Source organism: Lepisma saccharinum, chromosome 8, assembly GCF_977018435.1.
Source record: "Lepisma saccharinum chromosome 8, izLepSacc3.1, whole genome shotgun sequence".
NCBI classification, from domain to species: domain Eukaryota; kingdom Metazoa; phylum Arthropoda; class Insecta; order Zygentoma; family Lepismatidae; genus Lepisma; species Lepisma saccharinum.
In genome coordinates this window covers 13,793,267-13,937,445 of record NC_139236.1, presented here as the reverse complement: position 1 = coordinate 13,937,445, position 144,179 = coordinate 13,793,267, and the positions used below count along the sequence as shown (strand labels likewise).

General features: G+C 38.6%; 2 protein-coding genes across 2 annotated transcripts in view; both read left to right on the top strand.

Annotated features, from left to right (window-relative positions):
* Nucleotides 1–771, top strand: part of LOC145991373 (uncharacterized) — a 10,508-nt gene extending 9,737 nt beyond the window's left edge. The window contains exon 2 of the mRNA XM_083127366.1: nt 1–771. This exon is cut by the window's left edge and continues 657 nt beyond it. Within this exon, the coding sequence (XP_082983492.1) occupies nt 1–460 (460 nt within the window). The 3' untranslated portion in view covers nt 461–771.
* Nucleotides 772–40,956: 40,185 nt separating this feature from the next.
* On the top strand, nt 40,957–136,501 carry LOC145991372 (transforming growth factor beta regulator 1). Its single transcript, XM_083127365.1, has 8 exons — nt 40,957–41,331; nt 53,288–53,440; nt 65,948–66,059; nt 81,556–81,690; nt 91,137–91,279; nt 108,294–108,439; nt 130,774–131,005; nt 136,251–136,501. Exons 2-8 carry the CDS (start codon nt 53,336–53,338, stop codon nt 136,431–136,433), a joined length of 1,056 nt encoding a protein of 351 aa, XP_082983491.1. The 5' UTR covers nt 40,957–41,331; nt 53,288–53,335; the 3' UTR covers nt 136,434–136,501.
* The last annotated feature ends 7,678 nt before the right edge of the window (nt 136,502–144,179 follow it).

Genomic DNA, 144,179 nt, shown 5'->3' with positions numbered 1-144,179 from the left:
CAAGAAGCACCGATACGTTTGTTCAAAAGAGTTTCGGCGCAGGAGCACCGGGCCTTTCTGGAAAGGAGCGCCGTCACGCCGTGGAGTGCCCAAAGAGGGGAAGACGTCGTGGATTTGTAGCCGGTGGCTAAGCTGCAGCAAGATTTCTGCCACGTGCAACAATGGTCAGTTTCCAGGGATCTCTGTCCGACTGTGCAAGAATGTAGCAACACTCAACGCCGACACGTGGGAAGAGAGACAAGTGAACGTTCTTCGTGATTTTCCAGAGGTTAACTGGAAGAGGTATCCGGGTACTGTACACAAGTATCTCGAGGTTGAAACTGCAATTCCTGCTGCTCCAAATGGAAAGTGCCATGAGATACCTACAGGAAGGAAAGACGAGCGCTCAGACACTCAACAGACCTTCGCAGGACACAACGATGTGTCCCATTCAGAAGACAGGGGAAAAGCGTCAGAGTGATGCAGGTACTCCTTCGGTGTTTCAGGAGAAAGCAGCGAGGAAATAAAAAGTATTCTAAATGGAAGATTTAGAAGCAGCAAACTCACGGAGATTATCACACAGTAACAAAAAGAAAATGTTACTTGAACAAGAAAAGAAAAGGTTATAAAATTTTACACAGAAAAGCAAATTATATTTTTTGTCATTAGTCAAGGTTTGTCAGTGGATGATATAATTTTTTTCCATAAAAATTCTGTATGATCACACAAACCTCTCGATGTACGATTTTAATTGTAATATTTAATGTAACAGAAAATACATTTTTACACCCAAGCAAATCAAGCGTGAAAAGTTTTCTTTCTTGTTTGGAAGTAGGTAAAAATGATTGCTGTGTATGGGTACCATAATAAAAAATATCCATGGCTTACCCGGGATTCAAACGCAGCCCAAAAATGAAAAGTTAACCAGTAAATGGAAGCAGATGTTCCAAAGTGAATAAGGATATTTAACGTTTGTTTTGTTTGAACATTGTGACTGGCAGCTAACCTATCAAACGGGAAAAGGCATTCATGAAATGAAGTCCATCCATGGGTAACAATAGACCATGGAAGGACATAAACATTCACGTGTTGAACATTGCAGAGTCAGCTCTAAGTAGGGTAGGTGGGACATGTACATTAAATATTTCAGGTGAAATTTCTGCTGCAAGACTGACGTCGATTTCTTTATACTTATTTAAGGAAGTAACTAACAATGATTAATGGCTATCGGCAAACCAGTATTAACATCAAAATGTATTATATTTTGCCTACCAAAGTGCCAAATTTTTATAACAAGTTCAACCAAAATGTATTTTGTTTACTTTTCAGTGAATTTTTGCTGCTGTAGTGAATTTACATTATATATAAACTTAAGTGTTCCGTTCATACATTGTTTTCATGCTTAAATCAATGAAGTATCAGTATACTTTGCGTAGAGTATGATTTCAGTTATCCTTGGTAGTTTACACGTTTAAAGTGTCTTGCGGCAGGCTATTTTACTTTTCACGTAACCTACTTTCCAGGTCTAAAGATCTGTCGTCACTATTGAGACAATATTTTTTCCATTCAATCTGGTACTGACCTGTCGCAGAGCTTCAGGCTAGTGCCCCTGTTGTTCTCTCCTCCCACGAGTACCGACTCTGCTTGCGAAATTTATTTTAACCCAGTTTCATCCTCTGATAGGCTAATCGGATGGCACTAAAGTTTAAGATGGGATCCAAACGACTGTGCTTCCATCGAGGATCGAACTGTGGACCCTTTGATTACAAAAACATTTTACCCACTACGCTATCGGGACGTCCATTCTCTGGTTGCAAAAATATTTTTTACAATGATTTATTCTTAATCAGGAATGGATTATTTTGTTTTATTACTATTAACATTAGTTCGTTTATGGATATTTAGATTATACACGCTGGTTGTCCTAAATGAATATACACACTTAGATCAAAAGTTTCCGGGACGTTGGCTGGAAACGGGCGAGGAAGACATCGTGGATGGCCTGCAAGACTTCCAGACATCGCGTCTTGTGACTGTTTCCTGTGAAACTGGCCAAAGGACGCATGCTATAGGGTGACCAGACGTCCTCTTTATCCGGACATATCCTCCTTTTTAGGTGTCTGTCCGGCGTCCGGGTCGATTTTATAGAAATCTGTAAATGTCCTCCTTTTTGGAAAGAGTATACAGCATTGGCCATAGCGAAAGTGCTGCACAGAGAATGTATCCATGCATAAGGATCATCATTTTAGCATCTGACAGCTGATCTACCATCACTTTATCCAAACATGTCATCCGTATACATGTTATACAATCTTTGCATTTCCGTTACGAGTCATACATACGCGATACTAAGGTTTTACTTTTTCTTTCTCGCTCTCTGACCTTGTTTCATTATCTCTATTTTCTTTCCTTTTCTCTCTTTATTTATATTTTCTTTCATTCTCTCTTCCATTCTAAATCTAATAACTAGTTTTAGGAATAGGTCTAACAGGTGTCAAAAATGATTTTTTATAAGTAGGAGGACGTTCAACGTCTTAAGAACATTCCACTTTCATTTCTGTTAGTTCCTCATTCGAATACCGGCTATATGAGTGTTCGCAATGTTCTCTCATTCGTTTTTCATAATTATATATATATATATATATATATATATATATATATATATATACAGGGTGACTCGTAATTAGATGTATTCCCTGAAAGGGGTTAAAGTAGAGACAATTTGCAATAAATTTGACCATATGATACCCCGTCCGAAAATTAGTAGTTTTCGAGATAATCGAATTTCTTTTGTTTCTTTAAAAAATTACAATTTTCCACATAAAAATATGAATTCAGAAAAAAACTGCTCATTGTATGAAACTTATTTCAGCATTTTCTGATAGCTAACAAGTGAGTGGTTCGTTGAAAAAAAGTTTTTCCCAAATAACAATCACATGTAAATACCGGGTGGGTCTAAACTTACAATTGATGATAAAAAATGCACTCTTAGTTTACTTGGCAACGTAATAATACCAAAAATTGTGACACTAAGCGTACAAATTACTTTAATTACTTCCTTGTGTCATCTGCTATCCAAAAAGGTACAAATGTTGCTAACATTCACATTTGTGTACAAGAAATAATACTTCATTCATCTTCATGTGAATGGAATCAATGAACAAAACAATTAAAGAACATTACACGTCTTTCTCAAAGTGGGCACCTCCGTTACGAATGCAGGCACGCAGGTTTTTACGGACATTTGGTCTTGTAACTCGTGATGTGATGATGTCTTTGATGTGTTGACCAGATCCTCTCCCTGAGTTCTTCTTGCGAGTTTAACGGTGTCTTGTAAACTAAGTCTTTCATGTGGCTCCAAATGTAGAAGTAGCAAGGCGTCAATCGATCGGGGGATCGAGCTGGGCAGTCATTATGCTGATAAATCATGTCACGTCTTGTAACTAGAGGCGCATCGTCCAACAACATTGCCATCCCATTCCTCAAAAAATGTTCATAAGAGTAGACCCAAATAGAGAATTCAACGCCATCAATTGAGGCTCGGTGAGGCTCGCCGTGTTGGCAACCGCTTATTCGAAAAAATCACCAAGGTTTTTGGTCTAACCTAACCTAAAACAGCAAGGAGCTGGCAATTTTGCTTGAGAGTTCACAAACCGGAAGTGGGGCTCGGTGAGGCTCGCAGTGTTGCCAACTTCTTACTCGAAAAAATCACCAAGGTTTTTTTTTGGTCTAACCTAACCTAAAGCAAGGAGCTGGCAATCTTGCTTGAGAGTTCTGCAACCGGAAGTGGAACTCACAGTGTTGCCAACACCTACTCGAAAAAAAATCACCAAGGTTTTTGTCTTGGTCTAACCTAGCCTAAAGCAAGGAGCAGGCAATCTTGCTTGAGGCTTGCGTTACAGTGCATAAAGCAAGGTTGCCAACCTACTGGTACTTTTGCCATAGTTTTTTACAAAAAAGAGAGAGAAGAGAGGGAGGGAAGAGTTAAACAACCGACGGCCTACCTACAGCTTTTCTTGTCTAACCTAACCTAAAGCAAGGGGCTGGCAAAAATTGCTTGAGGCTTGGTTTACAGCGCATAAAGCAATGTTGCCAAACTACATATACTAAACAAGGAAAGCGGGCACTGCCGTAAAAGAGAGAGAGAGAGGGATGGATGGGAACACTACACGGGTTCAACATCATCAAGTAAAAATCGCCTTAATGGTTTTTTCTTGTAAGGCACGATCTCTATTTTCTCGCGGTGTTACCAACTCCTACCTACATTTTTTTTTAGTTGGCAAGGGCTAGAGAGAGAGAGAAAAACTTATAGCTGGGAACAGTAAGGAGCGAATGCGCCATATCGTAATTTTCCAACTCCCGGGGGCCAATGTTTGTATATTGCGACCTTTGTAAACCTCTCTCTCTCTCGGGGGAACGACGTGCCGCGCACACACACATGCACACATACACACGCGCATGTGCGCACATATGTATTGTAACACAAACAAACAAACAAATAATAATTGTTGTTTTTTAGGAGGCCTGGCCCCTATAACCTCGCCAGGGTGCGTGGTGCCCAACCAAAAATGTAAAAGTTTTCTAATGGCTGCGGTTATAGATTACCGCACCTCTGTAGGGTTTCACGTGTTTTTTTTTTCTCAAACTATTAAAGCACATATTTGAGGAAAACAGCGCCACCCATATATAAATAAACCCTCAAACTAATACTAATTAGAATTAGCCTACAAAATTTTTCTCGTAAGGCATTTTTTCGTAAACACTCTACCACCAACAGATCGCATATAAATAAACATATCCCCCCAAAAAAATGCGCTCCATGAAAAGTTGCCCTGTGTGCAAAATAAGCATATCAAGCAGAAATTTTGCAAGACATTGTCGCACCTGCGTGCCAGGCAAGCATTTGGCTGCCACCGAACCATGTCCCAGGTGCGGTATACATATTACTATTGATAATTTGAAGAGGCATATAACATCATGCAAAATTGTCGTCGAAGCACCTGTTCCACAACCGTCGACCAGCTCGACCAAGAGGAAAGCGGAAGCCGACTCGCCACCATCCGCCAAACGCGTCAAGCCTGCGACGAAAGCAGACGGGTCTGCTTTTGGAGGAATATTAGAAGATTATGTCCGATTGTCGGACGGCTCTTGCGATGTTCGTAGCTTTTTAGAGGAGAAGCGAGCAGAGATAGTTTCTATTCTTAGTAATGCACTGGCTATGCACTCCTCCACTAAATTCTACGGTACGCTATGTTGCACATACAAGAAGCCGACCGATGAAAGATACACTTTCTTTCATGCAACGAAAGCAAAAACGCTGCATCTGGCGGATGGTGACAGCATTGGGGAAATTTACGACAAGTTTACCGAAGAGCTGCTTGTTAAACAGGAGGAGCACGAGGCCACAGGCTCGGGCGGTTCGCTGTGCGGAGAACCCCATAAATTGTGTGTTACTTTTAGTCAGTTTGCACCAATGTCCGGGTCTAGTTACGTCCCTCTACCACCAGATGTTGCAGCAAAGAAGGCTGTTCTGAATATTCAGAACAAGGATAACAAGTGCTTCGTCTGGTCGGTGCTGGCAGCAATGCACCCCGTCGACTGGAAAAATCATCCGCATCGTGTTGGCCACTACGAGCAGTACGAGTCGGAGTTGGAGGATGCAATGGTGGGAATCGACTACCCGGTGGTGCTTTCGGATGTTGGCAAGTTTGAGGCACGTGCTCGCAACTTGCAATTAGCCATAAACGTTTACGGTCTCACCGAGAACAAAAATGAGGTCCACCCCATCCGGGTGAGCAACGTGAGCAACAACAACGAGGCACGAGAAATCAACCTCTTGCTCATCAAGAACGAGACGCAACACCACTACACTCTTATTCGCTCGCTCTCCCGGTTGGTGTCGAATCAGAAAAGCAAGCATCATGGTAGCATAGAAGTTTGTCGAAGGTGTCTGATCACTTTTGACAACCAACAACAAAAACACCAGAGCTTACAAGGAGAAAACATCGCTGCCGAGAAGCTTGCTCTTCACATGCGTTACTGCAGTACCAACAAACCTGTACGAACTATTCTACCCAATCCTGATGCGACAGAAAAATTTAGCATGCACAGCGCCATGGCAAAGCATCCTGCCATCATTGTAGCAGACTTCGAAGCCTTCCTCGAACCTCTCTCCACCTGCTATCCCGATCCCGAAGTTTCTTCCACCACCCCTTACCAACTCCACGAGGCCTCAAGTTACGCCTACGTTGTGGTACGGCGAGACCAACGTGTTGCCCCCGAGCCGTATGTCTATCGCGGTCCCGACCCGGTCAAGCACTTCTTGCAGAGGATGGTAGAGGAGGCCCAAAACATAGGAAAGGTGTTGCTGTCCCCCAAGCGCATGCAACGACTTTCTCCTAAGAATAAGCGTAGGCACGAGGAGGCAACCAACTGCCCTGTTTGCAACTTGGCTTTCACCGACGATAACAGTAAAGTGCACCACCACGACCATTATGGTACTGGTAGCTACATCGGTCCGTGGTGCAACACGTGCAACTTAAAAGCTAGGGACCCGCGCTTTATTCCCATCTTCTTTCACAACGGCTCGGGATACGATTTTCATCACTTGGTACCCCATCTCGGCTACGATGATAGTCGTATCAGGGTCTTAGCACAGAACGAGGAGCGCTATATTAGCGTGAGTAAGTGGGTGTCTATCCCCGAATTGGAAGCAACTATCGAGCTTCGGTTTCTTGACTCGCTGCGTTTCCTCCATGCAAGCCTTGATGCTCTTGCAGGCAAGCTTAGGGACGAGCAGCTGACTATCACTGCAGCTAGTTTTCCAAACTTGGATGTTGGGCTCATCAGACGTAAGGGGGTCTACCCATACGAGTACGTAACGGACCCCGACAAGTTCGAGGAAACATCGCTTCCTCCACAGGATAAATTCTACAGTCGTCTGAGAGGCTCTAACATAACAAATGAGGAATACCAGCACGCCCAGTCCATGTGGCAAGAGTTACGTTGTCGAAATTTTGGGGATTATCACGACGCATATTTAAAGCTTGACGTGACGCTTCTCGCGGACGTTTTGCAGGCGTTTCGCGCGACAGCAATAAACATCTACCACCTAGACCCTGCCTACTTCTACAGCCTCCCCGGACTAGCATGGTCGGCCATGCTGCTCATGACCAGGATTAAACTCCAGCTTCTTAATGATGTGGAAAAGTTACTTTTTTTGGAACGAGGCATCCGAGGCGGTATGGTCCAGGTGACGCAACGCTATGCACGTGCTAACAATCAATACATGGCCACCGGTTACGATCCCTCTACAACAACAAGCTACATCCTCCACACAGATGTAAACAACCTGTATGGATTTTCCATGATGCAGAAACTTCCGTACAAGGGATTCGAGTGGGTTAATCCTTCGGATTTCGACATAAAAAATTTCGAAGATAGCACATACGGATTTTTTGCCGAGGTGGACATTAAATTCCCCGAGAAGCTCCATGATGTATTCAGCGAGTTACCACCTGCTCCAGAATTTAAGCGTTTACCTAACTCGAATCAACCCAAGCTCATCATGGATGTTGAGCCCAAAGAGAGGTATGTGGTACATTACCTGAATCTTGCTTGGTTGATGAGGCAGGGTGTTACAATTGGTAAAATTCATCGCATCCTCAGGTTCGAGCACAGTAACTGGTTAGTACCCTACATCAAAGCCAATACCGAACACCGCATCGCTGCAACCTCGGAGCTTGACAAAAACTTCTTCAAGCTGATGAACAATGCTGTGTTCGGTAAAACGATGGAGAACGTGAGAAATCGCGTGAACGTTAGGCTGGTTACCAATGCGAAGCGATGTCGTAAGCTGGTTGCAAGCCCGTTGTTTAAATCAAGGACCATTTATAATGAGCAGTTGGCTCTGGTCCACATGGATAAACCTGAGGTGCACCTAAACAAGCCAATCTATGTTGGTGCCACGATTCTGGACTTGAGCAAGTTGCATATGTTTGAGACACATTATGGTACACTGTGCAAACATTATGATCGTGACATTTCTCTTTTATATACAGATACTGACAGCTTGGTCTACCATGTTCGCACAGTTGATGCATATAAGGATATAGCGTCGATTCCACCTTTCATCGAGCTTTTCGACACATCAGGCTATCCCCAACCGAACCAGTACGGCATCCTGCCCCGAAACAAAAAAATACCCGGTAAACTCAAGGACGAGAAGGACGGGGATGTTATTCTTGAGTTTGCTGGACTTCGGGCCAAAGCCTATGCAATTCGGGCCGAGGGGTCTGTCACCAAGAAGGCCAAGGGTGTAGGTAGGCAGGTTGTACAAAAGCATCTCGCATTCGAGGATTATGTTGAATGCCTGAAAACTCGCTCACCTGTTCTACGAAAAGAGTATCGAATCCAGAGCGTCAACCATAAATTGACAACCAACATTGTCAGGAAGATTGCTTTGGATGCGCACGATGATAAGAGGTGCATCCTGAAGTGCGGAATTCACACACTACCGTGGGGGCACTATCGCTTAGCAGAAAGCAAAACCTGCAACATATGCCCATCTTCAACAGAAAATTCATAAAAACAAAACAAAACAAAAAAAATCATTTTGTTACTCAGTAAAAAAAAAAACACTTTGACTGTCATTACAAAATAAAACTTTGACCGTATCCTTAAATAACCAGCATGCCTATGAACGTGTTCGGTTTCAAAAAACAGATCATCATGGAAACCATACCAGATCATGAAGTCTTACCTTCCGTGTTACCTAAACTCAACGGTCTGTTGATCATTCACCTCAACAGCATTTGGACGAAACTGAATGACGATGTGGGCAAGATGTTTTATGTTTTTAATAACAATTTACATTTCTACGAAATTCCGATCGACGGGAAACTTCAAATCACCGTGAATCCGGAAAACGCAGGCGAAATCAAAATTTCTACCGGCAAGAACATTTTTCGAATCAAGCACGACAAGATGCTTTCTAACATTACGTACGATGTGTCTGCAGGAGATTATTTTTACATAGAACTCCTCGGAGATTACGACAAACTTATTCCTCTTTTTGTAGAATTACGAATCGTCTATCCTATTATAAATAACCGTTAACAAAATGCCTAACGACATTTTCGGCAACACCAAGCGTGTAGACCACGCAGAAGAGATTCTCATGTTGGACATTCGAGTTAAGAAGTTGAGGACCGATTTGATCGCTTTGCAGGAAACCTTAAACAAAAGTTTAGAGTCGGAAATCGCTACGCTCCAAACGCAATGTCTCGACCCCATTCTGAAAATCGATTCCGAACTGAAAACGCTCATAAAAAATTATGTCGACGTACCTTCTTACGACAGCGTTCAAAATATACAGTTGAGCGTGGATTCGCTTCAAAATGATTTGGCCAAATTACAGCAATTTCAATCGAAAAATGAAGATTTGGAAAAACTGAAACTCGAAATCGAAGAACGAACTTCCGCAATAGAAAAAAATTTCTCCGAACTTCAAACCGTGGTGAACGATATAGACGCAGAACGCTTGCATGTCGTCGTTTCCAAATTACAAGAAGAATTCACCAGCACGTTGGAAGAAATCAAATCCAAGTTGCAGACTTTGGAAGATACAATGACGAACCTACCATCGTCGGACGAACTGCAGGTCATCGGTAAAAGCGTCGCGAACATAAAAATTCAATTGGAGGCCTATCAAGATTTCGAACACATTCAAACCACCATCGCCACGCTTCAGGCGTCCTTGGAATTGATCAACGAAGAAATTAAAAATATTCACGCTGAAGCGAGAGCGTTGACGAGCATTCAAGACACGTTGAGCACGGTTCAGCAGAAGATCGAATATTTAGAAAATTTAAACGTCGAAACGAATCTCGCTCATTTTCATCACGTACTCGACAACATACAGGGTGACTTGGAATCGTTACGGACGAGCGTGCCTTCGAGCGAAGATTTGGAAAAATTGAAAACGGCGGTGACGGCACTATCCGATTCGAACGACATCAAAAGTTCATTAAGCGATCTCGAGAGTAAAGTGGCCAATCTCCCCACCTCCAAAGAATTGCACGCTTTGAAAAGAAACATATCTCGAATGCTGAAACGACTAGAAACGGAAACGGCGAACGTGGAACAGATTCGAGACGAAATTAGTTCGCTGGTGTCGACGCTGCCCACTTCGCAGAGCGTCGCCGACCTTCACACGCAGGTTACAGAGATGCGAAGCATCGTGAACGATCTTACCGAGAAGAGCTCGAAATTGAATCAAGTCGAGAACCTTCAGAACATCGTCGTCAACATCAGAGATCAAGTTGGAGTGCTGGAATCAACGCAGGAATCGACGCTGACCTCTTTCGGTGCCAAGTTGCAAGAACTCAACGAAAGCTACAAGCAGTTGAACGTGGAAGTGAAAATCAAACCGTCATTTTCTACCGTAACGGATACCATAGTCGAGCATTTGTTGCCCGTACAAAACACGCTGGGCCAGCTTCACAGTAATCTGCTCGGCGTCGACACTAAATTCGCTAAACTGCATTCTCTGCAAGCCATCGAAATCAACAGTGTACCCAATCAACAGAGAATCTCCACGTTCGTCGAAGGTAACAAACTGTACATGCTGCATCCTTATCATCCGTACTATAAGTTTCTCCTCGATGGCACGATTCAGATAAACGAATTTTCGTACTGGTCTCACGGCAGAAAAGCTAGCGTTCCCACCATGACTTTGATATCGAATCGTGGTGTCCAGAAAGCTGGAAACATTCCTCTGGCACGTTGGAACGAAACGCGCAACATATATGAAATACACGAAGACGAAGATCTCACCGTTTTCGACGTGAGTGCCGGCGATAAGCTGATCATTCAAAACACGAGCGAAGTGCCACCCTCTTTGAATCCCATCACGCTTGTGCTTCTCTTGAAACGTAATCTCTAAGAAAATGTCTAGGCAAGCCATCGTCGAAGAATTGCATAAACCTGCACGCCGCAACTACGAACGTTTGGCTGTGGTAACCAAGGGCATCGACGACCTCTGGCAAAGCGACCTCGTGGAGATGAGTAGCGGCAATTTGAAAAACGTGCATAAATTGAACAAGGGCAACAAGTACCTTCTCACCGTCATAGACACGTTTTCGAAATTCGCATGGGCTCTACCTTTGAAGGCGAAAACAGGAACATGCGTCACGGAAGCATTCAAATTAATTTTTCTCGAAAGCGGTGGCAGACGACCACGGTTTCTGCAAACGGACAACGGTAAAGAATTTTACAACGCCGTATTCCAAAAGTTTATTCAAAAACACAAGATTCGACATTATTCGACCTTCAGTCACATCAAAGCCAGCATCGTGGAAAGATTCAATCGAACCTTGAAAACTCACATGTGGAAACGATTCACGCTTCGGGGAAATTACAAATGGGTCGACATCCTGCCGGAACTCGTCGACACCTATAATGATACGGTACACAGAACGATAGGCATGAAGCCAGTTGACGTTACCAAATCTGACGAGCAACGTTTAATTTCTACCGTTTACTGCCCAAAGTACACTCCCACGACAAAAAAAAGCTAAATACAAAATTGGAGACCAGGTGAGGATCAGCAAATTCAAACGCACCTTCGAGAAGGGATTCACAAAAAATTGGAGCACGGAACTCTTTACGGTGGTTCGAGTTCTACCCGGAAACCGACACACGTATATAATAAAAGATAGTAGCGGCGAGATTTTGAAAGGAAGATTTTACGAAGAGGAACTCTCTAAAACAAAACACCCTGACACGTACCTCATCGAGAAAGTATTGCGTAGGAAAGGTGACAAACTGTTTGTCAAATGGCTGGGACTTCCGGAAAAGAGTTGGATCGACGCGGACGAAGTGATCTTGTAAGTACGTGGAACGTGGTGAAGCGTCTACCGGATCCGGAAAGTCAAACGAAGAAAAAGAACGGCAAGTTGCTTCCCGACAGCATCCGCTGTCTGATCGTAGGTCCTTCGGGGTGTGGGAAAACGACACTGCTCGTGGACAATTTTCTCCTCGCACCGAATTGGTTAAATTGGAAGAACAGGCACCTGTACGTGTTCTCGAAAAGTTTGGAGCAATCCAAATACCAGCAACTGATGAAACTGTACGATGGTCTGGACATTGCAACATTCGCCTCGGAAATAAAACCACTCGACGATTGTCGTGAAAATTCAGTCGTTGTGTTCGACGACGCCATCCTGGAAAATCAAAATGAAATTCGCAACTTTTTCACGCAAGGTCGTCACAAAGGAATGGATTGTTTTTACCTAGCTCAAACGTTTTCCAAAATTCCAAAACAGTTAGTGCGCGACAACGCCAATTTCATATGTTTGTTTCGTCAAGATCACACCAACCTCAAGCACGCGTACGATGACTACGTAGGCGGAGACATGAACTACAATCAATTTTCGGAACGCTGCTCTACTTGCTGGAACGGTGACGATTTCGGATTCGCGACGATCGACATGACGAGGAAACCCAACGACGGAAAATACAGAAACAAAATCAACGACTTTCTAAACGTTGCAACGTTGTGAGAAACGACGTATATAAATAACGTCATGACGAAACGAAAAATCGAAGACGAAAATCTCAAGCTTCGCGATTACCTCGCGAAACGCTTCAAAGGTTGGAAATCCGAGAATCGCGGATTCTACGAAGAGAAGAAACGCCAGGATCAACCCGTGATCGATGCCATCAGCAGTCTAGGTAAAGAAATTAAAAGTGTCACGGAACAAAATAAAAATTTGATTAATGAACTCGTACCGCTCGCAGCTAAAAGTTACGCCGTACCCACACCCATTTCGAGCATTCCTTCGACGCCGTTCGAACTGAAGGATGCACCGGCACGACGTCGAGCCATAGGCAGCACGTCGTCGTCTTCGGATAAAATCGAGTTGGGACCTTTGGCACGAGACTACCTGAGCACGGGGAAGTTCGACAAGGATGAAGTGTTCGGATTGTACCCCAGCATGGAAACCAGCGAAGGCGGCGGTGTGGTGTGGAAGATTGGGAAATCGAAGGTGACCTTCGAAGGCAACGACATTAAAGTCAATTTAGGCGACAAGGATAGTTGGAACAGGTATCCGGGTACGGTGGGACTGTGGGAACTCGTCGCCAAAAAGCAGCCGAAAGATTACACCGACGAAGATTACCAGAGTTACAAGGAAATTCTGATCATGACGGATGCCTTGTACCAGAACAACGACGCCTCGCAGAATAGGGTGAAATCGAGCAGCGGCGAGAAGTACAGGAATCTCATCAAACCGATTTGGAACCAGGTCAAAACAGGCAGCGGCGTCAAACGTTACAACACGTTACCCAAAGAATTCGTTTGGGTGGACGACGTTAGGAAACTCGTGGACCGATTGTTGGTGATAGCCGGCGAAGAGAATGCAGGCAACCGTAATTTCTACAACGAGAAGGTTGGCATCGTGGACATGATCAGCACGAAACTTTCCAACTTCATCGTGAACGACGACAAGGGCATAGGTTACCTGATCAAAATCATCAACACGCTGCCTCCGAAATTCTGGAACGTGGCCGAAGGAAAAGGACTCGTGAACGACATCATCAACAAGTTACCTTTCGAGATGCATCTACCTGGCTACCAGTACTGCGGACCGGGTACCAAACTCGAGAAAAGATTGGAGAGAGGAGACAAGGGTGTGAATCCGTTGGACGCCGCATGCAAAGATCACGACATCGCCTACAACACCACGCAGACGGATCTGGATGCACGTCACGAAGCAGACAGAAAGTTAGAGCACGCAGCTTTCGAAAGATTCGTGAGTAGAGACGCATCGTTGGGTGAACGGGTCGCCGCACTAGGTACCACCATCGCCATGAACACGAAACAAAAATTGGGGTGGGGTATATAAATAACATACAGTAAAAAAAACAACATGGATTACATAACTAATTTGCCGCCCGAGCTACTATCTAAAATCTTCAAGAAAGTAGTTAACGGAGATGTTAATAAACTTGTAAACATAGCAAGAACAATGCCGGAATTTCGCATTCCTTGTGAAATGGTTCTCAAGGACCTTCTTCGGGAGATCAGCGGCCTGAGGTGCGGTGATCTCAACATTCTGCTTTCGGCTGCAGGGGAAAAATTGGAGGAGAGGTCGGACGAACTGTACGAGGCGATGCAGGGAAGAAGACGGTATACTGATGATTGGTACAAGTCTATGCAGGAGAAGGAAGATATCACTACGCAGATCCTTGCGTTTTCCGAAGCACGGACTTTCTTCCTCTGTTAAAAAAATCTTCGATACAAATCGTGAAAAAAAAACTTGATATATAAATAACACACATCGTGAAAAAAATAATCTTCGGTATATATAAATAACACACGTCGTGAAAAACAATTAAATTTCTCTCTAACACTTTGAAATTTTTTTGATATGACGACCGAGAAAATAAGTGATCTCCAAGCATTAAAACAAATGCTAAATTTGTCAGTCGAGTATGTAAAAATTCAGGAATTGGAAGTCGACAAACCTTACACGATAACTTCCGGTTCAATCGTTTCTACCCAGTATGGTCCCAAGGTACGCCTGTTGCTCAACGCACAATACAGTCTATTTTTACCAGATCGATACGCTAGCATGTTATCCGACGAGAAGCTATCTATTTTAATCGAGAACAAAACTCGAATCGTGTACAAGGGGACAAAAGAACTTCTTGGCAAGAAAACGAAGCACGTTATAGAATTTGTGTAACGACTGCGAGGCCTTGAAAATATATAAATAACATACCGTAAAAAACTACACAAGAAAAAATCTCAGAATATATATATAAATAACATACCGTGAAAATAACACATAGAGCATCAACATGAAGCCCAAGGGTGTCGTGTACCAGATACCATACTCCAATCTAAAAAATCTAGGTGCTCTCGATGGGTTACTCACCAAGAAACAACGCGAGAAGAAACGTTCTTGCTTGTCGAAAGGACACGGAATGAAATTGCTGCTCAGCACACCTCAATTGAAAAGATTGCAGCGTTCGCGGAAACAGCAAAAGATCGGAGGTTTCATATTCAGCATCCCGGCCATCCTGGCAGCATTGGGGGCCGTTGGAAGTTTGGCCGGCGGAAGTGCCGCCATCGCGAAAACTGTCATCGACTCGAAGAAGAACAAGGCGGAATTGGAAGAACAGAAACGTCACAACCTGGCCATGGAGAAGAAGGGGAAAGGTATAACCAAAAAACAAAAAAGCAACCTCGATGCTTTGAAGAAATATAAAAAAAAGAAACAAAAGCACTCACCAACCGAGACATTGAATCTCTGATTGAACCGTTACAAATCAAACACTTCAGAGGAGTTTTCATGTCCGACTCGTTACCTTCAACCGCTAAAAGAAGAGAATGCGGAGTAGTCAACTTGGACGGTCAAGAAAATCCAGGCACGCATTGGATATGTTACCACAAAAATAATGATAAAGCATTCGTTTTCGATTCTTTCGGAGGTGTTCCACCTACAAATTTAGTTCATTATCTGAAAACAAGCAAAACCTCCATATACTACAACGACGAACGCATTCAAGATTTCGGAGACGTGAACTGCGGTCATCTCTGCCTCTCCGTGCTCGCGTTTCTCTCTAAAATAAATAACCCTACGATCGAGGATTTCCAGAAAGCATTGTGGAACCTCAAACAGCATCACTAGGATGGGCGTGTTCCATCTCACGAGCGAATCTTCAATCTTGAAACTCACGCTGCACGACGACATTGTCTATCCTAAATCCGTGGCTCTGCGTGCATTCTACAGCATGTACCTCATACCTAATGTTACGCAGCACAACAACAAAATTAGCGTCGGAAGCGAACACATCGTCGTCACGCCAGGACAATACAATCTTTCCACTTTGCAAGCTCAATTACCCAAAGGCACATATCTTTCTCAAAATTCGGTCACGCACAGAGTGGAAATCCTATCCGCGACGGAGACCGTGGACCTGGGCACCATGGGAGAACTTTTAGGTTTCGAGAACGACACAAAACTCGAAGCTGGCATCAAGCACGTAGCAACCAACATTCCTAAATTCTTGGCCATAGAGACTCTGAACGTACACTGTAACGTGGCGGAAGGTATGATCACGAAATCTTCGGACGGATTGTTAGGAAGTCACAAGCAGACGGGAATCATAGCCACTTTCAAACCAAGTTCCGAGTTCATGGAACCGATCATCTACACGCCCTCTTCGCCGATCTATTTTCCAGTATGTCGCAACCGCATAGACGACATAGAGTTGGTGGTGACGAACGAGAAAGGAGACGTGGTGGATTTCGCAGGTGCCACTACGACGGCCATCGTGGAGATCAACGTATAATAAATAACCATACATGTAAAATGGAGCAAATCGAAAGTTACGAATTGCAATCTTTCCCTCCCAACCGTCGCACGTTCGCCAATCTGAACGAGGCGAACAGGGAGATCGAATACGACGTGGACGTAGGCGACGGGTTTATTCATCCTCACAGAGCGGACCTCTACCTTCAATTCGACGTGGTGAAGAAAGAAAGCGGAGACGCGTTTCCCGCAGCAGCAAACTTGATACTCGTGGACAACTTCGTGCCTCACCTGTTCTCGCAGGTGGAGGTGAGGAAACACAACACCGTCATCGACAGAATAGATTATCCAGGCATCACGTCGACGGCAGTGGGAACGTTGAAATTATCCAAAACGGACGCAGCGTACTACCAGGCCGGGGGATTCGAAGCCGGGACCAAAATATCGACGAAAAGTCACACGGTGCTCTTTCCCATGCGTCTGCTGCCTGGTTTCTTCTCGGACTACAAGGAGATCATGTGGAAGGGAGGACTGCGCGTTACGTTTCGAAGAGCGGCCAACGACAACGACGCACTGATGCGATACGCTACTTTGGGTCCGGACGGCACCACGCCGATAGCCAACACTTTACCCGAAGCGGCGAAATGCGTCATCCGAAGCATGGAATTGAGAATGCCGGTGGTGGAATACGAAACAAACTACGCCCTCAAGTACAAAGCGGAGATCTTGAAAAGTCCGCAGGTAGCGATTCACTTTCACAGTTACCAGTGCGTACAGAAAGTGGCGTCGGGAAGTCACATGGAATTCGACGTGACGACGCAGTTCAACAACATACAGTTCGACATGCCAGATTTCGTCGTAGTGCTCTTTCAGACCGGGCGCGATAACAATCAGGAGAAAGATTCCAGCAAGTTCGACGACTGCAAGATCAAGAACGTTTATCTGAAGAATGGACGCAACGAAGTGTTCCCGCGCGAGAATTACAACCTCGACGTGACCAAAAACGATTACCTCAAACTTTACGAAGCGTTTTCGGCTTACAAACGCGTGACCGAGGGAAGTGTGGACATGTACTACACGCCCAGCGAATTCAAAGCACGGAGGCCGATGTTCGTCATCAACACATCTAAGAGAAAGCAGGTGGTGGTCAACGATCGAACCAACATCAAGGTCGTCTGCGAGTTCCACGATGCCTTGCCCGAGGATACCCTATGCAGTGTCATCCTGATTGCAGAGAAGTCCTTCGCCTACGACGTGAAGAATGAGAGAGTCACAGAGCAGTTTTAACAAGTTTTTTAACATCTTTTCTTGCACAATAAGAAATTTTCTGCACTAGCACAATCAGTTACAATGGCACAATACGAATTTCACTAGTTCAGATCACTTACAAATGTTAATTTCATTAGTTATCAGTCACAATATCTTTTTTGCACTATAGCACGAGAGACAATCAGAAAATTTGCACAAAAAAAATTTGTTGTTGTTTTTACACGTGAAAATTAACAATAAAATTTTTTTATCGTTTCAGATGCTGTCGAAACATCAAAAACATATACACACACTAAAAAAGCATGCAATTTTATTTACATACATTCTCCATCTTCATCAAAAAAATATTATAATAAACATAATCATTTTTTTATCTATATCTCACAATAAAACTCTATATCCAAAAAATATCACAACATCAAATAACACTAGAGTCGTTAGTACACGTTGCATGCATTACGGAGGTCCTCTGTAGGGTTTCATGGAAGTTTGGGGGAAAAAAAAAAACACGTGAAACCCTACAGAGGTGCGGTAATCTATAACCGCAGCCATTAGAAAACTTTTACATTTTTGGTTGGGCACCACGCACCCTGGCGAGGTTATAGGGGCCAGGCCTCCTAAAAAACAACAATTATTATTTGTTTGTTTGTTTGTGTTACAATACATATGTGCGCACATGCGCGTGTGTATGTGTGCATGTGTGTGTGCGCGGCACGTCGTTCCCCCGAGAGAGAGAGAGGTTTACAAAGGTCGCAATATACAAACATTGGCCCCCGGGAGTTGGAAAATTACGATATGGCGCATTCGCTCCTTACTGTTCCCAGCTATAAGTTTTTCTCTCTCTCTCTAGCCCTTGCCAACTAAAAAAAAATGTAGGTAGGAGTTGGTAACACCGCGAGAAAATAGAGATCGTGCCTTACAAGAAAAAACCATTAAGGCGATTTTTACTTGATGATGTTGAACCCGTGTAGTGTTCCCATCCATCCCTCTCTCTCTCTCTTTTACGGCAGTGCCCGCTTTCCTTGTTTAGTATATGTAGTTTGGCAACATTGCTTTATGCGCTGTAAACCAAGCCTCAAGCAATTTTTGCCAGCCCCTTGCTTTAGGTTAGGTTAGACAAGAAAAGCTGTAGGTAGGCCGTCGGTTGTTTAACTCTTCCCTCCCTCTCTTCTCTCTCTTTTTTGTAAAAAACTATGGCAAAAGTACCAGTAGGTTGGCAACCTTGCTTTATGCACTGTAACGCAAGCCTCAAGCAAGATTGCCTGCTCCTTGCTTTAGGCTAGGTTAGACCAAGACAAAAACCTTGGTGATTTTTTTTCGAGTAGGTGTTGGCAACACTGTGAGTTCCACTTCCGGTTGCAGAACTCTCAAGCAAGATTGCCAGCTCCTTGCTTTAGGTTAGGTTAGACCAAAAAAAAACCTTGGTGATTTTTTCGAGTAAGAAGTTGGCAACACTGCGAGCCTCACCGAGCCCCACTTCCGGTTTGTGAACTCTCAAGCAAAATTGCCAGCTCCTTGCTGTTTTAGGTTAGGTTAGACCAAAAACCTTGGTGATTTTTTCGAATAAGCGGTTGCCAACACGGCGAGCCTCACCGAGCCTCAATTGATGGCGTTGAATTCTCTATTTGGGTCTACTCATAAGTGATGCCATTTAAGATTTTGGGCAGGAAAAATGGCTCGATCAAATGATTGTTGATGACGCCCATCCATACTTCTGCCTGGGCGTGCGACAGTGTCTAGATGAAAATTACCCAAAGAAATGGATTGGCCGAGGCGGCCCGATTCCCTGGCCTGCTCGATCCCCCGATTTGTCGCCTTGCGAATTCTACATTTGGAGCCAGGAATCGCCCCTGGATGGAGAAATACGACGTTAAGGAATCAAGGAAGCAGGCAAAATATCCAGTGGCGAAGCGTGACATTTTTAAGTAGTCATCGCAAAACTTGCCAAACATCAGGGTCAATCTTTCAACCGGGTCGGCGGGGGGGATTACTACATTGATAATGATGATAACAGTGTTCGTACATGACGTGTGAAGTAGAGATGGCTTAATCCATTTTTTTCTACGGAGTATATGATCGTAAAATAAGGGAGACAAAACTTTCTTAATAAATTCTACCCAAGAAAATGGAAAAAGTGTTAAAACTCTCTCTCCGAAATTCGGATTCTGGGTAGTAAAATTTCCGAATCGAGATTATAAATTTTCCGGGATCCTGATATTTTTTGGCCATCCCTGGTGTGGAAGTAAGATATGTTAGGAAAAAGGTTCTGTTACCTCGAGAACAAATCTCTTGATCAGTCTTGTCATTTGAAAGCATAGTAAACACAAAACAACAGGAAGTGCTTTGTGTTTTGTAAAGCAAGAACATTTATTTCCAAAATCGATAAAGGAGAAATACTATGAAGGAAATACAATTGATCCAGAATTGCTTTTTTTATTCAAGTTCTTTCTAGCACTAACCGAGGGGAAATTTATGCTTTTGCTTACTTAAATTTTTTCTAAGCACCATTACTTTCATGTATTCTATGTAAGTTGCGTTGTGATGCTCTTCAATATGTTTTTTTATCTTAAAAACAAGAGCGTTGCATGCTTTACTGTGCTGGACATTCTGCGAAGTTTCATCTTGATGATGTCACAGAAACCCTGCCGTGTTTGTAAACAAGGGGGCTAGAAAAAAGAAGATATCTTATGGGCAGACCTTCAAGAGCGGGGAAAAAGCTGTCGAAAGACCTGGGATACGCAGACCTGCTACGATGACCAGGCCCGTTTGACACCATTGCACTCAACAGAAAATGTAGCGGGCCGGTTGGGTACAGGGGGTAGAACTGGGCTCTCCTTTCGATGCAGTAAACTTAGTGAAACTCTGGTGTATTTCTAGCTGTCTCGTGATGTCGCTTGACTAATTTCGCTCAAATATGCGAATATTCTGACTTATTTTTTACTTCTTCTCTAAAATATTAAAAAGCAATATTTTTATTACTTTGCTTCGTCATCGCCGCATCTCTCCTCTGAAACTACCTATTTCTTAAATGCTCGTAGAAAGATTAAAAGTGAGCTCCCCACCCCGGTAGTCTAGCTGTGAGACTGCTGCCTTGTAAGCAAGTGGTTCCCCGGGTTCTTTTCCTATTGAGGGATTGGAGGCAGATTTCATTAAGTGGTTCGAATTCCACTATAAGCTGTAGGTCTCCTCTCGATTAACCTCTGTGCGGGTACTGGACGCTAATATAATTCCAACCAAACTGCAATACGGTGTAAAAATCAGCACGCGTGGACAATTGTGATGCACGTGGCCCTAGGCCTACATGTTAACATGATGTTAATTAAGAGCCGCGGTAGCTCAGTCGTTAGTCTGACTACCATGCGAGAGACCCAAGATCAATCCCTGGTGGGGCAGAACGTGGATTTTCGGGAAATGACTTCCCGACTATTCGGGACCCCGAGCAATCGGGAAATATGGTAGACCAGGGCATTACGGATCAATTTTTCTTTACAACAGTTTTTATTGGCCAAGGAATTATGCTAGCAACACAAAACTCTACCAAAAAATTAATTATAGTTTCTACTACATGTGCATAACATTGAAAGAACCAGAGGTTGAAAATACAATTCAGAAAAAAATATTTTGTGAGACACTGCAGATCCGTATTGCCCTGATAGCAGGGGTAAAACGGATCACTAACGGGGTAATATGGATCAGTTTAATTTTATGTATATAACATAAGATTAAAAACATAAAAACAAGTACCGTATACTGTATTACAGTTTTGGGATCTGACATATACCGCACACAAATTGTTTTCTTCCGACAGCATTTACGCAACGCTCATGATACCATTTACGACAGGACTGACATTGAATCCAATCTCCCATCTGTGCACATCTTGGATCATCATATGAAATCTTACAAAAACTACAAGAATTGCTAGCAATCATGTCTACATTCGACATGACATTTGTTCGTACGCCCTGACTAGTCCTTTTTCTTTATTAAAGGGATGCGGTATGTTCTCTTTCTCTGCAAACTTGAAAACGGATCTTCGTACAGCTTTGGGTGTTGGCCCGAATCCTCTTCGAGCTAAATCACACAATCTCGAAGAAAGAGCCTGCTCAAACTCATCACTAAACACTTGCTTTGCACTAGGACGACCAACATAATCTGATCCACCAGATGTTCTTCGTTGCAATGAAGTATATGGCACACCACAAAGTTCCGCAGCTTGCCGAATAGTCTTTTCTCCGGATGTCACCAAACGCACAGCTTCATACATTCCTACTACAGACCACGAATTTCTGGTGGACTTCTTTTGATAATCGTTAACTATCTTGAAATTGAAAGCGTCGTGTTAGAAGATATATTGTTAAGTAAAAGTACGTAAAACGTACTGAAAGTGGGAGATCCGTTTTGCCCCGTTTTGGCCGATCTGTAATGCCCTGATTTGCATATTCTCGACATATGTCCATTTAAATAATGACAAATAGGGTTAGTCATATCAAATACTGGCACATCGCAAAAACACACCCTACCTTATCACATGTTAAATTGCAGAGCACTTAAACGCCTACATTCTACAATGCAACCTTACCAAATGTCGAACAAAACTTACAATGGGTACTTTTCCTCCACCGTCTCCACCAACTTGCTTACAACAATCACTTGTGACAAGCGCGCCAACTGCCACAGCGAACAAAGACAGGCAGCTAGTAAGCGGACAGATGGCAGCATGATCCGCTATATTTTTCAAGTTCGTGCCTGCAACAGTTTTCTTTGCAGGTCACGTGAACCTTACATTGATCCATAATGGTCTGTGATCCGTAATGCCCTGGTCTACCCTACCCAATGGTAATTTTAAAAAGTTGTTAATTCTCGACGTTTTCTACATTGTAATTTTCTGGAACTTATCGGAAATTGTTCGTTTTCATTCCAGAAATGCAAAAATAATCACTTAAAAGTAAAAATGACTTGTAGAATTCGAGATTTCGGGAAATTTCGAGCATTTTCCGTCCCGAAAATATCCCGACTTCGTCGAGAATTTGCGAATATTTCCCGTCCAGAATGTTGGGATTTATAAAATTTCCCGTCCCGCACGTCCTTACTATATTCGATTCTCGGTTAGCCCCCAAGAATTTTAAATCGAAATCTAAAACACTTATATCAGGTCTGCGCCGTCGCTGTTGCGACCCCACTGTCTCAATTAATTTCTTGGAACGAACTTTTGAATCTCTTTGCTGAATAGCTGGAATATCAAACTATTTTTTTATTATATATTTGTGTATCTGTACAAAAAAAACATTAACTTCCTCTTTAAACATAGAGGGTTAGCAACCCTGTCCGGAATAGGATTCGTACGACGGAATGATCATGAACCACAACGTTCAGTGATTATGGTCATTCAGACATGAATATATCATGAATAGTAGCATTTAGAAAAGTATGTAGTTTCGTAGCGAATGTACGAAGCATCCGTAACATAAATTTACTGTACGTAAAATCGGCAAGTTGACGAGGAGGAGGCAGAAGGAGAAGAGTTACATTGTTTTTGTTTCAATGGACAATTTGGTGATACGAAGGCCAAGGTAAAATGAATGATAACATGATTTATCCTAGATCGGGAGAGGGATTGAAAATATTAGAAAACTATATATTGTTTGGTTAAATTTAAGTTAGTTGATATTTCACTGTCTACTGTTTTTATGATTTTCTAAAGTTCAATCCCTATGTTCCGTAGAAATTCTGCAGCATTGCTTGTCTTTGATTCTCACACTGATGCAGGACAATTTGTGCAATCAATAATTGTTATTTACGTCGAAGTATATTCATCAAGGTAAGTGAAGTTATTCTTGTTTTTGATAAAAGAAAAATTACAAAAATACGTTGACAAAAGTTTACGAAGTAAGTGTTGTAATATACCCCTTCGTCACGCGGCTACTTCATAGAATTTTACTTGTAGTACGAGAGATGGACGGACAATCCTCAACGTACTGGGAACATTCCAATCCATGGTGTCTGGTGTAGAGTAATTTCATCAATTCCATCAACAACAGTACTCGAAATGTGGTGTTGGGGAAGGGGTCGGGGATACGGTAACTTTCTGGCTAGCAATTTTGTTTTGCAATTTTCCTCAGCTGTCTCGTTATCATGATGTTAAACCATTGGAGTCCCCCTCCTTCCCGGCTAACCGGCCGGACCAAACATCCTCCCAGCTAACATTTTCCACTTCAAGCGCTGGTCAGTGCCGAAACTTTTTTAGGAACACAGTAATTTAATTACCTTTAATCTTTTTAGGAATGAGTGCACAGTATTGATCACAGAATCTTAAATCACAAAAATAAAAATCTGATAGTTCCCGGACACCTATAACTTTTTCGTTTTGTGAATTTTTGACATTCGTACTTACCCATCTGGGTAAATATGCGATAACGCCCGGACACCTTTCACTCATTTATTTCTTTCATTTTACCACTGGTACTTACCTATTTTGCCTTGCGGAACATTCTTTAAGGTGAAGTTATGCCTTTTTCCGTAAAATACTGTCAACTTTTCATATTAAGATTGATTATTTGTCTTACTTGGTCCGCTTCTGTAATAGACAATATGGCGTGCAATCTGCTTTGCGGAACATTCTTGAAGGTGCATTCACGTTTTTTTGATGAAAGTAATTGCAATTTTTTTTTTTTAAGAAAGTGTTTTTGTAGGGAAGAACGTACGTTTCCGCAAGTGGTTTGTGGGACTATGCGAGAATGGTGTGTGTGGCTACGCATATTTTTTTTCTAAACCAATTTTGGAGCGATTTTATAATACGGAGAATTTCTCCATTTTGTTTGAAATTCGGCATACTCACTAAATTAGGGCTCCTAATCACGAATCTGAAGTTAAAATTTGGCGCTCAAGTGTCAAACTTGCAAAATAAGAGGGTCAGTCATCACAACCGACAATGCACAATTGCTCATTATTTATCGCAAGATTTTCCGTTTCGAATATTTAAAGAACGAAATATATATACAAGGTGACTGGTAATTAGATGTATTCCCTGAAAGGGGTTAAAGTAGAGACAATTTGCAATAAATTTGACCATATGATACCCCGTCCGAAAATTAGTAGTTTTCGAGATAATCGAATTTCAATTGTTTTTTTAAAAAATGACAATTTTCCACATAAATAGATGAATTGAGAAAAAAGTGCTCATTGTATGGAACTTATTGCAGCATTTTCTGATAGCTAACAAATAAGTGGTTCGTTTTAAAAAAAGTTTTTCCCAAATAACAATCACATGTAAGTAACGGGTGGGTCTAAACTTACAAGTGATGATAAAAAAATGCACTCTTAGTTTACTTGGCAACGTATTAATAACAAAAATGGTATGACACGAACCGTACAAATTACTTAAATTACTTCCTTGAGTCATCAGCTATCCAACAAGGTACATATGTTGCTAACATTCACATTTGTCTACAAGAAATAATGCTTCATTCATCTTCATGTGAATGGAATCAATGCACAATACAATTAAAGAACATTACACGTCTAGATCAAAGTGGGCACCTCCGTTACGAATGCAGCTCACTCAGGTTTTTACGGACATTTGGTCTCTTAACTTGTGATGTGATGGTGTCCTTGATGTGTTGACCAGCTGTTAAGATTCTCTTCCTGAGCTCTTCTTGCAAGTTTACCGGTGTCTTGTCATGTGGCTCCAAGTGTAAAAGTCGCAAGACTTCAAATTGGGCGATCGAGCCGCTTCGGTCAATCCATTTCTTTGGGTAATTTTCATCCAGCCACAGTCGCACGCCCAAGCAGAAGTATGGATGGGCGTAATCAACAATCATTTGATCGGGCCATTTTTCCTGCCCAAATCTTAAAAGGCATCACTTATGAACATTTCTTGAGGAACGGGATGGCAATGTTGTTGGAGGATGTGCCTCTAGTTACAAGACATGACATGATTTACAAGCATGATGGCTGCCCAGCTCGATCCCCCGATCGATTTGAAGCCTTGCGACTTTTACATTTGGAGCCACATGACAAGACACAAGTAAACTCGCAAGAAGAGCTCAGGGAGAGGATCTTAACAGCTGGTAAACACATCAAGGACACCATCACATCATGAGTTAAGAGACCAAATGTCCGTAAAAACCTGGGTGCCTGCATTCGTAACGGAGGTGCTCACTTTGATCTAGACGTGTAATGTTCTTTAATTGTATTGTGCATTGATTCCATTCACATGAAGATGAATGAAGTATTATTTCTTGTAGACAAATGTGAATGTTAGCAACATTTGTACCTTGTTGGATAGCTGTTGACACAAGGAAGTAATTTAAGTAATTTGTACGCTTCGTGTCATACCATTTTCGTTATTAATACGTTGCCAAGTAAACTAAGAGTGCATTTTTTATCATCACTTGTAAGTTTAGACCCACCCGTTACTTACATGTGATTGTTATTTGGGAAAAACTTTTTTTAAAACGAACCACTTATTTGTTAGCTATCAGAAAACGCTGAAATAAGTTCCATACAATGAGCAGTTTTTTCTCAATTCATCTATTTATGTGGAAAATTGTCATTTTTTAAAAAAAAACAATTGAAATTCGATTATCTCGAAAACTACTAATTTTCGGACGGGGTATCATATGGTCAAATTTATTGCAAATTGTCTCTACTTTAACCCCTTTCAGGGAATACATCTAATTACCAGTCACCCTGTATATATTCCTGATATTACTACGACCCTAAAATTTAACTAGTTTTCTAACCTAACCTAGCCTAACCTAACCACTCGCCAATGGTCCGTGGGGCTAGCTATAATTCAGGAATTTCTATACGTGAGCGCCAAATTTTAAGTGCAGATTCGTGATTAGGAGACCCAAATTAGTAAGTATCCAAAATTTCAAACAAATTGGAGAAATTCCCTGTATTGTTATACCCCAATTTTTAACTATTGTAACCTATACGTGACCCTACCTAACCTAAAGTTTCCTGTAATTGTTCGTGGGGCTATGCATCAATGGTTGAATTTCCGCTATAAAACATTCCCACATCACACAAAACACCTTCCAGATGTTAGACAATGCTACAGGAACTTATTACCGCAAGTAGTTTCTTCTGTAAAAATGAATATATATCCAGGGAATATCAGATTAGTACCAAATACAAGCCAAGGTACAATGTTGAATTGTTTAGTACTGAGCTAACTATGGGGTACTATTATCGTATGAGGGAAACACCTACGAATCATATATTTCGGACTTCTTACTTCTTTACATTGGTAAAGTGTTATTTTCGGTAAGAGTCTAGTTTACGTCCTTTTCCTAAGGAATACGTGTCATATATCGTTGGAAAGCTTATTTTATAAAGAATTCAACAAAATAAATCCCAAGGCTAGGAAAAATTTCCTGGAGGAGAAAATCGAGAAAACCGATGTTGTCCGGATATGCGTGATTGAACGTACTGAGGATATTTTTCGATGATGAAGCACATATTTAGGGGTGAAATGAGTGCTAATGGAACCTAACCTAACCTCATAGGAATACCTCATTCCCGTGAATGGTTAGTGACAGAAAGTGTGAAAAGAAAAACTTACTTACCCTATGGATGCCTGCTGTCTTCTAATACAATTTTTGTGAATGGGCAAGAAGGAGTGTGCAAGAAAGATGTAAACAGGTAAGAAGGAGTGGCCAAGAAGGATGTAAAGTAGACTCTAGCCTTATTTTCGAATGCAGAACATTTCTTAAGGTGAAATAATGCATTTCTAACTAAGATAATGTCTATTTTTTCTATTTACGAATACTTACTGTTACTTGTTGTTTCGAATCTGTAACACATTATGGCTGTGTTAGCGTACTAGTTTAGGGAGCGTTCTGAGAGTGTTTTGTCGATTTATGTAGTGTTGCAACCTCGTTCATCGGAAAATATTTACTTTCGTGCCTGGATTTGAAATTATGCGAATACGTCGCAAACCATTCACGTTAGCCCCAAAAACCATTTTCCGTAAGGTTAGGTTAAGTTAGGTTAGGCAAGCATAGTTTAAAAAAAAATTAAAAATACTCGACACGGCGAGGCTGAAACACTGGCTACGGGGTTGCATCATCTTAACACACGGAACAAAGCACTCTCGTGCAGAAAGCAAATGGCGGGAGCAGAAACAGCATGTCGGACAGAGATTTTCGCAGAAAACAACACGCATTCACATTAAAATGGATCAAATCTACATTCAGGAAATTTCACAATGTTAAGGAAAATTATTTCCGTAAGTACTTTCTCCTGTATATTTGAAGAAATTTGAAGGAATACATTTTCCTCATGGAAAATGTTACCAACTATGGTACAAAAGCAATTTTTATATTGGGTAGGAATTTACAATACTGGACCCCTCCCCAATTTTTGTAATATTTCGCGTACTCACTAATTGAGGCCTCCTAATCAAGAATTTAGGTAACAGTTCGTTGGTAACAGTATGGTGTAGTGAAATCACATTTCACTCGTTTATTTCCTATTTATTTACATTTGTATTTACCTGTTATGCATAGTGGAACATTTTTGAAAGTTGGATTTTGCTTTTTCACTGAAAAAAAGAGTAATTTTTTACATTACAAGTATTTACTGTTCGTTGCTAATTCGCTTTCGTTACACACAATGTGGAGGTCAAATTTTGACTCACGTTGTCTATCATCAGCTGATATGCAGTGTTTCCAAACTTATTAATTGAAAAATGTAGCAAAAACTATTCACAAAAAGCGTTTAAGAGAAAATTGATCCACAAACCATTCATGGAAGGTTAGATTAGGTTCAGTTAGGTTAGGCAAACAGAAAATTAAATTGGATACTTACCTATTCTGCATTGCGGAAGATTCTTTAAGGTGAATTTATGCCTTTTTCCATTAAATAATGTCAGCTTTTCATATTACGAGTCATTATTTGTCTTCCTTTTTCCGCTTGGGTAACAGACAATATGGCATGCACTCGTCATGGATCATCTTGTGTTTTGTCGATTTGGAGTGGGTATGCAGTGTTTTAACCTTCTTAACCGAAAAATACCTACTTTCATGTTCATTATATCATCACAAACCATTGACGGATAGCCCCAAAAATTATTCACAATAGCCCAACGAACCATTGATGGATATCCCCAAAAACCATTCACGATAGCCCCACGAACCATTGACGGATAGCCCCACAGACCATTTCCAGCAAGGTTAGGTAAGCATAGTTAAAAAAAAAAGAAAAAAGAAAGGCACGCATGACTTTCGACGCTCGCACCTTCTGCAGGTACATAATGGAAACAATGGCATAATGTTGTCGCTTTACAGAAAATGCAAGTTCCTTACATAAAAAGTGATCATTTCTTATTCTTCAGCATTCTATGGTGAAGTTTTCAGTTTCCGAAAGAAAATGCCTCGAAGAACTTCGACAATGATACAGAAACTGATTTCAATAAGTAGTTTCTCCTGTAAATTTGAAGAAATCTGTTTGGGCGATATTGCATATTTACCAATTTCACAATGCAACCTTCACTTATTAACTGAAAAATGCCACACAAACTATTCACAGAAGGTTTTTAAGCGAAAATTTATCCACAAACCATTCACGGAAGGTTAGGTTAGGTTCATTTAGATTAGGCAAACATCGAAAATTAAATTGGAAAAAAAAATCACAATGCTACCTTCACACGCCATCTTGTAAAACTACCGCGTGGTTGCTACACTATCAGGGGGTTACATAATCGAACGCACGGAACATTTGATTCACGTAGTCAACGGTAATGGTGGCAATAGCTATCGTGCATCGGAGATAGATTTATGTCGAAAAATACATGATTTACTGGCCGAATAAGTTGAACGAAGGGAGAAAACACATCCATGAGCTCCGAAAAGTCTACAGAAACTCAGTTCCATAAGTAGCTCCTGTAAATCTGAAGAAATGTGTTTTCACTATACCATACTGTTACCCAGTTCATTATATCGGAGACACATTTCTTCATTTTTACAGAAGAAAACTACTTACGGAAAAAGGAGTTTCTCTAAGGTTTCCAACGTTCATCAAGGTATTTTCTTTCATCGTGGAATCTATTTCACCGGGAAATCATGTATTTTTCAAGAGAAATATCTCACCGACGCACAAGTGCCATTGCTTTCACTATGTGAACCAGATGCTGCATTCGTTTGATGACGTAACCCCCTGTCAGTGTTTCCAACCCCCCTTTTTTAACTATACTTGCCTAACCTAACATTATCGGAAATGGTTCGTGGGGCTTTCCGTGAATTGTTCATGGGGCTATCCGTCAGCTACCTGTGCATAATGTACAATTTTCACATGTGACGACCACTACAGTAGGTATTTTTTGGTGAAGAAGGTTGGAAACACTGCATACCTACAACACTAGTCAACCTCTGCCCGCCATATTGTGTGTTAAGGAAGCGAAAAAGGAATAACAAAAACTACTCTCTATGTGATAAATTGTGTTTGTTTTCGTGTAAAAAGCATAATGGCACATTGAACTATGTTCCGCAATACACAATTGGTAAGTACGAACCATGCAATCACGTAATATCAGATTTTAAAGTGTTTCCAATATAACGAACTATAACCTGAATTTTAAGTTAAAATTTGGGGGTCACGTGTAGAAGTTGCAAAATAAGCTAAATTGAGTGAGGAAATTTTGTCGTTACATTGCTACGAAACTAACATTTTTCATCGGTCCATGATCGCAATTGGCCCACAAACTATTCACGGATAGCCCCACAAACTATTCTTGGTAAGGTTAGGTTAGGTTAGGGAAGCATAGTTAAAATTTGGGGTCGTAGTAATATCATGAATATATAAATTTAGTTCTAAAACGTAAAATATTGCAATAACCATTGTTTTCGTGGAGAAATCCAAGGTTTCTGTTCCGATCGCGGACCACTCAATTTCGCTTATTTTGCAATTTCTACACGTGACCCCCAAATTTTAAAATTCGTGATTAGGAGGCCTCAATTAGTGAGTACGTGAAATATTACAAAGATCGGTTAGGTGCCTGGTATCGTAAATTCGCTTCTTATATTCAGGGTGGCGACAGACCTGGAAAACCTGAAAACCCGTGAAAAGTCAGGGAATTTGAGGTGTCAAAAAAAGTCAGGGAAATGTCAGGGAATTTCGGTTTTTTTTTTTTTTTTTTTTTTTTTTTTTTATCGTTATGGAACTCTGCACGGGAACAGGAAATCTCGTTCGTATAAGTTTCAGCCTCAACTTTTAGGCACCTTTTATGCACACCACGGCACCAGAAACCAGTGATGGCAAGATAGAGAGAAAGAGAGAGATTTCTCTCGCCCGAGCTTCTCGGCGAGAATTTTAAATTCGGACACTCTTTGAAGGAAAATCGTTATAACTCGGCCACTATGGGAGCAATCTACTTCGGATAACTTTTGTTTTGCAGATAAAACAACAGAGCATGCAACCGTGTACAATTAAGAACGCCGAACCGAGGAAGAGGGGTTTGGGGGGCGCGACCCCCGAATTTCAATGGAAAAAAACAAAAGTCTGGAGTTTCCCCCTCTTCTCCCACTACTTTGGGGGAGAAGGCACGAACTTTAGTTTTCTTTTCAAAGAATGGAAATTTCTCAAGAGAGTGAAACGTGTTTCATGTTCTTGGGTGCCATACAAGTTGAATAATAAGCCAAAATGTGATTTATTATTATTTTTTTTATGAAAAATGGGTAATTTGCATTTTTGGAGGATAATTGTTATGGGAACAATCTACATCGGATAAGTTTTGTTTTGCAGCTAAAACATCATAGCATGCAGCTGTGTACAATTCAGAACGCCGGACCGAGGAAGCGGGCTTGGGGGCACGACCCCCGAATTTCAATGGATAAAACATAAAACTTTGAAGTTTGGCCCTTCTTCTCCTGTTATTTTGGGGAGATTGCGCGAACTTTAGTATTCTTTTCAAAGAATGAACATTTCTCAAGAGAACGTAAAATGTTTCATGTTCTTGTGCCATACAAGTTGAATAATAAGCCAAAATGTGTTGTTTTTTTTACGAAAAATAGGTAATTTGCATTTTTGGAGGATAAGTTTCGGATAAGTTTTGTTTGTCATATAGAACATCAGAGCATCCAACCCTTTATAATTCAGAACGCCGGACCGAGGAAGGGTTTTTGGGGGGCACGACCCCCAAATTTCAATGAAAAAACTATAAAAATCTGGAGTTTGCCCCTTCTTCTCCCGCTATTTGGGGGAGAAGGCGCAAACCTTAGTATTCCCTTCAAAGAATGGACGTTTCCAAAAAGATTGAAACATTTCATGTTCCTGGGTGCCATAAAAGTTGAATAATGAGCCAAAATGTGAAACTCTGTTCAGAAATGTGGCATGGATATGTTGCAGGGAGAGGGGGGAGGTTGGTCATCAGTATGAATTTCCCAGACCTGTGTCAGAGTTTCCAAACATAAGAGTATGAAGTTCCGAAACAAATAGGTTCCATTGATACCTACGATTTTTGTTGAATATCCCCACCCGACAAAGTATCTCACTACAACATGTGACAGAAATTGCATTGACATATCAAGAAGAATCCAACCAAAAGGTATATATATTGAATACTATCACGAAAAAGTGAAACATAAATCTGCATTGGTGAACTTATAAAAATTGGCCTTCCAACCTCAAATTTACTGCAACACTAGTATTGCAATGAAATTAACACCACTCTCTGTCCTGTCTGTTAGTTGGGACATTGATTCAACGCCACTCTCTGTCCTGTCTGTTAGTAGGGACATTGATTTTTCGCAAACGCCAAAACCATGAAAAATGGTAATTGCTGTGAAGTTATGTTTAGGAATGTGCAGTGATGTCTGGACACATTTTTCGCCCGTTAGAAATATCGAAATAATTCATATTTGGCATAAAATGCAAGTTGTTGGCGTTTTTAGCAATTTTTCCATGAAATCCAACATGCTTGTCTTTTCTAGGCCATGTTTGTGTACATAGAACATGCAAGTTGTCCAACATTTTATTCAAGAGTAAACTATAGAGTTATACGTACATGGAATAATTCTGACAGCCACATTAAATCATTTAAAACTGGCAGGGTTCTAACAGGAGATCGAGTGCGTATCTACCGTCACACAGGAGCAGCATCCTTCAGTATTTGTCGCACGAGATATGTTTTGAATTACCAAGCTAAGTGTGCACCATCGGCATTTGTCGAGCGAGAAATAATGCTCAGTCGTTAGGGCATCTGACTACTATGCGAGAAACTGGGGTTGATCCCCTGCGGGGGAGAACCGGGATGTTTTCCACCTATTCAAACTGCTCCGGCACCACCCAGCATCATATGAAGCTGGTACCTTGAGAAAACTTTGAGGGATAAAGGTAGCCAGGAGCATGGTGCTGATCACATCACCCCCATCTTCAGCCATGATCAAGAAAGTGTGGGGCCCTAACTGCAAACCCCTATACACCTTCATGGAAAAGTGCAGGAGGGGAGCTATTTACTTTCACTTCCTCAAAAATCTGTTCCAACATATCAAACTGTCTCGAAAATACGTAGACCATGTGACCTACAATTTAAAATAATAGTTTAAAAGCACAATGGAGTATTACGTTTCAGTATATTTGGCAGAAAAATGTTCTAAAACAAAAAAGCAAATTTTGGGAAACTTAACACTAACAAGTCAAAAAAATGCAATGCCAATTTTTGGTGCCATAATATATCGGTATTGGTCACATGAGATGATTGATTTTAATTTTTTGGGTGCGTCGCCACTTATGGTCATTATGCACCCTTCAGTATATACAGGGAAATTTCCAATTATCTAAAGTCCATACCTTAAAATTAAAAAAAAGGGGTATGGAAAATAACTTTCCCAAAATAACTTTCAAGATTTCAAACTCTCATGAAGAGGCGTAAGCCATGTGACTTACAATTTGAAACAGTAGTTTTAAAACACCATGAAGGTATAATTTCAGATATTTGCCAGAAAATGCACTAAAATGAAAATGTGAATTTTGGGAAAAATAACACGTTATAGTAAAAAAAAATACACCAATTTGAAAAAAAAGTAACAAAATATCAAGGTACCTACCGATTAGGTATAAATGAAACAAGAATATCAGTTGTAATTAATTGCATTAGTAACAGTGATTCCTAACCTAATTTTGGGCATAATCACCACTGTTGTTCTGGCATTTGTCATAGCATGGCATAATTTTGTATGCCCATGGTATGTGTCTGACAGCAAAGACTTGAACTATCTCTACCGCAGTGTAGCTGTGAAATCCTTGCCCTGCCAGAGACCTCTTCAGTTAAACAAAGAGATGAAAGTCGGTACATTCAAAGCCAGGGTTGTACAGGAAGTGGTCCAAAATCTCTCACCTGAAGTGATGCAAAGGGCCCGTGTGTACTCAGCTGTATGGGGTTGTGCACATTCAATTGGCCTTTGTGAATTGTCTGCACACATCACACGATTGCTGGTTGCTCTGTGCCAAATTCTGAGCATGCAAAAATCTGGCTACATCGCAGTCGGTGGGAGACTGTATGAGAGTTGCAATATTTAACCTAGAACTTTCCTAAAATGGCTGCATTGCAACTGTAACAGATTACAGCTGCTTGCCACTTCTTCCTGCCTGCATGTGTGTGTGTGTGTGTGTGTCGCTCTCCGACCACTATAGCTGCGTATAGGGACCATTGGACCTTTTTCAGGATGCCCCTCGTATATGAACTTTCAGAAGCTTTTATTTTTAGAGTGTTCCTGTTTTAATGTGTGGTTAGCTAAATCGGGTACCTATACAATGCAATTCTATCAATTCCTTGCATTAAATTTCTAATACCTACATACCCTTTTCGTCAGCATTCATGGTATAACTGTATGTTGTCAGTTTCACAGTACTTCACTTGGATATACTGTACTGAATCAGAAATCCCATTGATAATGTAAGGAAATATTACACTTTATTTTGTTCGATTCAATTGTTTCACTTATATGCAAGAGTTAAGTTGTTTGCTTTACAGAGAAGAGAGAAGTAGCTTTATGCATTGAAAAATGAGTCCGCACTCATGGTTGTTGCAAGCAGAGGGTTCCAAACCTCAGTGGAAATATCAACATATAATCCCGAGATTGTATTAGGAGACTGATAAATTACAAATTGTATTTCTTAATCAATCACTCTTCACTCTTATCTCATTTAGTCGTAACTTTAAAAATAATCAAGTATTTTATTTTAAACTTACTGTGTATGACAACATTCCGTAATCCTTCCCTAGCTTGTAAATTGTAATAATTTTCCATATTCACTATTTTTCAGTCTGAATTCAAATCATAGAGAATAGAGAAATTAAGTCAATTTCATAGAAGATAATATTGGTACTTAACAAATCTATACGTGGATCTGTATGAGTTTATTAATTCCATTTGCAAAAACATCGATTTAGTTTAGTTTGTAATTGTCAGGGAAAAATGTAAATTTTGTCCTGGAAAACCTGGAAAAGTCGGGGAATTTCATTTCTTGTTTGTAGCCACCCTGATATTGTTCATATCACAATCATGTGTGAACTGTGCAAGTGTATTTTGTAATACCCACAAAATACAAACAAAAATGAACATGTAAATTATGAAGAGTTATACCTTACAGAATGTATGTTTTTATGTATTTTCACATGATGCTACATTAGCCACAAATTGTTAATACTTATAACACACTACAAAAAAAATACATAGTGTATCTTAAGTAAGGTGACCAGACGTCCTGATTTTCGCAAGACAGTCCTTTTTTTGAGGACCATGCCCTGCATTCTACGATGACACTCCAGGAAACAAACAGGTCCTTTTTTTTCAACAGTCTCCTGCGAAATATCCTACAAATTATTTACTTCAATAAAGTCATATTTTTCATATACAATAATCTTTTTAATATAAATTGGTGGCTTACATAATCCTACATGTACTCACTTCCTTGTGTGTGTTTATGCAAGTTCATGTACACAAACAAATAGTCTCATATCTAGGGAATGGAAGTTGATGACCTAAAAAATATAGGTATATGACCTATAGAATGTCCTAAAAAATGGGAAAAATGACATAAAAAATGACCATTAAATTTGTTAGTTTCAGGTTAAAAATTGGAATGAAAGGAAATTAAACAAAATGCTTTAAAAAAAAGACACCAAATGATACCACATGCACATTCAATTAAAATATGGAACGAGGATTTTCAATGGAAACAGGGTATTTCCAGCCTCTCCTTATCTGATATTAAATCTGAGTTTGCCCCAGATGGGAACCTGGTGGTTTCCCCCGACACAACAAAAACTGTAACCAGTTCAGTTTTCTTTTGCTCGTAAATTGCAATCCTGCGAGATATACTATATAGGCCTATGTTCACCTTGATGATGAGACTCAAGAATATTACCAAAATGAAAGAAGTGACAAAATATGACGAAACAATACACCGAATATTGCGAAAAATGACGGGAAAATGCCGATAATCGGGGAAAATGACCTAAAACCAGAAAATTGGCAAAAAAATCACTTTAAAATTACCTTTTTTGGTTTATAGACGAAGTACACTGCTGTTTGTGAAAATTGCAACACCAAGAAGGATACATGTGATTGAAATTAATTTTATACCACAGATTAGGTACATGCCAATACACAAATGATTAGGGTTACAGAACTGTACATGATCCCTGACCTTGAGAATTCAGTATGGTGTGTAGCCCCCACGTGCTGCAAACAGAGCCTCTACACGTCGTGGCATGGAATCAAAGAGGGCCTGGATATGTTCCTGGGGAATCTCCCTCCACGCGGATTGTATGTGAGTCCACAAACCATCAACAGTGGTTGCTGGAGGATTGTGACGAACAAGTTGCCGACCAACCATATCCGAGACATGTTCGATCGGCAACATGTCAGGCGAACGTGCAGGCCAGGGAAGCAGTGGTACCCATCGTTCTTCGAAGATGGCTTCAACATTCCTTGCCACATGTGGCTGGGCATTACCCTGCTGAAATTTGGCATGTGGAGTTGCCTGAAGGAGGGACAGTACCTCGGGCTATAAACCCTCCCTGATGTAGCGTTTGCTGTCAGATTGCCTTCAATACGTAGGAGGCGAGATCGCATGTTGTATCCAATGGTGCCCAAAACCATCACACTTGGTGTTTGTCCGCTATGCTGCTCAACAATGCAGGCTGCCAGATTGCATTCACCGCGGTAGCATCTAACACGAATGCTGCCATCACTGTGGGACAAGTTGAAATGGGACTCGTCCGAAAACACAACATTTTGCCACTCAGCACGCAAGCGATGGAGTTCACATGCCCATTGCAGTCTGAGGCATTTGGGGTTTCTGGACAATGTAAGCCGATGCAATGCCATGCATACCGCCAGTCCAGCCTGCAGCAGATGGCGTTGAACCGTCGACGCATACAGGTCCACAGCTGTTGCAGTGCTCCAGCATCGAGCCAGCAATGTGGACGAAGATGTATCGTCCATTACAGCCATGCGCACAAGATGGCGGCCATCCTGTCCTGTGGTCACATTGCGTGGTCCAGTACCTGCCCGTCACTGCGTACAACCCTCTTCTATCCACTGGTTCCACACACGCATCACTGTCGTAGCAGCATGCACTGTACGAGCCGAAATGTCACAGAATGACAAACCCTCTTCCCGGAGACCAATCATTCTGCCCTGTTCGAACTCATTCACATGCTGATATTGCGCCATTTTGACGTCGACTAGGCATACCGGCACTTGCTTTCATGTTTCCACTTCGTTTGACTGCTCTTCACTGACTGGGCTTGGCGTAACACTGACCTTTTCGGTCACAAAAGAGAGGGCGCTGCTGAGCCTACGTGAACGTCATCTCTCTGCAATCCTAATCACTTATTGCTGGTACACTGTTCTACACATCCTCCGAGTTTGGATTCATTCGGGCCTCCCCCATGGTGCAGTGGTAGCGTCATTGCCTTGTAATCAAGGGATCCCGGGTTCGATACCCGGTGGAGGCACAAGTGGTTCGGATTCCACTTTAAACTGTAGGTCCAGTCCCGATTAGCCTTACTGCGCATAAAGTGGACTTAAAACAACAAATCAAATCATTCGGGCCATTCTTTCTGGGTGTTGCAATTATCACAAACAGCGGTGTATAATATTGTGTACATTTATTGGGCATCGTGTCCGAGATGTCAGAAAAAAGATGACATTTCATCAACTTCCGCTCCCTACTCATATCTAAAAATGTTCATGCTCGCTTCACTTGCACCATCACACCTGCTCTCGAGTTCATACTTTTTATTTATAAACAGATATTGCACTCGGTTTGTTCGTATGAAATGATATGTGAAATCCAAGTGATGACTAAATGTATATGCAGAGGCACTTCGAAGGATTTAAAATTGTTTGATTATTAATTAGGTGATTGTGGAGGAATATACTATAGATGAGGCAAGAGAAAATATATTCTCAGCATTGATTAATAATATTTTAAGATTATTTGACAATATTTGTGTAGTTTATGGTTCGGGAAGTTGTTTCAGCATGAATATTAAAAAATAGACACGTAAGCTATGACAGCAACGCTTGTTACTATTGGGGCTACCGAATTTAGGCATAGAAATCTCGAGCCGCATGCACTACTTACAAGTGCTAATTTCTAGGGTTTGTACTGTATGTTTTCAGTAATGAATAACATTTGTACAATCAAAAAATCTAAGGTCAAAATCACGATTTCATCCTGAAACAGAAATGAGTTTTGGGTTTGCATCAAAGAAACTTTAATTATTTTTAACAATAAATAATATCGTCCTGTGCATCCAGAAATCCCCAAGACATGGAAGAAAATGAGAGAGATGGAGGGAGGGAAGGGTGATCTAGAAACCAGAAAGTGAGTAAAGATACACACACACACACACACACACACAAGACATGAAGAGCGAGAGACATAGAAAGGTTTCTTGAAGCTTTACTGGTAGCAAATACTGAAGAGGTTTTCTCAGCAATCAGCCAGGTGATTTCCGGATAGGTTTCCAAGCTTTCGAGAGCTAACGTCACTGTTCAGGGATGGAATGCTAATATGTAAAATGAAAAAGTAACTCAAAAAAAGGAACGAAATGAAGAAACTAAAACTATAATATATAACACAAGAATTAGAGAAAGCTGTGTATGAAGGTAGCACAATTTTCTTTGTCCAAAAGGAATGGTCACGTGGCCCTCCTAGACCCTTCCTGTGTTCATCCATTTTTCACTTTCTTGAATGACTTTCAAGTGTAAGCTAAAAGTAACCTACCTACGGATTAATAATTATGGGTACTCGAGTTTGAACTCCAATTAAAATTTGACCAGTATACCTATATAAATGCGAGTTACATCAAAATGTTGCTTATTCAATTTTGCGTTAATCTATGGTAACCAATTCTTTTTCCTAACAGTTCCGATTGTTTTGTAATTTTTTCAATTTCTGTTATCAGGAGGACTATTTATTGTAGAATTTTGGCAATCAGTTTCACATAAAATTTGAACCTTCCTTGCCAGAGATCTGGGTTCGTGGTCAAGTCTTCATTTTTCACTGAATATTCTAAGTAGTACATATCCTGTGTGTGCCAAATCTTCATCTCAGAAAAAGTTGTTTCACAAAATTGATAGAACAGTTTATTGACAAATTTTAAAAATCTGAAAATCAAGCATTTTGTTCAAAATCTTTCTGCCTGCACTGTATTAAATTTCATATTGATTGGACAACTCGTTTTTTTTATTTGTAGAATTTCAAAGAGAACAATCATTTGCAAAACTAAAAAATTCTGCACATTTTTTGTTCTAACGATGAGTGTTGTTTGTGAGTGTCCCTTCATTAATTTCATAATATCATCACTCATCCTCATTGTTGCAATTAGCCAAAAGCGATGTAAAATAATGTTTCCTAGGCCTATTTGTGATTGCTTGATATTTTACGTTCCTTTTCTGCCACTTTTGGCTAATTGCAACAATGAGAATGAATGATGATACAATGAAATTGATGAAGAGATGCTCACAAAGAACACTCGTCCTCAGAGGGGGATTCGAACCCCGAACCCCTGGTGTCGTAGCATGCTTTGTTGTCCACTCCGCCATGAAGGTCTGCTCGTAAGCCTACCTGAATGAGAATTCATTTATTTTGGGAACCTCACAGACTATAAGTACAGACTTTTACAATGATGTTATGTTTTCTTTGGTACAATAATACAGAATCTTTTAGAAACATACTCTTTCTCATGAATTCCATACGTGCATATGTATGTATATACAGTGCCATACCCAAGGGGTGTTGGTGGTGATCATAATCTCCCTCTTTGGCCCACTAAAAGAATGTATATGTAGCCCCCCCCCCTCCCCTTCGAAAGTCCTTGCTATGCCACTGTACACATAGGTTTTTTTATTTGTTTTTAAGCCCACTTTATGCAGAGGAAGGCTAATCGGGACTGGGTACTTGCATCAAGTGGGATCAAACCATTTGTACATCCACCTTGCACCAAACCCAGGACACCTTGATTACAAGGAGGCAACGTTGCCACTATGCTATCCATCAAAGGAAGAAACGAAAACTGTCCCATAACTTGTCAAAACATGGACTGTTCCATTTGCAACAAATAGAGAGAGAGAGGAGAAAGGGCGGTTCCACTTTCTGATAGGGAAGGAAGTGTGATAATTTACATTAGCATTTCTTAACATTTCAAAGATTTTTTCTCGAAAATGTGTCGAGGCCCCAATGATTTTTCATTTCCATGTGTAAGTACATATATTCAGCTAGAAGATTGCATACTCAATTTATTTCTTGCCTGATGCTGTTTTGAGATAAGCCTAATTCTAAAGTAGCGGATATCTCAAATTTTTAGTATTTATAGGGTTATATCTGCTAGCAGCATCAATATCCAAGTAATGTGCTATATCAGAGAGCTTGTTCTAATAATGAGTTTCAATGCCCAGTAAACAAAAATTGTGGGGTACTGTTGCTTAATGAATATAATGACCAAAAACAGGCAAAAACTGCATTTTGGACTTTTTTTTTTTACTGCATAACAATGGAACGCAACAATGCCCCATCAAAACAATTGAATGTATATAAGCAAACAGTCTTACATAGTGCTTTTCACGGTCAAATCGTCCGTGGAGCGGTGGCTAGCATGCTGGGCAGTGAGAGCGCATCTGCCGGCATTTAGACATGCAGCTGTATGCTGACCTTGGCGCTGCACTTGTCACTGCTTCAGTATCCAGATAGCTGGTGTCCAGTTTCTGTGTGTTTGTGAAGTGTTAAGGTGTTTACAGATATTTTAGATTGTTTTGTTTTGGTTTACGTATTACTGGTGCTTTCCTGCAGTCTGTACGCTATCCATACAATTTGAAGCAACATATTTTTATGTACGACTCTTACTCATTACAAATTCTTGTAGGGAAGTGAGAAGGCGTTTTACAGCAAAATTCCCAGATGTTCCTGTTCCACACAGAGACAATGTTCGAAAACTTGTGAACAAATTTAGAGAAGCAGGGTATGTTCTTGTTACGAAGCAAAGGGTGAAATGGCGTGTTCTTACTGAGGAGAAAGTAGATGACGTTCGAGCACGATTGGAACATACTCCTCAAAAATCCCTCTGGCATCTTCACAAGAAACAGACATTTTCATGACGTTTGCATGGTGAGCTACCAAACTTTTAAACCTGAAGCTATACATCAGAAGAATTGAAATAAATGGTAAACCATTGTGTCAAAGCAGGCTGCAACTTCAAATATGACAAGTGTGATAAAACTCTCAACATTTCTCTACATACGTGAGTATAATCCATATTCTCAAAATTAATACAAAAAATATGCATATCTTGCCTTTGGCTTTACCATTGTACTTTATCGACAAGAATAAAATTAGCCAATTACTAATGCTAAGAATGCTTGTATAAATTGAAGTTTTAGAGTTTAAACATGTGGAATATTTTTTTCTATCTGAGGTCTGTCTATTATATTGCGTCATTTCAATGCAGTGCAAGACACGAAGTATGAAGCCAGTAGCAGCCATTGAATCTTAAATGAAATGGTTAATATCGTATTTTGTAAACGATTATTTGTTAGAATATATTCAATTCACAACATATAAGTTGATTGATACATTAATTCTACTTATACATTGATTCTGCTGTATACTGTTATACTTAGATATGTGTACATGGAGTTTGTACTTTGAAACACAGGGTGTCCGGGCTAGAGGTATACAAAAATATATGCTTATAAAGAAAGAACTATACATTTTATGTTGTTGGTGAAATGCTCAATCGATAGAATATCTCCCTGAGATTTGATCATCACCATTTCAAGGTCAACATCGAGTTGTATGGATCGCGCAGGCACACAAATGTTTAATGTGACGCACTCTGGCAAGTCGAGCAGCGTAGGCCTGACAACATGTGGATGCCACAACGAAAGGTGCAGTGTGTGCTATGGTTAGCAGAGTTCTAATCAGTAATGTGTGTTTATAAAACTCTTCATTTTGCTGAAAATCGGCTCGGGCGGCAAGGGGGTTACATGCGAAAAGATTCTCGGTTGGCTAAAGGGAAACAGTAAAATTTATCAAGATAATTGATAATATAGAGGGTGGTGCATATTGTATCTACCAATTTGAATTGGCAACCCTGCCAGAATGCACGTGTGCATGTATGACATACCTACGTCTGTCGAGAGTTGGGAGTCAGGTAATTAGTATACCATGGAGCGTTGGCCGGTGCAGACGTGGATTATGGCGGTGGAAGCCTTCATCCAAACAGGCATCGGGCACTGCGGCTGAAGAATGTAGATCACCATGCACTTGTTCCAGAGACACATAGCATTCTGAGATGTGTTAGACAGTGGAGAGCCATGGGTAATGTTGTGAACCTCAGTCGCCATGAAATACGTGCTATTCCATAAGACATGTTGAGACGCACGTCATGAAAGCCTTCCTGCATCGCCTCGAACAGTGTATCCAAGCAGAAGGAGAACATTTACAGGGCGTTATTTTCAAGGTGCACAGATGTCTGTATTGTTCATATTATATACACTGCATTAAATGACTATGTGTATATTTTTATTTCATAACCATATACAGACACTCACTGTCTTTCCGTTGTAACTTGAAGTTAGTAGATACAATATGCACCACCATGTATTTGAAATTCTGAATTCTTTCAGTTGTTTTGTAAAAAAAAATTAAAGCTCCACTTAGAGAAGGTCATCAATGCACTTGGGAGACCTTTTGTTAAGGATGCCATTGCTTATCTCGACAAGTTATTTTTGTCACCATCAGAACCAATTATTTTTTCAAAGTATTTTCGATTTTTTTTTTTTTTTTTTTTTGCTGGTGACAGTTCAAGTTACCTGTTAACATATAAGCTTAGTCAGGACTATTTAGAATTAATTTTTGGTTTCGTAAGACAGCACTGTGGCTGGAATAATAGTCCCACATGCAGACAATTTAAATCCACATTTAAGAGAATTATTGTTAAGAACGAACTAATTGAAGGTGTGTCTGGAAAGTATGTTCATCAAGGTGTCAATATGATGCTGTATGCATCGAGTTCAACGCTTGTGAAGGGTGGTCAGTTCGCCCATGCTGGTATTTCGAATTTTGATTACTTGACTTCTTTAATACATACAGATCATGATTACATTCCTCTTTATCTACTCTAAGTATGTGTACTAAAAATATTTGTGAATATGTAGCTGGTTATATAGTGAAAAAAAATTAAGTATTATTCAATGTAATACATGCAGATTAGCCCTTGTAAATAGTGGTGCAAAGTATTCCTTTATTGTACATAAAAATAAAGGGAGACTTGTCAGTCCTTCTAAAGACGTAGTTGTATGTAAAATGACCGAAAAATATTTTAGTAAACATATGTCAAATAATTTAAATAATGTTGTAAAAATGAAGATAGCATTTGAAAATGAGGAGATGAATTAAATGTTTTCAGTTTTTTGAAAGACCACACGTTAGACCTTGATCCACTAGATACTCATATTAAGAACTTAATATACTTAATTTCCCTACGTATTTAAAGTTCAATTGAATCATGTACTAAGAGAAAAGAGCAGACATGATATTTAAAATACGTGGGCAATATTCAAACATTTATAATTTTTATTTTTAGAAAAATTGTATGGTAAATATCATAGTAAATAATATATTGGGATGTATGTTGTTATTGTTTATATTCACGACAGGAAACATTCAACCCATTTCACAAATTTTCTCATTCCTCATGTGAAGATTTTGTAAAGTATTATAAGCAACCTAATAATAAATTTTAATATTTACATTGTCAAAATATAAAACAACATGAAATATTTCGAAAATATTTATTAAAATAAATTTCTATAAATTGTTCACTTTTGTTTTCATATACTTCTGAAATTATTATGTTTCATGTGAAGTTTTGAGAGATGTTAATGCATCTAACGACTTTGCACTTAAAAATAAGAAGACATACTAGACCTTCAAATTGTAGAGGTACAAACAATCAATAGTAGAAAGTGTATCGTTGGGAGCCCACTTACTGTTTGACCAGCGATCGGAGAACTCCAGTTGGCAAAGTGCCTAGAAAAAGGTGAAGGCAGGTGGGAGAATGCTGTTCGCAGTTGAATGTTGAACAGTGTTACCAATCTGCGAGGATGCTTATCCACCAGAACTTAACTAACGAAAACTGAGGGACATGCACAGAAGTAAAGGATTGTGACATGGACTTTTATTTTATCACAACCATGCCGTTTGTCCTTCTTCCAATTTAAAATACAAGGATAGTAGGGTAAAGAATTGTAGTTTCACTTATAGGGGTATTGTTAGAATGGGGGTCGGGGGGTCTCGTCCTCTCCAAGATTTTGGCAAGAAATAAAACAAAGGACAAAATTTCATTTCAACAATATAAACTCATGGCACAATTGAAATTGACGAATGTTTGGCACAGTTTTCTCGACCACGTAAAAGAATGCCGGAGTAGTTAGCACATCCCACTATGATGCACTACGGGTTCAAATCCTTGCCTGGGCATGGATGTTTGTGAGTGTCATTTCATCAAATTAGCCAAAAGTGGCTCAAGAGGCGAAGTAAAATAAAGCAAATGAAAATAAAGAAAATAAAAAATCAGCCACGTAAAATTCATGTACAGCTCTTATTACATCAGTCTCAAAATAATCCAAAATGACATTCTCAATAATGCTCTTTTTCTGTGGCGTTTTAGGGGTGATCGAAATTGCAGGTTATCTTCGCCATTTTCTTCACTGCGAATTCTCTTCACAGTTTCCTCTGATATGTCTGCGATTCCACTTGCACGTTTTGTAGCCTGCAAAATTGGAATCGGAGGGTGGCATGCACATTGTGCACCATCTGTTTGCACATGCTGTTTAGTGGTTTAACACCAGAATGTTTTGACGGCCCTGCCTCCATCATTACCAAAGCACATACAGAACTCCGCACGAACACACACACACACGAACAAATTTCACGTCTTTCCGCATTTTGTTGCAAACATGCCACCCCATGGCCAGAGTACTTCCAATATCTTATGTTTCAATATTCTCCAGTTGGCAACATTACTCTCTTTCCCCATGTGACACTCACGCTTCGGAGAACCGGCTCCGTGAACTCCTCCAATTTACGAATGGCCTCAGCTACTTTGGTCATACGAAGAAAACTCTAGAGCTCTGATCGCTGGTCGAACAGTACATACACACAACTTGTCAGAAAAAAAGTAGAGAGTAATCATCCATCTCCCCATCTTAGAATTTGAACATTGGTTTCGAACTAGATATAGGATTCGTGACACCTTATAATAGTATTTTTTGTTATACAGGGTATCTATAAAAGATCTCCAGGGTTTTGCAGCTAAATATTTTATTAAAAACAAACTCAGGAAAAACTAAATACATATTTTTGAAGGTAATGTTATCAAGTTTTGTTTACAATTTAGTAAATTCCAATGTGTGCCCCGTTTGTAGCACACATCCAAACGATAATGAACTTCTTGCCCCGTCCTGGCCAGCATGTCTGGGATGGTTGCCACAGATGCGTTAATTCTTTGCCTTAGATTGTTGACATCTTGAATTTTCTCAGCATAAACCATGTTCTTCACATGTCCCCATAGGAAAAAGTCTAAGGGAGTAAGGTCCGGTCTTCTTGGAGACCATGGTATAGGCCCTTCCCTTCCAATCCACAATTCCAGTTTCTTTAAATGCCTTAAGCCATTGACGAATGGTTTTGTCCGAAGGCTAAACACCACCATACTCGCGTCGAAAGTTCCTCTGTACAGTAATAACAGATCCAGTTTCTACAAGCCATATCCCACACTGCACTTTCTGTTGTGGCGTCGCCATTGCACTGAACTGCACTGGGCTCGGCTCGACCACTTCAAGGTCAATGCTGCACAGCGTTGCCAATCTTTGTTGGAATAAACTCCAAACGGCGTGAATAAAACTTTATGAGCTACTGATTTCAAAGTATTTAACTAACCTGAGTTACCTAATACCGTTTATGCGCTATCATTGTTTAAAACCCCAGAGTTCTTTTATAGACATCCTGTACTATAACCTATACTGCATGATGCCTTAGAAAGATTGTTTCGCGGGCTTACAGCAGACGACAATATGGGGGTGTGTGTGCGAGAACCAATCAGGTCCACGAATGAGCGAGCCTGGTTGCCACAGCTAGCTCGCTGCACCCTTCTGGAAGGGTGAATAGCCTCTGCCTCTTGCTACCTCGGCCTGCTTGTTCGGCTAAGGAGCAGACGACACAAGAGTATCGGCAATAGTGTGCGAGCGACGTCTGCTGTTAGCCCGTGAAACGCTCTTTCTAAGGCCTCCTGCACTTTAGACCAGCTTTAAGTCTACAAGGTGAGGCAAAAGTCCAGCACCACTCTTTTAATTTGAAAACAGCTTGATGGAGCCCGATGAAATTTTGGATATAGGTGATTGGGGTGGGGCACACCAGATGGGGCTAGTGTGTATCATGGTGGCCATCTTGGAATTACATCCAGATTTTCAAATGGGAAGGGGGTCATGTAGCATATAATTTTACATGTGCGTTTTCTCAGAATTAAGAACATGCAGTTATTATTCCCCTATTTTTATTTGGTGAGGATATTTTCACAGTTGAAGTTCACATTTGGCATCCTACAAGATGTGCTCCATGTGTTGCCATTTGTGAAAGTTCAAAATTTACTTGTTTTCTTGCCTAAATGACAAATCAATTTAATTCAATAACTTTTTCTTCATATACAGCAGGCATCTTTTGCAAATTTTGTTTCAGTTTGCATACATAGCCGGTTTCTTTTAATGAATTTTCAACACCACGATGTTGATCCAGTAAAATCAGCAATCTCCCTGTTAGTCGCTATTGCTTTTGCTTGATGATTGATCATTTTTGTAGACACAAAGTCCTCTTTTTCTGTCGTCTAAAATCCAAGTATTCAGCTCTGGCTAAAGTTCTGGCCATTTTCCAGTTCCACTTCATAGGTTATGTGTACTGTTAGATGCTTTTTTTTTTTTAGATCCTCTTCTTAATTTGCTAAGTTCTCATCATTTTCTCCCAGTTGGGGGTGGCCCAAAATGCCTCTATGCAGTCCTGGTGCCATGTTCTTTAGCATATGCAATCACACATAGCTTGTATGCTATGATATAGCAATGCTAACATTGATTTTGAGCTATAACGTACCAACACACTTAAATAAAAATCATTCACAACAATTGGGAAGTTCAAACAAACACACCTGTGATCATCGTTGACAGAGCATACACATCCATGCGTATGAACTTATGTGACTGGAATGCTGTCACATACTGCAAGGAAGTAAGAAAGAAAACATCTAACTCATAACAGAAAATTTCCAGAAATGAAGGTAATAAAAAACTGAGTGTCGGTGTACAAGTCCCACCCTGTTTTTCAGACCTATTTTTAAAGGAAAATGTATGTCTCATATGGTAGTTTCCTGGTGATTTGACATTTATTACTATTTCGTGCAACATATAATTATAAAAAACATGAATGACATTTGTTTCCACTGCAAACACATCAAGGCTGTTCCTTTCTTGTTTCATTGCACAAGCATACAGTCTACATAGAATTATGGGTTGGAATGTAAATTGGCATATATAGTCATCAGTTTGCTGCACTGATGTTTAAATTCCAGTTTCTGAATGAATCAACTTTCCACGATAGCTACTTCTTCCAGTCCACTGAATCATATTTTATTCTTCTTAAAAGTTCACACAGAAGTGTAGAGGGACTAGCTATGTAAGGTTGTGTGTGTTTATCTTGGTGCAAGCTTGAGAAAGTTCTTGGAAAACCAGGATGAAACGTAGCAGAAAAAATAAAAGCTACTAAAAATAACTGTAGGACATTAAATTATATTTACAAATTGATAATAATATTTCTCATGAGAAACTTCAGGATGATATTAACTCAGTTTATGATTGGGTTAATGCAAACCAATTGACCATAAATTCATTAAAATCATCTGTGCTAACATTATCTAGGAAAGAAAACTTCAAAATTTTTAATGATTTTATCAGTAATAATATCATCAAACATGTAAAATCCATGAAAGATCTGGGCATTATTTTGGACAGACCCTTAAAATTTGAAGACTATATTAATCACATCATAAATAAAGCAAGAAAGCAATGTACCTTTATCATAAAAAAATGGAGTTGTTCAAACAACTTACAATTTCTAATTTTAATGTTTACAACTTTTGTCAGACCTATAGTGGAATACAATATTCCGATTTGGTATTACGCATGTAGTGCTAAGATGAAACAATCAAAAAATACAAAACAGATGTATCACATTTATATATTACAAATTCAAGCTATTCAAATACTATTATGAGTATGATAACCTCCTGAATCACCTAGAAATAGACAGACTTGAAGTCAGAGCTGAAAAGCGAATTTTATCTTATATGGAAGGAATCTTGGAGGGAAAATATATGGTACCAAACCTCCTTCGTATGATATGGCTTAAGGTGAAATCATACAATTTGAGAGGAAATAGCGAATTATTATGTCTTGATAAGAACTACAAAAATAACAATTATGTTCTGTATCTAATAAATAGTTATAATTCGAATACTGTGAGATAGATATTGATAACGTTGTTAAAACAATTTCAACTTCATATATAAGGATAATTATTTAAGAACTCTTTTATAGTTATATAGTTGAAATATAACAATTGTATATTTCTTAATGCATTTTTAAAATTCTTGTAGTTTTAGGTTATGTTTGCTAAATATTTTGAAATGTTCTCTTGTCCAATTCTGTGGTTTTGGATACCTTGTAATATGTAACCTTGTAACCAAGTAACATGTAATACTGCTGTATTAAGGCTGAAAAACTGTTCTCGGCAGTTTAAAAACACTTTTAAATAAAATAAATAAAATAAAATTAATTTTGAATCATATTTTGTAAAATTTGTGTTTACAACGTCCCCTCACTGAGTAATCCATTGCCACTCACGTAAATTAATGTTATTATAAGTAGATGCAATTTCCTTATAACTTCTTTCAAAGTTGGAAGAGAGAAAAATAACATTCAGAAAAATTTGCACAATCCAACTAAGCAAACAAATATAACATGATTCACTGATTACGTACATTATTGCCATTCTTGAATGAGTGATTGATTGAATTGCTTTACTTTACTTCACTTTTTGTGCCACTCTCCGCTAATTTGCTAAGATGGGGATGAGTGCTGATGTGACGAAATTGATGAATGGACACTCACAAACATCTATGCTCAGGCCGGGATTTGAGCATTGTGCTTACCACTCCACCACGGGGACCGGCACTTAAAGAATGACTGAATGATTCAGAATCAACATGATAGTTAACAACGGAATCACTCTGCAGTGTGCCTCCACCGAGGATCGAAACTGAGATCCCACGAACTGTCCCTTACAAGACGACACCAAAAGCACACGCCATCAGGGAAGCTTCATACATGTTTTGTTTCAATTCCTGAACATAACATTATGCAAAACAAACTAAATGAACTTGGTGATTTATTATTTCTCTTGTAATCTATGGTTGTTTCAAGCATAAAAACACAGTTTTTTGATTTTAATATTGACAAGATCCATTGTATAACTGATTCTTCTTCTTAATTTTTTTAAACCATTGTTACAACTGTATCTTTAATCAAACTAGAAATAAATGTTTGAAGAAGGGAGCATGTGTTCTCCTGAAATGTTACAACAAAAATTGTGTTTTTATGCTTGTAACAACCGTAGGCTACAAGAGAAATAATTATACAATGCAAGCAATGCATACATACAAGAAAAATTTTGAATTATTTATTTCTTTTAATTAAATTTTCTATTCGGCAGAAGCTATTTTTAAAACGAAAAAAAAAGAGCAAAATGGTAAACTAAATAATATTAAAAAACAATACAATACAAAATAGTAGAAATTTCAGTGAAGAATGCAGGCTCGACCAGGACTCGAACCTGGGTCTCTGCTATTGCTCTACCAACTGAGCTACCAAGGCAACCCTAGTTTTGACTCATTTTATTCTCTTCCTGTTTTACCTGCATGGAATTATTTCACTGAAATTTCTACCTAGATTGATCTCCTGTATGTGCCAAAAAAAGGTAAAAAAGATCTCTGCACAAGGATAAACCACAGACCTCATGGTACCAGACTGGAAAACGATGCACTTTTGTTTGAAGCCGTGCATCTTTGCTTGCGGAGTGGTGATGTGGTGGAGATGCACATTTTGAGCCTGCAGAATGACCATTGTGGATTTGAAAGTGTGAAATGCGTTTCAAATTTAATTTCATAGTTTAGTTATTTTTAATTCTTTACATTGACAAAGGAAAAGTATTATTTCAAAATGCAACTCTTCCAATGCCAGTAACACAAAATGCAATCGATGCTTGATTTTTAAAATGTGTGTACATTCTATTTGGGACACTGTGTATTTACAAAAATCGTTTGAAGCTAGAAATTAAATAGGGAAGGGACTTGCCAGTTCACTTCAAGAAAGGCCATTCTTCCATCTCAAATTGGTGTGCCTTTCAGCACAGATCTACTGGAACTACAGGGTGAGGCAAAAGTCTTGCATCACCCTTTTAATTTGAAAACGACTTGACGAAGGGCAATGAAATTTCGGATATGGGTAATTAGGGTGGGGGCACACCAGATGGAGCTAGTGTGTATCATGGTGGCCATCTTGGAAGTACATCCACATTTGCAAATGGGAAGGGGGTCATGTAGCATATCATTTTACATGTGTGTTTTCTCAGAAATAAGAATGTGCAGTTATTTTTCCCTTACTTTATTTCGTGAGGAAATTTTCACATTTGGCATAATGTAATGGGTTGGTATTTATTTGTTCCAGGTGATCTAACATGGCTGTAACACTCCAAGAATGGGTTGAAACTGAAACAAAATTTGCAAAAGATGCCTGCTGTATATGAAGAAAAAGTTATTGAATTAAATTGATTTGTCATTTAGGCAAGAAAACAAGTAAATTTTGAACTTTCACAAATGGATGGTACAGAGGTCAATTTATTGTACAAGGTCTCAGATTCTGATTTGGAAGAGGTTTAAAATTAGAACTAGAAATTATTTATTCAGACACAGTTTACCCACAAAATCTAGTACAATTAAACAAAAATACAGTGCTACTATGTATAACATTCATAAGTATTCATTTACATTTATCCCTACTAAATATTTCAGTAATTAACACTATCAAAAAGATAAGAAAATTGACTCATTCACACACATCAGAATATTCATCTCGGATTCAAACTGCTCATTTATTTGGTTTTGATATTAATGTAAGCATGGTGAATCTAATCATGTGTACTGAGGCTCATCAAGAAGTACTTTTGTTACTTCCCTTTTAAAGCTATTGTATGTCGCACAAGAGGTAGCATCTAGTGGCAGCGCATTCTAACAATATGCAGAAGCAGCTTTGAAGGATGACAAGAAAATGGATCTTAAAAAAAAAGTCTGTCCAGATGAAGTTTCATAGTGTCGAGTCTAAATTGGAGTCTGCCGTATAAGTATGTTGGTGTTTTCGTTTGCAGAATTTTGAATATTGTGCAGGCCAGATGTAGTTTTCAGCATCGTGCCATATTCAGCCAATTAAGGTTATTTAAGTAAGGCAGTAAGTGATCCCTTTGTTTTAAACTAAGTGCACTAAGTTCTGTCTTTTTGTACAATTTTAGCATTCTTTTTTGTTAAATTAACACCGTAAACAATGTCACAGTAATCGAAGATGGGAAGAACGAGAGATTGCATAAGATGGAATTTAACATGAGTTCAAAGTAAGTGTGATGGTTTATAGAGTGACCTAAGTATACCATAGGCTTTTGAACTTTAAGATGTTACGTGGTTTTGCGAATCAAGTTTCTGATCAAATATTACGCCTAAGTTCTTAACAAAATATTACGCCTAAGTTCTTAACAATTGTGCAGTGTGGGACCCTCACATCATTAATATTAATTGATAACCCATTTAGTTGAATTTTATTTAAGGCAGCGCTAGAACGAATTACTGGAAAGCAGCACTTACCGGGGTTAATTACACGACCATTATGTTTACACCTGAAAACCTGTAATTATGAAGATCTGTTGTTCTGAAGTGCATACACGTGGAAATTATTTTAATAGGTTTCATTCACAAATTGGATTCCTTTAACATTCGACAGATTTGGTACACATACATTTTGGATTTTTACTGTAAAAAGTTAGTGTTTTTAAGCCCATATCAGAAGTTTTTGAAGTGCATTACGTTTACAGAGTTATGACTATTACAATTTTTTCCAAAGTATTACATATTTTTTCACACTACAGAACATTATTTCAGTTCTTTAACCTTTAGCGCTGTGCTGGTTTCAAACGAAAGAACCCAAATTATGTGCTTTGTGATGGCTGATTTCCAACAAAATCAGCACCATGTGTTTAATGTCATTTCTTGAAAACTATTGTTACTATTTTTAAGAAACACGTTTTTGAAAATGTCAGTTTTTTCTAGGAAAGTTATGGAATGTTATTTAAAATATAACACTGCTGATACATTTTAACATGTAATAATGAAAAATTAAAAACAAAGTTGTTTATAACATGCAGCAATTAGGAGTTCAGTGAGAGACTCAAATTATCAAAATTATGTGAAAATTAGTGTTTTTCAAATTAGATGCATTTTTTCTTTGTTTTTCAAAATTGGGAGATGGGGAGTATTTTGTCATGCTTCCCTGCAAATTTGGTGTATCCAACGGTTGACGCTAGAACTGATTTCAGGAATTCCATTTCATCAAAGGGGTACACAGCTTTTCCCATACATTTTTACTATTTTTTCCCTAAGAAATATCTGCCAATTTTCATCATGACTAGGCATGGTTGTAGGAACATACCACTGCCATATACGGCATTTTTCATTCTCTTTGATCTATGGTGGTAGCCGTAGGAGCTGCAAATATGAATTTTTGCATAACATTTTGATTTTCTTCTCTCTCTCTCTCTCTCTCTCTCTCTCTCTCTCTCTCCCCCCCCCCCCTCTGTCTGCTAAATGTTTAGTAGTTTCCTTATTGTCACTTACCATGAAATGATCTATTATGTTGTTAACTGATATGCATCCTCTGTTATTTTTCTTTATTGCTTGTTCTATTGCTATTCACATACATCAGATTTGTGTAAATATTGCTATCAAAATTGGTTCAAAATAATATAATCATTAATTCTTTTCTCTCTTTTTTCAGCATCTACTGGGCAAGTGTAGGTGTCACAATCCACCTGAAGATCATCAAATGGCCTACAGCCACTACTATGAAGTGGGCATTGATCATGCCTCAAATTCCAAATACAAAAAGAAGTACAGGAAACTGAAGAGAGTCATTAAGAATATGGTGTTTGTAAGTATTTTCATATTATATTACCCCAGGGATTTCCAAACTTTTTGCTGTTGTGGCTCCCTTTAGCTGCCATAATCTGCAAGTGCCTGCCTCCCCTCAATAAATTAATAAATACGTGGGACCATGAAAGACAAACACAAAATATCTTCATGTGCTTATTTACTGTTGGTACACACATAAGTAATGAAAAACCGTGGCCGTGTGGTCTAAAGCATGCTCCGGCTACAGGGTGCGTGCAAGTTCGAGTCTCCTGGGGGAATCGTAACAACGTTTTTCCTGAGATTTCAACCTGTGCAGGGGACTGGTGACCACCCACCACCATGAGGAAATTGGGGAGCTACGAATGAGTAAGGTAACCTGGCCATGAAAACCTACAACAACTTGGGACTCGTCATGCTGACCACGCATCTCCCCGTAACGGGTTGGATGATCTCCCACCTCAGATGAGTGAGTGAGTAGGAATAGGTGGGTGTGAGGCTGGCAGTTGGTAGGTAGGCCTGGACCCTCAATGGGCTGTTGTGCCACGGGTTAAGAAAAACTGGATAATAGATGTTTTGCAGCCATATTGCAATTTTTATTAAAGTCAGTGGCATCACACAGTTTGTCAAATCTTGTAGATATTTAGAAATTGCAAGGCCCATCTCATTCTTGATATTAACTGTTGATTAGTATTTGGACTTGATTTTTGTCATGGCTGAAAGTCCAGTTTGACACACAATATGGAAGGCCCTCTTACTTAACTATGGATACTCATCCCTGACGGAGCACTAACATTGAGGCAGTCTTTCAGATAGAATTGATTGATTGATTGATTTAGTGTTTTAAGTCCACTTTATGCACAGTAAGGCTAATCAGGACTGGACCTACAGTTTAAAGTGGAATCCAAACCACAATGAGCCTTCACCGGGTATCGAACCCAAGACCCCTTGATTACAGGGCAATGACGCAACCACTGCACTATCGGGGATGCGTCTTGCAGATGGAAACATGGTCTTCGCTGTGTTGGCTGAGGAAAGATCAATGAGCTGCTCCTCTTCTGCTGTGGTAATTGATGGAGAGTCTGTATTGAATGGACCCCTGATCCCAGTTGGCTGTGTGTCCTGGGGAAAGCACTTTTCAAAGTGGAGAGGAAGTTGTTGCAATGTCACACAAATACAAACACAAATACAAATTTGATTCCTTCATTTAATTGTAGTCCTGTTTCTTTTTACGACATGCTCAATGTTGGGAAGCAATCAGCAATGTTTTCATCTTTAGTCTTTCTGTTCCACAGCAGAAAGTTCCTTTTGAATGCTGACAACTCATGTGATAGGTGCATGATGTGGACATCATTTCCTTGTAGAGATACGTCCGAGCATTAGGTTTGTGCAAAATATCGGAAAGGTATGCCGACTTCTGGACAAAGGCACTATGAACGACGTTTTCAGCATTGGCATGGTTTTCTTCTACAAGGTACGAGTGCAGTTCCTGCCTCAGTTTAATAATGTAGGAGATGACATTCGCAGCGGACAAGCAACGTGATTTGCAATAATACAGAAGATTATATTGATATTGTTTTATTACTACATTTTAAAAGTTAGGTGTCTCCCCAGGCTGGCACACTGCACAGTTTGAATACCATTCCATTTCACTATGAACAATAGGAAAGTTTATAGATTGATTTGCTTTATTTTACTTAGCTTTTCTGCCACATGTGGCTAATCACGAAAATGAGGATGAATTGTGATAAGATGAAATCAATGAAGGGACAATCACAAACACACACGGACAGCATGGAGCACAAGCCCCACAGAGAATTATGGCTGTGAATCTAGACATCAGAGTCTGCAAAATGCAGTCCAGGGTGTATTGTGTGATTGGGAAAGATTACTTCCGGTGGAGGTGGGTTCTGCAACATTCAGTGCAATATGTCTCAGAACTTAGAATGTGGAACTATGTCAAATCCATCTGCGTAGAGTGATTGCCTGCAAATTCAGGTGGACTCTTTTTATTAAATTGACCTTGAAAAGTAGTGAATTTTACCATGTGCAATCAAGTTGCCAACTTTACATAATGCTGTGAAACTGCGTCCTGTATTCACAAGTTAAAATTTTACCAACATAACATGAAGTGTAAATAAAGCATGTTTAAAATATCAAGCCTGGTAACTTCTTTTTTCTATTTTCTGCTTTTAATCAGGTCAAAATCTTCTATGATAAATTGCAACAAAATTTTATGCACACTTTGAGCAAAGATTTATAATTTGCTCTAGCATACAGAATGTTTATTTTTTTTTGTTAGAATCAGCAGAATAAAATTTATAGGACTACCAGTTATTAGATCCCCAGCAAATCTAGTCTCAATTTTATCAGTACCTAAATATGGCATGTTTTTCTTTGCTGGGTGTAACACAACTTGCCCCTCCTTGTACAGAGGGTCTATCTCTCCAATCAATTCAATTTAGGAATGTAAAATTTTGACATTTTTGTAACACCTTAATGTTTCTGTAGGTAAAATTGACCAAAATCTGAGATATGTTGGTGGGATCAATTAGCTCACTTGATGTGGAATGACCCTATAACAATAATTAATATTTTAAATATAGTATTAAGTTATTTAAAACTTGGTGAAGTTTTATATAAATTGATTACTTACTTATGTTGTCATGAGATCCTTTCATCTATTTTGTGTAAGTTATGGAAATGTTACAATAATAATAATAATTTATTGTTACTTGCTGTTGAGCACATTAATGGCCAGATACATCACATTCAATATTTCTACAATTTATTCATTACAGATCATTATTTAAATTATCTCTTAGAGTTTATACACTCTGTAAAGAAAAAATAGCGACACCTGAATTCTCACAGTAACTTACACAGAAAACCATAGTCTCGGTCTGCTTGAAATGAAATAAAAGGAAAGGAAGAGGAGGATAGTTTCATTGCATTATCTGTAACACATGTGGTCACGAACGGCGCTAGTCAAATGTTTGTGTATCAGTAATATTCCCACCAGATGGTGACTGTTCTGTGCTTTCTCATTGTTTGTACAGTGTCAAGTGGCAGTATTGTTGTTGTGTAGCATTGTTTTTGTGTGATATTGTTGCTGTGTATGGACTCGAAACAAGTAAAATGGGTAAGAAATGTGACTTGTTGCCATCTAAGCAAGGCAAAATTCTTACTTTGCACAGCGAAGGTAAATCTCAGGGAAATCGGCGGAGTACTAAAAATCCACCATTCAACAGCAGGAAGAGTAATTCACAAGCAAAACCAGCATAACAAATCGTCACTTCAGCAACAGTGTGATAGATCGGAAAATGAAAACAACAGCACTGCAGAATCGAGGAATGAGTTCCTGCCAACTCTCTTCTGTAATTGGAAATGACCTTGGAATTGCAGTCAGCCATAGAACTGTATTGTCTCGACTGCGCGAAGTGGGTATTGGGAAGAAGAAACCGCATAAGAAACAGAAGCTGACACAATCACACAGGGCAGCTAGATGTGAGTTTGTGAGGCGATATTCAAGTTGGACTGAAGACGAGTGGAAGCACGTCATTTTCTCCGACGAAAAGAGATTTAGAATAGTGGGAAACAGTGGTGGTGTGAAATTGTGGATGCGAAAGGGCGAGGAACTTGAACTTGTTTCAGAGACGCAAAAAATCAGTGGCGGAGTGATGGTGTGGGCTTGCTTTACTGCTCAAGGCGTCGGAAGGATGAAGATAAGTGAAGGGTCAGTTGATGCACGAAAATATCTTCAAATTCTGGAACGTAAAGTTCTTACAACAGCTAGAGACTACTTTTCTGGAGAAAATATAGACTACTTTGTTTTTCAGGACGATAATGCTTCATGTCACCGAGCAAAAATCGTCAATACGTGGTTCAAGGACATGAGTATTTCGAGACACTGGTGGCCTCCAAACTCGCCTGACATGAATCCCATTGACAATTTGTGGGACATTATGAGCAGAAGACTGCGTAACAAGACATTTTCGAATAGGAGGGAACTCATGAAACAGATAATCCATGTTTGGTTCCATGAAATCGAGGTTACACTTTGCCATAACCTTGTAACCAGCATGCCTTGATGATTGGCTGCTCATTGCAAATATGCATTGTAATTTTATCAGGAATTCATGTACAAAATCATTTGAATAATAAAGTTGGTGTTTATGCCACGTGTTATCATCATATTAAACAAATAGATATGTACAATATGTACCGTCTATTGTCGAATTTTCTGACCAGCCTTGGTCCTATTTCAGGAATGGGAGATGATTAAAGTAGTTAAAAGGGATTCGAAAGTATAAAGACTTGCTGTCCTATTATGTCTCTGAAACAGTCAGCCACTCTTTGCCTAGAAACATGATCAGGACAGCAAATGTTTATACTTTTTAATCCCTTTTAACTATTCTAACCCAGTTTTGACTCTCCCACGACTCATCCCCCCCTCCCCCTGAAGTAGGGCCAAGGTCGGTTCGGAAATTCAGAGGAAAAATCAAGTCGTGTACTGTGATGTTTTATCGTTTCTAATGCATACAATATGAAACATTTCAAGAGCAAACCATCCCTTGTGAAGTATCACTAACCAAGCTGGGTCCAGTTCGAGCCCCATGTCACGATTAAAATTATCTTTTTCTTCACGAATGGCTATTGCTTCCTTGATGATGCGGTCCCAGTAGTTTGAAGTTTTGGCTATAATTTCTGTGTGGCTGAAATCTGGTATATGTTCATCGTTGATTGAATGTTCTGCTAGTCCCGACTTTTCAGGATGGAAATACTTGATGTAGCTTTGGTGTTCTTTATAGTGCTGTTCTATTGTCCTACCCAATGTATGCTTTCCTGCATTTGCAGGTAATACGGTAGACTCTCGTTGTTTTGAGTCCTAACTCATCCTTGGGGTTTGTGTAGTAGACTTCTGATCTTCGGAGGTGGTTTGTGAATGGTTTTTATGTTATGTTCTTGAGAATTCGGCTTATAATTCTGGAGAGATTTCCGATGTAAGGCAGGATGGCTATCTTCTGGTCAGTTTTGTCCAGGTTCCCTGGAGTGTCTGGATTCCCTGGCTTGTTAGTGTCCCCTGATGTGTCCGGATTTCCCGATGTGTCCAGATTTCTCGATGTGTCTGGATTCCCCGATGTATCCAGTTTCCCATTCGTCACCAGGAAACTGCATTAGCATTGCAGTTTATAATTTAGAATTACAATTTATTCATAAAAGTGCATTGAAGCTTCACAAACTATTAATACTATTTTGAACGAAATTCATGTTTGCAGGAAATCGCCAGTTAAAGTAATTCTGGCATAAAGAATTATGTTATTGATCACGCCAATTTGAGCAAATGCCTCAATTGAATGTACCATTGTTCACAATGAAAAATTAAACAATTTGCACACTTTTAATCAAAAAAATGTTTTAAAGGATATTTTTTAAAAAAATTCTCTGAAAAAACAAACTTGTGTTATCTATTCTGCTAATTGTGCACAAATGATTCACAAATAATTCACAATAGTTTGCATTAAATCCTTATTTGTAGGAAAGGGAGGATAACATAACCTGGTTAACCTAAAGCATTTGCATTATTTTATATTTGTACGAGTATATGACCTGTTTATCTGTGCATGTGCATGAAATTTTAGAATAAATAATATCGTTTGAATTAGTGTAATTCTCTGTATGCAATATGAGGCCACTAAATTTTTCACAAGTTTCTTAACGTTTACAAGTTAAGGATATTTTGTTGACCTGGGACCTGAGCAAGAAAAGAAATAATGAGCAAATTTATGATTTCTGAAATGTAGGACACTAGTCCTGGATGCTATTCTAATGGAATGGAAACTTTTTGGTTTTGCTTTTTCCTATAAAAGTTGAGCCCTCTATTCGATTCCCCCGCCTCCCGATGTTTGGTCCCAAGTTACGACCATGTGTGAAATGATGGCTCGTCACAGTATCCATTGTTCACCATTTACCCTTCTTTTTGAAAAACTTAAAAACAAACTCTGTCCTGGAAAGATTTTCAGAGTAGTCAGAAACAAAGATGTCTGGCCTCAGCCTCCAAGAGACTTGTGAGGCTGAGGCCGAGGCCATGTGAGGCCATAGGCAGAGTTGGAGTTCGGAGGCTGGAGTCCCACATGGAGTTCGGAGGCTGGCTTTGAGCTCGTAGGCTGAGGCCGGAGTCCGAGATAGAGTTCGGAGACTGACCTTGAGCTCGGAGGCTGAGGCCCTGTGAGGCTGGAGTCTAAGATGGAGTTCAGAGCCTGAGGCCGAGATGGAGTTCGGAGGCCGGGCCTCGTGAAGCCGAAGTCAAATGGACATCTCTACGATAGGCCAAAATGAATTTAAAATGTAGAGTGTAGCAGTGGCATATTGCTACAACTATTCCAAGTTGAGTTGAAAATAGGTAGTTACTTTTTCAGGGAGAAATAATAATGTACACAAATGCAGCCTACAGAATAGAGTTTCTGAAAATCAGTTCTAACATCACATCTATATGCTCGATGCACCAAATTAGCATGAAGCATGACAAAAGAACACTCTTTGATGACATGTAATCCCCATCCCCCAATTTTTTAAAAAAAGAAATCATCATTTTGGTAACTTAGAAAATTGGAGGTTTCCTGCTGGACTCCTGCTATCTCACCCCCAAAAAAGTAAAACAAGAAACCATTCTGTAGTATGTATACCTGTATACAGTCAAACAAAGCTTCATTGGCATTCTGTGAATAACAAACACAGTGAAAACAAAAACACTGGAAACCAAAAGCTAGTGCAATTACAAAAAAAGGAGAAAAAAAACAGCTGAGAAAACATGTCCCTGAAATTCACTTCAAACATCAACCCTATGGATGTACCAAATTTGCAAGGAAACAAAACAAAAGACCACTCTTCAAGGATGTAATCTCCATTTGCGAATATGAAAAAAACATGGGAAAACATACTCAGGCCCATAGTTCAAAGCTGGAACGGTAGTGATTTATCATCCTTTGTACAAAGGTTACGGGAGCGTATTATTTCATTCCAACACATGGAACCCTGGATGATTGCACCCCCTCCCCCATCCCCAACTCTATGATTTTGGAAGAGAAGGCTAATGTTTTCTTGATTATGTTCAGGAAGGCACATCTGCTTGTGCAATAAAGCTTTTCTCATCCAGACACGAACATCAGCATCTGGCAGTCAAGGTCACCGACACCCAGCTCTGCCAGATCCAGAATGACGTCACACCCATAATACACATTGCTGGGTTTACTGGCTTACTCGGAGCTGATTTTGTATCCACGTACACTATTACAAGTGCTGCAAGTCACATTTACAAAACTTGCAAGAAAAATTAGTTTTCAAGTGCAATATTTACTTAAGAAATTGTATTTGCAAGAAAACATTTTTTTTTAATTTTCATCATTGTTACATGTGAAAGTAAAACATCAACAAGGAACAGTGGTTGAAAAGTAACACAGTATTCATGTTTGTTAAAAACAATAAGGAAACACACCAACAGCTCAATAAAAACACTTTAGGAGTTCTTCCAAGCTTTTGATTCCATCTTGGAATCATCATCAGGGCTGGTCGAGAGACTACAACATGGATGCGGTTGAAGTTCCGCTGTGGCTACTTGCTGTGTCACAGCATGTCACAGAGTGAGTGGTACCAGCAGAACTTCAACCGCGTCCCTTTTTCATCTCTCGACCAGTCCTTATGAAGATTCCAAGATGGAATCAAAAGCTTGGAAGAACTCTTAAAGTGTTTTTATTGTGCTGTTTGTGTGTTTTTTATCGTTTTTAACAAATATGTTGCCGGCACCTGACATAAGAAGTTTTTTTAGTGTCACAGTATTCATGTTATGTTTGATTTTAATAACTGCATATTTTTTCTTTCAAAAGATATACATTTTAAAAATGTGTGTGGTAAAATTAGTAACAATAAATGTATTGTTTTTGATTTCAGTATGTCATACTTTCATATGTGTATAAATGAACAAAAAAACAATTGAAACTTCATCTGTTGTTTTTTAGAAACGATGTGTTATTTCCTACCAACTGGTAATTTCACTTGAAACCAACCATCTTGAAAAGGTTAAATGAGAATAATTTCTTTACATCTTAAATCTTTTATATACCAAGAAATTATAAACAATGAAATTATCTTTTGAAACTCACAAAGCATTTTTCAAATGTGTGAAGTAGCTCCATGGCTCAGGGAGTTTCACCATATCTTTTTTAAATTTGTATCCAGTATGCCATCAAAACCCTGTAGAAATTTATGTTATTTGTGTATACTTCTAAACACATTAATCAGGAAACTCTTTGCATTGGCTGACATAGGCATATATTGTATCTAAAGATATCTGTTTGGCGGTTACGCCGAGATAGGTAATTTACTCTAATAAGCTTACTTTTCATTCTTTCCATGCAAACTTTTCTTGCAATCGATTTCGCCACCTGTCTGGTGGGCGGGGTTCCTTCTTTTTCCGCTTGTGCTCGTGGCAGCGCTAGTTGACGCGGTCCTTTCACTTTCTGCAATTCTCGTGTGGGTGTAGTGCTTCCTTCTTTTACCACACATTGAGCTTTTGGCACTGTACGTGACGGTTTCCGGTTTCCTCTGCTTTCGTGGAATGGTGCTTGTTCGCATGCACAGGTGAACTTTTTTGTGAAAGCAGATGACGAGACCGGGAACCCTCGCATACTGCACCAAAACACCGATGCGTGGTACAAGAAGAAAGCACTACACCCACATGAGAAGAGCAGAAAGTGAAAGAACCACGTCAACTAGCGCCGCTACAAGCAGAAGCGGAAGAAGAAGGAACCACACCACCTGCAACAAGACAGTACACACCCTACGAAGCCACCAGACAGTTGGTGAAATCGACCGCTAGAAAAATTTATGCTGAAAAATGAAAAGTAAGCTTATCAGAGTAAATAGACATATATTGGTAAAATTGCAGATAACACAGGGCCGTATGGGTTCTGTTGTTTTTATAATTTTGGGTGTTTTACATGCATTTGAACTTGCTGATGGTGAAACTGGCATTAGTTTTCTCACATCATGCAAGATTTTTTTACAATTCACGATTTTTATATGTGGGTTGTGGTATGCACATTTCAATGCAATTGAAGTGATTGTTGCTAGATGTCACTGGTACGTTTCAAAATTATTCAACAAGTAACAAAGACGAACAAGCTTTAAATACAGGGAAGTTTTGTTTTATTTAAATTAATTAATGTGTTTCTTGCCTAAATGCTGAAAATAATACTATGTAAAACATTGATATATCATTTGAAATTAATTTTATATGTAACTCTCAAAAGTCCTAATTTGCATGGTGTGGCCGTGGCATCTCCTGGTTGTCTGAATAGCCGAGATATGTTTTGCTACATCTGCGGTGAATGTGTTCCCCGGGTACAGAGACAGAAAATTACATACTTTAAAATGAAAGTAGGAGATCAAGATAGATCTTGGGCCCCACACAAGGTATGTAGATCATGTGTGGAATCTTTACTTAACTGGAGCACGGGAAAGCGGCCATCTATGCCATTTGCAATACCTATGGTGTGGAGGGAGCCTCAGGATCACAGCAATGATTGTTACTTCTGTTCCTGTGAAATTGTAGATCGAAATATTAGAAACAAGAAGAGGATAGTGTATCCCAATATTCCCTCTGCAATGTGACCTGTGTTGCACGGTCCAGACTTGCCTGTACCGACACCTCCATCAAGTCTTGAGTGTGTAAGTGATCCTGGTTCACTTAGTGATTCGGTGGAAGGAAGTGAAATGGAAGATGACATTTATGACCCCCTCACGGATCTTGTGACCCTATACCGTTCACTCAAAGCGAACTCAATGATTTAGTTAGAGACCTAAATTTATCTAAAGAATCAGCTGAGCTTCTTGGTTCAAAACTTAACGAAAATAACTTGCTGGCTTGTGGAACAACATTTTCCTGGTACAGACACCGAGAAAAAGAGTTTGTGCCTTATTTCTCGAAACAAGATTTTCTTGTGTTTTGTTGTGATGTGTCCGGTTTGCTGACTAAGTTAAATTTGCCTTGTCTTTGAACTGATTGGAGGCTATTCATTGACTCGAATAAAACAAGTTTAAAATTTGTTCTGTTACATAATGGAATATGTAATATTGCTCATTCTGTGTCACTAAAAGAAACCTACAGCAATATGCAACTTGTTCTTAATAAAATTAAATATGAGGACCACAGTTGGTTGGTGTGTGGTGATCCTAAAGTTTTGAGCATTTTACTTGGACTACAACGTGGATATATGAAAATGGTGAGTGGGATAGTAGGGCACGATATTACAACTGGGAAAGAAAAGAATGGCCAATACGGAAAACGTTGAACCCGAGTTCAAAGAACATCATACAACAACTTTTAGTCAGTCCTGAGAAAGTTGTACTTCCTCCTCTTCATATCAAATTAGGGCTGATTAAACAATTTGTGAAGGCACTTAACAAGGAAGGACAAGTTTCCAGTTCATATGCAACACATTTCCATCCCTGTCGTACGGCAAAGTGAAAGAAGGTGTTTCTGTTTTACCAGACATTAGGAAATTAATGAATGATAAAGACTTCGAGGAAACAATGACTGTAGCTGAAACAGATGCTTGGATAGCATTTAAAAGTGTAGTGTTGAACTTCTTGGGGAACCACTAAAGTCCTGATTACAGAGAAGTTGTTGAGAATATGTTACTTAAATTTCAAGAGCTGGGTTGCAACATGAATCTCAAATTACATTTTTTGCATTCACACCTTGATAACTTTCCACAAAATCTTGGTGAATTAAGTGAAGAATAAGGCGAATGGTTCCATCAGGACATGAGGGATATGGAGAAAAGGTATCAGGGACATTTAAGTGTTAGCATGATGGCTGACTACTGTTGGGCATTGTACAGAGAAACGCCAGAAGAAAATCACAAGAAAGTTAGGAAAGCTTACAGAAGAAAGCGTGCTAAACAGAACTGAAAAATATGTATTGTGTAATGTTTTTCTTGTGTGTATATTATATACTGCTATATGTCGTTTTCTATATTATATGGGTCCTTTGTGTCTGTCTATATTCATTTTAAAATAAACATGTTGATGCATTTAGTGTGATAAGCTACTTATTCTGATTGAAGAAAAGAAAAATTATAATAAAACAGTATGCAATATTGGACAAAGCACAAATTTTGAAATTTGATTTTCATATTCGTGATCAGCATGGCACAAATAAGAAAGTTCACCTATTAAACAAAAATCAACATTAAATTGAATTTAATTTGCGGCCCTGTGTAATTTAGTGCAAAATTCCATCATTTTGTTGTAAACATATTTCATATATGTACATGAAATAGGAGATTAATGAACTATTCATATTCTTCAATAAACATTTTCAATTTTGTATTGGATCTGCAGAATATTGGTTATTGGTGTTAATACTCTGTCCATATCAGTCCATCCTATAAAAAGTCTGACACTTCGACATGTGTTTTAATTGCGAGTACACTTGAAATTTATGTTCATGACAATAACTATGTAACTAACTAACTCTGTAGCCTTCTTAAACCCGAAGGTTTTTAGTTGCAGCAACACATGCCTTCCATCCATTCCTATCCTGGGCAAGATCAATCCAATCTTTTCCATCCTTAAAAATTTCATGAGGCCAATTGCAGATGTGTTTAATGGTGGATTCTGAATTAGAAAGTCAGGTTACAGGTAATGGGAGCTGCACCATGCAACAAGGGTCAAGTTCTGATTTCTGAATGCTTTCATGAGTGCGTAGGTCTGCTTGTGTTCCTGGTATTTATATTTTTCAATTGGATTTACGCTAGATAAGATTTTGCTCACTTGGTATTTTCACACTCGTACTCTTTCCTCCCCTGTATGCCTCCCTAGTGGCATAGTGGTGATGGTGGCACCTTGGAATCAAGGGGTCCCAGTTTTGATAGCTGGTAGTGGCGCTTACTTGTTCAAAATCTACTGTTAAATGCATATCCACTCTTGATAGGCCTATCTTTGCATAAAATTTACTTGAAACCAATTTGACTTTCTCTTCCCCTGTATTCATGTGTAATATTTTTGAACAAACAAAAATAAAGAAAGAAAGGAGGAAAAAGACTTGAAGCAGGTGCAACTTAAGAGCATGATGAGAAGTTGTGCAACCTTGTTTTCTGGAACATACATCATAATTAACAGTTATGATGAGTTACAAACACATTTAATTCATTCTTCCTTACACCTTGAAAAAATCATGCAGTGAATGAGTCAACCTCTCCTCCATTCATGATTAACCCAAGACGTAAAAATGGGATGCAAAAAAATAGGAAGTGAAGCATTGCTCCATGAATCAAAAGGCTTTTTGGTAGGCTCTGGCCTTGAAGGAGTGTTAAAGGCCAGGAAATGCACATGTGAAAATTGCGTGTAGTAGTTGTGGAAGTAAATGTTAGTTTCTACATTTTTTCCTCATGCAATATTTCAGTTTGGTTCTTAATTTGTAGGTTAAAGAAAAAACTTCAGTGACTTGAAATGATGTGTATTTTAGGAAAATGCTGCCCTCTGTGATCAAGTCTCCCAACTACAAGAGAAAGTATTGATTGTTAAAGAGGAAAGGAGGTACCTGCTGAAGAAATTATTCCACCTACAGGCTGTTGCAGGTTGGTTAAATCGGTTGGTTAAATCGGTTGGTTAAATCATCCATAACAAAATTTCATGCTGGATATTGTTTTCACTCTTCACTTTTCATAATTACAGCATTAGTTAGAAGAATCTTTCTTTTTTTATTGTCGATAGTTTAAACCTGACACATTTTAAATACATAGAATCAATTAAAACCTTAGAGTAATCTTGAATAACAAGAGTAATTTCTCCAAAATACTTCATGCTGTGCCTCACAACATCGTAAAATTAACCAAAACCATTTTTGGATCAACCTCTGTGGTTGAAAGTTTTTTATGCAAAACATCATGAAAGGTTAAAATGGTTACAATGGGTTAAGAGATACAAAAAGTGATTTCAGATCATGTGAGTAGAATGACCAAGGAGTTCCTGATCTTCCATGAAGGGAAACGGCTGCTTCGTTCACTAGTTAGAGCTTTCTTCTTTTTATGCATCTGACATCACTTTCATGTTATAGTATTTCCTTTTAGGTTACTTTAGGTTACAAATGTATTTTTGCAATCTTAACTAAGATGATTGTTTGTACACTTTATTCATTAATGGTATTTGTATAGTTTTGCCTATGCAGGGTTGCTATCCATCTTGAAAATCTGGAAAACATGGAAATGTCAGGGTAAAGTCAAAAGCTACAAAATGGTATAATATTATCATTGCAGCCCCAATAGTTCCCAAGATAATGTAGCAAAACCCGCAAGAAAAAAAAACTTATTCGGCAGAACCAGTTCTCTATGCAGTCAGTACGCATTACATACAGAAGGGAAACAGCTGATTTTATACAGATTTTTATTCAGCGGAGTAAAGCTAACAGATGCAAAGAGCTTCAAGACTAGACCAATATTGTATTTGATTACTACCCAATACTAAGAAAAAGTTGTTTTGGAAAATTGCTAAAAACTGTTTTTTGAGAAATTCTGAAAACCTGAAAATTACTAATTGTGTTTAAAATCTTTCTGCTTGCACCGTACTAAAATTTCATAACGATTGGACAACCCGTTTTTGATTTACAGAATTTCAAAGATAGCGATAGTTTGCAAATCTAAACGAACTGCCCTTTTTTTGTTCTCATGACGATAAAAAATTGAAGGCCTACTAAAAAAATAAATTGGTTAGAATTGATTAATGCAGAATTGAATAAGCTAAATTTTGATGAAACTTGTTTTTATGTAGGTCAACTAGTTAATTTTTAATTGCAGTCTAAACTCGAGTATCTATATCTTTTTTTATCCGATAATAGTGCAAACTGTCTTTTCCTATCTTGTAATGCATCAAATATTATCATTGTTCTTGCATTTTTAGCCCTCTTTTTTTGTCCTACAGACACCTTGTTGCAACCAGGGAGTCGTAACGTACCCAATTTGCGTTACACGGTACGTTCCATTTTGTAGGAGGAAGAGTATGGTTCAGCTGCTGGTACCCATGTAACGTAACGAAATGCAATATGTTATAGATTGACGTTACAAGGAACGTAACAAAATGTATTATGGTAGATATTAACGTTATAAAGGAACGTAACGAAATGAGCACATTGGAACATAACGTAATATGCAATATGGTATATACTACCGTTACAAGGAACGTAGTAACGAAATGCAATATATGGTATATACTAGCGTTACAAAAACGTAACGAAATGCAACATGGTAGTAAATAACGGTACAATAGGAACGTAATGAATGCAATCCTCCGTAACGGAATGAAGTGAAAGGCAATATGGTTAACTAACGTTACATAGGAATGTAACAAAATGTAAACCACTGTAGCGGAACGGAACAAAATGCAGTTGGGTACATACCATCTGCATAAGGAACGTAAATAAATTCAGTATGGTAGATGTTAACGTTACAAGGAAAGAACAATTCACAAATGTTAGCTAGGAACGTTATAGGCGCGTGACGAATATAATCTATTTAACATCAAGGAAGAAAAAGGAATAGCCAAAATCTCTTACCTTTCATTGGAACATTGCGAAAAATAACTCAGTATATCGTATGGGATTAATGTGAAATAGCCGTGAAAATATGGTTGTTTGTAAAAAAATTAATTTCAACCAGGGTTGTTAAAGGGTCAGGAATTTTAAATCAATTCAATTCCGGTTCAGCAGGGAATATTAGCAAACATAAATGGATCTGGACTGTAAAGAGCCTCTTTATGTATTTCAATTCGTTCCAGGGACATTTTCTCCTGATCAATTGAAATACGGCACAGGGACCTTCTTTCCGGATCAATTTAAAGACGGTCTAAGTTTCATATTGAAATGAAAGAATACGCAACTTAAACCGAATTTAAACTGTGCGATAAAAAAGGTTCCGGTCTTGTTGCGGAACCCAATAGAAGAACCCATTAGAATTTATGGGTTCGTGGACGTTTAACAACCCTGATTTAATATTAAATTACATTTTTGGCTCGAATTTGAATAAAGCTTCCAACTAGTGTAGAAATGAGTAGCAATAGGCGTGCGCACGGGGTGCAAGGGGTGGGGAATCCCCCCCCCCTCGTCATGGACATCTTTCGATATTTTAGACGCAGGGAAATATGCCATATCCAATTGCATATTAACCCGATAATAGTGTTGCCCCCTCAAGAAACACCACTTGAATTCGAAATTATCGCATTCCTGCATCCCCATTATAATAATTAATGTAAATTACTATGACAAATCAAATTATACGTGTGAAATATATACTTTTAGCTGACATTCGTTTTCTAAAGGGGAGAGGTGGCCATCCTCGCCCCACTTCCAGATTTCCATGCCCCTATTTTATTATACTTTATTCCAGAAATTTAGGGTAGAGGAATCATATCGCCGGTTATTAAACGATATTGTGCTCTTGAAGAAAATGAAGTATTTTGAAGCCGATGAAAGTTCACAAAGCAACAACGGTGGAAGAAGATGCAGTGGCACAACCACAGGGGGCAGGGGAGATTAACCCTCAAACTTGTACAGAAATCAATTCTAGGAGGTAAGGAAGGCAAACATTGGACTATAGAAAGAAAGGTTGCAGAATCTAAGAGTAGCAAGACAAAAGGATACTCAAGATGGATTTAGTTTTCACGTCTTTCGTGCACTATTTCTTCCAGACGGCCAAGAGCACCTGCAAGGGGGCACAGAGGGGCAATTGCCCCCTCTCGATTTCTATCTTTATACTTATTTAAAAATAGTTATATAAACTTGGACAGTTGCTGCTGATTACGGTGTAAGTTTTGCCCGTGCAAGGTAATAAATAGATTTATTATTAATTTTTGAAGCCGCACCGTTCATTTATAAACACACTGTATATGAGCCATTGTGAATTCGAGTTAATTTAAACATTTTGCGTTGTTGCGAGATTATCTATTAGGATAAAATTTGGACATAAATAATCTAAGTAGAAAAAGTGCAACTTGTATATCAAAATTGCCATGTCCATCTGATCTCCGAAAGTAGTGTTTAGCACGTCACATTTCAAGTATATGATTGATTGATTTGGTGTTTTGAGTCCAATTTATGCACAGTAAGGCTAATCGGGACTGGACCTTCAGTTTGAAGTGGAATCCGAACCACTTGTGCCTCCACCGGGTATCGAACCCGGGGCCCCTTGATTACTAGGCGACGAAGAAACCACTGCGCCATCGGGGAGGCCATTTCAAGTATAGTCCATGATCGTATCTAGTATATGAACGAGATTTGTCCCTCCTCTCAAACAATTCGTGGCTTGTCCCCACCGAACGAAGTGTGTCACTTATAAATGAAGTTTCCGAAAGCAGGCATTATGCATGAACAGAACAAAAAATACTCCTGAGAAATTACAAAAATTATAAGCCAGTTCGTGACCGGGAGTTATTGACGGTCTCCCCCCCCCCCCCCCCCCAACCTATCCGCTTTAGGTTCCGGGTTCGAGTCCTGGTCTGTAAATATATTTTTTAGGTGTCTCTTCATCAATTTAATCTATTTATCATCCATCTTCATAGTTTCGATTAATTATAAAAGTGACATAAAAGCAAAGCAAAATAAGAACAAATAAAAATAATTGCAAAATGACTAGAATGTCAGAACTACATTTGAAAAATAAAATGCGAGCAGAAGATTCATTTACAAACAGGTATTTGGGTAGAATTGTGTAGACAGACAGCATGCTCCCGAAAGTTGCCAATCCACGTGTAGCATGACCTTCGATACTGGGGTTGCGCTTTTTCAGGAAAGTTTTCTCGACCCTCGTCAAGCGTCTTATCAAGAATGCCTCGGTGTTCGCAGCATTGCCAACTTATTTTCCGTCAGAAAAAGTCTTTTTCCTCCTATTTAATCTGCGGTTGGCTCTACAATACATCATATTAAACAAGATACAACAACTGAATTACGGCGAAGTAGGTTAGAAACCCTGCGTGCTCAAGAGCAGCTTCGATAAGGCACCTGAATTGTTTCGAGCTGAACCAGGAAATGGGCGATCTTTATTCCCGAAGGCCATTCTGTGTGGATTTGAGAGCATGAAATTGTAGGTTGATGATAGTACTACAAGACGTCAAGTGGATTTTTTTCTGTTTCGTTATTTTATATAGCTTTGCTACCTATATAGTTTGAATAACTAATCAATCATTTGATGAGCAGACAGACACGAAGAAGCCGATCCCGTGGCAAATTAGTTAGCGTAATACACTGCGAAGGCTAATGTCGGATTAGAAAATATGGATGGGTCATTTGTCTTTATACCACTTCCATCACCTATCACATCCTTTATCATCGTGATTAACCGAAAGTGGTAGACGCGAAATAAAAATAGAATCTTTGCATGAATGTCCGAAAAAGAGGCAAGGGCACGACCCACCTGGAAAAGGAAAGTCAACCAAAAATTATATATATCGCGCAATTGCATTTTACCTATAATAATAATGTTAATTATTGCATGAACATGATAACTTCAAATTAAAGCAATGGCTTTTGAGGAGACAACACTGTTATGGGGGAACATGCACCTTGTTTGCCCCCCCTGAAAAAAAAAAACTACCCTGCTTGCCCCTCCCTGGAAAAAAAATCCTGCAGACGTCCATGAACCTTTGGTATCGACTTCGGAGTATAAAGCTGCAACGTGCCACCACTCGTAACTCCAGGGTATGCCGAATTGGCAACACACCGCTCCTTGCTCTGGCTGGTCAGTTGGGAGCACCAGTTCTTACTCAGGGATCGGGATTAAGACGATCCACATTCCTCCAGGAAGGAAACCACCGAATTGCGACACGTGACAGTAAATAAAATTCCAAATACTTTATAATTAAAATGTCCAAATCTTTAATCACGAATCGCGCGCGTACATACTGATTCGCACAAGTTAAAAGTTATAATTTATTGAGTCATGCACGCTCGCAGGCAGTCATAAGCAATTTATTTAACACGAGAGTCCGCGCACCGCCTTCACAGTTAATAGCAAAACCTCAACTGCTACCTCAAGCGCGAGGCGCAGCATAACAGATTGTTCTAACTTACAATACAAACTCATAACATAAAATAACACAAGAAAAACTGATAATTTATATAATTCATCAATGTTAATTAGCGATAGTAAGCTAAAGTTAAGGTTGGCAACAATTAAAAATGCCAACGTGGAAGTTTTTACATCGCAAAGAACACGAAGCGTGGTTCCCCTACTCCTAACATAAACAGCCAATAGGAATACGATATTTTATTCAAAACGAGGGAGAAATACTTTGCTATAATATTACAATATTAAACTATATAGAAATAACTAAACTGATTTTATCAAATAAATCATATTTGCCCTTGTACATAAAAAAAATGATTAAATAAAGATTTACTTTATAAGGAAGACAAATTACTTCAATCTTGTACATTGTTGAACAAAAATCGATATTAAGAAGAAATGTATTTAACTTGTGCTTCAAAAACAATGAAAACGTTGCATATATTATTTGGGATCCTATAAATTCTGAATAAATGTTGCAAAAATACGCGAAAAAGAAAGTAAAAAAAAAAATACGTGAATGATATTATAAAATATAAAGAAACGTAATATATACATGAATTATAAAAACAATTAACTATAAATAATTTAATCCAAGTTCTTAACTTGAAAATATACGAATAAGATAAATGCCAATATACAACTGAAATCTACCCGACATGGCGGTCGTTAGAAAGCATTGTTTCTTCAATGTATAGCGCGGCAATAGACCGTGACAGCCTCTTATTTGCCAGGAAATATCAACACGAGAACAGGGATAGGAATTCCTCTTATTTTAGATTTTCTCAAACTAATGGAGTGCATACATTGCTCTAAGCAGGACACTCTCTACCTTATGATGGGAACAATGTATGCGCTCAAAACATTGGACGCTAACGCCGATTTAAGCTGGCTTGCAAGCCGAGAACACTGTTCGAATCTCCACAGGCATATAATAAAAATGTATCATACCCAAATGACACATCTGGTGGAATACCTAACGTGCCAAATTTTGGAAAATAGGAGCTGGTAGTGCCACTTCCCCAGGATTATTATCCGTGGCCTGCAAGCAAGGTTCTTGTATGTGTGACTTTTCTGTTTCTCAGACTACGTGTGACTACCTACAAATTATGTGAAACAATAACAAACAACTTCCCGACCGATTTCCAAGGCTCGTTTCACCCTAGCTACAAACTACCACTTCGATCACTGCATGCAAGAGTGAGTAGTGGTATTCGCGTGTCTTCCCTTTAATGCAAAACCACAATTTGCTCCACAGCTGCTGCCATATTGCGTAGATGAACGAAAAACACACTCAATATACCAAATTGCTTGTATGTAGACATCAGACGATAAGAGATGAAACAATTGCAGCCTACAATTTCCCTCAATCAACTACAATTGCCATCTGAGTATGAGAAACCACTTGCATTCTAACCGGGTTCGATTCCTGGTGGAGGCACAGTGGTTCATTTCCCACTTTAAACTGTAGGCCCACTCCCAATTAGCCTATCTGTGCATACAACTGAACTTAAAACAAGACAAACTTTCATTCTAACCTCAGTCAATTGTGGGAGCTGCTTAGAAGTAGTAGCGTTGCTGGCATGGTGGACTTCGGTTCTTACTTTTGCTTTTAACAGATAGATACATTTTGAATAATAGTGAAATCAAAGTAATCGATTATTTTACCGAATGACAAAGTTATAACGGAATTGTGTTACCTCCATTACAGAACAACTACCTAATCTCATTCAATTCCAGTGTTCTATCTGGTAGATAGATGTATCAACCTTTGCAATGATGTAAACTTTCAGTGCAATGGCGACAAAGGTCCAATAACTATAATGTCAAACTTTAAAGATTTCCTGACAAAATAAACAAATGGACAGATCATTTACATTCTCAATGGACATGTTGAAAAAAAGACATATTCATTTTTTTTTAATTTCTTTTTTTTAGCGTAGGTAAAAGGAAGTCACTTGAATAAAGTGGGAATATAATCAAAATGTCCATCAGGTATTCATTGATTTCAAAAAAGCATATGATTCGGTCAAAAGAGATAAATTATATAATATATTAGTCGAATTTGGAATACCTAAGAAGCTTGTTAATATGATAAAAGTATGCACCAGTGAAACAGAAAGTAAAATTCGTGTGGGTATTTATGTGTCTGACAAATTTACAATTCATGATGGGTTGAAACAAGGAGATGCATTATATCCATTGCTCTTTAATTTTGCCTTAGAATATTCTGTTAGGAAGGTAACAGAAACTAAGGAAGGACTAAAATTAAATGGTGTGACTCAGTTGTTAGCATATGCAGATGATGTAGACTTATTAGGGGATGATATAAATACAATTAAGAATAATGCTAAAATACTTTTCAAAACTGCTAAAGACATAGGTTTGGAAGTTAACAAAGAGAAAACTAAATATATGCTTACAGGCCGAAACCAAGGGTTAGGTAATAATCAAAATCTAATTATTGATAACAACTCGTTTGAACCAGTTTCCAAATTCAAATACTTAGGAGTAATATTAACCAATGAAAATTATATTAAAGAGGAAATAAAAAGTAGGCTTAATTCAGGAAATGCATGTTACTTCTCTCTTCATAAACTTTTGTCTTCTAGTTTAATAACTAAGAAACTAAAAGTTAAAATATACAAAACAGTAATTTTGTATGCAGTACTCGTATTGTATGGGTGTGAAACTTGGTCCCTTACATTGAAAGACGAACATAAATTGAGAGTATTTGAGAATAAGATCCTTAGGAAAATATTTGGACCTAAAAGGGATGAGGAGACAGGTGAGTGGAGAAGGTTCCATAATTTAGAACTACATAATTTGTATTCATGTCCAGATGTTATTAGAATGATTAAATCAAGACTTAGGTGGGCAGGCCATATGGCACGAATGGGAGAGGAAAGAGGAGTTTATAGGATTCTTTTTGGGAAACCTGATGGTAAGAGACCTATAGGAAGGCCAAGACCAAGATGGAGGGACAACGTTGAGATGACCTAAAGGAAATCGGTAGGGATGGAAAAGAGTATATAGATCTTGCTCAAGATAGGGACAGATGGAAGGCCTGTGTTGCTGCAGCCATGAACCTTCGGGTTTAAGAAAGCTAGAGAGTTAGTAAGTTTAAAAGGAAGTAGCTAAAAATGAGTAAATAAAAATATTACGTAGCAGAGTGGTTAGCACAGCGCACTACGACGCCAGGGGTCCCGGTTTCGAATCCCGACCTGCACATGAGTGTTCTCTGTGTGTGTCCCTTCATCAGTTTCAGCATTCGTCGCACATGCTCATCTTCGCTTTCTGAACCGCCAGGTGTACAGCACGTGGCGTAGCGTTTCGCGTCCGAATTCCAGGAACAGGCAACTTACGGTTACCTGACCAAGTAGCGTTTCGTCCGAGGGCTACCATCCTTGCTAACACTCTTAAATGCTCCATCCAAGAAAATATCTTTTTGTTGTTTTAATATTTCTTTCCCTCTGGAAATTGCAAATCTCACCTTCATAGTTGTCAGATAGTAAGAAAGTGTTGCCATCTGACATGACTAAAATTTCTAGATCCAAGTTCACTTCCTCTCGACGATTTGTTTTGATTTGATTTGTTGTTTTAAGTCCACTTTATGCACATTAAGGCTAATAGGGATTGGACCTACAGTTTAAAGTGGGATCCGAACCACTTGTGCGTCCACCGGGTATCGAACCCGGGACCTCTCTCTCGACAATTTGTCTTGAGTCTGCACTCCGCTGTCTATGCAATGTAGTTTTAAAAGTTGTAAACCGAGGTATACTAGTCACCAATTCCATCGCTGCCAGTGGTTAGTCAAGGTGTGACTCATCATCAGCCAGGCTAGAACGAAACGCAACTCATTAAACCGTCGCAGACGAACTGTAGCATTTTTCCAGAAATTTCGCTTTCGGACGAAACGCTACTGAACCGTACAGCAGTCCCAATGCCTGCTCCAAGTTGCACAGCTGCTTTCGGAGCTCTTGGTTTGGAAAGGGGGTGGGGATGAGGAAAGGGTCTTGATTTTTTATACTGAAGCTCGTTCATTTCGTTCTCCTATTTCTCTTGGTTGAATTTTCTGAGATACGGAATCTACCTCATTTTGCTTTTCATTACGTTTTATTGCATCACCCACGGTACGCTTACATGTACTACCTAACATTTTCAATTTCCCTGTACCCTTTGGTTAGGTACGGTAAACATAAATAGCTGCCATTCGTCAAATGTTGTATTTTTGTTTTTGTTACCCATTTTTCTCGTACTTCAGTCAGGGAGCAATGCAGCTACTGGTAACAAATGTAGTCAGGAAGTAGCATCAATTGTTCCTTCCCCGCACTGTAGTTGACCAGTAAAAAAAACTATGTAAAGCCTCGTTTCTATTACCACAAATTTGCCGTGCAACATGACGCGCGGCATGCGACGCTGCATGTGTCAAGCATTTGTTGAAATGGAAACTGTCTGCAACATGCCGCGGTGCAAGTGCCGGGGACAAAATTGCCCCAACAATTAATACGCACAACATGCGCCGCGGACAATGGAAACAGCCTGCAGCAAGTTCCTGGGGCATGCGCACTAGAGTAGAAACAGACGACGCGACTACAATCTGTGGTCCAACAAGATTTAATAACAATGCAAAATCACTTACAGTCATTCTTACAAAGTTTTCGTATCCACTTTGAAGACGTAAGTCTCTCATCAACGAGTTATATGCTCCTTCCGAATTTCTTTTCGCTAGAAAACTTCTAATCCACCATCTAGGTCGTTTTCGCCTCTTATTTTTACAAGTTCATGGTACGCGCCTGCCATAACCACAAAACCCGCCATAGTTGTATTGTTCATCTTTACACAAGTTAAATCACTACCAAATTATTACAATACAAGAAAAGAAACACTGACTACTCTAAAGCATAATGGAACAACGCTACACTCAAGTCCTGCACTCTGGTGCTGTTGCGGGCGTATTTTGCAGAAGTAGGTTTGAATTGGAAACAGTGCACTGAATGACGCGCAACATGCGCCGGCACATGTTGCACGTCATGGGTCTGGAACTTGTCAGAATGGTAACGTAGCTTAACAGAAACAGAAGGCTTTCACGATTTGACTGAATATTAAAGTGATCTCTTTTTTCACACCCAAACATAAATAACTATTTTCAGATTTGAAAACGTAACAGGGGTGTAAGGGGTGACCTTCCACGTATTACATCCAATCCTCAACTTCATTCCACGTAGTACACCCTGGACTGCTCTTTGCAGACTAACGAGACTCTGGCGACTGGCCCTATGGCCAGTATAATTCTGTGTGTTCTGCTTTCTGTCATATGCGCTGAGTGCCTCTTTACAGCCTCAGCTTTTAACCTGTCAGAATATTTTAATATTTTTGTTATGCGACATTACAGTTATGTTATTTGTTATGGTAAGGGGCTGCACCCCGTATAACGTAGCGGGTGCAAAATAGCCGAAGTGCTGACGCACCCAAAATTTAAAAAAAAAGTTACATATAACTTTAAGAAATGAGTACAAATATTTCACCATCGTTTATATTTATGTACATGTTGTTAATTTTCAAATATTGTGAAGAAATGCAGCAAGATGCTACGTATTTGATTACTAATGTGAGCCACTGTATATGGTATGTTTTTATTTCATGAACAATGTATGGTCAAACATTACTTTGAGCTCCGTGGCGGAGTGGTTAGCACAGTGCAATACGACGCCACAGGTTCCGAGTTCGGATCACAGCCTGTGCATTATTTTCTTTGTGATGTCCTTTCATCAATTTTGTCATTTCATCACCCATGCTCGTCTTCGCGATTAGCCAAAAGCGGCATAAAACCAAAGTTAAATATAACAAATCAAAATCAAACATTACTTGGCATGACAAGAATGGATAGGTTATTTTGAAGCTGCTGTTATTAAAAGCAAATTGTATGTAGCTTTCCTAGACAGAAGTTTCACACACATAAACTGATTGATTGGATAACGGCTGCGGATTCCTACTCGAGTAGAAAATATATATATTTCCATTTATTACTTACAACAATAGCAGACTGATTTCCTGCTAAATCATTCACAGTTACAAATTGACGTGTTGAATGAAGTTAAGTACAGATTTCTCTCACTCCAATTCTGATTAATCGAACAGCACACCACAACGTGGGTCATTATATATTTCCAACTTACTCTCGAGTTCCTCAACTAAAAATATATTGACTGCGAGACAAAAACTCCTCTCCGATAACACATTATATGCAGAGTATACGTAAGTTGAAATTCCATCATAATAATAATTTGAATTCTTCAAGTAGTAGCTACAAATATAATTTTTCATACATATTTTGTTAGCAAAATATGAAGTTCCTCACTTCACAAGGATAACATATACACAGTATTTCACAAGAGTTTTTAGTTCGAGCTAGTCGTAGGCCTAATATAAATATAAACGTCACTTCATTACTTAGTTAAAAAAAAAAGTACCAGGCAATCAGAATTCGAGGGTATGCCTGAAATTATTTGTAGTATCTCATGTATCAAGGGGGCTTTTTAAGTAAAAGGAAGGATACATACCACATGCTTTGGTCAATTCAGAGTAGTAGAAACGTAATTATACTGCATGTTGCAACTGAAACCGTAGCCTCGAAGGCCGAAGTCGTTTAGTGATCCACTCATACACTCGGTACCAAACATTTCAAGTTCGAGTAGACATCTGGGCATGGCTGTTTTTTTTTTTTTTGTAAGCATCCCTTCATAGATTTAATATGATCATCATTCATCTTCATCGTCGCGATTATCTACAAGTGGCAGAAAAGCGATATAAAACATGAATAATACAAAAGTATAACAAACAAAAGAGGATAAAAGGATGAACTGAGTTTGAGTTAATGATAGGAAGTTTTATAAAATTACTGTTTCTTGAATAATCTTGTCCTTTGTTCCGATTGTATTTCTCAGTCACACGTTGCTCAATGTCCATGTCGACTGCCGTTCTTGCGTTCTTGAAAATTACTTTCTTGTCTGTCTATGCCCTTCTTTCAAACGTGGTAGGTAGGCGGGCGTTCTGTCTGTTTCTACACCAAAAAGTTTAATGCACCTCCTGTCCAAGAAGACAAGAATTACTGAAAGTAATTTTCAAAATTGTAAGCGGATGAGGGCCCTTGTAAATGATAAATATACTGTCCTTTTATTCGCTTAGTTTTGATAATCACTTTCCATACAATTCTTGCCTTCTTGAGAGTCCAATGGCCCTGTCTAGCTACAGACCAGTTGCACAAACGCGGTGTCGTTTGTTTCGTACAACAATTACATCTAACATTTCGTTTCTAAGCATTTTCTACTTGCCAAAAGTGCCTTTCATATAGCCCCAAGGCGTTGTCTACTCGGATGCTTCGTGATCGAAGGTCACGTGTACAAAGTTTCAGGATTCAGATTTTGCGTGGTGCTGCTGCTATCAGTTCTGTTCGCCTTCTCAAGGTCGCGCAGCAAGCAATTATTTTTCGTCTTCCGATAGGAGAAAGCTTGCCTCTCGCTTAGGTGGACGAACGCGTGGCACGGTTGATTTTTTGGCTCGACCATGGTTGGTCCTTTATGTTTCGTCCTTCAGCAACTTAATCTAAGCACGAATCATTCTCATCGCCAAACAACTGTATTTTTTTAAAGAAAAATATGTAATACATGTAAACAGAGAGAGAGAGAGAGAGAGAGAGAGAGAGAGAGAGAGAGAGAGAGAGAGACAGAGAGAGAGAGAGAGAGAGAGAGACAGAGAGAGAGAGAGAGAGAGAGAGAGAGAGAGAGATAGATAGATATAAACGTTTTCCCTCAACAAACGTTTGCTTTGCTATCGTATAAAGTGAACGTACATGTTAAAATTCATCTAGCATAAATAATCAAATTAGAACAAATTCACATAAAGCGATTAAGTATGCAGAAAATAAATATATTTGTGATAAATACATAGTTAATAAGTAAATTCCAATAACCAGAACTTTAGTCACACCGAATCTTGTTTACTGATATTTTCAAACGTTTTGTTTTACAATTTAATTTTTTCACTGACATCCAAAACGAAAATACGTATTATAACTTAGTGACTTTCAAGGGGTCAAAGTACTGTAATGTTAATATGCTGCCGATCATAATTATGAAGCTTCTTCGAAAACGCCTTCGATAACGGTATTTGCTATTCGTAACGGATATGTGTATCACTTTTTCGAAACAGACTTTTGTGGAGGAAAAGAACTGTAACGTTACAAAAGTAACGAGCACAATTATACGAGAGACCTATGTTATTCTCTCCGGAACACGGCATCGGACACGGTATTGCACATCGGAACGTCTGTATCATACCAGCTATAAATAACGTTGTTGCTTTGAAAAAAGGAGTGTAACGTTTTTACAGCCATGACCTCAATTAAGTTACTGGTTAATTGTAACGTTACTATCACATTCCACACACACTAAAGTTACTAGTCAATACGTGACGAACCTCTTTCTTACCCTGTAACGTTACTGGTTGCCGGCAATGGATGTAACGTTAAAGTGTCACGTGAAGACCTACTCCTTTAGAGATCAGTTATGGTTCGGTACCGTTATGCACACCTGTAACGTAATGTTCATATACCTGAGGTAACGTTTCTGTTCACGAAAAAAGTTATTCTGTTTCTGGTTATAACGTAACGGAAACCATAATTGAAAATACCGTTCCATTTTGTTACGTTACGACTCCCTGGTTGCAACTACATTTATACCTTTTAACGAACATTATCTGCATCTTAATCTTTACCGTTTGGTAGCTTCCCAATAATTAAAGTTAGAGGAATACCAAGAAGAAAATTGAAAATTAGAAATAAATAGTATTCGACATGGCCTTATGACCACCAACATAAACCAAAGTGAACTGAACGAAACAATGTAGTATGTAGCAGTGGTACATTCCTACAATCATGCAAAATTGCATTGAGAATAAAGTGATACTTCTTGAAGAAGAAATTCCAGAATTTCGCCCAATGGACACTTTGCAGGGAAGCACAACAAATGACCACTTTTTGAGAGCATGTAATGCCCATTCCTCAATTTTTTTTAAAAAAAAACAGAAATTATGCAACATTTTCAAAAGTCATAATTTTAGGGAAATTTAAAAAATTGTACATTTCCTGCTGTGTTCCTAATTTTCGCAGATTGATAAAATGTTATTTTGTTCTCATCATTACATGTAAAGGTGATGATATCAGCAAAAAGTGCTGGTTGGAGGGTTATAGCCCATTTTATAAGATCTATCCCACATTACTTGAGGATAGTAACAACATTTTCAAGTTGCTCTTGTTAGCAATGGATATATTGCTTTGTAATTCAAGTACGTCAAACCTTCGTATGTATACAAATGAACAAAGAAGACTAAACTGAAATATCATGTGTAGTTTTGAAGAAATGGTGCATTAGTTGCTGCCATGTGGTGCTGGGTGGAAAACTTGCGGCAGGATTCATGTACAGTGGAACCTTGATTTTACATTTTCCAGAGAATCAAGCTGCAAAAACTGAAAATGAAGGAAAACGCAAAATCATAGAAAATTTTACAACATTCTGCTGTGTTGAGAGCATAAAGATTGAATGTATATTGCAGGAAAATGTAAAAACCGGGATCTTAAAATCGGGATTCCACTGTATTTCAGCCACATGCTAGAGATTAAATATTGGAATTTTACAGATTACAACCCTGGCTCAAATTTTGCCATTTTTGTAACGTAAATGTTTACAAATTGCCTATGTAGTCACACTCATAGTCAAACCAACAAATCCCGTAGTTTTTTTTTTATAGTGACTAAGAAAATAAATACCCAGACTTGAAAAAGTTTCTTCTGACACTGGTCCAGTGATGTTATCTTTCTCTTCCATCATAATTAGTTCATGTATTGGATATCAGATCTGTCATTTCCGTATTAAATACATATTTAATCAGAAAGTAAATATTTGCAAGCATTTTGCAGAATAACATGTTTGTAGTATTTTAGCATTTTCTGTCTCATGACTTGTAGACATGGAGAACCAGCTTCAGGCCCAGTTCCCAAGAACCCAAGTTCCAGGATACAGTCCTCCGTCAACCACTTCCCAGGATGCATCAGGAAGCAAGAAAGTGTCTGTGAAAAAGAAGCTAGCCTCGGAGATTTTGGGTAAGTATTCTTCATATGTCTCGTGTACATGCAACGTGCTTAAGTTATAAATCATGGTTCTTGCCCGTGTTGCAAGGTTATTTGTGCTACTTATTTTATGCAATTACTTGTAATTTGCTTTTGCAGAAAACTGTTATTTGTACCCATTATGTATAATGCTTTTTTGGCAACATTTTCCTTTGTTCAGATACCCAGTGTAGGTAGAGAGCACTTGGATCCCACTGTAAACTGTAAGTCCAGTCCTAATTAGCCTATATGTTCATAAAGTGAACTTAAAGCAAAATCTAAAAAAAGGAACACGTTTTACTTCATTGAGAAGTAACACCTAAATATTAAAGTGAACAATGTTTGTGGTACAAAAATTGTTATTTCTTCAATGACATGACCACTAGCATTCAGTTTAAGTTTTTATACTGTTAGAAGTAAAAATAGATTGTACACTTATTGGAAGCAGCCACCCCCCCCCCCCCCCTTGCCATGAAATGTTTGGCTCTGGTGACAAATATGTGATGGAGACACAACCACATAATCTTACATTTGGAATATTTGGTAACAATGCTGCCCCCACCCCCTATCCCTCTCTCTCTTGCACATAGATACAGTTAAGGCCTGATTTTATGATTTTATACAGGGTAATTCAAAATGAATGGTACAGTCATGTTAGAAAAAGCTGTGGCATGGAATTTTTCTACCTTCAATGTCTAATGAAATTATGTTGGTAGCTCTGAAACAAGGAAGTGTTGTGAAATATACGATCCTCCAATCACAGTGAAGTTTGATCCGGAGGAGCAGGAGGCGTGGCTCACAGTCTTGTCCACAGAAAGTTCAACCAATGCAGCATTTTCAAATATGAGATACGTCCTCATTAGTTTAATATTGTTTCAATAACATGAATCAGCAGAAAGATTGCGCAAAAGTTTACTTTGTCGCTTTAATTGCCTTTAATCGTTTCAAAATAGTATTAAATTGTCCCAATTATAGTTCACGAACCTAATATATGTATTCATGTATGTGTTTGACAATCATATATCTTATTTTTCTTTGTACCCATTATCTATAATGTGATTGTAGAAAATGCGTACATACAAGAAAAACTATTAATCATATATCACTCATTAGAACAATTTTCACATTGTTTTCACTACGTGAGATGACATTTCATTTACAATAAAATAGTGTGGTTTGGGTGTAATAACAGTTTTCATTAATTAATTTAGAGATGCATTTTTATTTGGTGAGTTAATGATTAGGTTAATTTGTTATTTTTCACGAAAAGAGGGAACCACAGCTGAAAGAAAATACAATGATTACAAGACGTTGATACATTACCACTATGGTCTGGCGAACACCAATAATAATGAGGGGTTGTGGGAGTGGGAGAGGGGTGACGGAAAGTAGAAAATAAATCTTATTTTGGGGGTATTTAATGTTATATTTATACACATACAAGCCTAAGAAAATATTTATTTTGATACATGTGTGTGGGGGGAGGGGGAAAAGAGAGGGACAGAAAGATATTGGGAGAGATGGGACGAAGAGGTGATTGTAGAAAATGTTTTATTTGACGTTAAGTAATAAAAACAAGCAAATCATTAATGATTTTCTTATAAATACCATATTTAATGTAAATGTTTTAGAAATGGGGGCGGGGAGCTGTTTGTTTAAGTTCTGTGCAGGATAACAATTGGAGACACATAGTGGTTCGTATCTCACTTTAAACTGTAGGTCCAGGCCCAATTATCCTATCTGTGCATAAAGTGGACTTAGAATTCAGTAGGAAAATAACGCCGATCTAGTATTTTGGATTTTAGATGAGTTGAGACCACTAGAATTACCAATTCTTATAATAAGAAACCTATCCTCATCTTTCCATTTTGAAAGAGAGAGAGTTAATTGTATAATCTTTCGTTGTTAATTTCAAAGAAGACTAATTCAAATAGTAACAATGGGAATGAATAAAGCTTACGAAAAGTTTTTGCCACCATGGCGATTTGAACCTATGACCATTAGAGTGACAACCCAGTGCGATAACCACTACCCCACGAGTTCGATCCTTCATACAGCATGATTATAAGTTAAGACCAATTCGTTCAGTGTGCATTAGAAATACAGTGTGTCCGAGAAAAAATATACCAATAAAGAATTTAAATAACTCAACAATTGTTAACGATAAAAATGTCAAATAACGTTTATTTGGAAGAGGGAAGAAAGGAATTTTTTTTACCACCAGAAGGGAAAAAATCGTAACATAATTAAGCGCATGCGTGGCTTTGTTCGTGAGTAGTCTGTAAAATGGCACCGTTTACTGTTCGTCAGAAGGTTGAGTGCTGCTTTTGATTTTGCAGAATTGAAGTCTCCTGTAACGGTGCAAAGGAGATTCCGGCAACAATATGGACAGGAAGCACCAGAACGTCATTACATTGTTAAATGGCATAAACAATTGCTGGAAACAGGGTCTTTGTTGAGGAAGAAAGGTAGTGGTCGGAAGCATGTGGTTGCAGTTCAGGAAGCTTTCGAGAGAAGCCCGCGTAAATCTGTGAGACGTGCTAGTTCTCAACTTCAAATTCCACGTTCTACTGTGCATGATATCGTACATAAAAGGTTAAGGCTTAGAGCCTACGAGTTACAGCTTGTTCAGAAACCTGCTAGGTTTGATTATGCTAGTGAAGTGCTATCACGCATTGATGATGACAATGGATTTCTGACACGCGTAACATTTTCAGATGAGGCTACCTTCCACATTTCCGGAAAAGTGCATAGGCATAACTGTAGAATATGGGGTGAGCAGAATCCCCATGCAGTTATTGAACATGAATGCGACAGTCCAAAGTTGAATGTGTGGTGTGGTTTGACACGAGATTCCATAATTGGGCCCTTTTTCTTTGAGGAAGCTACAGTTACAGGTGCAAGTTACCTGCAAATGTTGCAACAGTATGCTGTACCTTGTATACCTCCTGGGTACATGTTTCAGCAGGATGCCCCCCCCCCCCATATTATGCCCGTTGTGTTACTAACTTCCTTAATAACAATTTCGCTGGTAATTGGATTGGGAGGGGTGGACCCAATAAATGGCCAGCACGGTCACCAGACTTGACTCCTTTGGACTTTTTTCCTTTGGGGTTATGTGAAGACTAGGTTTACCAAACACCTGTGCAAGACCTCAATGATCTCCGTGAAAGTATTATCGATGCATGTGGCTCCGTCACTCATCAAATGTTGAAGAACACTTGGATGGAGGTTGAGTACTGCCTTGATGTGTGTCGCGCCACCAAAGGAGCACACATTGAGATCTACTAAGGTGAAATTTTTTTCTTGTTCTTTGGTTTAAAAAAACTCTATGATTTTCTCTTCCAAATAAACTTTATTTGACATTTCTGTCGTTAACGATTGTTGAGTTATTTAAATTCTTTATTGGTATATTTTTTCTCGGACATACTGTATAATCCCCACCCACCTCTTTATAAACAACACACCCAAATGCTCCTTTGTAGCAAATTAAATAAAGGTGCTATGAATGTCAATAATAATTGCAGTGAAAATTGTTCTAATGAGTGATATATGATTGTCAAACACATACATGAATACATATATTAAGTTCGTGAACTATAATTGGGACAATTTAATACTATTTTGAAACGATTAAAGGCAATTAAAGCGACAAAGTAATCATGTTATTGAAACAATATTTAACCAATGGGGATGTTATCGCATATTTGAAAATGCTGCATTGGTTGAACTTTCTGTGGACAAGACTGTGAGTCACGCCTCCTGCTTCTCCGGATCAAACTTCACTCTGATTGGAGGATCATATATTTCACAACACTTCCTTGTTTCAGAGCTACCAACATAATTTTGTAAGACATTGGAGTTAGAGAAGTTCCATTCGACAGATTTTTCTAACATGACTGTATCATTCATTTTGAATTACCCTGTATTATCCTTCATTATACATCCACTTAATGGTCCCAGCACTGCAGAATATGAAAATCTTCCTGAACTGTTATCATCAAGAAATGAAGTGCCAGTAGAAAATATCATTTCATACTGCTTGGAAATCCCTTGGAGGCAACGAAGATATGAGAGCAATTCGTAAAACAAGCTGCCATTTGGTTATCAATGACAGTCACTCGTAGATACAGAACTTTTATTATACACATTAGAAAAGTACAACATTACATTACTTTTCGACATAATCACCATTCAAATTGAGGCACTTGTCATAACGTTTTACAAGGTTTAAAATTCTTTCTACAAAAAAATCCCCCACCTGGTAATGAAGCCACCCTCTAACAGCATCGTGAAGTACATTGTCATTGTCAAAGCGGTGCGACGCAAGCCACTGTTTCATGTGCCTGAAGAGGTGGTAGTCGCTTGGCACCAAATCTGGCTATAGGGAGGATGATCAAAAACATCCCAACGGAACTGCTCCAAAATTTCTTGAGTGCAGTGTGCGGGCAAGCATTATCATGAACCAACACCACACCGGAATTCAGCATGCCCTGACGCTTGTTCTGGATGGCTTAACTGAGTTGTCGTAACGTTTCACAGTAGACTTCTGATGCTTGAACCACGCTCTATGAACTTCACTAGCAGTATTCCTTTGGCATCCCAGAAGACTGTTGCCATAAACTTTCTGGCAGACAATGTTTGCCGAGCTTTTTTTGGTTTCTTTGGTGAATGCGTATGACCCCACTCCATTGATTGCTGTTTGGTTTCAGAGTTCACGTACGACACCCAGGTCTCATCGCCGATCACAATTCTGTTAAGAAATTGTTCTCCTTCCTCGGCATAACGTGAGAGAAAGTCCAAAGGAGAACCCATTCGGTGTTATTTTGTGCTCCTCAGAAATTGTTCTCCTTCCTCGGCATAACACGAGAGAAAGTCCAAAAAAGAACCCATTCGGTGTTTTTTTTGTGCTCCTCAGAAAGGAGTTTTGGAACACAACAAGCCCAGAACTTGTGGTATCCCAACTTTTCTGTCACCATCGCACAAAACAGTCCGAGAAATTTTGGTAAAGTAAAGAGTATGTTCAGATATTGTGAACCGATGGACTTCACGGACCGTTTTGTCAATTTCCTGCACAAGTTCATTGCTGACTACAGATGGGCGCCCACTTCTTGCGGCATCGTGCACGTCAGTTTGTCCATCTTTAAACATGCGACACCATCCATGTACAACACCTTCACTCATCACGTTTGGTCCGTAAACATTACACAGTTCGCGATGATTTGCATCTGCCAAAAGTTTTTTTTTTCCCCGCACAGAGAAATCGTATTACTGCACACACTTCACATTTGGTGGAATTTTCTATTAGAGCGTTCATTTTCAGTTGTTATAGTGGACGAGTCAACTGCAACAAAACCTACTCCTTCCACGGCTCACTGCCTATTGAACTACTACGCACAATGCCACAGGACTGACGTTGCTATCCCCGGCTATTTCTTGCACATGTGCAAACTGAGGTTGTTTTTTTTCCGAATTGCCCTCGTATATTTAATTTTTCACTCCTTCTCTGATTATTGTTAACCCAGATAAGGCAGAATTATTTTTTGTCAAATTTTCAGTGTCATCAGCTAATTAGTTTTTGAGAAATGGCCATTCTTTTAGAAGGATGTCAGCCAAATTCACCATTATACCTAACGTATAAATGTGTATTACTCATGCATGTGCCTTTTTGTTCAGAAAATTTAGTATTTTATGTGAGGAAATATATTTAATTTGTGCGATACTAGATACAGCAAAGCTACATGGAGTAGAATAGTACATTTGATACAGTGAGTGGCATCTTACATAGGTAGAGTATATAAGATTCATACCCTGGATGGTACTTCAACATGTCCACTAAGAAATAATATTGGAATAAAACATTCAGTTTCATCTGCAGACGATTTCCAAACCTCTTCCATTTTGCTATATATTGGTTATGATATGTCAACAGTCAACTTAAGATCAATATTTTTTTAATCAAATAACAATTCAAAGTATTTCAACAATGTTTGCTCCTTGTATACTTTTCTGTGTAGAACGGAGGCCAGTTTGCATCTAATTCCGGCAGATGTTCCTTCTTCCAAATATACTTGGGTGGCGCCTTCCCTGGTTTCTTTTTTGCTAGATACGAAACAATTGGGATAGTTCCTGGTTTTCTTCTATTGGATGATGTCTTGTATTGCTCTGAGATCTTATCCATGTCCAAATGTTGATGCTATCCATAATGATTCAGAATTCACAGTTCTGTACATATAATCGCTGGTGCATTTAGTTTATTTTGCTGGAACATCATCAATTGATGGAGTATTTTTGTCACAGGAATCATCTGCTAAATCAGCAGTAGGATTTATAGACAGTATCAAAAGTAGTTTCTGGCACTACTTCTTTCTTCCAAGATATCCAGAAGTTCATTTAGGGTTACTTGTCTCATGAAATATACATAACTTTTGTTATAATTTTACCTCGTATTTTAGGTTTTTAGCCAATTTTTGCCTTTGCAGGTAAATAAGAAATAACAAGTTACATCAGTGTCTCATTAAAAAATGCAACAGCTGATGAAGTTTTATAGAGCCTAAAATAACCTATTTTGCTTGTTAGAACCTATTATAGGTTTATGTGCCTAAATGAAACATTTTTTTTAGGTTTTTATATATTTTTTAAGGTTTTACAGGATTATATCACAGAGGTATTTGCTCGGTTTGGTGTGGATAATATTATTTCAATTGAGGTAATTATTATAATAATTAATGAGATATATATGATGATATTAATTATTTACTTTATTTTATTATAATCTTTTTAATTGGAAGTTAAATGTACTTTAAATTTCAATGACTAATGTGTTTGAAACATACTTTTTGTCGATTTCCCTCCCACAAAGCCCATGATGTTTTTTCAGAGCTCTTAACAAAGCAATATATCTGGCTCAATGTTACCTGCATGGTCCAAAGTGCAAACGTGTGGTGTTTCTCACATTTGCATCATTTCGGTGCTTTGTGGCATTCACGCTTTGCTAAGTAGGTTTCAGCATTCAACAAATGTGCACCACTGATTATGTTCCTGTTGAAAGGTCATTTTCAGCATATAAGATGAACCTCACAGACAAAGAGCAGAGTTTAACTGTGGATAACATGAAAAAGATTGTTATGTATTCAGGGTAACCACCCTAAGACCATGATAAAATTCAAGTATAATTTCCACTTTCCAATGTGAACCTTCCAAAAATTCAAAGGTACAAGCAGATGTTTTCTCCATTTCAATTTTACATATGTGGGTGGCCTCTCACAACCCACACAGATTCACACACAATCATATTTACAATATAAAGGGTTGGTGAGATTCAATATATCCAAACATTCTAATGCAGTGCCCTCACTTTTTACCACTTTTGCCCCTACACTGTGCTAAACCTTATCTATAGTGGAACCACGAGCAAAACAACCTGCGCAGACCCGCGGTTCCTGTGCACCGTACCCCCGCGAGTAGGGGGGGGGGGAGAGTTGACCATGCTTCCTTATGGTCCGAGGTGGAGGAAAGAAGGGAAAGCTGCACGGGGACTTCTCGTCCCAAGGTTTTTTTTCCTTGTGGTCGATCCATACCAAGGGAAAGTGAGCTCTCCTTGCCCCCCCCCCCCCCCCCAGTTGGAAAACAATCATCGCCACACTGTTCTAATTCAATTCAATTAAAGTATTTAATTGAAGGTGCGAAGTTTACATTTGCCATTTCACATACTCAGTCTCAAAATATATCTTTAAACACAAGTCACAAATGTTCCGTGATATAATAATCTATGAAAAATTGTAAATTGTATAAGAATTTCAAACTCAGATTTACCTAATCAACTTCAAGATATCTTGCAATAATCTTCCGTCTGTCAGATATTTTCTGCAAAGGACATTAACAAAGTAAACACATTGAGAGAATTGTGCTACATTTTACACACAGCTTTCTTTTCCTTTCTCTATAAATGTAAAAGCTAAATAGTGAAAAACTTTTTTTAACATAACAAATATAGCATTATAATAATTTTGCAATTTACATTACAATTTTGAAATTGATATAATCAAATGAAAATTTGGTTAGAAAATTAATATTTGGTTTGTATATATAACTATTAAAAATTTCTTATGTTTATTTTATTTCTCTTGTAGTTTACGGTTATTACAAGCATTAGAATACAGTTTTTTGTTGTAATGTTTCAGAACACACACTCCCTTCATCAGACATTTATTTTTAGTTTGACTATTTCTTATGGTACTTCTGAAATTTTGTTTTAACGTTTGTACCCAATCAGTATTTTTCAAGAATTTTGAACCCTTGTAAGTTTTTTGGAACCTTCATGAGAATATTTCAAGTGTAATTTAAGGGTTTTAGGACCTATTTTAGGATTTTTAGAACCTGTTTTAGGAACATAAAAGAACATTTTTTATGGTCTAAAAATCCGAGGTATAGTTATAATTTTGTTTTCATTACAGCAACACACTCCTTACAAAAACTTTGGAATATTGTTATGTTAGGCAATAGGTGATAGGCACGGTGACATATGTCAGCAAAAAGATGAGAACGTCCACCAGACAGATACCATGTGTTGTTGCTTGTCAAGTCCGTGTCTTATCACCTATTGTCTAACGTAACAATATTCCAAACTTTTTGTGTGGAATGTATAATCATTGTTCCTTCATTATACATCATCATTCATTTGTGATTCTAGATCATGTATCATTATCTTCGGCAGAAATCATAAATTTGATATCATCATCACTCATTCATCACCAACAATCACATAAATTGATATCAAATTAAAATGAAAGAAGCCTGATACATATTTTGTCAAAAAAGGAAATTTGGAATGATATCATAATCAGCACTCCCTTGCATGGTCACCAGGATTCGAACCTGGGACCACAAGCACTCAGCATGAGCTACCATGATTCAAAGAGTTTATTTCGTGCATGTTGCTAATGTCTTTCTGGAGGGATCCCCAAAAGTACAAGCATAGTATCGTGAGCTGTTTCAATATTCCTGCTTCATGAATTTCTGTGAAGATGGGGCTCGTAACATGATTACTTCCAAGAATATTTGACACTTAAACTTAATAACAAATTCATAATACACACCCTTCTATTTTCATGTGTAGTAGTTCAGCCATAGTTGAAGAACAGCTCAAACAGTTTTGCAGATATAGAGCACTAAATAAACACAACAATCTGTTTCATTGTTGAGTTAGATGCTAGAGTTTGTATTTAAGGAGGAGGCAAACTCAATCTCTTTACAAGCAACAGGAACCCTAAAAATGAATATTTAGTAGAACTAATGCAAATGTCCTTCTGAAAGCATGTCACCCTTATCTGGATTAACTGTCCCTTCATTTATTTTTACCTACCGCTTCTATTATATGACTAGCTTTACATACCCATGATATTTAATTATATGTTTCAGTTCTCTATGTGTGTTTTCAGAGAGCTTGAAGGTGAACCCAAAGGCAAAGAAGAGTGCTTCGTCCAAGATGAAGAAGATCGTTCAGCCCATTCCTCTGGATGTGACAGGCCGACCTGTCTTCCCTATTGTGCTGGGAGGGTTGACAGTGCACAGTCTGGGAGAGGTAAGTCACATGCTGAAAAGTTTCTTTATTCTGGGGATAGAACACAAATTTTACATTTTCCAATAAGGCAATTTGTTTCCCAAGTTTTATATTTCTGTGCATTGTAAGTTCTTTATCCTCGGTCCCATTTAAATGTATAGTCAAAGTTCCACTGTCATTGACTGATGCTGATTACCACTGGTAATTGGTTTGTTTGTAAAATTGCTCATTCATTTATGTTGTGGAATATGTTGCAATACCTGATGTTGGTGTGGAATGCTAGAGTTTCCAGATCAAATTTCAAAAGTCGAGTCACAATTTTCCACCAACCATATCATTCTCATGGTTCCCACTGACCTGAAGATCGGGGAAGTCAGCCTATGGGGGAAAAATCAAGAATTTTCAAAACACAATGGAACCCCAATTTTACATTTTCCCGCATTATACATTCAATCTTCATGGTCCCAATAGAGCAAAATGCTATAAAATGTTCCTGCATTTTAAGTTATTTGACCTTGTCCCCTGAAAAACATAAAATGGAGGTTCCATTGTAGATCCGAAAACCTGGAAAAGTTACAATCAAGTGTTGTTTTTTTTTATTTATTATTATTATTTTTTTGTGCTTGCCAGCATTTTGTATATAAAATATGTTGAAGTTTTCTAGAACCTGCTAATTGATTGGAGATAATTTACATAAAATTTTTTTATACTATATCAGGGTGGCGACAGACCTGGAAAACCTGGAAAACCGGGAAAAGTCTGGGAATTTGAGGTGTCAAGAAAAAGTCAGGGAAATGTCAGCGAATTTCGTCTTCATTGGCTTCTTTTTTTATTTATTTATTTATTTATTTAAAGATATCGTTATGGAACTCTGCACGGGAACAGGAAATCTCGTTCATAAATTTCGGCCTTAACTTTTAGGCCCCTTTTATGCGCAAGACAACGACGGCGCCAGAAACCAGTGATGGCAGGAGGAGAGAGAGAGAGACAGAAATTTCTTTTGCCCGAGCTTCTCAGCAGTAATTTTAAATTCGCACACTCTTTGGAGGAAAATAGTTATAACTCGGGCACTATGGGAGCAATCTACTTCGGATAAGTTTTGTTTTTCAGCTAAAACATCATAGCATGCAATCATGTACAATTCAGAACGTCAAACCGAGGAAGGGGTGCTTGGGGGGTGTGGGGGGGCGACCCTCGAATTTCAATGGAAAAAAACAAAAATCTGGAGTTTGCCCCCTCTTCTCCCACTATTTTGGGTAGAAGGCGTGAACTTTAGTATTCTTTTCAAAGAATGGAAAAATACGAAAAATAGGTAATTTGCATTATTGGAGGAAAATTGTTATAACTCGGGCACTATGGGAGCAATCTACTTCGGATAAGTTTTGTTTTGCAGCTAAAACATCAGAGCATGCAACCGTGTACAATTCAGAACACTGAACCGAGGATGGTGGGTTTGGGGGCGCGACCACCGAATTTCAATGAAAAAAACATAAAAATCTGGAGTTTGCCCCCTCTTCTCCCGCTATTTGGGAAGAAGGCGTGGACTTTAGTATTCTTCTCAAAGAATGGACATTTCTCAAGAGAATGAAACATGTTTCATGTTCTTGGGTGCCATACAAGTTGAATAATGAGCCAAAATGTGAAACACTGTTAGGAAATGTGGCATGGATATGTTGCGGGGGGGGGGGGGGGTGGAGGAGGTTGGTCATCAATATATTAATTTCCCAGGCTTGCTCCAGACCTGTGTCAGAGTTTCCACCCAAACATAAGAGTATGAAGGTCAACAAAGCACATTCATTTTGTAATCAGCACCATGATACCATACGGTATCATCGGGCCAGTACGACCTTACTCTGATGATACTATATGGTATCATCGGGGGAGTAAAGGTTAAGCCTCTAAATATTACGTGGAAAATGCATTGAATTATCAGTTTTTCTTGTCCGTATGGGAGTAGTAAGGGGACTTGTCAACAGATGGAGGGGATAAGATCGGGTGGTGCTGTAAGGCATTTTGTTGGGCAAACTGAAGGAACATGGAAACAAATAGGTTCCATTGATACATACGTTTTTTGTCGAATATCGCTACCCGACAAAGTATCTCACTACAACATGCGACAGAAATTGCATGGACTGCAACACCCAACAAAAATTGCATGCATAAACAAGAAGAGCTTTAGACTGCAAATATGCTGCTGGAATTTTATTACTCTTCTGGCTCACTTCACCTTATATAATGTAGCAGTGCTTACGAAGGTTTTCTTTCATCATCCTGACGCATTACTGGTTTCGCACAAGTTAACATACGTTTACCATAGGTGCCGACTACATGGGGCTTAGGGGGGCTCGAGCCCCCCCCCCCAATGTTAATGATGTGGGGGCAGAGGCCCCCCCAAATAATTTTGCTTAAGAGGATCTAATGTATTATTTTTCTTCTTTTGTAAAGTTTACTCTGAATTGAGCCACATGAACTTAACTTTTGTTAAAATTTGTGCTAGCATTTATGTAAATAATCAAATAAAACTGTTAAATATTGTAAATATTTGTTATTTTATGGGTTATTTGCAACCCATAACATGTCTGTTGCGGACATTAAAACACACCCATGCCCTCGCCGGCACTCGAACCCGAGACCTCTGGATCAAAGCAACCACTCAACATGCTCGGCCACCGAGGCCGGCATAAAACTGTTACGTTGGTCTCTTAATGTAAATACATACTTTTCAATAAAAATGTTAATTGTTATCTAAAAAACAAACGAGCACACACAAAAGACATAAAGAGACTTTGAAACATTTTCTAAACGTTTTTCATGTTACATTTCATTTGCATGAGGAATATAATAGCTGCTTAAAAACTGCTATACGAAGACGTAATTTTTATTTTTAAAAAAGAGGGGGAGTGAGTTATTCATTCATTTATTTCAGTGATCAGAACCCTCCCAATAATTTTGACAAGTCGGCGCCCCTGACTTTTACAATGACATTGCACTATTCTTAGATATCAAGAAGAATCCAACCAAACGGGATGTACATAATTGAATACTATCACGAAAAAGTGAAACATAAAACTGCATTGGTGAATGTTATAAAAATTGGTAAGTGCATGCTCCCAACCTCAAATTTACTGCAACACTAGTATTGCAATGAAATTAACGCCACTCTCTGTCCTGTCTGTTTAAACTCGTGAGAGATGGTCATTAATCTCTCACTGAGTAAGGTTAATGTCCAATATTATGAAATAAAATACTAATAATAAATACGTAAATATTTTAATATCATATTTACTCGAATCATTCAATCATAAAAACAAATCACTTTCTTCAAGAATTGACTTTTCTCTGCCAGCCCTGCTAAATTTTCACTTTCCATCTACTGATTTATACGAGGGTTGGCCAGAAAGTAATTTCCGATTAGTAGGGACATTGATTTTTCGCAAACGCCAAAACCGTGAAAATGGTAATTGCTGGGAAGTTACGTTTAGGAATGTGCAGTGATGTCTGGACACATTTTTCGCCCGTTCGAAATATCGAAATAATGCGAATTTGGCATAAAGTGCGAATTGTTGGCATTTTTAGCGATTTTTTTTGAAGAAATGTCCTAAAACAACGAAAAATTTCATGAAATCCAACATTCTTGTCTTTTCTAGGCCATGTTTGTGTACATAGAACATGCAAGTTTTCCAACATTTTACTCAAGAGTAAACCAGTGACGTGCGGTGATGTTGACACTTGGGGCGTGCCCAAGGGAGTTGGTGTGGGTCATAATCCCCCTCCCCCCTTTAGGGCCCAGTATTCCTACAAATAGAACATCAAAGAAAGGAAAGGATTGCAAAATGACGAAGGACTACTGAAAAGAAGCACATGTTAATCCCACCCACTTTCGAAAATCCAAAACATGTTGATTTGACTATTAAGCCAGAGATCCCGGGTTCGAACCCCGACCTGGGCATGGGTGTTATTTGTGTTTGTCCCTTCATCAATTTTATCGCACCATCTTGACAATTAGCCAAAAGTGTAGGAAAAGCGAAGTAAAACAAACCAAATGAAAGAATCTATCAATGATTTGATTTATGCTACTTAGCGTCACTGTCACATTTGGTTAATCGCGAAGATGGTACAATACAATTAATGAAGAGACAAACACAAAAAACACCCATGCCGAGGTCGGGGTTCGAACCCGGAACTCCTGGTGTCATAGTGTGCAGTGATAACCACTCCCCCGCAGTTGGTTGATTTGGTGTTTAAGTCCACTTTATGTACATAAAAGCTAATCGGGACTGGACCCACAGTTTAAAGTGGGATCCAAACTCCTATGTGCGTTCACCTGGTACCGATCCGGGGCCACTTGCACTCCCCCATGGAGGTCGGCCGACGACAAAGATGAGTGGAAAGCTCTAACTATTCGGATACTTGGGTATCGGTAAAGCAAACTTCTTATTTACTCAGTGGTACGTAAATTTCAATAGGATTTTTGAAACACCATATTTGCATATGATTGCATATGATTGCATTCCAAAAAAAATTGCATTCCTTGATTTCCCTAATTCTCCATCTCACGATCTCGTTACTGAAGAATCCGGACTCGAGCCCTGGCCTGTGCATGAGTGTTCCTTTGTAACCACTCTTCATCCGTTTAATTTAATCAACGTTCATCGTCATGGCAGAAGTTAGGTAAAGTGATGGAAAAGCAACGCTAAAGAAAGGAAAAAGAAAATACAAATAATTTCCTCCCAGTTCATCTGCAGGGCACTGTGAAATCAGGAGTCCAGAGTTCTCTGTTTATGATTGTCCCTCATGACTTCCATAAGCTCATTAACTACTTATCGCGATTAAATCTATACAGCTAGAAAAAGTGATGGAAGGTGGCAAAAATTAAATATATTAGAAGGGATGAACAGTTAACAAAACACACTTTTTGTAGTTTCTTCAACAATATTCATTTGGCTTTTTTAGTTTTGGGATACATTTTTTATTCCAAATTATTTCATTATTCACTGCAGAGTACAACACACAGGAACAAGAATGTGCGCTCGTCACGGGTTCGAATCCCGGTCTGAATTGTTCTTTGTGAGGTCCCTTCATCAATTTCATTATATCATCACTCATCCTCATTTTCGCGATAACCAAATGTGGCAGAAAGGTGAAGTAAAATAAACCAAACCAACAACAACAATTAGAACGCGTGTTTTCTTGCCCAAATTAATACATCCATATTTATGACTGTTTAACTTACCCATTTTTTTATTGGAGGCCAAATTATTAGTATATTTAAATAAAACACTACTAAAACGAGAACGAGAGAGAGCGTGAGCGAATATTTGTTATTTAATCATTATATATTCCATATTTGAAAAAAAGAGAAGAAACCATAACATTTTTGTCTGCACATAATACAAGTACGTTCTCATTCATATACAAGTAAAATTACATCCCATATTATACATACATATTGTACAACGTTTAAAAGGTTGTGTAAATACAGAGAACATAAGTACTGCAGAAAATTTTCCCCTGAGTTCTTTAGAGCATTTACAAAGGAATCGAAGGAAAACCAATCGCCTATCTGTCCTATAGGAGATAGACTGGAGGACCTGAAACCACGGGCTTTCAACCAATTGAGCGGGGGGCGAGGGGGCAAGGGAGGTACAGGCTATGGAAAGAAATGTCGCATATGAACTGAGGCTTCAAGACAATAAATATTGTGATTTGAAAATAATTAGAGACGTGCGATTGATTGATCTATCTCTGCTAGACTAACTACTCCTCAGTGCACGTCACTGGAGTAAACTATAGAGTTATACGTACATGGAATATTTCCGACAGCCACATTAAATCATATACGATTTTATACGAGTTTATAAGCACAATGGAGTATTAAGTTTCGGTATATTTGGCAGATAAATGTTCTAAAACAAAAACGCGAATTTTGGGAAACGTAACACTAAGAAGTAAAGAAAAAGATAATGCCAATTTTTGGTGCCATAATATATCGGTATCTGTCATGTGAGATTGATTGATTTTATTTTTTTGGGTGCGTCGCCACTTATGGTCATTATGCACCCTTCAGTATATACGGGGAAAATTCCATTATCTAAAATCCTTACCTTAAAATTAAAAAAGAGGTATGGAAAGTAACTTTCCCAAAATAACTTTCAAGATATCAAACTCTCACGAAGAGACGTAAGCCGTGTGACTTACAATTTGAAACAGTAGTTTTAAAAACACCATGAAGGTATAATTTCAGATATTTGCCAGAAAATGCGCTAAAATGAAAATGTGAATTTTGGGGAAAATAACACCCTATAGTAAGAAATAAAAAATAAGAAAATACACGAGTTTGGAAAAAATATCAAGATTCTTACCGATTAGGCATAAATAAAACAAGAATATCAATTGTAATTTATTGCATTAGTAACAGTGAGTCCTAACCTAATTTTCGGCATAATCACCAGCATTGTTCTGGCATTTGTCGTAGCATGGCACTAAATTTTGTATGCCCGTGGTATGTGTGTGTGACAGCAAAGACTGGAACTATCTCTACCACACTGTAGCTGTCAAATCCTTGACCTACCAGAAACCTCTTCAGTTAAACAAAGAGATGAAAGTCGGTACATTAAAGGCCAGGGCTGTACAGGGAGTGGTCCAAGATCTCTCACCTGAAGTGATGCAAAGGGCCCGTGTGTACTCAGCTGTATGGGGTTGTGCACATTCGATTGGCCTTCCATGAATTGTCTGCACCATCGTCTGACCATACTATCACTCACGATCTCCGGTCTGCACACCTCACACGATTGCTGGTGGCTCTGTGCCAAATTCTGAGCGTGCAATATAGGCTACATCACAGTCGGTGGGAGACTGTATGAGAGCTGAAATCTTTAACCTAGAACTGTCCTAAAACAACTGCATTGCAACTGTACCAGATTACAGCGCTCTCCGAACACTAGTGCTGTGTATAGGCACCATTGGAGCTTTTTTCAGGATGCCCCTCGTATATGAACTTTCAGAAGCTTTTATTATTAGTGTTTTCCTGTTTTAATGTGTGGTTAGCTAAATCAGAGGTACCTATACAATGCAATTCTATGAATTCCTTGCGTTAAATTTCTAATACCTACATATACTTTTCATCAGCATTAATAGTATAACTGCATGTTGTCAGTTTCACAGTATTTCACTTGGATATACTGTACTGAAGCAGAAATCCCATTGATAATGTAAGGAAATATGACACTTTATTTTGTTCAATTCAATTGTTTCACTTATATGCAAGAGTTAAGTTGTTTGCTTTACAGAGAAGAGAGAAGTAGCTTTATGCATTGAAAAATGAGATGCACTCTTGGTTCTTGTAAGCAAAAGGTTCCAAACCTCAGTGGAAATATAACATATACCTAATACCGAGAATGTATAAGAAGACTGATAAATTACAAATTGTATTTCTTAATCAATCACTCTTCACTCTTATCTCATTTAGTCGTAACTTTAAAAATAATCAAGTATTTTATTTTAAACTTACTTACTGCGTATGACAAAATTCCGTAATCCTTCCCTAGCTTGTGAATTTGTAATAATTTTCCAAATACACTATTTTGCAGTTTGAATTCAAATCATAGAGAATAGAGAAATTAAATCAATTTCATAGAAGATAATATTGGTACTTAACAAAACCATACGTGAATCTGTATGAGTTTATTATTTCCATTTACAAAAAAACATCGATTTAGTTTAGTTTGTAATTGTCAGGGAAAAATATAAATTTCGTCCAGGAAAACCTGGAAAAGTCAGGGAATTTCCTTTCTGCTTGTTTGTAGCCACCCTGTATATATAACGATAAAGAATCTATCCACAAGTCATAAACTGGGCCATTCCATCACAAATCATACATGTAATAGCAACTCACTATCGTGGATTTTCTGAAAGAAATACAGTGGAACCTCGATTTTATATTTTTCAGTGGACCAAGGTGATACAACTTACAATATGGCAAAATGGAAAATCCATGAAAATTTTAGAATATTTGGTCTAATGGGACCATGAAAATTGAATGTATAATGCGGGAAAACATAAATCTGAGAAACATACAATTGGTGTTCCACTGTACACCTGCTGCAAAATGACTTCGGACCTCATGTGAAATCTGCCATAGTAAGCGGTCTATCACTTTGTAGCCTTGTATCTAGTGTTGTTTTGTTTCGAACACTGAATTGTTTCTGCATGAACATATCTGGCAACAGTGTATTACTGCTGATACGCGAGTTCATTTCATTTTGTATTGTTAGTTGACACAGGAAGGGTGACTTTCTGCTGTAGTGTGTGTGGTAAATTGCTGTGTTTTCATGTGGTGCACTTTGTGTTGGATATTTTCCTACTGTATTTGTGTTGGATATTTGACTACTGTACAGGTGTATTTGTGATATGCCGGGAAAGTACTGTAGTAGTGTGGAAAAATCCAGCATTATTGCATGGTAAAGTGAAAACGTCCCAATAAAGACGATACGTAAACAGACCATCTTGCTTTTGCAAAGAAATATGCACACTGGACACCAACACAGTGGAGGAAAGTCATGTTTTCCGATGAAAGCTCATTCCAACTGTTCCGAATGGGAGCAGCTAAGGTTCAACATCCATATCTTCAGATCGATACAACCCAAAGTATACGGTTCCGACCGTTAGGCACTTCTAGTCTGTAATTGTGTGGGGGTGTTTTTCAGGTGAAAGGACTAGGGCAGGTTTATATTTCTTACCCCAAAACGTGACGATGAACGCAGACCGATATATCAACGTTCTTAAGAACCATTTAGTGGATATGCTTCAGATCCACGAGTGTGATCTTTTCATGCATAACGCTCCTTGTCACATGGCTAACAAGGTAAGGAAATGGCTTGAGGAACAACAGATAAAGGTGTTAGAGTGGCCTGGGAATAGCCCTGATCTCAACTCAATTGAAAATTGTTGGCATCGTATGAAGCAATTCCTGGGAAACTAGAAGATTCCGAACCTACAGTCCCTCCAAACAGAACTGAAGAAAATGTGGTGCATTGACATGGACTTAAATTACTTCCGAAGTCTTAGTGATTCCATGCCCAAGCGCATCCAAATGGTTCTCAAAAGTAAAGGCAACATGACTCCGTACTAATGCATGCATTTTTTGCTGTATCTAATAGCTTAATAATAGCTTTTCACATGATTTTTTTTTTTTGTGCTTTTGTTATGAGGTCCAAAGTCATTTTGCAGCGGATGTATATGGTAAAGAACCACATAACACATGTCCTAAAACACTTTTTTTTTGTCAGCCTCCATGACAGAGTAGTTAGCACAATGTGCTACGATTCCAGAGGTCCCGGGTTGGAATCCCAACCAAGGCATGAGTGTTTGTGAGTGTCCCTTCATCAATCATTGTATCATCCTCATCTTTGCGATCAGCCAAAAGTGGCAGAAAAGCGATGTAAAATAAACCAAATCAATCAATCAATTAAATTATTTTATTTCACTGTTGATGTGTTTCAATGTTACAGGCTTACAAAAATAGTGCAGTGAACTCTTTTGAATTTGAACTTAGGTAATTGGATAGTTTGTCCTTGGAAATTACCTTCAATGATGTGATGTTTTTGTTACTTCGAATTTTGTTTAATTCAAACTTTTTTCGTGTTCCATTAGACTTAGAATTTGGTAGGAAAAATACACAAGATTTTCAAACCACTAAAAATCGGGAACAAGAAATTTATATAATATAGCTTGAGAAGCCACATCTTCCATTTGTTTACTGTTTGCATTCTCTTCACTCAATGCTTGTCCTTCATTCGAGCAACACGATTGCGGTATTTAGTCAGGCAGAACTTCACTTGAACCGTCAAGTAGGGTCTAAAGTTTTTTTTATTGATTTTATTTGATAAACATTATTTACTGACTCAGAAACCGAATGATGCTACCCTGGCATCCTTGAGCTTTTTCTGTTATGACGTGATTAAAATATCATCATAAAAATTTAAAAAATAGCCTAATAAGGCCGGAAGTATCATAAATATTTCACAAAATGTTCAAGTAATTTAAAATATTTATGTACCATATTAACACAGTGTTATATAGACACATAAAGAGCGTGCCTGAAGGTATGGCTCCATGCTTTATAGATCTCGAAACTGAAAGTACTTATTGGAAGTGTAGCTCAATCCAATCGCCTTCGACGGCAAGAACAATGACGTTATAGCCTTTAACGAAGGTGCATTGTCTGACTTAGTGGGAAAAACCAGCATAAGTGGTGTTTAAAAACACATGTGTTGCTCAATTCCTGTAGTCTTGGAAACCAATACCAGTAAGTGATTAACTAGTCTGGTTATGCGAGTAGATTAACAGCACAAGAAGGTAATGTTTCTAGTAGTCATTCAACGCAACATAAGTTCACTTTTATGCACAGATAGTCTAATCGAGACTGGACCTACAGTTTAAAGTGGGATCGAACCACTATGTGCATCCACCAGGTATCGAACCCGGGATATCTTGATTACATGGCGACAACATTACCACTATGCTATTTGGAGGCCTCTGATGATGACATATGTTTGATCCGCTCATAGATGCATCTCCTTCAAATACTGACACAGTTTTTATAACTACATGTAACATAGAACATATTATTAAAATGCATGGTATGAACTTCTTCACTACTCTCATTTCATCATTTGATCACGTAGAGAAAGTAATTGGCTGGCTATTAGAAACAACTGTTTACTGCAATTACTAGGTCATTCAAATATGACCGGGACTGATTTATTTTACCAAATCCTTTGTTGTCAAATACTTATTTGCACATGTCACCCTTGGAAGTACTCCCCTCCAGAGTTCATACATGTTTTCCAACATTCTGGAAGCATCTTAATGACCTTTTCATAAAAGTTTTTCGGTTGGCTGCGTATCCACTCCCAAACATTGCCGATGACGGCGTCGTTATCTGCAAACCGCATGCCTTCCAAATCTGATTTAAGCCTTCCAAACAGGTAGAAATCACTTGGGGCCAAATCGGGACTGTATGGCTGGTGTGGCAGAAGGTCCCATTTCAATTTGCTGAGGGTTGCCATAGTTGTTTTGGCTGTATGAGGCCGTGCATTGTCTTGAAGGAATGCTACCTGCTTTCCACCTCTCTTTCGCTTGGATCGGGTCTTTTCCTTCACTTCTATTGTCTGGAGTTGTGAGTAATAAGCTGCAGTGGCTGTTCTGCTATCTGTAAGAAAGTCTACATGGATAACCCCCTGCCAGTCCCAAAAAAACGTTGCCATCACTTTTTCTACCGAACTGGTCCTCCATGTTTGTGGCCGACGATCATGCGGTTCATTCTCTACATGCTGTTTTCCTTCTCTGAAGTACTTACACCACTCAAACACATGGGTTCATGAGAGACACTCTTCCCCATACTGTTGTTTGAGTCTGCAAAATTTCAGATGGCTGGACATTTTCTCCGAGAAATTTGATCAGAATGTGTTGTTTCACGCTCTGCTGCACCTTCTGTTCGCTCATCACTCTAGCTACACTGAGACACAACTGACCAGGTTCTAACCTGTGCAGCCCAACCCTGTGGCCGAGTGGTTAGCACATCGCGCTGCGACGCCAAGGGTCCCGGGTTCGAATCCCGGTCGGGCTTGGTTGTTTGTGAATGTCCATTCATCTATTTCATCATTTCATCACTCATCCCCATCTTCGCAAATTAGCCAAGAGGCACAAAACGCGAAGTAAAATAAACTAAATCAACAACAATCTAACCTGTGCAGGAGGGAGGGTGGGGATTGTGGCTCTATTCTCCCAAGGACGCACAACTGCTGCACATGGCAGGTTGTTTGAAAAAAGAAATCAGTCCTGGTCATATTTGAATGACCTAGTATGCTTGACATATGTATATCTTGGTACACCATTCATATGGAGGAACCTACAGAAGAAATCAAGAGTCTACACGTTCAAGTACAACTTGTGTGCCAACTTGGATAGGTGTGTGGGATGCTGTTTCCTTGGATCAGTTTTGCAAACACATGCATCATAGATGTTACGATCAGTTAGAGGGAGGACTTTATGGAGTGAAATTATCAGACGAACAACTTGAAGGTTGGATTCTGCTTCCTCAGCTCCACCAGATCTTGATGCAACAGTGGGACAAAGATTTAACAAAGCCCTACAATAAAGATCGCATGTTGTCATGTCTGTGGACTTCGGAGGCCATCTCAGCAATTTCTCATGCAACCTATTCACCCTTGTAGTAGATGTTCATTGAGGTTCACAGTCAATGCTCGATGGTAGTAGCATTCCATCTTGTCAAAACATGAAATCCCATGAGTCCTTTTCATCGAATTCTCGAGCATGACCAGATACGAGTTTTCCACGAAGAAAGGTAGCCTACAAAGCTTCTATCTCATGCTCATTGACTGAAGGAGGGTGTTCGGAATCCCAAATTTGAACGTTACGTCTGTTCACATTGCCATTGATATGGAAGGTAGCCTCGTCACTGAACATGATCCTCTCCCTGAAATTATAATTCTCAAGCAAATTCTGCATGTTCATGCTGAAGAACGAGCGAGGTACTTTCGTCTTGTTCAGTGAGTCCCTCCACAAGTTGCACTTTAAAAGCCTTTAATTGCCTTGAAGCGCATCCTATACCATAGAACAGGGCATTTCCAACTCACAGCTCACCTTCGAAACAACTTAATGGGGTTGCCCTAAAAGGTTTTGTCAAAGTCAATCCACTGCCTCCACCTAACATGACAGGCAACCAATGATTTTGCCTTTGCTCAGACAACTTTTCTCCAGGAATTGCGTATACCATCACTTTATGTAGTTCTTATCAGGTTGATCAAACCTTAAACAGATGCCGAAATCTCTGTTGAACTATGATCACAGATATTTGCACATACTCTACAACAAATGGGTTTCTGTTTTTTACTCGGCACAATTTTGTACAAACATTTCACATGCGCACGGTGAGTTTTTCAGGTGAGACTTTTGAAGTCTAGTTGCAATCAGTGCTTGTTACTGGCCTCTCGGCACACCAGTCATGTAGAACGAAAGAGAAGAAATAGGTACAATCTTTTTCCAGACACCCTGTATTGTGTAACGTGATTAATTGAGTTCTAATCTGTACTTTTTACTTGTAGTAACTGTCTTACAATGTTACCCTCTGCTTTTAATTAGAATAAAGTCAGATATTAACTAACGAAACTGTAAACAAAATCCACTTAAATTTTAAAAAGTTTATTGAAAACATAATTATTATTTATTAAGTTACACATATGTATAATATACTATGTAATAAAGCATTCTATATGGTTTCCAATGGTGTCTTAATGACTAAAATCGGTACATTAGTTTCCAAGATATTAATGATTAATCAGAGACCTAACGTAAACTATGTAGTTAGACAAAATGGTGCATTGATGATGTCATAGCCAGAAATGCTCAATGCTGCCAGAGTGGCATCATTCGGATTTTAATTCAGCACATTGTGTTTTATGAAAATATGCATTAAAGAAACTTTATACCCTATGTTACACTGTCACTGTTGCCTTGTCCAGAGAAATAACCCTGTTTCTAAGGTCATCTAACACAGTTGCAATACTATAGATAGCACAGTCTTCTGTAGTACCTTCATTCTATCTAATTCGGTATTCAATGTTTCAAACATAATCAATCTCATGTTGAGTAAGTTTGTCCACAATTTCCTTATTACACACTTCCAACTTTGTGAACTTGTCATTACTTTTCAGTTGTTCTTGGAATCTGAAATTTCAACATGCATTGCACAAATGCTTTCAGCCAATTTGCACCTGAACTCACTACTAGCAGTTTGACAAGTTTGAACATCATCTTGTAGCAAATAAATACACAGAAGTAAATTTTTAACTTTAATTATTAATTAACTTACTTCTTTTAATTTTGGTGGCTCATGCCACCAGGGCCACTGGTATAGTCCTGTTCATCTGCTGTGTATACTAACAAAATTGGGTTTCAGCTGCTGCAATACTGGGAGCCAAATGTGATTCACCTGTCCACTGTCGATGTTTAACTTATGTGGAAAGTACATAATTGTGTGTGAGCCATGCCTAGCTGAAACTTTTCTGACTGTGTGACTGTTGAATTTGAGGTGCTCAGCCAGTCAGTCTGGCCATTGGCTGGGTTTCTTGGCTTCTGTGCTGTTGTATTTGTTCACTGATCGATCTAATGGATCTACCAATGTAATGTGTATTGCACTCGCATTCAGCATTATATACTCCCAGGCTGTCTGGGGGTGAAAGGAAAATATACTTGTTTGTACTGTCTATTCTGGCCACTGGTTTGTGTTTCATACTGCCTCAGGGTCTTGGCAAGGTGGGTGGTTGGATGTAGTGTGGTGGTAAGGGAAGGCAAGCCATTTTATTTTATTACTGGTAGTTTGTTTGGATGTTGGATTTGCATCTCAGCTTTACTTCACCATGTTGATTGGACTAGGTCAATGCTAGTTTGGCATTGTTGGCTTATACTATAGAAGTTAACTCAACCCCAATTTTTTGTTTCCAGTTTTTACATTTTCTCGCATTATACATTCTACAGTATCTTGATGGTCCCAACATAGCAAACTGTTATAAAATTTTCCTCGATTTTAGATATTTCCACATTTCAAGTTTCTTCAGCTTGCTTCCCTGAAAACATAAAATTGAGCTTCCACTGTAGTTCTTTAGCATGTGCACAATTGTGGAAAAAGTAGTTTATGATTGTTTGCTGAAGTTTTCTTTTTGAGCCAGTTCATCAGGTGGGCCACTACAATTCCATCTTTTGATGATCAGAAAGTATCTTGCAAGTACTGGGAAAGACACTGTTGTCCAAGAACAAAGTTTTGGGCTTGGAAATGATGTCCCTGTGGGAAAACATGACTACATTGCTGCTCCTGATGCTGACAATAAAATAGAACCATGAGATGGTACAGTCACGGACAAATCTGGCTTGTACTTACACCATTGACTTTCAGTGGTATCATTACAACCCAGAAGTGTCCATGACTGTACAAACATTTGGAACTGCAGAGATCTCACAGAACCAGACACCTGCCTGACTGTTGTGTCATTGCAAGGTCTATTCAAACAAGTGGGCAGAGTGCCATATGATGGCTAACATTATATGCCAGACCTCAAATATGTAATTGTCAAGCTCTTTTCATTTGTTTATATGCTTAATTCCAGATTTCATCATGGCTGTTTTTTTGTGTATTAGTTATTTTACTTGTGTACTTGCTAAGTTCGTTAAGTGTTTTGTCTTCAGCTATTGTGTTAAATGAATGTTATTTACAAATCTTATTCAATATTCTTACTTGTCCTTCTCGTGTAACAAGGTGTGACCCAAACAATGGCTTTTTGCGCTTATTTTATTGACAGTGTTTTGTCACTCATATAATACTTTCATTGAATCAAATGCAGATATTTAACACAATGGCTTTTATGCAGCTAAACGATACTTCCTAGCAAGAATAAAAATTACTGTTAAAAACAGATAAATAAGCAAGATTTTTTTAAAAAAAATTGAAATTACGTGTGAGCCAATACTAGTTTGAAGTTATGGCCACACTGATGTCGAAACTTACCAAACTCCACCAATGCTTGAACTTTGTATCAATTACACTGTACAACACGAAATGTGTCCTTTAGATGAAAATGTGTGTTTCTAATGTATTTGTGCATGCCAAAAATAAATCTGCAATTTGTTTCCATGTATCACATGTCATTTAACCAAAATTACCAAGTTTGAACATTACGTAAGAAACATATGGTGTACGTGTATCCCCAGTGATACAAAAAGTGAATGCTATAAATTGTACATTGGAATGACAGGATAAGATGTGCATGTAAATCTAGTGATAAACAAGCACTTTCTAACTCTTTCTGCCACCACTACATCAGATACTGCCATATATGCTAGCGTATTAACTGCATGTATTGCTGTGACATAATATGCATGGTGTGCATATGCTGCATGTGAACCGTGCGAGGAACAAGACTGATTTCAGTGCATCAAAATGCCCCGGCAGGGTAAAAATAAACCTGATGTACTTTTGATATGTATGTGGCGAATGTATGCTGTTGAGTCAAAAATATAGTTTAACACCTGTAGTAAAAAAAAAATGTCGTGTGGGAGACCAGGATGAGTCCCGAGTACCACACATCTGTTGCAATTTGTGTTCCAAGAACTTGTGAAACTGTCTACAAGGACAAGGTGGCGTAATGAAATTTGCGCAAGCCCAAGAGATCATGTAATGGACTGTATCTTTTGTTTAACAGATGTAAGAGGTTTCTCTTCCAAATCAAAACATGACATCTAGCATCCTAAATTAGAGTCAGAAAAGTGACCAGTGCAGCACACTGAAGAGCTGTTTGTGCACAATTACATGCTTGATGTAGATGCCTCATGTAACAACAATGCAGACTTTCAGCCATCTACTTCTGCGTTATGTGCACTGCATCTCATCTCATCACACAAAAGCTGAACCATCTGGTGCTGCGGGACTTACATCTCTCTACAAAACACAAGCAGAAGTGTTTGGTCTTCGGTTCCAAGTACTGTTTCTTCCTCTGTGAGTGGGACAGTCGGAACAGAGTTAATCATTATGTCTGCAAACATTGGTCGCCATGACAGGTGGACCCTGCAAGCTATTTGGACTCAGAACTCAGCTGGTATCAGTGATGAACAGATAATTTATCAGTAATGTTAAACTAATATGCCATTGATTGATTGATTTGCTTTATTTTACTTTGCTTTTTGTGCCACTTTGGCTAATTTGCGAAGATGGGGTTGAGTGATATGATGATGCCCAGGCCAGGATTCAAACCCGGGACCCCTGGCATCGTAGCACCATGTGCTAACCACTCCGCCACTGGGTTCGCCAAACTGATACAGCAATGTGGCTGTATAGGTTGACAGATTTTAATATATAATATTATTAGTACTTGGCCTGCAATTTTAAGTAAAAGAGGAATAGTATTTCTTAATATTTATGCCTAGAGTAAAATATCTGATGGTCTAATTTCCTACTTTCCAGGTTGTTTCTGACCGCCCTGGTTACCACACGGAAGATTTGATATTTCCAGTTGGCTTCTGTTCAACAAGAGTCTACGGCAGCCTGAAAGATCCTGAAAGAAAATGTGTGTACACATGCAAAGTCCTTGATGGAGGCAACAGCCCAAGGTAAAAGTGCCTACAGAATTTTCAAAAATTTCCAACAAACTAATAACATTTACCTAAGTAGTGATGGTTTCAAACTGTAACTATTAGATAGACTAAAACTCACACTACATGCCAACATTTTCCTACTGGTAATGTTCACAATTCCCTTCTAGATATGGAAGGCATATCTTCATGACAGGGCAACTGCTTGATTTTTTTTCTTCTGACTACCATTTTTAACCTTTCAGCAATCTATGTGTTATAATATTTTAAAAACCAATCTTTGCCCAACGTCCTGAAAAATGTGCATGATGTAGTGAAAGCTTGAGGAAGGAAACGTACATGCCAAAAAGTGAACATTACCAGTGTGTAGCTATTATTATTATTATTCAGCTTGAATTCGTTTTCTCAGTTGCTGCAAGATGGTAAATAAATCAGCAAAATTTCGGGGTGGCTATTTGCCGGGAATTCCTTGACTTCTGGAATTCTGTGTGTATTATTGGCTCTAAAGCCACGGTATTATGCATATTTCACATTATTATGAAAACATTTTTTGTGAGCCAAGTTTGTTTACTGCCTGTAAACAAGATAACACGCAGAATACACCACTGACCATGATATGTGAGGATCAGTCATAATGGGCCAAATGATACCGTTCACCCACAATTTGGACCAATGGGAGTCTGTTGTAAATTTTAAGTTGACATCTCAAACTGCTTTATAGAGAATGCAGAAGGATAAAAATGGCGGAAACAAAAATTGTATTTTTAACATCAAAACATTAAATCTACTTATTTTTAAAAATTATTTTGCGAATAAAGTTTTAATTTCATGTCAAATGTTTCAATTTGCATTATTTTGTGACAAAGTAAAACTGAAAAGCACACACAGAATGTTTTGAAAACTTTAAGGCACTTAAAATATTTCATGTTTCCATCAGAAATGAAATGTGCATGCTCCCAATAATAAATACTACATCAGTTTTTTATGAGAAATGAATAACTGAATTTTTTAGTGCTACTTATTCAAATTTTTAGTAAGGATAAATGAAATTTAATACTTGTATGTATCATGTATTTTATTATATTTTGTTTGTTCGCATAAGTTGTGGCAGTAAAGTGCTCGAGCAACCACAGATTGAACTTTACGCACTAATATAGAAAATTAATAATAATTACAGTTATTTATTTATATTATTGGCACATGATTGACTTTGTGTCAATGCACAGTTGTATGTTGTTGTCTACCAACATGGTATGTGACTGCATTCTGTTGATTTCATCTTATGCTGGCTTATAAAGTTAAAATATTGTCCACAGAACTATGAATGTGCCAGAAGCAGTGGTGGATGGTGGTCTGGCTCAATGAGTGTGCACTTCAGCCTCGCGTCTTGAAGGAGTGTTATCATTCCTTTTTGTGTACACAATTATGTATTGGCAACCCAAATTGTGATCGCCTTTCACTGGTAATGAGACTATGGCAGGGTTGAAAATTTTTATAAATATGAATTTTTTACAAATTAAAATACCTCAGTGATTTTTCCGTTGATTACAAGAATAAAGTTATTACAGGGCTATAATGAACTTGTCCAAAAGTCCATTTTGTGGAGAGAAAGGTTAATCAGGATTGGACCTTTAGTTTTAAAGTGGGATCCGAACCACAATGTGAGCCACTGGGTGGCTATAATAATTTAGCATTCGATAACCTGAAAATCACTAAAAGAACAAAGAATTACTGTTCTTCAATATCAATTTTATTGTAGATTTACAAAATATTTAGTAAAATGTTTCTTCCTCACTCTGCTCATAATGGTGAACAAGAAGAATAATAACATTTGCATACACCAAACTAAGAAGTCGATAAGACTAAAAAGTACTCACTCAGTCCACACTGCCCTGCTTTCTGCTTTATAATATGTCTTTCCCTTCCACCATATCCGTGTTCTTATTACTACAGGAGTTGCATGCTAACTTCCCTCCCTTGCTTCACTGCCTACAATGCAAGACACAGGTTTTGCTTTCAGTTATCTTTCTCCCCCCCCCCCCTCTCCTCTGTCTCTCTCTCTTCCCCATCTTTCTTGCCCTGCTATGCTTGAAGCAAGTACAAATGGCGATGATGCCATTCAATTTCCCTATATATATATATATATATATATATATATATATATATATATATATATATATATATATATATATATATATATATATATATATACAAATAATGAAGGAGACAGTAAACACTTACCACACGAATAGAAATAATTCAATATTTCGCGATCTGAGTCGCATTTTCAAGACGGTAGATAAAAGATCGACGACACTTTGAGTAGAGGCACAGAATACTGACCGTAGCGTCTCTACGGTCAGTGTTGCCAGAAACAGTTGAAAGGAAACACGAAATACTTAAGCCAGTGTTTACTGTCAGGTGGGTGGGTAGTTTCGGGGAGGAGAGGAAAGAGTTACTGGTTGGCTAGGTTGAGTCCGGGGGGTATAGTGGCGTGCATGCCTGCTATATAGGCCCTTTCCCATCGCCTGCGGAAAGATGTGTCAGAGCGGGGGGGGTAAAAGGTGGATGATGGCAACACGGAAGCAGTTATTGAAGGTGGTGTTATGGCTGTTGGTGTGGATGGCAACTGTGAAATCGGAGTTTTGGGTGGAGGAACGGTGATTATTTATCCTTAGATTCAAGGGGGTGGAGGTTTCGCCTAGGTAGAAGTTGCCGCAGATTTGACAGATGAGGGTGTAAATTAGGTTAGATGAGTGGCAGGTGCCCTTAGGGTGAAGGGTGAACTCACCTGCCGCTGTAGGGATCAGGAGGTTGGGGGAGGTGATGAGTATGGGGCAGGTCTTGCATCTGGGTTTATTGCACCTGTGGGCTGGGGGAAGGGGTGCGGAAGGGATGGGGGTGTTTCGGACCAAGATGTTTTGGAGGTTGGGGGGGCGACGGAAGACGACCCTGGGTTTTTCCCGAAAGATGTCTCTGGTCTCGGGATCGCTGTGCAGGATGGGGAGGAGGGAGTGGAGGGTATGTCTGATTTTCGTAATGTGAGGGTGGTATTGGGTGATCAGAGTTGGAGGGTTGGTTTTGGGTTGTTTGGTGCGGTTGTGGGAGTTAGCTCTAGTGATTTGTTTGTTGATGAGGGTGGAGGGGTAGCCAGGGTTGGTTAGGGCTTGGTGCAGGCGTAGGTTGTAGTTTTGGCGGGATGAGGGGGATGAGTTGAGGCGCTGGCCTCTGAGGGCTAGGGAAAATGGGATGGCTTTTTTGGTGTGGTAGGGGTGTGAGCTGGAGTAGTGGAGATACTGGAGGTGGTTGGTTGGTTTGATATGTATGGATGTTTCCAAGTGGTCTCCCACAATGTGGATGTCCACATCGAGGAAGGTCACTTGGTCTTTGGAGTGGAACCAGGTGAATTTGAGGGTGCTGAACTCATTGAGTCGGTTTAGGAATGTTGTGAGGGAGGGTTCGCCATGTGTCCAGAGGAGAAAAATGAGACGCTACGGTCAGTATTCTGTGCCTCTACTCAAAGTGTCGTCGATCTTTTATCTACCGTCTTGAAAATGCGACTCAGATCGCGAAATATTGAATTATTTCTATTCGTGTGGTAAGTGTTTACTGTCTCCTTCATTATTTGTATTTATCCGCCCTTCTGGCACCATTTCTAACCCTATTCCTCTGTATATATATATATATATATATATATATATATATATATATATATATATATATATATATATATATAAAAAAATAAAAAAAACCACTTGGTCTTGAATGGAAAGGTATTGCAATACTACATTCCAGTGCATGAGTGTTAATAGTAACATGCACGGCTTTCTGTAAATGAAGTTTCTATGACACAAGCCAGAAGAGGGAACTGGTTTTCTCTACATTATTGCTGCACTAACACAAATTGAAATGTGTTCTCAAGCTCAGTGTTGGCAGTGTATGTGAAAGGCTGAGGCAGACCTGCTCAAGTGAAGCAAATGGTAGATGAATTAGCATTGGGACATTTTATGTTTTTCAATGAATAACTTGTAACGCCGTTCCTCGATGTCGGTAAAAAATGGGAAGCATGAACAAGGTGACCAATACTCGCAGAGGTATATTGAGCGTGGATAATATAAATCGAGGAACCGCAATTACAATTTTTGCTTGTTATGGGGTTAACCGAATACATATACGGAAATAATTCCCACAATAACAACAGTTTGAATAATGTGTGTGTAAATTCCGCACCCTTCTTTACCCTTTCCAAAAATTCAGCAAGTTATACAACAAGCATTACCTCAATTACGTCACCAATCGCAACTCACACCAATGAAAAAAAGTAGTACATTCACTATAGGTTTATTTAACAAATTTAATTTGCGGCAACATTCTTTCAATATTTCCTTCTATTTTTTTTACTAAGCTTCACAACAAAATTCCAGTTTATGTACGACCGACAATTCTCATTTTTAGTATTCCTTTTGATCAGAATAATTTACAATAAAAAAATAACAATGCCAATAAAAAGGTACGCCTTTTTCGGCAATAATACAGATAAAATTTACTTCATTTTTAAAGTTTGTACCAGTTCAACATTTAACGGACAAATTCTACTAATTTATAAATACCTAAAATTATAATTATTTAAAAATTTAATAATAATAATAAAACTTCTGCCTATTTTATTTTTTTATGAGAATTAGATGCTCATTAATTCCAAATACTCAGTCGGTTAAGATTTGTCTCGTTTTGTTATTAGTTGTAAAAGGACTTTCGTTATGACGTCTTTTGAGGTTGAATGATTATCTATAAAAAATTACGTTCTTGGGTCACACGCGTATCGGTTGCACATTTGAGTTACTGTTGCGGCGATGTTTTACACTATTACTTGGTACACGCACATGTACATATCTATTTTCTCACTCGTGATCTAGTTTTATGCACAGAACGCATTCAAAGCCTCCATCTTTTATCGCATCTTATTTGTAATGCAAAATCAACAAATTGGCAAGATGAATTTAAGTTTGTTACACAAGTTCAGTTCACTATAACACACGTAATCTTACGTACCTTCAAAAATGTTCTAGTTGCCAAATTACCCCGGCTGTTCGCAACATCCAAAGTAGTCGAATTGATGCAGTCAAATTCAAGTGTTCTGGTTACGTAATAGATTTTTGCCGTTACTTCCTTGATGCCATGTGCGCTTGTGAATACTGCAGCAAGGTGTATTGGTTCTAGTTATTTCAAGGTTCAATGTCTATGTTCCGACTCCAGTTCATGCTGACATTAAATACTTCTTGGTTAATTACTTCGTAAAAACAAATACTAGTCGTGCAAATATATATATGTGTGTGTAAAAATGGTTACCACAAATTAAAATACTGGGCGTGACAATTACCACAAAAATGACTATCGCAAGATTTATATATATGCTGAAAATTGGTTCACGAGAAAAAAATAAGTCCAAAGCACAATTCCTTACAAATGTTTTTAGTGACGGGACACGATGTTGCAAAGAAGCAATGTAAGTTCAAACAGCAACACGTAACATTTAAAAATGAATGACGAAAGTTCTCAATGTCCCAACTTATGATATGTGGTTGCACATGATACAATAAAACTTGCCCCAGTTTTTGAATGAAATACCAAGCGACGTTGAACCTTGATTGTCATGCGACGAACTGTGATTTGCCTACCTCCGCTGCTAGCGAAGAAGAAAAAGGTGAAAAGTAACAGGAGAGACATCTATCGGTATAAATTGGTAGTGAGGAAAAATAACCTCACGGGGATTTTTATGAATTGAAATTTCCCGTTTGGGAAATTTTCACTCAATGTAATGGGATGACGCAAAGCGGGACTTACAAATGACAGATTTACGTCATCACCGTTACAAATTCCCCCAACCGACGATGAAAGAAAACCAACCCCAAAATGAGCATCTCGGTATCCATAAAAGACCAATATTATAATACTACCACTATGCCGGAAATTATTTATCCAACATTAAAACTTAACAGGCAGATTCACCACTTATTTACTATGGAAATTCATCATTACCCTTATGTTCCAATAAGACTTCATCTTGGGAATTGCCCTCAAGAATTAATTACTTAAAACTACACTCCATTATTGTAAAAACATGATATCTCCAATACCAAAATATCAAGTAAACAATCCACATGATTTGCAAAACTCTAAAAATAGATACAAAATTTATGACACAAACGCAGCAATAATTAATAAACACAACACTTCATAACTGATGTAGAGGAAAAAAAATAGTGAGTTCAAAAATATGATACACAACTGACGATGGTTAACATGATAAGGTTGTTTCACGATTATCCAAAATGATTGTCCAAATGATTCATGATGGTTGTCAAAATGATTCAAGATGATTCAAGATGGTTGTCAAAATGATTCAAGATGGTTGTCAAAATGATTCAAGACGTCTTGATGATCGCCGCATAAGATGATGCTGATTCCAATTAAAGATAACGTTCCAATAACCATACCAAAACTTCCTTAAAGATGAATCGTTATAAGTTTCCTTGTTGCAGTTGTTCCAAAGGCTTGTTGTCCCAGTTTCTCGAAAAATTTCATGCAACAAAAAAAAAAAAAAAAAAAAAAAAATTGAAGAGAAGTAGTAATAGGAAAGAGTTGAGAATTAAACGAGACAATTTAGCAGGGGAAACACTAGAAAAACGAGCATCTATGACAGAATCTCTGGCAGGAAAATTTTTAACTCCATGCATATGACAATGATCATTTATGATTTTTTTTTTTTTTTGAAAACTCAACACAAAAATATAAATAGTACCAAATTTCATCAAAAACGAGAACATACTTTAGTTACTCAATCAAAATATATGAATCCAAATGACATACTAAAGAAAATAGTTAAAGGTCACTCCTTTAATTAAATAGCTATAGAATCTTAATCCGACATATAACATCAGGACAATATTTTGCATAAATACACATAATTATTTTTATTTTACCATCGTTGTCTTGCTATCATGACACACTCGATAAATACATCAGAGGACCTTCTGTAAAGAGACAGTAAACAACCAAGAAAATGCCATTAACCTAATACATGATATATATAAATACAAGGAAACATACCCTTAATTTCTACGTTGCAAATTGTTATTGTGGGAACGTTTAGGTCTTTTGTTACATTGAGTGATCAAATGTCCCGATTCTTTACAGTATCTACAGAAAATATGATTAGCCGGACTAGATTGTAAACAATTATTAGCATTATCTGGAATTCGAGAATTCTGACCTGAGACATTAGATGATTGCATTATATCAGATACCTGAGAATCAGCCAAAGCAATATCCGAATCAGGATCTTCTCTTGAGTGATAAGGCTTGATATGACTTACATGAACTTTCCTCAAATATAACTGAGTATCCGGATCCACCAATAACACAGTGACAGAACCCAACAGTTTAAAAACTTGGGCCGGACCCGACCAACGTTCCATCAATTTAGCCGAAATATTTTGTAAGGCCTTGCTTTGTGGACAAGTTTTATAAAGAACTAGGTCTCCAACCTTATAAGAAACTGGTTTTCTCGATGCATCGTATCTTTTCTTCCTAGTATTCCAAGCCTTCAAGAGATGAGAATATGCTTCTGCCCAACACTGAGCCCGACACTACCAGATGGCGGACCACCAAGTTCTACGTCTGATTGAAGCTCCCAATGAAAATTCATGGGACCATCAATATCCCTTCCAAAAATAATTTGTGATGGACTGGTCTGCAAGCTATCATGTACGGCAGTATTAAACGCAAATGCAATGGCAGTTAAATTTAAATCCCACTTAGTATGGTCTTCTGAATGATACGCAATAAGATAAGCCTTAAGATTCCTAATGAAACGTTCAGCCAATGATGGATTTGGATAATATACGCTGGTATAAATATGCTTCACCTGTGCTTCAAACAGAAAGTCATTAAATAAACGTGATCTGAAATATGTAGCATTATCCGACACTAACTCACAAGGTGCTCCAAATGTAAGGAAGAGTTGTCGCAGTTTGTCGATGACCTGTACTGATGTCGCGGATCGCAGTGGATATAAAGAGACCCACTTTGAAAAGGCATCAACTACCACCAAAATGAAACAATTTCCCCTTGAGGAACGCACCAAGGGACCGACCAAATCTATGTATAAACGGCGCCAAGGATGTTTTATGACTTCTGATGATAAGCAACCGGGGGGTTTACGTATAACTAGTTTAGCACGTTGACAAGTATCACACGATTTAATGTATTTACGTACATCCTGGGCACAGGTAGGCCACCAAAAAAGTGCAGAAATCTTCTTTTGACATTTTCGAACCCCCAAATGTGAACCACCTGCAGGAACATCATGATAATATCTACAAATTAATAATTGTAAGGCACTTGGTACCACAACTAGAGAATGGTTCAACTTAGGAGGTTGCCAAACCAACAAATTTTGAAACAAGCGATAATGCTTCACTGTTTTGCCAGACTGGATTTCCTGAATAATAGGAGACAAACTAGCATCTTGAGCCTGAAGATGAATTATATCGGCCTTATCAAACGGAATTATCTGGAACTTAGGAGCAGCACATGCAAAACTAGAAATAGGCGGTTGAGATACTTGAAATTCATCCGGTGTATACATCCGAGACAGACAATCAGCCACTGGATTCAATCTAGATGGAATATGCTCCACTGTGTATGAGAAGCGAGATAAATACAACAACCATCTACCAAATTTTCCATACTGCTCAGGATGACGCAATAACCAAGAAAGCGCCTGATTATCAGTTTGTAGAACAAAGGGTTTTGCTGTAAGATAAGTTTCAAATTTCTTAAATCCATATACAATGGCACAACACTCTGCCTCATATATAGACTGTTTTCGTTCCAAATCAGTGCGTTTTCGCGAAGCGAAAGCAATTGGCCGCAACGATCCATCTGATTCCTGTTGATTCAAGGTTGCCCCTAGAGCTAAGTTAGAAGCATCACATTGCAAAATGAATTCTTTCGAAAAATCGGGTAAAGCCAGTACAGTATGTTTAATAAAGACACTCTTCAAATGATCAAACTTAACCTGGTCCTCCTCTGACCAAACAAACTGAACTCCCTTTTTCTTTTTGTCGGACAAAAAGCTAGTTAACTCCGCATATGCAGGAATGAATTTTGAATAGTACCCAGTAAGTCCTAAATCCTCTGAATAGCTTTAACGTTCTTAGGAGGAGGGATCTGTTGAATAGCAGATATTCGCTCCGGATCCAATGTTAATTTTCCTTCCCCCAAAATGTATCCCAAATACTTTACTTGTAGCTGCATCCAAGAAGATTTCTTCGGATTAACAGTCAAACCTGTCTCCCTCAATGCTTGAAGAACCAATCTTAAGTGCTCCAAATGAGATTCTTCATCAGGACTAAATATAAGGAGGTCATCTGCATAGTTGACTAAGAACTTGTATTTAAACTTCCCTAAAATTTTGTCTAAGGCTCGAGTCAGCAATTGCGTACCTAAGTTAATGCCGAAAGGAACTCTGGTGTAACGGTATTGGCCAAAAGATGTGACAAACGCAGTCAAATCCTTACTCTTCTCGTCTAATCTTATCTGGTGGAAGCTCTTACATAAATCAAGACAAGAAAAAACCTTTGCAGACTGCAGATGTTGGAAAATTAAATCAATACGAGCTTGTGGGAAATTGTCGTAAGCTATAAGTCTATTCAACTGCTTGTAACTACATACTAATCTGTAAGAACCATCCTTCTTGTCAACCAGAAAACACGGGCTTGAATAAGCACAACTACACTCCTCGATGATATTTTGTTCTATTAAGTCGTCAATCTGTTGACGCAAAATTGCCGTTTGGTGTGGATTCAACTGAAACGGTCTACATCTAAATGGAATATCCGATATCACGGGAATTGAAACAGGATCCAATTTACATGTGCCCACCTTCTCAGTAATTACATCCTCATATCGCACCATGAGAGTTTGAAGATCTGAAGATTCTAAAATTTGTAAAGGAATCGAATCATTAACCTTAACAGAAGAAGGAACTGAAGGAGCCTTTTCTTTTTTTGAAGACTCGAAGTGTATCGGAATCGTTGAAAATGGGAAGGAGAGTATCCGCTCCTCGAAAGACAATCTAGCTTTAGTGTGGGATAAAAAATCATACCCTAAAATTATCGGAAAAGGGAGCGAATCAGAAAGCCAAAAATACCATTTCCAGGTCAAATGTCCAATACGCAATGACAACTCAGTACGGGAATTTAAGTGAACTGTTTGGTTGTTTATCGACAATAAGTCCTGAGTAACATCATGAACTACTGGTGATTTCTGTTTTAAGGTTGCGAAGAAGGTGCTTGATATCAATGACACTGAACTCCCAGAGTCCAATAACCAACGAGAAGAAGTCGAATTAACCGTAGCAGTCAAAACAGGAATACACTTTTCCTCTTCTGCAAAGGAACACTGAAAATGCAATTCTGAAGCAACCGTAAAAACTGTATCCAATACATTAATAGATTTTGTAGAGACTTTATCTTCCTCCCGAGGAACTGACCTCACTTCATCCTTCTGTCTCTCACAGTGCTCAACATCCCTAGAAACTTCAACCCCCTCTAATCGATCCTCAATCATTTCAACTTGTGTGGCTCTAGAAATAACAGAAGGTTGTATCTTGTCCGAAAAATCACGAAGTTCCATAGGCCATATTTCTTGAGCAATAGTAATAAACTCCATTATTGACCTCGGACGAGAATAATACACTAAATGCAAACGAGTATTCATACTAAGTCCATTTATTATAGTTTCAACCAGTTTATCCTGTGTCCAATCTAAAGGAAAGATGAAAATAAATATCCACCTCGTGGATATAACTTGACAAGAACTCATTTGTCCTTTGTTGACGAGTCACATAAAATTGTATTAAATCTCTCAAGGTTTGCAAATTTGTCAAGCGACTCCAAATTGTTTTAATCATAATTGGCCAAGGATACTTTAAAATCAAAATTTCGTACCAAATGGTGCGAAAAATACCCGAAGTTTTACTATATGCCATAAATAGCAGTGATTCCAAGTCGAGTAGTTGCAATGAAAATGCTTTATGCAAGGTAGTTAAAAACAATACCACCCTATGGAGGTCCTCTCCATCTATACATGGTAAATCACAAATTTATCTCATGTGCTAACGAATATCGAATGTAACTTGTGACAGGAGTCTCTTCCGGAGGGAGCAAAAAATTACTGAACTTATTATTAACCTGCCTGGTATGCAATAATGGTGGTGAAAAATTCAACCTAAAAGGCCTAATAACTGGTGAAACCACAGACATCCTTACCCAACCAGTGCACAAAACCAAAAATATAACCTTCAACGATAAAATAATCAAGGGAAATCCAATTTTAAACGATTTACAAAAAAAATGATGTAGACTCGACCTATTCACACTACTTATGAACTGCTAAGTTAAATTTGAAAATTGCCAATTTTATTTTCAAAATCGAAGGAACGTAAGATAAGGTAACTGCAACAAAATCTTAGCATAAAAATAAAACCAATAAATACGAAAGAAAAAAAAAAGGGGGGGAATGCATCAACCAAAAAAATTCAAAATACAATGTAAATATGTTATGCTGAAAACAAAAGGCACATATAGTCACACCAAATAAATCACTCAATATCCCAAGCCAAAATCCAAAATTCCAATAGGGTGGGCGGGTGGGAAAAATTTATTCACTTCAAACTTCACTTAATGAAAGAAAAGGGGAAAATGGCCATGCTCTGACTGCCAATTTTGTAACGCCGTTCCTCGATGTCGGTAAAAAATGGGAAGCATGAACAAGGTGACCAATACTCGCAGAGGTATATTGAGCGTGGATAATATAAATCGAGGAACCGCAATTACAATTTTTGCTTGTTATGGGGTTAACCGAATACATATACGGAAATAATTCCCACAATAACAACAGTTTGAATAATGTGTGTGTAAATTCCGCACCCTTCTTTACCCTTTCCAAAAATTCAGCAAGTTATACAACAAGCATTACCTCAATTACGTCACCAATCGCAACTCACACCAATGAAAAAAAGTAGTACATTCACTATAGGCATTTATTTAACAAATTTAATTTGCGGCAACATTCTTTCAATATTTCCTTCTATTTTTTTTACTAAGCTTCACAACAAAATTCCAGTTTATGTACGACCGACAATTCTCATTTTTAGTATTCCTTTTGATCAGAATAATTTACAATAAAAAAATAACAATGCCAATAAAAAGGTACGCCTTTTTCGGCAATAATACAGATAAAATTTACTTCATTTTTAAAGTTTGTACCAGTTCAACATTTAACGGACAAATTCTACTAATTTATAAATACCTAAAATTATAATTATTTAAAAATTTAATAATAATAATAAAACTTCTGCCTATTTTATTTTTTTATGAGAATTAGATGCTCATTAATTCCAAATACTCAGTCGGTTAAGATTTGTCTCGTTTTGTTATTAGTTGTAAAAGGACTTTCGTTATGACGTCTTTTGAGGTTGAATGATTATCTATAAAAAATTACGTTCTTGGGTCACACGCGTATCGGTTGCACATTTGAGTTACTGTTGCGGCGATGTTTTACACTATTACTTGGTACACGCACATGTACATATCTATTTTCTCACTCGTGATCTAGTTTTATGCACAGAACGCATTCAAAGCCTCCATCTTTTATCGCGTCTTATTTGTAATGCAAAATCAACAAATTGGCAAGATGAATTTAAGTTTGTTACACAAGTTCAGTTCACTATAACACACGTAATCTTACGTACCTTCAAAAATGTTCTAGTTGCCAAATTACCCCGGCTGTTCGCAACATCCAAAGTAGTCGAATTGATGCAGTCAAATTCAAGTGTTCTGGTTACGTAATAGATTTTTGCCGTTACTTCCTTGATGCCATGTGCGCTTGTGAATACTGCAGCAAGGTGTATTGGTTCTAGTTATTTCAAGGTTCAATGTCTATGTTCCGACTCCAGTTCATGCTGACATTAAATACTTCTTGGTTAATTACTTCGTAAAAACAAATACTAGTCGTGCAAATATATATATGTGTGTGTAAAAATGGTTACCACAAATTAAAATACTGGGCGTGACAATTACCACAAAAATGACTATCGCAAGATTTATATATATGCTGAAAATTGGTTCACGAGAAAAAAATAAGTCCAAAGCACAATTCCTTACAAATGTTTTTAGTGACGGGACACGATGTTGCAAAGAAGCAATGTAAGTTCAAACAGCAACACGTAACATTTAAAAATGAATGACGAAAGTTCTCAATGTCCCAACTTACGATATGTGGTTGCACATGATACAATAAAACTTGCCCCAGTTTTTGAATGAAATACCAAGCGACGTTGAACCTTGATTGTCATGCGACGAACTGTGATTTGCCTACCTCCGCTGCTAGCGAAGAAGAAAAAGGTGAAAAGTAACAGGAGAGACATCTATCGGTGTAAATTGGTAGTGAGGAAAAATAACCTCACGGGGATTTTTATGAATTGAAATTTCCCGGGTGGGAAATTTTCACTCAATGTAATGGGATGACGCAAAGCGGGACTTACAAATGACAGATTTACGTCATCACCGTTACAAACTATAATAAAAATTATTTGCATTACAGATTTATTGGGTGTGACGATATGAATGTGCAAATAGGCTTACTAACCAGAAGTATAAATATAGCTCACTATGCTTATGTAGACGTGATTAATGAAAATTTTGGATGGAACAGGTTAATTGGACTTTATTGTATTATGTGTTCATCTGATTTATCAAATATAATATTAATAGGGGATGGACTGATATGAAAATTTGGTCAATACCTACGGATAACCGATATTCCACCGATCTGACATGTACTGTATTTACTCATGTATAATGCACACTTTTTTCCAAAATTTTTGCCCCCCAAAACTGTAGTGCATATTATGCACAGAATAATTCAGACAGCCAACATGAAACCGGATCATTCCATGATTTTGTGACACTTGCATTGATTTTTCATGTTTATGGAACCCTATCATGTTATATATCGTTGTAAAGCTTAAGTTCTGCAGTTTCTGAATATGGCAATAGTGTTCCATTCAAGATGGCAACATTAATGTGCAATGTGGTTGAAATAAGCTCATCACAAAATGAAGGAACATTCTGATTTTTATGGTACTTTAGATGAAAGAAAAGATAAGGGAAAAGAAAATAATATTACTGGCCAAATAATATGACAAATGTAGTGTGTGTAAATACCTTAATGGAAGAAATCTTGTGCTCCTAATTGCTAGTTTGAGGGTCCTAAATGTACTTCTTATAAGTGTTACGTTAGTCATGAAAAAAGAAAAATATTTTGAAGGGTTTTTTTTTTTGGAAAAGTAAAGAGGAAATGAGCAAAACCATGTATAAAAGTTTAAAGGCTATTTCACGCGATTTTTCACTTGGTAATGTAATGTTCTGCAACACCAAGAAAAGCAGTGCTGTTCTGGCAGAATTCGAGCATGCACCTCCCACCACATGGCATGTGTATCACCAGTATTTGTTGGGCGAGAAATAATAGAAAATAATTTCCCGACCACTGCAAATTCATAACGTAATTTTGATCTCAATTTCTACTATTACAGAATAAATAAGGTGGTTAAAGAGTGAAAGCTTTTGGATGCTAAACACAGTGGAGGGAGATGGGGGAGGTGGCATGGGTTGGTGACTGATTGTTTACAAGAGGATATTATCCTCTTGGTCCACATAGGCACAGGTTTACGACCTACAACTAAGAAAGCCATTTCTTGAACCTGTATTATACTGCGCATTACATACGAGATATAATTTATTGTCACTTTTCCCCATCAAAATCCAGGGTGCTCATTATACAATCACACGCAAATACGGTAATTCCAATCTGTTCATTGACTTCCTTAATAAATGTGTGCTATCAACTGAACCAAGATTTTGCAATGCTTGGAGCCGCATTGGTCTAGTCAGTAGGGTGTCTGACTCCCACATGGGAGACACAGGTTTGATTCCCAGGGTGGCTGTCTAAGGTCAATAATTTTCCCAGCCTTGTCACCACATAAAGCATCTTGTCCCCAGCTTCAAATAAATGGGTAACTTGGGGCAACCTGGGGGTAAAGGTGGCTGGAGCATGGTGCTGATCACATCACCTCCAAAATGGCCGAGATCAAGAATGTGTGGGGCCCTACCCCCCAATTCTCTAAATTTTTCTTCATGGCATGGTTCTATATGCACGGGGAACTTTACTTTTACTTTTTGTAATGCTAAGGAAGCTGCATATTAAGACATTTACTTTCAAAAGTTTACAATGGATGTAATCATAAAAATTATAACAAAATGACACAATATTGTACAAAATTGTAATGTATTTATAGACATATCAGATTGGTAAAATTATCGGTAATATTACCAATAAACCGATACACTGATATGCCTAAATTGGCCGATACCAATAGAGTACCGATTAATCTGTCCCATCCCTAATATTAATAATCATTATGTGAACTCTGATTTATTTATAAGAACAATGTACCTTAAGTGATACAACTTTTGAGAGTCGTATTCCATAAATTTGCATTTTGTGGGAACAATACATTGAGAATATAAAAAGATTTCATCATGGAAGGAACACTGTTCCAATAAACAGTGGTACTACAGTTACTTCCCATGATATATCAATGAGTGTGATCGCTTTTTCTAACACACAATCAATTTTAATCACTTGCATATGCATATTGAGGAGGCAAATTAACCTTTGAAGTTCTTCGTGGAATGTAAAGAAATGTTCAGCTGTCTCCTGTCTCCATGCCATGAGGGAGGACCACTCACAGTCTAGATATTTGCCATAGTGATGTGATCTCCGCATGTTCTTGAATGGAACGGTATTGATTCACTGATTAGTGGCTGTGTGAGGCCTAGAGGCACTTTACGCTGCAATATTGTAGAAAAATTTCCCACTTGAGATGCTCACCCTGGGAATTAAATGCAGGCCTCATGCATAGCAGTCAGATGCCCTGCCAACCTTTATCGGCCGGAGCCTTGAACGCATGACTTCTCGTTGAAGCCGAAGCCTTTTTAAACTTGCCATGAAGTACAAAAAAGTCGTAGCTCGAGAACTAATTGTTGTATGTTCTATTACTTAAAATGTTGCTTTTTTTTTACTCATTCTTAGATGTAGAATTTATTTTTTTAAAAAAGATGCACTAAAGTCGTTTTCACGTTCAGTAGACACAATGGGCTCTTATTGGCAATGCTTTTCTTATGGGAAATACAAGCACGCTGTTGTGAAATTTCTGGATTTACAAATTTAGCTTAAGTAAAATCGGTACCTACAGTTTTGAAGGAAATTTTGTAGAGAATACGATGTTGAACACAAAAAACTGGTAACTTGCTTACATAATTTTAGATAAATTAAAAACTCAAATTTTCTGTGAAAACACAATTTTTACATTGTTTTCATTCCTAACGTTGAAACATGCCGTAAAATTGAAGCATTCATTATTAAAAAAATTGACACTGTTTTTTAATTGTCATAGGTGACGGTGGTACTCAGAATTTATCAATACTTTAAGGCATATTTGCATTAAAAAATATTCAAATAAAGTATGTGGAGATTTTTTATATTCGTGCAGTAGAAAATGTCGTTGCTGGCCATTTTTTGTTCTTTAATTCCAAGTAAAAACTTCCAGCGACAAAGTTGTGGAGAAAATAATGAAATTATTTTTTATAACCACTCAAAGGTTCCCAGAAATATTACTTCCATGCATTTGGAGTTTCTTTTTAACCCGAACCGCGCGCGAAGTAAGGAGACGTTGTCTGGCCATCTTGAGCCGACTCACCGCAGCATTCCGGCTATCACCACCAAGTTTTCGAGTTGTTATTTTATTTCCATTCAGTAAAAATATGAACTTCATGCAGTTTGTTATAATAGAATTGAAATTACTTAAATTTAATAATTGACAATTATTTCCAATGCTGCTGTTGTGAGCAACATTAGTGCTGTCGCAAATACATGTTGTTTCCGTTTACATTACTGTCGACATTAATACTGAAATGAAGATCACCTTTTAGTTTCCAACGTACACATAAATTCATAGACACCATATTAACCTTTGAAAGGCTTTCAACACGTGACAAAATATGGGGCTTCAAGATAGAAATATGACATGCCTTGCTTGAGTCATTCACGTCTTATCAGTTCACGTGGGCCATAACTCATTTGTTTGTTTGGGTTGCAACTTGAATATAACCCATGTGCCAGGTTCCCCTTACTTGAGTGAGAGATCTACTTTGGTCTGTTTAGACCTTTTCCCTCTCTCGAAAAAGTGTTTTCAGTTGTGTGAGCTCTCAGTGATTTTTACTTTTTTAAGTGATTTCTGAAGTGTCATATTCGTGCATTACACTCGCGTGTGTAGTGATCGCAATGGATCGTAGTAAAAAGGGTAACTGTAACGTTCACAGTATAATATTAATATTAATAATTACATATAATTATCATTATATATACAAAATATGTAACACCTTCATTGTGAAGGAAGGTCATCATTTCCCGGCGACATGAGCTAGCGCTGTATTGGCAACACTGTGCGGTTTCTCCATAAGCGCCGTTGTGTCTTCTGAACGTGAAAACGACTATAGTTCAGAAGTTAAGAGCAATGTATAGAAATATATCCCATAATGTTATGAACTCATGATGAAAGTTGTGCGAATTACTTACAAATTTAATATAAATTTATTAATAACTTACGTTTTGCGAGTATCTAGGGAACTCCTGCGATGTTTTGGGACACAACTCCTCCCTTCCTCAGGCTGCTCACATTTAGGTTATGTATAAATCATAACCACGTCGAACTCTCCATAGGTACAGGATATAGGATTGGTAAAAGGTGTGTGGTTAAAAAACAATATAAATCTAAAACCCATTACAGGTGCACGTCAGACTACCATGCTGTCTCCCCGATTAGAAACTCCTCCTTGGAATGTTAAAACTTTAAAACTGTGAATAGCCACAGTCCATGTGTGCTGCAATACTCCAATGTTTCCTAGTAGAGCACGAGGTCGGGCACTTCCCCTCTCTTTCTCCTCTATTTCACCCCCCATCCACTCCTCCTCCATTTCAGTTCACATCAAGTCCAGCATGAATTCCTCTTCCATTTGAGCTTGGCGTGCTACTTCCGGGGTTACGTTAAATCCTATTTTTACGTATTCCTTCCCATCCCATTTCTTGAACATCTTCCCCCACATCTCATCGATATTTCCATCATCCCTGTTTAATTTATTCTCTTCCCTTACATATTGTTGTAATCCCTCTTTTACCAGGGATCTGAGGTCACAGGGATGCAACAATGATACATTCAGGTAGAGCTTAAATATACTTGTGATTGAACCTGCTCCGACTGAGAGAAAGGAGATATGTACTTTCAATCACCATATCTCTACAATATATACGACCCTTCATATACATTCCTTCTTATAGGTTTTTCCTCTTCCCTAAGCACTTTCCGTTTGGCGATTACTTAGCCTTCGTCAAGGATATGTTCGGAGAGCCCCGTCTTGGGAACTCCCTCCCTTATATCCCTGTCATGCTCTCCCCACCGAACATTCATGCTTCTTGTTTGGCCCACATATTCCTTGCTGCATTGGCAAACTATTCCATACACACCCTTCATCCCTCCCTCGTTTATTTCTTCCTCTTTTCTATCTTTCTTATACCCCGTGAAATGCTCTTCTAAAGTTTTTGGAGCTCGCATCCCACACCTTACGCCATGTCCTCTTACAAGTCTTTTGATTTTCTCCGATATTCCGGGAAAGTACGGAATGCCTATATATTTAAATTCCCACTCTTCATCTCTAACTTCTTCTTTTCCTTTTCCATCTTTCTTCTGTTTATTCCTTTCCAATTCTTTCCCATATGTGACCTTAGCTTTACTTAAATTCCCCTTGAACTCCTCCTCTCTGCATCCATTCCTCTTTCCTATTCTCATTATCCATTCGATTTCTTTACGCAAATCAGCTTGGTTGTTACATAATCTGTGAGTCCGCAGGAAGAAGTTTTGTAATACATGATTCTTTGTCCTGTTAGCATGGGCCGATTCTTTGTTGATATATAGATCTCCCGATAATACCTTATGATGAACCCCTGTGTAAATTTTCTTTCCCTCTAGTTGAATTGCCAGGTCTAAGAAACTAATCTTATGGTCATCCATCTCTTCTTTAGTAAATTTTATCATTTCCTCTTGTTCCCGTAGGGTTTCGAATAGTTTCTCTACGTCCTCCCCCTCCCCAATAACAAGGATATCGTCTACGTATCTGCCGTAGAACTTAATTCCCCTGTTTATGAGGCTAAGTGCTGCCTTTTCGATGAAGTGCATAAATATACTCGAGACAATTCCTAAGACTGGGTTCCCCATTGCTAGCCCTTCTTTTTGAATGTATATCCTCCCGTTTCCCCAAAAATAGTTAAACCCTGTACACAGATTAAACCATCTAACATACTCCCATGCCTCGACGACATCTATTCCCTTACTCATTAACCATCTTTGCTATGTGTCAGCTGCTTTTTCTCTAGGAACACTGGGGTATAAATTTACGATGTCAAAGCTGACAATGCAATCGGAGTTATTAACTTCAAGTTTTTCGATCTCTTCTTTGACGTCCATGGAGTTCTTAATACTAAATTCTGTTTTTACTCCCACTCTTTTAATTCTTTTAACTAGGATTTTGGCAAGCCCATAACCTGGGTGGCTATACATTGGAATGAGAGGTCGAAGGGAAATCCCTTCTTTATGATTTTTTGGAATTCCGAAAGCGGTTGGGATTTCCCCCTTTTTACACCGCTCTTTTAACTTTTTCTTTTCCACTCTTGCTATTGTTATACTAGTTTATATGCCTTTCTTAATTTCTCAGTCTTACTATTTTTATTGGATTCAAATCTACAATCTTGAAATCGTTGTTGTCAAAACATTCCCCTAATTTCCTTCTATATTCACTTTTATCTATTACGACAATTTTATTTTCTTTGTCAGATCGTATAATATGCACGTTACTGTCTTTTGCCCATTTTTTAACCTTATTCAACTTTTTTTATGTCATCCTTATGCCTCTTCTCCTTGTTAACGTTCCCTCCCCCACTTTTTCCTCTTGTTATTCTCTTTTCTAATCTGGTTTTCTATGACATCATGCATCTTGCATCTCACCTCTTTCTTATCTTCCCAGTCGTCAATTACGGATATTATCCCTTCCACCTGCAATAATAAATTCTTCCTTTTCAATCTTTCTTTCCCCTATAGCATATTTTTGTCCTTTTCCCATAACTATCCTCATTTCTTTGGGGAGTTCCTTCTCCATTAGATTCATTATGCAACCATCGGTTTTCTCCCCGTTTTCTCTTTCCTCTTGCTCTTTCATCCTTACTTTCCTATAGCCTTCTAATTTCCCTTTAAGCTTCTTTAACTTATTCTGAATCCTCATTGGCTATTCTTTGCTTCTTCAACGTATTTTTGGTGTCTCTTCAATCCTACCCCATACCGGCCCTTTTAGCAGGATGCCAAGCTCCAGATGAAGTTCTAAGCACTCTTTGTGCAACTTATTGATCGTGCCGTATGTTTCCCTTATACATTGATTTATCATCCCCATTTGAAAGTTCTTTTTCTTTATTTCTCCTCCCATCTTTAACGATTAAAACCCCATCTTAGAAAGTTTGGGATCACCCCCAACCTCTTACACTCCTTGAGGGACCCTATTTTATTTATATTACTATCCCAGTCCTTTTCCTTTGGAGGAGTTTCTAATCAGGGAGACAGCATGGTAGTCTGACGTGCACCTGTAATGGGTTTTAGATTTCTATTGTTTTTTTAACCACACACCTTTTACCAATCCTGTATCCTGTACCTATGGAGAGTTCGACGTGGTTATGATTTATACATAACCTAAACGTGAGCAGCCTGAGGAAGGGAGCAGTTGCATCCCAAAATGTTGCAGGAGTTACCTAGATACTTGCAAAATGTAAGTTATTAATATATTTATATTATACATAATGTTATGGGTGTAATGAAGGGAAACCAAGGACTTTTTCAAATGGTGCTTGTTAATAATAGTAATAATGTATATATTGTTTTGTAATTCGAGTGTGTCATACCTTCATGTGTGTACTGAAGATTCAAAAGACAGAACTGAAATAAGATTATAACACCATTAAGCCTTGTTTCCATTATTATGAAAAAATATAAATATGCTGACCAAGGCAGTAATTTATTTTATTAAAAACATAAACTAAACGTAACGTTTCAACCTTCTAGCAAGGTCTTCATCAGACTCTGTATCAAGTACAAAAGTTTTGTACTTGATACAGAGTCTGATGAAGACCTTGCTAGAAGGTTGAAACGTTACGTTTAGTTTATGTTTTTAATAAAATAAATTACTGCCTTGGTCAGCATATTTATATTTTTTCATTGAAATAAGATGTGTAGCTTTCAAGAAATGGTGTGTTAGTTTTTGCCGCGTGCGGCTGGTTGATATATCGACCATCTGTCTGTCCTCAATGGTAATGCAGCCGTGGTCAAAATATCAACCATCTGGCAATAGAAGGTTTTTAACCACCATGACTCCATGTAATTTGTATTTTATTTCACACCACTTATTGAATGTTCACATAACATCTGTAGATAGTTCTAGTAAGAAGGTAAAAAACATTGAAAAGGATTTTGTATGTAGTTACAAGTGGTTCTCTTAACTCCTTACTATCCAGATCTGTTTCTGGGTCCTTCATCAGGGAGTTTCAGGAATTTCAACATTACAAAAGGTTTAAATTTGTTAAAATAAGGTGTGTAATATATGAAGGCAGGTTCATGCTGAGCATGAAAGTGTGGTAACCTTGCGATAAGATCCTGTCAGTGGTGTCCTGCTTTGCTTCCTAGGAAAACGAAGCTTAATGCTGTCATTGAAGTCTGAGGAAAAGAGGGAAATTTTATAGAAGAGTTTGGAACAAGATTTTTTCTTTTTCTTTTCTTTTCTATCATTTCCACCCACTGTGCTTCTGTATCACCATCCTTTTTGTTCATTTTCAGATTTTTTTTTCATAAATCGATCTCAATTGTAATACATTTCATATCAGTTGAATACCAAAATCAGCAAAATTTATGTTGTTACTTTATGGATACCAGTTAAAATTTCATATTGGAATATCACAATATATAACTGAAGTATTGTATCCACCTTGTTGATCTCTGTGTGCACAATCTTAAAACTCTAATGTAAAATATGCTATCCCCTGTTTCAACTAACATTTCATTTCTTGTTCTTTAGGTTTGAGATAGTGGCAGACAACGATTTGGATGCTCCTATAGTTGGTCCATCAGCTAATCAGTGCCACTCCTTACTCTTGCACCAAATCAACCATGCCGTGGGGATGGAAGTTGTGAATGTCCGAGGCCGTGGACCCGAGTTCTTCGGGTTCTCTCACCCAACTATCCAGAACTTGATCCAGAGTTCACCAGGAACTAGGAAATGCATTAACTACAAGTGGATAAAGTTTGAAGTATGTTCATGTTTCATTTATACAGGGGTTATTCCAAAAGTAAGGTAACAAGAGCTCTCATGGACAAACTTTATTCCACAGGCAGATATACTGATACACAGTACACCAACTTCCGTATCGCTTGTGAATCACCTACCACCCAGGTAATTTTTCAATGGTCTGAAGAGATGGAAATCACTGGGTGCCAGGTCGGGGATGTAGGGAGAATGGTCCAATACTCCCACTGGAAGCGCCGTAACAATTCGCGCCTGCTGTTGGCTTAGTGTGGTCAGCAGCAACACAACACCTGTTGAGAGAAGTCCAGGTCATTTTGTTCGAATTGCCTCCTGCATCCGCCTCAGTGTGTGATAATAACTGGCAACTGTTGCTTACCTTGTGAGGAAATCAACCAGAAGCACACCCTTGTGGTCCCAAAAGAGCATGCATCACCATAACTTTCTTTGTGGATGGAGCTGTTCTGAATTCCTTGGAAGGTGTGGACGATGTTTGTTTCCATAGCATGGATGCACCCACGTTTCATCCCCTGTAACGATGAATTCCTGCTGGTGAAGTGCCCTTTAAGCACAAAAACCTGATCACACTACGCACTTCCATGCTTGACCATGTTTCCGGAAGCGCAGCCATCTTTCATCTTCGAGGGTCTGATGCAACATATGCACCATCTAATGTCTGTGTGATAAAGCTGTGAGCCTGGCGAGAAATTCGAAGAACAGGAAGAATATGGTACCTGTGATAGCTCTTCTTACCTTATCTTTTGAATCACCCTCGTATGTATAATGAGATCATATATGTTTCCCGATAGCACATTTTACTCGGTACATTTTTCTCTGGTGGTCCCTGTCAATTTCCCTAATGTTGTGTAGTATTTCTATTACATGATTTTCAAATATACATTTTTTGAGTTATACATTCAACAAATTCAGTCCCAACAAGGAAAAATATGATTTTTAAACAATTCAAGTTTTCCATGAAGATAGAATGTGCCACCTGTTAGCATGCAGTTTTTTTTATCAGATATAACTTTGAAATAAAGATGGAATTTTACTTTTGTTGTGGGGCGTTACCCCCACACCCCCTATACGCCTTCATGGCGTGGTGCTAAGCACAGGGGAACACTTTACCTTTTTTTGCTTGCATGAGAGGGCAGGGGATTGGTCCAGTTGCCATGGTGGAGAGAAATTTGTATGGTATGCTGTGTTAACAAACTTTTGCCTTGTAGCAAAAAATTGTGGCAGTTTCGACAGGTGGAAAGGTCCAAGGTGGTCATCGAACCGTAGCAAATGGATGGCCCTCACCTGTACTTCTCTGCCTCTCCCTGCATGGAAAGTGGGAATGTTAATGGAAGAAAGTGTCATTTACAACTCGAAAATCACTTTTTTATATAGAAATTTATTTTAGAGCATGAATTGTTCTGAAAAAGGCAGTGGTTTGTTTGCATTTCCTTCCTCCACTGCCCTTGAGTGTTCAAGAGGTTTCTTCTTGTGTTGGTTGCAAGATAGAGTTATGGTTTTGTTGATCAGAAGGCACCACAAGAACAGAAAGTGGTTTGTATTTTAACACCTGGTTTTTTGTCATATTCGTATTTCATAATTGTCAAAGCAAAACAACCTTGCGAGACTGCAGATTCAAAACAATGCCATTTTTGTCCTTTATGTTGGATGAGTCATTGCTGTTAGAAGCTGATATCGGCAAGTGATAGCTTTGGAGCTACCAGACAAAACATTACACCTGCAGCAGCCCCTGGACAACAAGACCTGCAGGATGGGAATGAGGGGAAGTTATAGGAACAGGTGGTGGAATGGAAGGTTATGCAGTTGAAGTTGGATTGTAGTATTCCTTTTTTATCAGCAGTATGCTTATTCCTGAACGAAGTTGCAGAATGAAAGAGGGTGTACATATTTTGTGTGTGTGTTTGAGTGAATGTTGGTAGTGAGCACGAAACATGATAGGTGGATAAAGAAATATTTTTGGCAAGTAATGTAATGTGGAATTAATACAAGTCATCAGTTTACTTTTTCACTTTGATTGCACATTTGAAATGCCTTAAACAACACTTTGTAAAGTAAATTTGAGAAGAGCGTAAACATGTAATAATAACTAGGGTGCAGATTTGAATGCAGTGGGAAGTAGCAGGCAAGTTAGCACCAGAAATGTTGAGAGTAAGTACTTGAATAAATACGTAGGCTATTCGGAAATCAACCTCCGTTTTGCTGGTATGAGCCCATGGGTTACTGCAACATCCTGGTGCATGCACATAAGAAAGCGAAGCGGTCACATGTTGGTTCACGTCACCCAAAGTGGTCGGTTACTATGTTCTGTGCTTGGTGTGCAGAAGCAGAGAAGGATGGCTGGTGTTATTGCTGCTCCTGACAAATGTAAGGTTCACTGTGTGATCCGCTTTCTTCAGGCTGAATATCACAGCGCAGGTTAAATACATTGCAGAATGAGTGCCGTGTATGGAGAGGAGTTCGTGAGGGAACGGTGCCGGAAGTTTCGAGAGGTATGGACCGATTTGCACAATGAAGGTGGTTAGGGAAGACAGTCTATTGTGACAGAAGACATTGTGCAACGTGTGGACAGAGTGATTCGCGAGCACCACCGCTTCACGATATTGGAAGTTGTGTGAACAACACTTTACAAGATAGTTACTGTAAAGGTGGGTTATCACAAGTTTCGTGCAAGGTGGGTACCCTAGGACCTCACCAAGGTCCACAAGAAGCAGTGCATGGGGTCGGCATTGCAATTTCTGGAACGCTATTGAACAACTGTTGCTTTTTTGTCCAAGATCGTGACAGGTGACGAAATGTGGGTCCAGTTTGAAAACATTGAAACCAAAGAACAGCCAAAACAATGGATGCATATGAACTCGCCAAACAAACCCAAAAAGATGCAACCAATGTTGTCCAAGAAAATGCTTATGGCAACAGTGTTTTGGGACCGACAAGGGGGTCTTGTTGATAGACTTTATGGAACCTGGTATGACCTTTACTGTGGCAGTGTACAGTGAAACCCTTAAAAAACTTCAACGGGCAATTCAGAACAAGAGGCGAGTCATGTTGTCCTTGGGATTGTTTTGGTTCACGCTAATGCATGCCCACACACAGCCGCAGTCACACAAGCCTTGTTTCAGAAATTTTGATGGGATGTGTTTGACCACCCTCCCTACAGTCTAGACCTCACACCCAGCTACTTTCATTTGCTCGCAAAGATGAAAGTGTGGTTGGGGTCACAGAGATTTGAGAGCAATGAGGAGCTGATGGACAGGGTTCGGGAGTGGCTGAGTTCCCTGGCGGCAACCTTCTTCGACGAGAGCATACAAAAGATGGTGCCACGCTATGACAAGTACCTGAATTCAGGTGGCAATTATGTTGAAAAATAGTACATGTATGTGTGCAACTTTTGTGCATAATACATTTTAGTTGCTTTTATGTGTGTTTTATTTCGTGCCTCCCGGAGGTTGATTTTCGAATAGCCCTCATACAATGAACATTACTTTGTCATAAATTTTCTCAATTGCACACGTAATAACTTGAATTATTGTATCCTATTGAATTGTTCCTATTGTGGTCAGTTTTCTGGGTAATTGTGATTAGATGAAATTGATGAAGGGATACACAACACAAGAGAATGTGTTGTAAAAACGACACAAAATGAATTTTAGGCAATGTTATGCAATATACCCTATATGAATGCATTATAAGGCTCAAAAGAGCATAAAACAATTTATAACATCAAAGCCTATGTTTTAACCGTGGACCATCGGAAATATAGGCGTAGTCCGCCGATGGTCCACTAGTGGACCATCATGCTGATTAAAAAGTTCATGTGCTTTTAGGACCTTCATACTTGTATGTGAGGTTGTAAACGCTGACAGATGTTGAGATAAAACTTTGAAATGTCACGTGGAAGAAAACCCACCCACCCAGGACCCCCCTCCCCCCCCCCCCCCCGACTCCAAAGTTATGTATGGAAGCTGGCACGAATTTTAAATTTGTACACTTATTTGACAAAAAATGTTATAACTAGTAGACTATTTGACCAATCTACTTCAGGTAACTTTTGTTTTGCCGCTAAAACATCAGGGCATACAACTGTGCAGGGATCAAAACATCAAAGCCAATAAGAGGGGTTGCGTGGGCTGCGACCCCCAACTTTCATTGAAAAAAATATAAAAATGGGGAGTTTGCCCCCCCATTCTCCCACTATTTTTGGAAGGGGAGGCAAACTTTAGCCTTATTTTCAAAGAATGGTCCTTTCTCAACCGAATGAAAGTCATTTCATGTTCCTGGGTGCATTATATTATAGAATATGTGAAAAAAACTCCCCATTTTTATGATTTTTTTTCATTGAAAGTTTTGGGGCCGCGCCAAAAGACCTCGGCGAAACCAAAAAAATGTTATAACTCGTAGACTATTTGACCATTCTACTTCGGGTAAGTTTTGTTTTGCCGCTAAAACATCAGGGCATGCAACCGTGCAAGAATCAAAACGTCAAAGCCAATAAGAGGGGTTGGGTGGGCCGCAGCCCTAAACTTTCAATGAAAAAATCATAAAAATGGGGAGTTTGCCCCTCTTTCCCCACTATTTTGGAAAGGGGAGGCAAACTTTAGCCTTATTTTCAAAGAATGGTCCTTCTCAACCGAATGAGTCATTTCATGTTCCTGGGTGCATTACATTATCGAATATGTGAGAAAACTCCCCATTTTTATGATTTTTTTCATCGAAAGTTGGGGGCTACAGCCCACCCAACCCCTCTTATTGGCTTTGCCATTTTGATTCCTGCAGGGTTGCATACCCTAATGTTCTAGCTGCAAAACAAAAGTTACCCGAAGTAGATTGCTCAAATAGTCTCCAAGATATAACATTTTTCTGAAATAAGTAAAAATTAAAGAATCGCATGCAAAGACGGCGGCCAGTGAGGGGTTACTTTCGAAAACCCGCTCGGACTTCTAAAGGTTAAAGCAAGGTAATAAAGGAGCCACATAGGCAATAAGTTATCAAGTGATAACTTGTGCCTTTTTCTTCCTCTATTTTTTGGGAAAAACGTTGTATAAAAATAATTCATTCTAATATGTTATCTACTTCCGCATAACCGCAAAACATATATCTTTAGATACAGTGTTGTGTAAAAAGGTCGTTCACCACAAATGTCATTTTAAAATACATATTGTTATGTTGTATGGGCATTAGATCATCAGCATTTGTGAATATGAATTTAAATACCAGAGCATTTCTTTCCCCTGTAGGTAAGTCGAACAGGAGAAGTGACGGATTCCGTGAATTCAGCGGAGAATGATGCATCGTTAAGCTTTGATGCTCTGCAGAGAAGCATCGGCTTTTCCAAGTCCCACGTGATGAAGGTGAAGGAGGAGCCACGGGAGCTGCTGGCCAATTCAGGGGCAACACTCAGAGACCTGTTACTCACATAAATTTGTCTTGTGAATGTTCTATTCTGTGTATGTGATTTGTTATATATTAAAAAATATGTTTTGCAGTACGTGAAAATTCTTGATTCTTGTTACATTACATATGTTAGGTTTAACCATAATTTTACAATGATAATCATTTACATGGTAAAAATAAGAACCTCTTTGCAAGCCTCTCTTTTTAACTTTTTGCATGATAATGTATTGTTTGCTAAATTATTTTTGAAGGAGCTTTCTATGTGCAGCAAGAAATGTTAGCTATGGGCAAACCATGGGGAACTTGGGGGGAAAATAGTTTGAAAAGATGTCAGATTTAAACAAGTAATTTCATGCAGATATAGTGATTTATTATTATTATTATTATTAATACCAAATGGAAAAATATTTTGTGGCTACAGTTAATATTTGGAATGAAAGTTACTGTAGAAGAATAAGAAAATGGCTCTCTGCCATTTTTAGAAGTGCTGATTTATCTGAATACCCATATACATAGTCCTTCCAACCATACTGCTTTTTTGGAAACTGCAGCTTTTGAGCAAAATGCAGTTTCAATCAAATGAGTGTAGATCGGAGGCTAATTGCCCTAGAGAGATGAGTTATATACCGTTGTACGCGGAATGAACCAGAGATTCAGACTATATGAAATTTATGCAAATTCTCATATGTGGTGGAGGGGAGGGGACTAACTCTCAAAATTCCAAAATTTCGGAAAAAAATGGGGTCCCCCCTCCTCCCCATGAAAAAAGTACATGACAATGTCAACATGCACATGGAAATGATTGCTGACATGTAAGGAACACAAAAATATTTGCATTATTATCATATGACCAATGTAACGTGAGTTGTACCCCCAAAAGGAGTGGTCGGCACGCCACTGATTCAAGCTTCAAAATGCAGCGGTACCTTGAAATGACTTTAGCTCAGAGACTATTTGCCCGGGAGATATAAACGATATACCGTTGTATGCAGAATGAATCACAGATTCAGACGGTATATAATTTATGCACATTCGTCGTACATGTGGAGGGGGAAAGGGGGAAATCCCCTGAAAAATACTTTTTTTTAAAAAGTGGAGTTTCTCCCCCCCCCCCCAAAAAAAAGGATATGAAAAGTTCAAAATGCACATAGAAATTATCGCTGGCATGTAAGAAACAGAAAAATGTTGGCATCATTGTCATATGACCAATGTAACGCAAGTTGTACCCCTGAAACGAAAGGCTTGTATGCCACTGTCTCAAGCTTCGGAATTGAGCGAAATGCAGAGTTATATTGAAATGACTATAGCTCAGAAACTAAATGCCCTATAGATATGAATGATATACCGTTGTACGCAGAATGAATCACAGATTCAGACGATATATAAGTTATGCACATTCGGCATACATATGGAGGAGGAAAGGGGAAATCCCCTGAAAATATTTTTTTTTAAAAGAAATGGGGTTTCCTCCCTGCCCCCCCCCCCAAAAAAAAGAATATGAAAATGCACAAAATGCAAAAGTTGTGCAAATTCGGCGTATATATGGAGAGGGAATGGAGGAAACCCCCCCAAAAATAATTTTAAAAAAATATAGGAAGAAGAGTACAAGTAAGAAGGTTTCTTTGTATTTACCTTTGCTGCTCCAGCTCCCAGGCTTGGTCTGGAGCCATGATGCCTTACTTGTGGTGGTACTCCATAAAACATGGCTTCAGACACAGGGGCACCTTGCAGGTAATGTATCGGCATCTACTTCGCCGTGAAGTTCATGGCCCGCACAGCACACATCTCCGTTGTTCCCATGTTATGGTGGGGAAGTGACGGAAGCCACAAACCTCATAGCACGTGTTGGTGGATGGAGACGAACTTGATGATGGACCTGGACCAAGTTGTGCCGCACCTTGGGGAGCTGGGGTTCGAGTGCCTCGCCTGCCACTTGTCCCCAAAAGACTTGTCCCCAACTTCTCAAGAAACTCGCAGTGCCTCACGTTCTGATGAAATGTCTTGAAGAGCAGGTAGGCGTTGAGGATACATTGGTCGGGTAGGTGGAAGAAGAGCTTGACAGTCCACTTCATGGTCTTTCGTTGGACACCGTAGGAATTAGTCATGCGGTCGGCCTTGTCAACGTAACCCAAGTGGCTATTGTATTCGCATACAATAGCCAGCTTGAGTATGTTGCCATGATCATCCAAGAAATTTCCCCTCAGCTAATGACTGATGGATGTTCGTCAACAGGTACACCTCTCTCTTGTCTTTCCAACATATCACAGTCAAGTCATTCTTCACCAGAACACGTAGGTCACCTCTCTTCAGCTTCAAGTCAGTCTTTGAAAAGTTGGGTGGAGGCCTTTTCGTCGGGAATTGACGGTCCCGGTGAGATTATCAAATAGCTCTGGAGAAGAGAAGTAGTTGTCCATAAATAATTTATGACCAACTCCCTTCAACTTCTCCGTCAACGCTACAACTAAACCATGCATCGCTCTGTTCTTGTCCTTGCCCAGATATATAGTCATGTCATAGTTGTATCCCAAAGAATCACAGAGTTTGTAGATCTTGATCCCAAATCTCTTGTGTTTCTTTGGAAAATACTGTTTGAAGATGACTTTCCCTTTGTACAAGACCATAGCTTCATCAACTGCTAAATGCTCTGTAGGATAGTAGCAATTAGAGTTAAGCTCATTGACCAAAGACAAACCTCATCTTCCACAACCTGTTATAATCGGGATCTTGGGGGGAGGGGTTCTTCGTGTTGTCCTCAAAGTGTAGAAATCTGAGCAAGTGAAAAGCGGTTACGCGAAATCTGTTGTCTGTAAAACTGTGTGTGAAGGTGGGGTTTTCTGGACCAGTAGTCTCGCCAACGTAATCTGCGGTCATGTCCCATCAGTATTGTCAAACCAACGAGTCTTCATTTCATCAATGGTCACGTCACGTTCGGGCTTTGTCGTTGGGTGCTTTGTGATATGTTGGTGGTAGTAACTGTTTGTCTCAGTCACCAGATGCTGGAAGATTTCTTCGGAGAAAGTCAAGGAAAAAAAAGTCCAAGGAAGAGGATGCATCGTCAATGTGTCGAACCTTCAGTCCAGTCTGTCCTAAGAAAGGTTGGTGGTTGGGAGCTGTTCTACCAGTTCGGGAAGTGGGGTGGCAGTCGGATGGAGCAGGAGGAGGGGAAGGTCTTTGTGACATATCATCAGAATCAGATTCTGATGATATATCAGAGGGGATGTCAAGCTCTTTTTCATCCCACTCGGAGTCTGTATCCATATCCTTCAGCTCATCTTGGATTTCATTAGAACGGATATCCCCGGGGGGCAGCCATGGTCAACTATAAGCCTTTTGGGGACACAGCAGGCACAAACAACACTAGCACACTTTTCACACCACAAGAAAAACACGTAGATAACAAAAAAAAAAGTTCTTGGAAGTCTGTCACTTCACTCAAAAAATATCCTCGCACTTGGGCACAAAACGACACACACCTACGCACAACTTTCATGGGCGAAAAGCTAGAACGCAGTAAAAAATGAGCGCTGATTCTTGCAGCTGCTTGAAATTCTATTTTTAGACAATGCAGGGTAACCTGTGTTGCAACTTGTGGAATACTTGTGGTCAAAGAGAAAGGTTTCCTTCAGCTCGCTTCAAAATTCTATTCTCACAACGCAGATTTCTCCTCCCCCCACCCCACCCCCTGCTTGTGCCCGCACGGAAAACTTGCAATTTGACATTGGATACTGATAAATAAGCTTCCTTCGAATGCAGTTACCAGGCGGGAGTGAAAAGCATTGCTTTAGAACAACAAAGCCGGTCTTCCTTTGTCGGCAAAAATTTTCCCTTGAAAAGAGATGCAAAAGAGAAGTCTCTTTTCCACTCAATTTTCATGAAAAAAAAAGTGCAAGAAACATTTCTGTTAAATACATGTGTTAGGAACAATATAAAAAAATTGAAATTCTAGCCACAAATAGAAAAGTTATAACGTAAAAACTACGACCTTGACACAGCATCTTGATCAAGATGCTTGGAACCGCGAGGGTTACATTTGGGTATCTCGACCGAGACGCTTGGGACCCAAAAGGTTAAACATGTTGGTATAATTTTGTTCTGAGAGCATTCGTAGATAGAATATTTAAGGGATTACATGGAAAAAACTTAAAGTACTTACAAGAACAAAGAAAAATGACCAACTCTTGTATTATTGAACAATATGAATGAAAAGTAAAGCAAAAGCTGCATAAAAAGAGTAATATAAATATACTTTCTGGAGATAAAAGAGAACAAAATAAAATAACTTGAAAAAGAGAACAAATTAAAATAACTTGATTGGTGTTCCTTTGTTGCAGCTGTTTCAGAAAAATAATCATTTGTTTAATCAAGACATGTGGATATGATACTGCTTAAACGCCTGGAACTAAAATTGACATTTCATCTCAAACTTTAAAAAAAATACTACTTATAACCACTTTTGAACACAGGTATCTACAGTATCAAGCATAGTTTGGGTTTTGGTCAATAAAAAAGAACTGTTATAGGTAGAATTAAGAACCAAATTAGACATGTTGGAAATAACAAAAAAGAGAGGTAGACTGGAAAGGGACATTAGGCACTAGGATTGCCAAAACACTGAATACCCTGAACGAAAACAAATGTGGAATCCTTTTTTTAATCTTGGCTCCAATCTTTTGAGAAATATTTACAGTATTAGGAAACCAAAAATCAAAGATGTTGGATCCAAGAACTGATGTCATTCTTGTATTCTTCTGTTTGGCAGCTTCAGTGTGCCTTTATCTTTTAACCTGTTATCTTGTTACACTTTTTCTCCATTCCCTTGTCAATTCAAATCGGAGACCCACAGAAGTTCAGTTTTTATTGTTTTCTCTGGACATACAACCTCAGAGAAATTGTGAATGTGTATTCAAAAGAGTATTTTTGTCAGCAAAGGAATCCGGTAGAACTACGAGGACAAATCATTAAGTAGGTTCCACAATTTTTTCTTCACAGCAATTTATTTGTCAAACAAGACTACAATAGGTGTGCAGGAGTAGCAGTTCGTTACTTATTTTTCTACATATCCACCACCGACGGTAATGCATTTTTCCCACCGTGACACCAATTTAGATATGCCAGTGGCATAAAACGTCGTCGGCTGCTGCTGCAACCACTGCCGCACAGCCTGTTGCACTTCACGATCAGACGAGAAGTGGTAGCCAAACAATGTCTTCTTCATAGGGCCGAAGAGGTGATAATCAGAGGGTGCCAGATCTGGACTTCATGGCATCGTCGACATCTTGGATTCTGGTAGGTGTTGACATGTTCACCGGTCGTCCGGACCGCTCCTCGTCCGTGACACTGGTGCGACCGGCCTTGAACTGCTGACACCAATTCTCAATGGCTTTGCGGCACAGGACGTCGTCTCCATACACCAGCTTCATCCTCGCGTGAATCTCCATTGGTGTCTTGCCTTCAGCCCAGAAGAACTGCACTATGGAATGCTGCTCCTCGACCGTCAACGATGTCAGGCAGGTAGGCATGTTTGTCGCTGCTGCCATCTGTGGAAGAGACTAAGGAACATAACAAAATCACTCCATTATGACCTCAGGTCAGATGACATTTTCAGTACTCTCTGCAAAAAAAAATCGTGGAACCGACTTACTGATTTGCCCTCGTACTTCACTTACAAATCTCAAGGCCTTACATTTCAACACTTCATCTCTTCATTCAAAAATTCCACATCGGAAGAGGAGGAGATGTGCAGGTGCCAACTGTAACATGAACACTCAAACCCAGTCTCAAAAATGTGATGTTGGAATATGTGTAGATTGCTTCATACTTTATCACACGGGTTAGTTGTTATTTGAACCCAGTATTTTCTGGATCAAATGGAGTTATGCAAACTGAACTAATAAACCTTGTGTTGTGTTTGGTATTCCACAATAAATTCTATATTTTTCGTATTTACAAACCTCTTCTTTCTTTTCTTTTGCTGCTATGCATGCTTAGCATACAAGGCTTATTTGCTAGTTAGAATATAATACATATATTTTTGTTCAGAGAGCTGCACATCGGCCAGATTCGCTTTACTAGGCCTGCCTGGCTGGCGAGTAAAGCTATAGACTTGGGTTTTGACCCGTCAAGCATCGAAAACCCACGGGTAACTGGAAGGCCTTGGAAGACGAATCTCGCTTTTCTTCAGCGAACACTCATTCCGGTTTTGCACAGTCTCCAGATACATGAGTCATGCAGTCACTGTCGACAACTTTTAGATTCTAAACTGGTTAAGGAGCACTTAAAATGATGTTCCTCACATTTATCAATTAAAAATTGCAGATATTTTTTCCTTGCTAGAAAACATTTGTATCACTCACACCTAGTGGTGGCGATTGGGTTCCAAAACTAGGGAGCAAAGGTGCAAGAGTGTGTGTGGTGGGGTGGGGGGTGGGGGCCAGGACAGTTTATTTTCCTTTGGTACATAAGGTTAGCGTGGTGCAAAAGTGGCAAAAAGTGGGGGGCAACTGGCCCGCCCCTAATCGCCGCCACTGCTCACACCTGTAAAGAAGTACGAACCAGGTTTCGCAAGAAGTGCCATCGTAAATATTTTGGATCTTTGTGTGACTGGGGGTTGTTCTACATTAAACATATTTTGGGAGTGCTCCCCTATGGTGCAGTGGTAGTGTCGTCACCTTGTAATCAAGGGGTCCCGGTTTGGTTTGATACAAGGTGGTTCGGATCACACTTTAAACTCTAGGTCCAGTCCCTATTAGCCTTATTACGCATAAAGTGACCAAATAAATGAATCAATTAAACAGATTTTGTCTCTGGTGTACTTTTGCCAATTCAATATCCGAATTAGTTGCTCAAGATACTCTCCCCTGAACACTAAGACACGATGGTCCATAAAATGGAACATGAAATCAGAATTTCCATTTTTGCATATTGTCATATTTTTCAACAAATCGTCGTTCACTCATGTTGGTGCTAGTTATCTAGTTCTACGTACCGCATTGATAGTAATACGATGGAAAATATAATTATTAGCTTGAATCTTCATACGGGTGCCATAGTATTTACACATTTCAACAAACAAACGACATAAAAATAAAACCAAGAGAAAATTTAAGATTTCAAGACCAGAAAAGTGACTTAAAATGAACAAGACACACTGACCTATTTCAAGACCTTCAAAATAAATTTGGAAAATATGTGGTAGTCAGTTTGACATAATAATTAAACTAATTTGAGAAGTTACAAAATCTTAGTTATACTACAGTGGCGTAGCAACATATCGCGAGGCCCTGGTCGAGATTAGAGTGCAAGGCCCCATCCATTCTTTAAGTTTGAAATATCAATGTGAATTGATACACAGTCATCAAGGAAATGTCAGCAAATTATCATATTTATATAATAACCTAATAATAATAATAATAAATTTCTGATGAATATTTTATTTAATAGTATGCGACAGAGAAATTTACACTTAGCAGAGCTACAGAAACACGCTGCTGGAATTTTCATTAGCCAAAGCAGTAGTAATAGTACGTTTTTTAAGATGTTATTTACGCAGTGAGACACAACTGAAATATCCTTAAATATGCTAAATTTTCTTTTAAAAAATCAGAAATACTAACTAAGAATCTTGAAAAATAGCCTATATATTATTTAATGAGTCGTTCTTTGTTTCCTCATTTCAAAATTTGTAGGATGTAAATGTCACAAACCATGGATGGCTTAAGTAGAAAATATCGAAGGACGCACATAAAATGTCTATGCTTGATAGAGTTAGGGTG

What these genes read in the sequence shown, in the direction of transcription:
- LOC145991372 (XM_083127365.1), top strand. Translation starts at nt 53,336, where the DNA reads ATGGCCTACAGCCACTACTATGAAGTGGGCATTGATCATGCCTCAAAT. An exon ending in CCACCTACAGGCTGTTGCAG is followed by an intron (nt 66,060 to 81,555) that starts GTTGGTTAAATC and finishes CATGACTTGTAG; the next exon opens with ACATGGAGAACCAGCTTCAG. An exon ending in ACAAGTGGATAAAGTTTGAA is followed by an intron (nt 131,006 to 136,250) that starts GTATGTTCATGT and finishes TTTCCCCTGTAG; the next exon opens with GTAAGTCGAACAGGAGAAGT.